At 35.5% G+C, this 133619-nt stretch overlaps 5 protein-coding genes across 8 annotated transcripts; all 5 read right to left on the bottom strand.

The window, feature by feature from the left end:
• Window positions 1–939: 939 nt before the first annotated feature.
• On the bottom strand, window positions 940–7454 carry LOC125663762 (uncharacterized). Of its 3 annotated transcripts, none has more exons than XM_048896111.2 (8): window positions 7369–7454; window positions 5928–6449; window positions 5247–5765; window positions 4696–5164; window positions 3915–4577; window positions 3108–3682; window positions 2333–2550; window positions 940–2006 (listed from the first exon to the last, which is right to left on the bottom strand). In XM_048896111.2, exons 2-8 carry the CDS (start codon window positions 6426–6428, stop codon window positions 1883–1885), a joined length of 3069 nt encoding a protein of 1022 aa, XP_048752068.2. In that variant the 5' UTR covers window positions 6429–6449; window positions 7369–7454; the 3' UTR covers window positions 940–1882. The 3 variants fall into 3 exon arrangements, with proteins under 3 accessions (XP_048752068.2, XP_048752070.2, XP_048752069.2); XM_048896113.2 differs by having other exon boundaries at window positions 6911–7395; XM_048896112.2 differs by having other exon boundaries at window positions 5928–7394.
• Window positions 7455–11052: 3598 nt separating this feature from the next.
• LOC125663917 (uncharacterized) lies at window positions 11053–27971 on the bottom strand. Its single transcript, XM_056153092.1, has 11 exons — window positions 27498–27971; window positions 26902–27418; window positions 23655–24026; window positions 19562–19623; window positions 19238–19477; window positions 18921–19142; window positions 16791–16842; window positions 15637–15783; window positions 14826–14975; window positions 14126–14257; window positions 11053–13036 (listed from the first exon to the last, which is right to left on the bottom strand). The coding sequence occupies exons 1-11, from the start codon at window positions 27705–27707 to the stop codon at window positions 12939–12941; spliced, it is 2202 nt and encodes a 733-aa protein (XP_056009067.1). The 5' UTR covers window positions 27708–27971; the 3' UTR covers window positions 11053–12938.
• Window positions 27972–40839: 12868 nt separating this feature from the next.
• LOC125663744 (uncharacterized) lies at window positions 40840–52357 on the bottom strand. Its single transcript, XM_056153091.1, has 9 exons — window positions 52091–52357; window positions 50576–51108; window positions 49451–49954; window positions 48117–48159; window positions 45858–46649; window positions 45299–45466; window positions 44978–45175; window positions 42114–42593; window positions 40840–41195 (listed from the first exon to the last, which is right to left on the bottom strand). Exons 2-9 carry the CDS (start codon window positions 51098–51100, stop codon window positions 41026–41028), a joined length of 2880 nt encoding a protein of 959 aa, XP_056009066.1. The 5' UTR covers window positions 51101–51108; window positions 52091–52357; the 3' UTR covers window positions 40840–41025.
• Window positions 52358–53899: 1542 nt separating this feature from the next.
• Window positions 53900–108280, bottom strand: LOC125663742 (uncharacterized). Of its 2 annotated transcripts, none has more exons than XM_056153089.1 (11): window positions 108189–108280; window positions 98533–98844; window positions 93175–93240; window positions 89661–89709; window positions 85152–86576; window positions 79287–79312; window positions 77056–77476; window positions 71628–72278; window positions 61929–62440; window positions 58557–58774; window positions 53900–58473 (listed from the first exon to the last, which is right to left on the bottom strand). In XM_056153089.1, the coding sequence occupies exons 2-11, from the start codon at window positions 98743–98745 to the stop codon at window positions 58341–58343; spliced, it is 3714 nt and encodes a 1237-aa protein (XP_056009064.1). In that variant the 5' UTR covers window positions 98746–98844; window positions 108189–108280; the 3' UTR covers window positions 53900–58340. The 2 variants fall into 2 exon arrangements, with proteins under 2 accessions (XP_056009064.1, XP_056009065.1); XM_056153090.1 differs by having other exon boundaries at window positions 98533–98783; window positions 108189–108275.
• LOC125670536 (uncharacterized) lies at window positions 72528–74291 on the bottom strand. Its single transcript, XM_048905746.2, has 3 exons — window positions 73785–74291; window positions 73449–73564; window positions 72528–73296 (listed from the first exon to the last, which is right to left on the bottom strand). The coding sequence occupies exons 1-3, from the start codon at window positions 73823–73825 to the stop codon at window positions 73115–73117; spliced, it is 339 nt and encodes a 112-aa protein (XP_048761703.2). The 5' UTR covers window positions 73826–74291; the 3' UTR covers window positions 72528–73114.
• Window positions 108281–133619: the final 25339 nt, after the last annotated feature.

The following is a 133619-nucleotide window of genomic DNA, read 5'->3' as shown; positions in this document are numbered from 1 at the left end:
CCATATTTAAATATTTTCCTTATATATTTGCATCTAAAACTTTGATCCCTTTTGTGGCCTCGAACTACCCCCGGGGGCCATGATTTTTACAAACTTGAATTTACATATGTCGGGAAGATTTCAAGTAAATGTAAACGTGTCTGGCCCAGTGGTTCTTCAGAAGAAGATTTTTCCTATACATTTGTATGTAAAATTTTGATCCCCTATTGTAGCCCCATCCAACCCCCTGGGGCCATGATTTGAACAAACTTGAATTTGCACTATATCAGGAAGATTTCATGTAAATTTGTACTTCCCTGACCCAGTGGTTCTTGCGAAGATTTCCCTATATATTTGTATTTAAAACTTTGATCCCCTATTGTGGCCCCATCCTACCCCCAAGGGGGGGTGGGGGGTTCATGATTTTAACAAACTTGAATCTGCACTATGTCAGGAAGCTACCATGTAAATTTGAACTTTCTTGGCCCGGTGGTTCTTTAGAAGATTTTACCTATATATTTGCCTGTAAAACTTTGATCCCCTATTGTGGCTGCAACCTACCCTCTGGAGTCATGGTTTTAACAAACTGGAATCTGTACTATGTTAGGAAGCTTTCTTGTAAATTTCAGTTCTTCTGGCCTAGTGGTTCTTGAGAAGATTTTTAAATGACCCCAACCTATTTTTGTGATTATCTCTCCATTGAAGGGGCATGGCCCTTCATTTGAACAAACGTGAAAGCCCTTCACCCATTACCCATGGATGCTTTTTGCCAAGTTTGGTTGAAATTGTCCTAGTGGTTCTGGAGAAGAAGTCGAAAATGTAAAAATTTTACAGACGGACGGACAACAGGCGATCTTAAAGCTCAGGTGAGCTAAAAATGGAAGATTCTGTCATTTTGTATCTCATGATTCTCAAAAGGTTGAGGCACTCACTGGGGGAATGACTTCAAAACAAGTTAGATAATAAACAGAACTTTATATTCAGTAGCTGCAGAGGAAAAGTCGATTTTTTTATGAGTTAATCAAAACATAGAGGCTATTTGGGTTCACACAGAAAATCTCTTTGGTATCACTTTGTAACAAACAAGGTCACTTCATGAAGCAGTTCTGAAGAGGAAAGTATTTTTGTCTCTGTCAATCAAAAATCATGGTGGACTTGCTACTGAAATAAAAGCACTATTTCTGAAACAATTAGGGAATATTTATGTCAAGTATGGTGGCCAAGTATGCATCCATTCTGGAGAAGATTAAGTTGTAAACACCGATGACAGACGATGGACACCAATAATGGCACCAGCTTACTCTGGCATTTGGCCAGACAGGAAGTCTTTAACGGGGATTAACAGGTATAGCTAAATGATATATGCATATAACAAGTAAAGTTCTTATTGGATAAAACAAAATTACACCAACATGAATGTTTCATTGAATAAATTATTGTGCAACTACAGACAGGAAAACGGCACTATAATTATTTTCAAAAACCTTAATCATATGAAATAACATCTAAATAAATTGATTTTATAAAATAACACCTAAATAACTTCATTATATGAAATAACATCTATAAGTTATTTAATTATATCAAATAACACCTAAATAACTTGATTATATGAGATAACACCTCAGTAACTTAATCATATGAAATAAAATCCAAATAACTTCATCATATGTAATGACATCAAAATACTTAATATCATATGAAATAACATCAAAATACTTAATATCATGAAATAACATCAAAATACTTAATATCATATGAAATAACATCAAAATACTTAATAGCATATGAAATAACATCAAATAACATCGAATTAACAGCTAAATATTTAATCATATGAAATAACAGCTAAATATTTAATCATATGAAATAACAGCTAAGTATACCCCCACGATGAAACGCTCTAGTTTTGAAAGCGGGAGAACTCCAGATATTCCTTGGGAGTTTTGCTGCTTTCTTTGGTAACACCTTTGGCGTACAGTTGATCCAGAACTAGGTCTAGGTAAGTACTGTCGGGGTAACCATTTCTACAATGTTAAAAGAAACCATTAAATCGATTTTCAGTACAGTAACAAACTCATCTATAAGACTGACACATCACTGGGTATTGTTGAATACTTTCTTCACGTTTCTCCATGTCTATGTTGCCCCAAGAGTACTCTCGAGGCTAAATGATCAATACAGTGGGATATCTTTACAATGTAATTTTTTCTCTTTACATTTTGAGCTGTTTAATTCGTTCAGGCAATTCAAAAAGGTGTAGCCATTAAAAATATTTTACACTGAAGAAAAAATACGAAGATACGAAAGAATTTATAACCGCTGAAAAGCGAGTATCAGGATGGCGACGAACTTTTTAACACCTCCTTCCCAGCTGGTTTTGTGATGGACGCCATTCCACACAATGCTTCCTTCGGTTGATTTGGTAGCAGACGGAAGAACAGTGAACAAAAGTCGTCTGCTAAAGGCGACATTAAGAAGGCGCGTCACCAACTGTCCTTTGGGAGTGTTTGGGACGTATGCTTTACGGGTGATACTAGCATATTCATTCCCGGGCGAAGGATGTGAAGACTGAAAGGTAAAACACAATTTTAGTTATCGATGACATAGGCTATACCGAGGCTTCTATCTACTGCAAATACAAATACTGTAAGTGGTTTTAATTTCGCGGTGCTAAAAGTTCGTGGTTTTTTCATAGTGGTCTAATTGCGGTGGTTTTAATTTCACGGAATTCAAATTTTCAAAACGTATTATGTCACACTTGCAAAATTATTGCGGTTGTTTTAATTTCGTGGAAAAATTCCAGACCGCAAACATAGCGAAATTAAAACCATCGCAATCATTTCCCCATTTACAGTACATTATTTCTTGTACATTATGGAGCAATGTGTGCTTTTCATGTATCATAATTATATCCTTTGTGGGACTACACTGGAATTGAACTTGACCGTATCGAGCACCCGACAATAAAAATTGTACACATATTTAATGAACCGTAATATCAAAAAATATAAATCTTGTTCAGATTGACGAAAGATATCGTAATATTTGCTTTGAACTTCGGTTTGAATTAAAAGTACCGCAGATATTACTATTAATCAAGATAAAATAAAAAGAATTATATTTACCATTTGATAACCTTCATTAAATGTGTATGTTATCACAATGGTTCCGTCAGACTGTTCATAGCCAGGAAGTTTTCTTGGATTCTTTATAATTCCCATGGTTCCAAACGGCTGATCGCCTTTAAAGGGTTCATACGTCTTGCCGCATGTTGGACATTTCGGATGATATAAAAATTGACGATCAATGCATCTGGTGCAAAAGACGTGGCCACATTTGTGTAGCGTTTTAGGATTTACTAGCTTTTCTGAACAAATGTCGCAGCATTCTACCTTTATGTCTGGAGACGTCGGATGTTTTACGCTAGTTGTTCCCTTTCGCGACAAGTGACAAGAAGAGCATATCGTAGGGTTTGATGTTGGTCTTGCATCACGGGAGTGAATCCGGCAATCGGATTTAGAAGTCTCTCTGGCGCGGAAGCCTGCGTCTGTTAGCGCTCTTCTTAAAGTGTTAAAAATGGGTACGGATACCACAACAACTGAGACGTCCTTCAATGGACACTTTCCCTTTTCTAAACCCTTCAGAACGCCAACAAGGCATTTTGCGCAAGTCTCGTTGATATCATTAAAAGTTGGAAGACCTACAAAATGCAAAATTTAATCAAAATTGAATATTCTTTTTGAAATAAGGGCATATCATCCAAGCTCTTGTAAACATAATTATGATTCTTTTTCGGGTCTATTAATGAAACATTCTTTCCAAAACTCTATAGCAAATGTATGAAAAGCGTCGAATCCTACAATACAAGTAAGTAAATTGCCTAATGAATTTAAAACCAATCTACTCTAAATAATGATTAGTAGAAATCTCACCTGCTCCAAGAAGGGGGCACACTAGTTTCTTCAGCTTATGTTTTTCAGCCTCTTCGAACACATTCCTAATTGTTTGCGTCAATTCCTGCTCAAATTGATATAGGGATTCAGCCTTATCTTTCCTTGGGCATACAACATGTAGAATGTACTCCCACGGCACTGTGATCTCTTGTTTCACTCGGATTACTTTACCAAAAGAATAAATTTCTCGTGTTATAACACTGGTCATCTCTTGCTCCATATTTCCAAGTCTCTCGGATATTGCTCGAGCAATTTGCCCCTTGGACTTGCAGTGCTTGTCCTGTGGGCATACTATAGCTGAACCTTCACAAGAAGCAATATTTCCAACCTTCAAAGAAAGACTTGTAGTGTCGGTTACATCGAAAATCATGCTCTCTCCATCTTTCTCACCATTGGGCGGACTTCCGCTTCGACCCTTTCCACTACTGTCATTTAATGATGGCCTCGGAGGTGTTGCTTTCGTGGGATCGATTTTCGATTCAAAGTGTTTCTCAAACGTTGATTTAATAAGACTGACCATTTGACGGTCTATGGAAACGAAATGGATTTCTCGAAGACTTGCATCAGGAAACAGTCTACCGAAGGACACGATTGCTTTGTAATATTGTTCTGTACATTTTTCCTTGGGAACACCAAATATCCCTATATGATATGAATATATGAGATAGATTTAACAGAAACGCGTATTACTTGGAAAGAACATTCTGAACAATGTTACAATACTACTAATTAATAATAAATATTATTCTTTTATTTTTACCAGAACTGATGGCTGGAATAGCCAATGATTTCAGCTTTAATTTGTTCGCCATTCTGAAGGTGACTTCCACCGCCTCTTGAAGATCGCTGAAACAGTATCTTTTTTCTTTCTGTTTGTAGTCTTCCCATGTAGGACCCACGGTGTGAATAACGTACTTGTAAGGTAGTTTTCCTGCTGACGTCACACAACAAGTCCCGACTGACAATGAACCATGGTTTTTTATGTAGGCCTTGCTCTCCTTCCCAAATTCTGCACCAGCTGCTTCTGTGATGGCTTTAGCTACTCCTCCTGCATGGACAAGATCTGTATTGGCGGCATTAACTATACACTCTACTGGTAAGCGTGTAATGTCTCCTGAGTATACTTTGACGATTATTCCTTCTGCTGTTTTCATTTCGCTTGTTTCGACTTCAGTGTTTCCCTCGTCCACGGCGTACAAATCATTGTCAGTTTTGCGTATCTCTTTTCTCTACATTGTAAAATATGAAAAAATATATATAATCCGATTAAATTTCTATATTTGTGGAAATTCTGAAATCATAAAACCTTACGAATTTACTCCCTTGAGCAGGTCCTTCCTCAGCATCTGCCTGTTTGTGAGACTTTGATTTATACTCTGGAAGCTTAGTGCCGTTCTCTATAAATAACTGTATAGTCTCGAAGTTCGATGACACATCCGACCTCAATCCCGTTATCCACACAGCAGACGAATCTTTCTCCCACAAACAACTCACGTTTCCGTATGATGCCGGAAGTTTTTCTTTCGTGTTTTCGTCATAACGGATAACTTTTATGGCTTTACAATCTATCGTTGATGTTATATGCACTAACATGTTAATCGCTTCAACCACGATGGCTCCTAATTGATGGACATCAGCTTTTGATGACGTTTGGTCCCGGAAAATTTGAATTTTAGCCGCCTTTACAATTTTGTCAATGGAATGTTCAGCAGAGACAAAATGAAGTTTTGGACGAGAAATGAACGGAGATGCTTCAATGATTAAACAGGATCTATGGACCATGTTGTCAAATGTGATGGCTATTCGAATGTCTGCCCATTCATTTTCGGTCTAGTGAAATACAAAATACATGCTTATTTTTTTTTTTATACTAGTAGTGTCTTTCATACTTTTAGAACTCTGTTACACAAGATATGTATACTTAATTACTTGCGTTTTTTTCCACTGAAGAAGATGCGTACAATAAAACATTGATTTATACGGAAGACTTACTTTAAATGACACATCCTCGGGCACATTCCAGAGAGATGGGTGTTGACTTTGGACAGTGCTGTATGCCTCGTTCACATCTTCCTGTGCACCACTCAACCAATAACAAGTCTTCTCTTCGTCCCAAGTGACCATGACGTTTTGTAAGGACATCTTCTTGAAATCGATTTTCCCAAATTTTGTCGGTATCAAAATTGGACGTGTGTCATATCTGGTAACAAACCCAGACATGACATTATATAAACTGTTGCCAATGCAATAAAGAGATCTTGGTATTTTCCCTGAAACATACGACACATCGATTTGTTTTCCATCAAACTCCAAAATGTAGCCACGCATCTGTAGCACGCTCTGTAAAGTTGATATCTCCCTGGTGAAGATGAATTGCATGATGGGAGGGGGAAGCCATGGCGAAAAATCAAAGCTGTTTTCTTTGTCGGTGAAGAGGGGGTTGCTGTTGTGTACCTTTATCTGAAGCTTAAAGCCTACCCAGGAAGATTTCATGCTTAGCGTCTATGTTTGTAGCTGTCCTCGAACAATTTGAAATGAATAATAGATAAACATTGCACATATTACACACAATTTTCAAGTAACGTGACAAAACTTATGACCTATAATTTTTATTACCCTGTGCATCAGTACTCATGCAAATGTATCAAAATAAAGTATTACATTGATAGACTATGTAATGCTCATGTTAGCTATACCAGGAATCAAAATTATAGGGAAATCTTTTTAGTATTGAATCTTATAAGCATATTCGAAAATAAAGCCCCGTTCACATGCCCTGATTTACTCACGGGATGCAAATTCTGTATATATGCAAAATCTGCACCCGGGTGTAAATAATCCGCTATCTTTATCAAACTTGGAGAATCATTGCCAGTTGACCCTAATTTGTTAAGTACCATGTGAACAAATATACTTTTACACACGGGTGCAAATTTTGCATATCAGCGCATGTGAACGGGGCTTAAGACACGTACAATTCTGAATATGGTATCAATACAAAGTCAACTATCTCGTGAAGATTCGGGTTAGAATAGGTCCTCAGTACCCCTTGCTTGTTGTAAAAGGCGACTAAATGGGGCGGTCCTTCGGATGAGACCACAAAAACCAAAGTAGGTGTTGCACGATGAAGATCACTCCCTGCTGAAGGCCGTAAGCACCGAACATAGACCCAAATCTTGCAGCCCTTCACCGTCAATTGTGATTTATCCATATGAGTGAAAAATTATCGAGTGGGACGTTAAACAATATACAATCAATCAATTAACTGGACTCTTGGCCTTCAACTTCGATAAGGAAGTACGAGACAGTAAATATAGAGTTCCATTCAATAGAGCAATAGTGAATCGATGTACAGTTTTACCACATGTATTTACATAACTTAACAAACTTCAAATCAGTGTAAATTTCAGCTTGGTGCAGATATCATACATACCTTCTGTCTGCTTTGGGTTCCTGCAGGAAAATGTTTTAAAAAAAATATTCTAGAGTGGTATGATGTGTTTAGATAAGGAAGGATATGGGCTTTGAAGCGACAACATTACATAAAATCCTCATTCAGTCCAGAAACAATGTATATACAAATGATTTGTCTCATACATGACAAGTGCGGTTTAGGCATATTGTGAGTTTATAGACAGAAAACAAAACCAATTAAACACACGTTATTTCCTCGTAGAAGTGAACACAAATTTAATTACACTACATGAGGATATCGGCACATGAATTTGAATAACTGCATTCTCGTGCATGGTTCTTGACATTTATGTAACAAATATATTCTTATGCCTCTGATGGGATTTGAACCCGAGTCTCTGGCACGCAAGTCCAGCACTCCACCAATCGAGCTAAAGGGTTAACCCACTAGGAATGCCATATCAATAACACTACCACATTTATTCCCATGTAAAACTTTAACCCTCTCTTGTGGTCCCGCTGAGACTTCAGAAATTATGATATGATCACATTTGAATCTCTCTCTCTCTTGAGAGAGAGAGAGAGAGAGAGAGAGAGAGAGAGAGAGAGAGAGAGAGAGAGAGAGAGAGATGTAGGAATCTAAAATGCAATGGTCGCTCCAAAGTGGGATGGTCTACGCCAAAGTGCTATCGTTTTTTAACGTTACGGACTCCAAAGTGCGATGATCACGCCACAGGCGACAAAGGCCGATAGTGCGGGGTTCAAACTTCCGCCAGAGTTCGTTTGCTAACAAACCAATCTCTTCCAGTTAGGCATTATGGGATAGCGAATTATTAGGCCGCGTATACTGTGTGACGTCACTGTAGAATGACGAAAAAACGTAACGTCAAACGTAAACAGTTCAAAACAAGAACGTAAACATTAAACACTATAATTTGAACAGGGTATCCCTACCTTTTAATGATCTTTTGATAATTTTATGTTTAAAATAAAATCCATACTTTTATATTAATGCTCTTAATGTCAATATTTTCAAGCTTTTAACTACGAACTACATCTTTATTGTTATTTGCCCGCGTGATAATCGCGGACTCACAATATACAAATCTGTAGAGAGGTCTGTACCTAGGTGACGTAATGAGGCCTCGACGGGGAGTTTGGTGTGGGTTCAGTAACGTTTGTGACGTCAAGTCATTGTGACGTCATTCTTAACGTCTTCCAAAATAATACCGTAAAATGCAACAGCAGTTTCTTTCCTTTTTTGTGGATGGATTTTGCACTGATATTTGGGTGAAACAACACACGGTTGATAGAGTCTATACCAACACACTGTGTCGATCACAAACCAACGGACTTCTGCGTGTCACTCCATCGCACTTTGGAGCATTAGTGTGTGCCGTCGGACTTTGTCGTGTTACACCATCGCACTATGGCACATTCGTCTCACCCCATCGCACTATGGCACATTCGTCTCACCCCATCGCACATTCGTCTCACACTATCGTACTTTGGCGTGTCATATCATCGCACTTTGGCGCATGAGTGTGGACCATCGCATTTGGCGTGTTACACCATCGGGGTTTGGCGCAGACCATCGCACTTTGGCGTGACCCTCGCACTTTGGGGTCCTATATATGAGGAATATTTAATATGAATTTGGACATACTTTACCTCTGTGGTTTTTTAAAAGAAGATTTCAAAGTATTTCATTATTACTTTCTATGTAAAAATCAAAACCCCAATTACTGCTCACTCTGGCCGAGGGTGATTGAAGCACTGTTTTGTCTTTTCAGTATTCTTCTCAACAAATACTCGTATAAAATCAGAGACCTTCGATGTGAGGTAGACCCCTGTAGAACCTCAACTCCATATACCTAATCAATTGTGAGGAAGCGAACCTCTTGTTGTCTTTGCCAATTAGAGACAATGTACCCTTTGGTCCTTTTAGGGAAGAACTGAAGATGAGTCCTATCGGTGTTGCTCTTCTGACCAAAATACCAAGTACATGTATGAAGGGTCAAGTCAGAGGCCCATGTAACAACCGTTAATGATATAAAGTCCACTGATGATAAATTTTGCATTAGCGAATGCATTTACGTTACCAGGCCTTACTTACCTTTTATACAGCCCTACACCTATATACATTATTACTATTGTGGGGATCCGAATTAGAATAGGTCCTCCTAACCCCCTTGCTTGTCGTAAGAGGCGATAAATGGGACGGTCCTTTGGATAAGACCACAAAAACCTAGACCCCGTGTCACAGCCGGTATGCCACGATAAAGATCCCTCCCTGCTTAAAGGCTGTATATCGTCTAACAATATAGATTGAGAATAAGTATTGACCATTCTGGACTTGAAATGCACAAAAATTCTTCTTACAGTTTAGAGTTCAAAAGAACTGTTCAAGAGTAAGAAAAAGTTATTATACCCCACGCAACGAAGTTGCGAAGGGTATAATGTTTTTACCTATCCGTCAGTCCCTATTTTGTCAGCGCAACTCCTCTGAGACCGCTCAACAGAATTCCGCAAAACTTTGTAGTTAATAAGGACACACTGTTTAGATGTGCATATTCCCAGGGAATTCTGATTCAATAATTGTTCTTAGAGTTATGCCCCTTTTGAACTTAGAATTTCGAGTCGTCTGTCCTGAATTTCGAGCCCGTTTGTCCTATTCTTGTCAGCCAACTCCTCTGAGACCGTTTAACAGAATTTCGTGAAACTTTTTAGTTAATAAGGACACACTGTGTAGATGTGCATAGTCCCAGAAAATTCTGATTCAATAATTTTTCTGGGAGTTATGCCCCCTTTGAACTTAGAATTTCGAGTCCGTCTGTCCTGTTCTTGCAGTGATACATAGCATTACCATCCATTATGTGAGGCATTATCAAGCTATGTTGGAGCATTTGGTATGTGAGCTTGCTCACTTCTGCTTTCTTTTATTTAAAAAAAAAATGTACATGCATAAGAATGCCTCTAAATTGAAGACGGAACATAAGATAAGTTTATTCCAATTTTGGGCCCAGGGGGTATAACAGCAAGACAGTTTATAAAGAAGGAAGTTTTAAAAAGAAAAGTTTACAACATTAACTACAGATCACATGAACTGTAAACTACATGTGGATGCAGCATGTGGGGGAACATATAAAAGTGAGGGTTAAAGATAAAATGTTTGAATGTCTTTTCAAAGAACTTAATTTTCATTCAAAACTTTGGGTTCGTTAATGTAAACGTTATCAAGAATTGATGTTCTGTTTAGAAAATGAATATCAACCAAATTAATAAATTTATATTTGAATTAGTTCTAAGTCTCTGCTATTGTGTCACAAACTACAAAATGCAAACAATATAATTTAGATGAAATTCAAATGGTAAACTCATACAAATGAAAGATTTTAAAATCCTTTCGCCAAAAAATGTAGTCCTTCTCAAACACTTACTAAATTTAGATTGATATAAAAAAAAAAAACCCATCAACTGAATAGAATTAAGTAACATAATATGTTTGGGCCTGTTAATATCAAACTACTGTCTAAACAGAAATATCATTTTTCACGGTTGTGATCAAAGGCTCAGGAGCCAACTTCCTAATATGCACTTGTTTTGCCTCGGATTAGAACAACGTGTCATGTGATTGCTAAATTGCTTTAAACGGCAAATACCAAAAATTAAGATGGCAACGTGACGTCTGAAACAAACGAAATTGATTGTATTTGTGGTTTGGTTTTTATTTGTATATTACACACTAAAAGTTTTAATATTTGACAAAAACAGCCTTTGCCTTCGATGGACTCCAACAACCTTACATATTTCCGTAGACAGTTGGTAACACAATGAATATGTGATAATTTTCCGGCGTCCATATTACTACGTAACAATAACTTTGTAAATGTAATGTTTCACTATATATCGACATCACAATGAATTTTGTTAGACGTTTGTTATGTAAAAGATAAAAAAAAAAATCACTTCAGACATTTAAAGAGACACTACAGCTTATTTTGCGCAAAAATCATGAAATGACAATTTTCCCAGCGCTTTCTCAATTTTTGTTGCATTGTTGAAAGTATGAACTTTGCGAAAATAACACTTATCTAAAGTTAAAAATTATCGTTTTAACGTAAAAATTAATACTTTTTGATGGCCTGTACACAAACTATCGAGTCTCCTCCTTTCAGTCTTCAGACTCATGCGCATAGACAGTAAACAGTGCAACATGTCGTCCAGTGAGAGAAAGTGTAGTTGATAGATCTAGAATTTTGACAGATTCTGTGAGAAAAGAGGTAAAAATAGAATGAGATAAAACTCATACGTGAACTAAAATTTACCTTGGGATCAGTATGACCGTTGGAAAACAAAGAGCTCGGAGAAACACATGTAACTCAGTGGCAGATCTAAGATTTCCGAAGAGGGGTGTGAAAGTCAAAGATTAGCCAAAGTAATCGGCCATTCTGGTGCAAAATTTGGATTATCATTCACAATCTGTGGGGTAAAAAGGGAGGGGGATCCTGGCCCCCTAAATCTGCCATTGAGACTAGCTGCGAAGACACCACGTTTAAAAGTAAGTGGCGTAAGTGCTATTTTTATCTGAACACGACACGTGTTAGTTGTAAAAACATGGGTCAATGGGAACATGGAAGGTTTCTGTTGAAATAATGATTTATAATTACTTATTATAAGGAGCAGGGAATAATCTTATACTTGAAAGGTGAGTGTGGACCCCCTTGAAGGGGAATTTAAATAATTTCGTACAGAACACCTTTACTGTCATTCAAAACCACGTGATGTAAATAAGCATTCAAAAGTCCGAGTCAGCATGAAGAAACCTTTGAATTCCGAACGATCTTCAAAGCGCAGTTGAGAGTAAATTGATGCATCCCAATGGTTCAAAATTGTCAGTATCGATATGAAATTTATCATTTTATCAATACATGGTTTAAAAAACACTTTATTAAAATGTGGAAAATGAGCTGGAGTGTCTCTTTAACATTATTAATAGTGAATTTAAAAACTATGACGTAACATAATATGTAAAACGTTGGAAAGCCCTTATGTTATATATATATATATATATATATATATATATACACTAGCCTTTGTCTTATATACAGACATTCTACACAAAACAGTTGTTTTCATGACCTCATGTGGGTATATGTGAAGGGATTGCTATTTTTATTCACAAAATTTCAAATAAACGTATATATATGAAAGGTGAAGATAACAAAGAGTGATGAATCTCATAACTCCTATAAACAATACAAAATAGATAGTTGGGCAAACACGGACCCCTGGACACACCAGAGGTGGGATCAGGTGCCCAAGAGGAGTAAGCATCCCCAGTCGACCAGTCACACCCGCCGTGAGCCCTATAGATAAGATAAGATAAGATATCCTGATCAGGTAAACGGAGCTATCCGCAGTCAAAATCAATGTGCCAAGAACGGTCTAACAATCGGTATGAAACACGTCAGACAGCATTTGACCCATTGATATATATCATTATATCCCAACTTTCTTTATATGAAATGATTTTTATGCAAGTTTCATTGTCACATGTGCAATATTTCATCAACAATGTCGGACGCCTCATTCCTGCATGAACTTTTTGAATTCTTCCACAACTTCTTTGCCATTTTCGCCCCATACGCAAAAATCTATAGTTGATATGTGATGCTCCATTTTTTCTAAAAGAAAAATTATTGATGTTTAAAGTCACAGTTATAATTCTGTATTGTCTTTATGATATTATATTATAGAAGACTGTTGCGTTCAAAACTGGATTTGTTTGCATATAATAACAGACGATGGCGTGTAAAACATTGTACTATTATGTAAAGCATTTATATGCGAAAATCTTGATCAATATTCGATACTCTCGTTATTCAGATGTGAAAATCGTGATTTATGTTTGAAAATCTTGTTATTTACATGCGAAAATCTTGATTATATTCGATAAATCTTTATGTATACTCGATAATCTTAATGTATACTCGATAATCTTGATGTATACTCGATAGTATTGATGTATACTCGATAGTATTGATGTATACTCGATAATCTTGATGTATACTCGATAAATCTTGATGTATACTCGATAATCTTGATGTATACTCGATAATCTTGTAATATTGATGCACAGTGTATTTTCAATAAATATTGATAAATCTTGATGTATATACGATGAAAGGCGAAGATAACGAACGGTGATCAATTTCTCCTGTAAGCAATACAAAATAGATGTACGTTCGTTAAATCTGGGTTTATATTCAATAAATTTTGATGCATACATGTTTTCAATTAATCTATAAATTTAGATCGATGTATGTTCGATAAATCTTGATTTTTTATGTATGTTCAATAAATCTTCATGTACATGTAGATATCGAATATAAATCAAAATTTAATGAATATAAAAGATTTATTGAATATAAATCAAGATTTATCGAGCAAGTTTTATCCAACATACATGAAGAATTTCGCATATGAATAACAAGATTATCGAATATAAATAAATATTTTCGCATATTTGAATAACAAGATTATCGAGCATAAATCAAGATTTTCGCATATAAAAACAAGATTATCAAATATAAATTAAGATTTTTTTCTATATTTTTGCAACGTTTTACACAACACAAGCAGTCAAAAAATATTGAGAAAACATGAATCGCTTTAAAACGAATTTTTTTTTTAAGTATTGAATTAGTCAATGCGAAATCTTGAAGGAACGGCTTGTTAGCTGGAAACACCATTAGAATACTCGGAGTGCTTACTAAAGGCATAGCCTGGATTAACTTTGTGGAAGACTTCATCAGAAACCACAATCTGCAGCGACTGCACACAATGTAGATCCTTGAACATGTCAACAACCGTCTGGTACTTTTCAGAGTCTTGGACAGGTAGACCTAAAAATCAAGTATTCATGTTTCGGTCAGTACTCTCTCTTTCTCTCTCTCTCTCTCTCTCTCTCTCTCAAAATTGAATACAAATGTAATTACATGTACAGTGTATATGCAGTGGCGGGTTTAGGGGGGGGGGGGCGCAGCCGGCGCCCCCCCCCACCCCTAAAATTTTCAAACTTAAGTAAATCATGGTATCTTGTTTAGAAAAATGTACTAAACAATGTAAGAAGCAATAATCTTCCACTCCCGGAGAAATAAATTACAAAATATATTGATTTCTTGAATTGCTTTATTGGGAGAACTTAATTTTTTCCCAAAATCCTTAAAATTTGCGTCATTTTATTAATTTCACCTCATAAAAAAATGATAGAAAATAGTACAAAAGACTAAATAGGAGATATATTTCAAGCCCCATAAAATCTGTAAAATCCAGGAGCTTCCGGGGACTTCGCCCCCTGGGCCCCCCTGAGGGCTTCGCCCCCAGACCCCCTGCCTCCTAAAGTGGCGCCCCCCGTAACAGCAATTCCTGGATCCGCCACTGATATGTATAATGAAAACTGAAAATTTATACCTTTGATATCTACCAGTACTGACGTAAATCTGTGGCTCTGCACTTTTTCTTCCACCATTGACTTCTTTTCAATCCAGCCTCCTTCACTGTCCGTGTTTAGCATAGTGATGATGTATCCGTAATAATCATCCGGATTTCTGTCCTTGGTATCTGAATTTTATATGTATACTAACATTCTTTTATTTGAGAGGAGGAGGGTATTTTCTTTTGCAATATAGTAGTACCATTCTTATTTTTAAGGTCATTTGATGCACACACACACACACAAAAGTAAATAAAATAAAAAAATTAAAAAAATAATGCATGAGTTGATATGTATGTTTTGGTTTATATAATTAGCTTGGTTGTAATAAGTGCAAATATAAAATTCCTAACAAAATAAAAATCTCTAATAGAAAAATTAAGGACTTGTAAATTTTCTATGATGTTCAGAAGGTGAAATATATCCCCCCCCCCTTACAAATTCAGAAGGTAAAATATATTATCTATCCCTATCAAGGCTAAATTTTCCTCACGATTTTGATATTCATTGAGAAATCACGAGAATAAATTACATTCCATGCGGTAAATTGTATTCATTTTACTTACATTTACATGTAGTTTTCGTTTTCATCTTTTCTGGGGGAAAAAGTTTGTGACATGTGTCGATAAAAAATCTTACAGTTTTATTTAGAAGTTCGACCTCACAATTTTTATAAAACTTTGTACATGTAATTCACTTGGACAAAAGTAATATGTTATGCATGTAAAATTGTTTTTTGAGAGATTGAAACGTTTCAAAACATGCGAAATTGAGACAAAATGCAATTACCGTCCCCCATGCCAGGAAGAAATATGAAAGATGCCTCAACAGATCGTACACTTTGTGTTCCAAGTAAAGCTTTCTCTGGCCAAATCTGTACAATCAGATTTTTCCTGAATCCCCGCGATTCTTTGTAGGGCTTTCCCATGAAGTCATCTATAACGAGGCCAAAGGTTATTTCCTAAAAAGTATCCAATACAATACACAACATATCAGCATTTTAGAAGAAAAAAGTACCATGTTTTCAAATTTATTCAAAATCTCGAAATTTTCAACGATGTTTCTCGATCGACCTGAAATAACTTTTCAACAATTCGGTATATTTAAGTACAGATAACCCACACTTTTAACAAAAGAAAGCACGCCAAACTATGGTACAAAATGTGGTAAATGATACCATCTGGTCATGGGAGATTTTACAGTAATGATGATAGACTTTCATTTACAAGGGATACTTTTCTGGAAAACAAAAGTTACTATGATTTTAAGAATGTTTGCTTCTTGATATGAATTAAAGTAATAAAAAATTGTAGTGAATATTTATAAATCAGGAGAAATATTGTGAGAATCTGTGTGCTTATCAATGAGGTAAGCCAGATAAATTTCCATATTACCTTGTACAAAATTAAAACATTAAAAGCTGTTTTAAAATTACCCTCGTTACAATTAGCGGGGGTGAATACCTATGATAATTGAACTTCACTGAGAAATAAGCCCAAAACTCAAGTGATTTTACAAACTTAATGATACAAATTATCATAATCTCTCAAATTATATAAACTTTGACCCTTTTTGTACTTTTAGAAATTGTGACGCACTGTGGAAAATATGACTTTTTACATTTGTATAACACAAAATTGAAGAACTCGGTATAAGAAAAGTAAAGAGTTTTCAAAAAGAAAAACTCTTCCAGAAAGCAGGCATATTTGAAAATGCTTTTCTTGTACGATTATCAAATTGGATGAGAGGCCGTTTTTCAGGGTTCGTGGACAGAGTTCTTTGCACATAGAATTCCATTTTGCTGTAAGCATAAATCTTCCCTGCACATGATTTTAAAATGAATCTTGGCATAAATAATGCCCAATGATATATAGACTTCCAGTAATTTTGTAAAACAACAAAACAAAATTGAAATTTCATATGAATTATCCCACATAGAGTACCTGCAGTTAGTTTCCAGTAACGTTTCTGAATCTCCACAACATGGTCAAATGCCTAAGGAGGAAAATATTAACTATATATACAGGTAACACAAATTAAGTTTTTAAAAAATCGATTGAAATAAAAAGGCGGTGAGTTAACCCAAAACACATGTGGAAGTAATTTGAAAATTATATATAATATGGCGGAATTTGCCCTCACGCCGCCATCTGTTAACTAGTGTTATTCTATAAGTGAAAGAAATTCTGACGATTCTCTTTTGTAGTCCCACTGGTTACTCCTAGTAAATATAACATACTAGTACATTGTACCTCATCCCACTGGTAACTCCCTGTAAATATAACATACTAGTACACTGTACCTCATCCCACTGGTAACTCCCAGTAAATATAACATTCTAGTACACTGTACCTCACCCACTGATAACTCCCTGTAAATATAACATACTAGTACACTGTACCTCATCCCACTGGTAACTCCCAGTAAATATAACATACTAGTACACTGTACCTCATCCCACTGGTAACTCCCAGTAAATATAACATTCTAGTACACTGTACCTCATCCCACTGGTAACTCCCAGTAAATATAACATACTAGTACACTGTACCTCACCCACTGGTAACTCCCAGTAAATATAACATACTAGTACACTGTACCTCATCCCACTGGTAACTCCCAGTAAATATAACATACTAGTACACTGTACCTCATCCCACTGGTAACTCCCTGTAAATATAACATACTAGTACACTGTACCTCATCCCACTGGTAACTCCCAGTAAATATAACATACTAGTACACTGTACCTCATCCCACTGGTAACTCCCAGTAAATATAACATACTAATACACTGTACCTCATCCCACTGGTAACTCCCAGTAAATATAACATACTAGTACACTGTACCTCATCCCACTGATAACTCCCTGTAAATATAACATACTAGTACACTGTACCTCATCCCACTGGTAACTCCCAGTAAATATAACATACTAATACACTGTACCTCATCCCACTGATAACTCCCTGTAAATATAACATACTAGTACACTGTACCTCATCCCACTAGTAACTCCCAGTAAATATAACATACTAGTACACTGTACCTCATCCCACTGGTAACTCCCAGTAAATATAACATACTAGTACACTGTACCTCAAAAGCTTTAAAATCATGCATAAGAAAACAGATTTCTTCAGGCACCTAGCATTGTTTTGTCAAATTGGGTGGTGGAGGGGTGGGCAAAGAAAATGTCTGTAAAAGAAGGTTTTTACCCAATCTTCAAATCCGAGGGAGAGGGGAAATATTAAAGTGTTCATCAACTAATATCGCCTAAAAAATTCCCAGGCTTGGATTTCTTAAATCGAGTGGGCATAAGCGGATTCCTGGACACACCAGAGATGGGATCAGGTGCCTAAAAGGAGTAGGCATCCCCTGTCGACTGGTCACCCCCGCCGTGAACCTTATATCTTGATCAGGTAAACGGAGTTTTCCGTAGTCGAAATCAGTGTGCCAAGAACGGCCTAACAATCGGTATGAAGCATATACAGCATTTGACTCAATGATAGATTGTATTGGCAAACTAAATCGTTATAATGACCATAGAATTTGCGAAATGCTGACTTTAAATGAGATCGTTGAAACCCCTGTTCCATCAACTTGTTTGTTAGTAGCCTGCCTCGATTTAAAAACTGACCATACACATAACAAGCTATTGCATATCGAAACAGTTGAGAGATATAAACACCAAATGCAGGTGACAATGGAATATTGCTACATAAATATGGAAAGTTGACGATGGAGAAGCTGAAATCCCGTTTGTCTTAGAGTTGAGTTGTTAGTTTGCCGTTGATATCTACTTTCAATATGATATCCAAGAAAGAAGCAGACGTGGACGACTATCTATTTATTGTTAATAGATAGTACGTTGTCGATATATCTAAATGTCGAATTGAAGGCCAAAGCAAGATATATTTTCTTCTCACGTAGAAGGTTTTGAATAAATTCTGTTTCATAGGAACATAAAAACATAAAATATCAGTAAATGATCATTGTCAAATAAAGTGCCCCTCTTCTTCTATTTTTACGTGTCTGTTCTTTGTTAGATAAAATGTATATAAAATATTACGGTTCGGCAGTATACATCCTTGTCGTACACGATGAAGTAGACCCTCTCTATCTTGGTATCGGGCTTCTCTTTGCCATATGCCCTCACCACATTGAACATTGTCTTTATGACTTGAATGTAAGGGTAACCCAACTTCCCGGTTCCTAAGACAGGGAAAACAATGCTTGTATAATCCTCCCCCTCCATCTCCTTCAGGCAATGCACCATCAATGAAGCTAAAATCTGCAAAGGAAGAAAAATTAGGCTCCATATTCAAACGCTGGTGTCTTAGCAGAATGGTAGACACGAGTACTTTTCAATTTTGACATGCACAATACCTGCAAGGAAAGTTTGCACGTGGGGATCCACTCTTCATACAATGCCACGTGGTATATCTTTCTGAACGACAGCTTCCCTGACGATGTTTTACAGATGTCTCCATATGAAAACTTCCCTTTCTTCTTCTTTTCATTGCATTCCGCTTGGATTGTTTGTCCTCCGAGTTTAAGAATTTTATTTGATAAAAGTCCTTTGTTCATCTCAAGATGGCGACTACTTGAATTAACGAAAACGTCAACCTAAAGGATAATAAATGCATAAGATGGAAGCACGGAAACATTTGACGTCTAAATGAAACTATACACTACACGAAGAAAATAAACCTTGTTGGCAACTGCTTCAATGTCCTCTGTTTCAAGGTCTACTGCGATAGGTGACATACCATCTGAAATGTCGAAATGAAATTTGATGTCATAAAAACATAATGTAAAAGAAAAGCACAACGGGACACATTTTGACCGATGTCTGCCTTTGTCTATATTTTGATATAATTTTCAAAAAATTCTACACAAATAAAACCACTAATTAGTGTTTATTTACTGCATACAAAAAACATGTTATTGTATTCATTGATTATATTTTCTAAACATAGTTTATATACATGTACAAATATATATATAGTTAACCTACTAATGAATGAGGGGAAATGATTTCATGACAGAATGATTAAATCTCGGATGCCAGAAAATTAGTAAATTAGAATGGCTGTTCCAGGGAGGTTTTTTTGGTTTTGCTTTTGGCGCTTATTATTCAATCTATGATGCATTGTGTATTAGCTACACAATATTGATAACTAACAAAGTTCATAAAACTGATAAGGAGGTCTTTAAATCACAGGTCCGTACTTTTTTTCAAGAATATTCTGTATGTATTCAAACGAACACTTAGCAAACGTTCATGGGAAAATTCTCTCAATATACACTTAATTAAGGAGGCACTCTACATCGTCATAATGGCTGTCTTCCTTTTAAAACATGAATGAAAATATAAATATCAGCAATATCAAATATCATCGCGTAGCTAAGTAGCTCAGTAGGATAGCACGTCGACTGTTGAACTGTTGATCGCAGGTTCGAGTCAAACGGGTTTTAAAAAAAAATCAGACTACTTTCGACTAAACTGCATTTTTTGACTAAATAAAGCAAATTTGAAAGTTTTTAATTTCAAAATATTGTTGTACATATCCTCCAATTTTCATCCATATAAAAATAACGTGTATATTGCTTTTAAGAACTGAACCCCTTGTTTATATATGAAGTTGTTTGACATTAACAGCTATATGCATTTATGGATTACTGAATTATTTGTAAGAGATATAATCGCAGACACAATTGATCCAGATCTAGAATTTATAATCGCGTTGCAAATAGTAGTCTCAAGCTCCAGTTTCTGTGAATGATTTTTAGAGTGACCTAACCTGATTAATATTGTAATTAACTCAAAACTTTCGGTGAGGTGCACAGTCATTTCAAGTGTGAGGTGCTTAGGTAACGTCCATTTGCCATTCCTAATTGAAATTAAAAAATATGTTGAAGTTCCCCATTGACAATATCTTTGTGGTCTTTGGTGATCAGGTCTTCCTGGAATACCTATGGGCACGAATTGTGCTCCTTTGTTAGTTGACCTGTTTTTATATTCCTATGAAGCAGAATTTATTCAAAACTTCTACGTGAGAAGAAAAATCCCTTGCTGTGGCTTTCAATTCGATATTTAGATATATCGACAACGCATTATCTATTAACAATAATAATTTTCATTCATATGTCGATTCGATATATATATCCCAGTGAACTCGAAATAAAAGACACCACGTAGTCGTCCACTTCTGCTTCATACTTAGATATTTTATTGAAAGTATATACTAACGGCAAATTAACATCTCAACTTTATGACAGAATTCTCAATTTCAAATATTCAATTTCTTCATTGTCAACTTTCCATATTTATGTAGCAGTATTCCATCATCACCTGCATCTGGTGTTTACATCTTTCAAATGATTCGATACGCAAGAGCTTGTTCTGTGTATGGTCAAATTTTAAATCGAGGCAGGCTACTGACAAACAAGTTGATGGTGCAGGGGTTTCAACGGTTTCGCTTAAAATCAGCATTTGCAAATTATATGGTCGTTATAACGATTTAGTTTGCCAATACAACCTATCATTTGGACAAATGCTGTCTGACTTGTTTCATACCGATTGTTAGGCTGTTCTTGGCACACTAATTTCGACTATGGATAACTCCCGTTTACCTGATCAAGATATAGAGCTCACGGCGGGTGTTGCCGGTCGACAGGGGATGCTTACTCCTCTTAGGTACCTGATCCCACCTCCGGTATATCCAGTGGTCCGTGTTTGCCCAACTCTCTATTTTGTATTGTTTATAGGAGTTATGAGATTGATCGCTGTTCGTTATATTCGCCTTTCATATCCCGTGAGCACAATTTGACAAACTTTTTTGTCCTTGAAGAAAGAGAAGATGAGTTGTCTGATACGACTTGAGAGATAAACGTAATAAGTAGATTTGGAATATCTTTACTCTCTTATTCAGAAATGACGGAGGAGTTGACCATGGCGGGTTCTTGGCAGTTTAGTGGTAGTCGAAAATCTGCCTTCTGATTATCATAACAGATTTTTCGACTTGTTGTTCGGATGAAAGGAATACCGCAAATGCAGACTCAATTGGTTCAGTAGCAACACATGCAGAATATGTAAGTTCACCTATTGGAGTTTTCCAAAATGTTGAATTCGCTACCAAATTTTCCTATCTTTGATTTCAATTTGTAATCACTGTTATATGAGTCGGGATAAATATCAAGTATCACTCTGAGAATTGTCATACTGTCTTGAAACAATACGAGTAATTCTACACGATATTCATCTCTAAATATTCGGATAAAAAATCAAATTCCTTTCCGTGGTGATCAAGACTAATTGAAGACTTACATTATCATTAGTTTCTGACCGGCTTGTCTCGGTCATCGGATCTAGTGTAGAGTTTTCTACAGATTCGATGATACTTCGACTCTCTAGCAATTTTGGGAGGTTAAAGGTGCCGTTAGCGAAGACTGGTTGACTTAAAGAGGGTGTGACTGGTCGACAGGGGATGCTTACTCCTCCTAGGCACCTGATCCCACCTCTGGTATATCTAGGGGTCCATGTTTGTCCAATCCTTTATTTTATATTTCTTATATGAGTTATGAGATTGATCACCAGTCGTTATCTTCACTCGACTCGGCACGACTTTTTTCAATGCTCAATTTTCTTTTCAAGTAACTAATATTTGTAGATTATTGATAACACCAGCGATAGAAGCCATGCAAGTCATCAATTAAAGCATCTAGAAAACAATTTGTCTTTATTATTCTTGGGGTTTTGTCTTCTAATATTTTGAAAACTGTTCTGTGAAAGATTTATGTTATTATCCCTTGGTTGTTTATGATGTATGATGCATGTTTTTTCTTGATTTTGACGAGAGAGTGAGACAGATTTATTTCCAGGCTTAATATTTAGTTGTTTTTTTTCTATTTGATATCTTTATAAGTTATCTGAAAATTGAGAAGTTGTTCAATTCTACGTGTGGTATAACTTAATTGATTTAATTTACAAATGGAAAATCTAGGTAATTGATGAATTAGTTCATTATTTGTAATATGCCCTATGCGATTTCTTATGTGGATTATATACATTAATGTGCTACCACACTGTCACATTAAATCGTATGTTGTGAGAAAACAGTGATTTTACGTTGGCAATCATAAAAATTTACAAACTCAAGATTGTGTATCATTCAAAGATAGGACCTATAGATTATTGTATCTAGAAACGAACTGTTTATCATATGGTTTATCTAATACTGAACATGACGTTGTAAGTGTTAGATATGTTATTCAGCAAGACATGAATGAAATGTATCTATGAAAACTGTACTTCGCAGTCATTTTAGAATATGTAGCACTTTCCATATTACCTTGTCTTCTATTTCTTTTTTATTTAATTCTCGCGGATGTCCTTTCCGGAAAGACCTCGGCCTGTTTGTGTTTCGAATGCGTTTTCTGTAATGCTGTATGGAATAGACGTACGATAACAACCATATTGAATTTTGCAAAAATATGAGAAATTCAATGGCTACATCTTGAAAACGCCCCAACATAAATTTGTCAAACAAGCGTCGTTTACCTATACTTTTTATATATTTAAAAAAATATCAGTGCATAAAATTTTCTCGGGGTGGGGGTGGGGTGGGGTGGGTGGGGGTATTGTGTTACTAGCCATGGTCTATTGTTTTTGTTATACAGTGCTCAGAATTACAATAACACTAGTCAAACATTCTATATGTGTTGAATGAGTGAAGAAAACAGCTTTTCTTTCCATGTGTACACGTGATGATTGCTTACTATATCAAATGAAGAAACCAACCGTGACAAAACTCGGAGATGTGGAACCCGGAAAGTCTCACAGGCAGAAACATTTTCTTATCTATTGATTTCTCTATGGTATTCTTGGCATTGATGAATAATTCGTCATCAGTTATGGGTTCCGTAGAAATATTCAGCTCCAGAAACAACCTGTCAACGATCCTTCCTTTCCTTGCTTTCCTCGAAAAGTATTCAATGAAACGTTTGATAAGACTCGTCTCCGAACCCAGCAGTGGGACGCACACACTTCTGATCTTTCGTAGTTCCATTTTCTTATACACATTTCGTGGAATTTCAGGAATTTCTCTATCATTGGCCTCAACACGAAGGATTTCTTCACTACTTGGATCGTAGGTATTGGTGTGATACCAAGCTGAAAATTCATTAAAGTGACACTATAAAGGTTTACATGGATCTAAAATTATCTTGCTGAAAAATATTAGGGACTAAAGATCGTAAATACCTTTTGTGGTTTAAATTATTTAGTCATGAAAAACAAAAACTTGGATCTCAATCTCTTTGGACCATATTTTGCAGTCTAGCTGTATGCAATGATGGCCGACCAGAGATTGGTTCCTAGGGTCTAGTATAACCAGTTTCGAAGCTTTGATATTTTTTGGGTAAATATCTTAATTTTCAAGTAGCAAAGGTACGAAAACCTACGGAAGTCCATTTAAGAACTATAAAAACAATTTGAATTTGAATTTGAAATGACGAATTTCAGAATTTGTTATTACAGATTTAATTTGTTATTTCAAACTTTTAAATTCGTTATAACGGATTAGATTTGTTATAACAAATTTGTTGAAGTTGTTATAACAAATTTCAAAATTTATATTAACGAATTAAATTTGAAAACATGAATTTTAGAAATGGTTATATGAAATTGTCAAATTTGATATAACGATTTATGAAATCGTTGATACCAAATTGATAAATGATTCGTGATAACGAATTACAGAATTGGTAAGAATAGATTTGATAATTTAAAATTATGGATTTTTCAATCCATTAATTTGGATTTTGATTCATTAAAACAAATTAATTTCAATTTGTTAAAACGAGTAGTTAATAAAATGTAGTTGGATGAAGATGTCGCAAGATCAGGCACCTGATCCCACCTCTGGTATATTCAGGGGTCCGTGTTTGCCCAACTCTTAATTTTGTATTCCTTATAGCAGTTGTGAGATTGATCACTGTTCGTTATCTTAACCTTTTCATCAGTACAAGTTTTTAAAATTTGTTGTAACGAATTATGCAATTTCGTAATTCGTTATTTCAAATTGAATTCGTTAATTCAAATTTTGAAATACGTTAGTACGAAGTTTACAAATTCGTTATAACAAATTTAATCCGTTATAACGAATTTTAATATTTGCAATAACGAATTAAAATCGAAATAACGAATTCTGAAATTCGTCATTTCAAATTAGAATATATTTTTGATAGGTCCTAAATGGGCTTCCGTAAAAACCGAATAGGCTCATTTTCAAAATAGTAAATAATGTATAACGAAAGAGATAGATATCTCGTTATAACGAGTTCATTATCTAGTTATAACGAGTTAGTTATCTTGTTATAACGAGTTAAGTATCTTGTTATAACGAGTTCATTATCTCGTTATAACGAGTTAGTTATCTTGTTATAACGAGTTAGTTATCTTGTTATAACGAGTTAAGTATCTTGTTATAACGAGTTCATTATCTCGTTATAACGAGTTAGTTATCTTGTTATAACGAGTTAGTTATCTCGTTATAACGAGTTCATTATCTAGTTATAACGAGTTAGTTATCTTGTTATAACGAGTTCATTATCTAGTTATAACGAGTTAGTTATCTCGTTATAACGAGTTAGTTATCTTGTTATAACGAGTTAGTTATCTTGTTATAACGAGTAAGCTATAGCTTTATAACTAGTTAGTCATCTCGCTATAATGAGTTAGTATAGCAATTAGAAATTATTTAAAAAAAAAAAAAAAAGGAAATTCGATAGAATCATTCATTATATTGAATACGGAATAATACAATTTCACCAAGGGGACAATATTCACGGTTTGGTGATTATGTGAACAAATAAAATCTCTGGTTTATAGACGATTATTTTACGATGATTATGTAGAAATATTAGTCGTTATAAAGATGACGAATCCATGTTTATTTCTTGTTCGAAACAAATGAAAGGTGACGATATTTTTTTTTTTTAACAAAAACACTGCCTTTCCGCGGTCGAGAAGTAATAAATATTTAAAGGAACATTAAATTGTTTTATATTCTAAATTTTATACATTAGTTAGTATTTCCTTTAAGTACCTCATTATCAGCGTGTTACAATTTTCCTATAAGTGCCCCCTCAATTCTTGGCCAATCGGAAAGCAGTAATAGGGTCACTTGAAGCTTTCGCCATTTCTTTGGAAAAAAGCAGAATTTTGTCAGCGACCTCCACAACCCCTCCCCCACCATTTTTGATGGTTTGTTTTATTGATTTTAATGCTTAATTAGCATATACATGTAGTACGTATTATCTCATCATATGTATCCCTTTGCATTATGGCGTGGTCTTGCCTTTTTTTGTGCGCCACCTTTTTGATATTATTAGTGGGTTTTTTATATGTATATTGACTGGGATAATTTTGTGCAATTTACATGTTTATCTGCTCATTTGCAAACCTAGTCATTAGTAAACTGTTGTTTGTATTAAGTTGTCCCAGCCAATTAATTTTGTATATTTTGGTCGATTACGTCACTTTGTTTGAACTTGTTTTGTTACGTCATTTGTTTGATCATGATAATAAATGACATGTTCACTTTTAAAAAATGTCGTGTTTTTCATTAGACATTTCATTGATTATCCAATCACAAAAACTGAGCTACAGAATGCCAGAGTTTTTTTGCTCGTATACGGGTTTTTCTATTTCAATATTGTGGAATATAAAAATAATTTTTTAATTGAATGTAACTTGTTATAACAAGATAATCAGCACGTTATAACGAGCTTGATATAACGAGATAAGTAAATCATTATAACGAGATACAAACTCGAAACAACGAGATACTTCTTTTTACGTGAGTACAGTCGGCCTTTGTACCAAATCATCGTCCTGGCCTTGGAAATCGTTTCCTTGGGTTTTCTTATTACACTATATTTCACTTATGTAACAACCATACTTTCATATCAACATTTTTCTCTTTTAGAATTCGCACAAAAACGATTTTGAACACAGCGAGTAAAACAAATAGCAGTAATTTTACTTGTGGTTGTTGTCTCCTCTTCAGCCACGGCATTCACCCATTCCAAACGTGAATCACAACTAGTACATGTCTCATCCCCACGAGCCAATATTATTATCAAATGTCTGTGAATCCAACAAAAATCATAAGCCGGCTCTTGCTTCACATGCCTGTGGTAGCGAATTAAACAAGAATTTAAACTCTGTTGATCTTCTATATGTCCATCCAAACTTTCTTTCGTCAACTGGCGCTTTATAGGGAGACTTTCACATTCTGTCGGAATTTTGGAGATCAAACTACGTAAGAGTTTTGATGTGACATGATGGTTTTTGGGGTCGTTTGTCAATGTGATTTCGCCGGTGTCAGACAGCCGTGCATCTGTAGCAGGATCTATCGTCTGTAATGCTTCGAACTCTTTTCGTAACGAATCTGACCATTTTAACACACTGGATATTCTTTGATTCTCATCGTCGCACGTATCATCTGATGATAGTAACATACTCTGGATGAGAGATTCGCTTTCTTTAGATCCTTTTCTCTGCAAAGAAAAAAGTCGACGAACTATTTTCCTATTAATTCGCTAGTTTACAACAAATCACAACCAACAGAATACAAACCTCTGGTTGATATTTTTTAATATGAACATCACTTTCGGACACCTCTCTGTGGTCTCCATTCCCCAGAACGTGCGATTCCTTTAAAACCTCCAGTTTGCCATCGCCATCGGATTTCCCAGGTGTAGGGGCATCAGATGCTTCAGTAGAACCATCGGGGGTTTTCCTGTCGTTCTCCTCTCTCTCTTCACAAACAGCGTTCTGGGAGTCCATAATTATATTCGAATACGAAACATGACGTCAGGACGTTTGAGAGCTCCAGTGCAGCTGATGTCAGAAATTTAATATCCTCACATTAGTTTTGGTACTGGTATATATTGTACACAGCAGGTAGATTATCTATGAATCTGGTGTGAAAATATGCATGTGCATTTCTCTCCAATGCTAGATATAAAACAGGTCAAATCAAATCAAAAATGTTTGTTAGCCGACAAAATCTATATCTAATGCAAGCTCCTTGTCCTCATGTTAAAGTAAGCAAATGATAAGTAGTTATCCATCATATCAATGTTTTCCAGGTATTCAAGTGGTGGAAGGTGCATTTTAGATACCAAGTACATCGATGTCCCTATTTCGTTTGTGTTATCTATAACAGTTATGTTCAAGGAGTGTTCTCTTATGTCTTCTGTTGATCAAAAATACAAGACAGTATTTCTATATTTTAACTGAAAGCAGAACTCCAATTCAACTTCGATATGGAAAAAAATATATAGCTGAAATTTATAGATAGAATTTCCTTGTAACTAAAAATTCCTTATAGCGAAATAAGTTCCTTGTAAGCATTTTTTAGAAGTTTTGACCAGTCGCAGTGGTCCAGAGGTCAGAGCATTTGCTTCGTGACCAGGGTGTCGTGGGTTCGCTTATAACTTGGCAACGTCAAACGATAATATTAGGTAGCAACTGTTCCCCCCACCACGCACTCAAGACATGTAGATGTAAGGGTCGCTCGTCTCTCGGATATGACCTTGTTGATGCTCTTAGCTGAGTAAGGCCATATTTCATATCTAAGTACCAGCATTCACACGTTTAGGGCTATCAGTACGTTTGATGACTACTTCTATTTTTTTTTTTTTTTTTACCTGCGATTGCACTATGATATGTTGACTCGTTTAGAAAGTGTCTGAATGGTCTCAAGAAAAAAAAAGGACAGCCCCCATAAGATTTCGTATAAGAAACTTTGAAGTACAATACACCATATAACAAATTGAAGTAATCAGAAAGTGTGTTTCCTTTGTCGGAGGCTGTGTCCCCATAGTTCGTGCTCCGTTGTCAGCTCACCTGAGCCGGAGGCTCAAGTGAGGATTTCTTATCAAAATATGTCCTTTGTGTCGTTGTGAACTTTTTACATTTCCATCTTCTTCAGAACCACTGGACATAATTCGATCAAACGGGGCACAAATCATCCTGGGGTAAAAGGATTCACATTTATTCAAATGAATGACCATGCCTCCTTTAAAGGGGAGATAGTCAAGAAAAAAAGTCAACAACATGTGTTTGTGAAACACAAATGCCCCAACAAATTCCAAAGATGACCAATGTTACAAGGACAAATATCTTGGTACCAGTAGAAAGATCTTGTCACAAGAAATGTTCATGTGCAATATGAAAGCTCTAATATAAATTTACCATTTAGAAGTTATGACCAATGTCATATTTTTAAAAAGTAGGTCATACTTCAAGGTCAAGGGTCAAACATTTTGGTACCCACAGAAAGGTCTTGTCACAAGAAATGCTCGTGTGAAATATTAAAAATCTTTTTCTCAAGAACCACAGGGTCGTAAAAGTTGAAAATTACAGGAAAACTTTCTTACATAGTGTAGATTTAAGTTTTAAAAATTACTACCCTCTGGTTGTAGGGTGGAGCCACAATACGGGATCAAAGTTTTACAAGCCAATATATAGATAAGAATCCTTTCTAAACCTTTTCTTCTCAAAAGCAATAGCACCATGATTAGTCATATTAATATCAGATATCCCCATGTAGTGCACATTCATGTTCGTTCAAATTGTGATCCCAGGGGAAGGGTTGGGTTACAATAGGGGATCAACGTTTTACATGGGAATATTAAAGGAAACATCTTTATAAATATATTGTTCAAGAACAGCAGGGTAACCATATAGTCATATTGTTATGCAAGGTAGTTCATACTCAAATGTTCACTTCAGGGACCCTGGTGGTAGAGTAGGACCACAATTGGACATCAAAGTTTTATATGGGAATATATAGGAAAATTAATTACGTTTGAAAAGTAACAGGACCAGACTTAATCATATCTAATGCCAACATTCTTAAATTGTGTGGTTTTTTTTATTATGCCCTCAATACTGAAGTCGAAGAGCACACTGGTTTTGTCTTCTCTGTTTAAATTTCTACCTTGCTCATAACTTTTGAATGGTGAGTGACAGGACTCTCATAAATCATGTGCATTTCCTGCGATAATACTTTTGCTTTGAATTTTGATCTTGTGACCATTTAAAAACTTTAACCAAATCATTAACTTTGGCCATAACGTTTGAATGGGAAGTGATATATACTACTCAAAATTTGATAAGGATCACTAGGTTATATGTGTGTAATTTACCACTAACATAAAAAAAAAATTGACTCAGAAACGTGTTTACTCAGGTTATGAATGAAAATTCATGAACAGCATGAACGTTTATCAATACGGAATGCTTGAAATCTGATAACAACACCAAAAGGCATTTCATTACAAAAAGTTAACAGCAAACCAGAGAAAGAATTACACAGTTTTGGGGAGAGTCCATCATTACACTTAGTCGATGAAGTGTCAATACCGGGTATGGCCTCCCCTTGCATCAAAGACGGCTTGACAACATCGAGCCATGCTGTCAATAAGCACCCGGATGTTTCCAATGGGAAGGTTGTTCCACTCTTCCACTGGGGCGTTTCCGAGCTCTGCCAAAGTCTTGGGTTGTGCTCTACGGCGTGAAAGGGCAACCTGCAGCATTTTCCATACATGCTTAATCGGGTTCAAGTCCGACGAGCGCGCTGGCCAGTCCATACGGATAATTGTCTCCTGCTAAAGGTACTGCTCCACCACCCTGGCGCGATGAGGACGGGCGTTATTATCCATAAGGATGAACTCAGGGCCAACAGCACCAGCGTAGGGTCTCACATAAACATCGAGGATCTCATCCCGGTACCGCACCCCCGTCATTGTTCCTCTCTCCTGGACATGAAAATCTGTTCTTCCATCCCTGCTGATTCCACCCCAGACCATGATGGAACCACCACCATAACGGTCATGTTCACTGATGTTGGCATCATGGAAACGTTCACGTTGTCGTCGCCACACTCGGTGCCTCCTGTCTGTAAAGTCCAAACAATACCTGGACTCATCGGTGAACAGAACTTGAACCCAATCGTTCTGTGTCCAAGTGACATGATCTTCAGCCCAGTCCAATCGCTCCCGCCGGTGTCGAACAGTCAGAGGGACTCGAACACATGCCCTTCTCGAGTTGAGACCTACATTGTGAAGCCGATTCCGTATCGTCTGAGTGGACACATTCACCCCCCGAGGCGTTCAGGAGGTCTTTACGTAGGCTGGTTACTGTCCAAAAGGGATGGCGTCGTGCCTGAAGAGCCACAAAATGGTCTTGGCGTTGGGTTGTCGGCATCTGACGACCACCCCCATGTCGGTGTCCTGCTGTACCAAAAGTTTACTGTCGGTTCCAGGCCCTGTTTACAACGCTCTGGCTGACGTTTAGTGCATTTGCAACGTCACGTTGTGAATAGCCAGCGTCAAGCATTCCAATACATCTGCCCAGTTGTTCTGTCGTCAGGCGACGCCTTACACGTTGAGGGGGCATTGTGTTGACAAACGTAGTGTAAACACTCAAGTGAGTTTGAAATTTTAGAAAGAATCAGACACCGATGCCCGAGTGAAAATCATGCAATGGTAGCAAAAGCATAAACTGTGATGAGAAACGCATTTCCCATGGAATGAAATGCACGTGCAAGTTTGTTGAAGACGTTTTTGATTTCACTTGGACACAATATTGCCAGTTATGCAGTTATTAATTTTTTAAACAGAAAAATATCTATGATCCTTATCAAATTTTGAGTAGTATATTATACATTTCTAGTGACGAAACCTTTCTTTTGGTAACAAAGTTTTTGACACTATAACCTTTATCTTGGATTTTAATCTACTTTTAAGAAACATTGATCAAAGCAATATCTCTTGAACTGTTTAAGGCAGGGCTTTCATAATTTGTATTCTGATTCCTAATGGCAAGACCTTACGTTTCATTTCCGTGGGGATTCAGGTAAGAATAGGTCCTCAATGCCCCTTCCTTGTCGTAAGAAGCGACACAATGGAGTGGTCCTTTGGATGAGACCGCAAAAACCGAGAACCTGTGTCGCAGCAGGTGTGGCACGATAAGGACCCCTCCCTGCTCAAAGGCCGTAAACGCCGAGCATGACCTAAATTTTGCATCCCTTCAAAATGGTGGCGTCTTCATACGAGTGAAAAATTCTTGAGCGGGACGTTATACAACATACAACTAACCAACCTTACACCAGGTTGAAGCAGTCCTTGAACACGTGAAGGAGGACGCATATCAAGAGCAGTTTTGCAACAGAGAGAACGCCTTTCTCTTGTATATTCATTAGCCTACGAAGGCAGGTCATGTGAAAGTGATTCAGTCTCTTGGCATGACGGGCATAGACCGTCCAGGTTTTACAAACATACAGTGGAGTTGTGATAACGACTGCCATGTAGACACATAGTTTCGTTCCCAGACTGACGCCTCGACAACTCCAAACATTGCTTTTTAACCTTCTAAATGCTGTACCGGCTTTCGCAATTCTACAGTCCACTTAGTCAACGATGTGTACTGTGCGGGATTGTATGCTTCCCAAGTCAGTGAACTTGTCAACTGCTTTTATATTCTCTGTGTTCACTTGTATGGAAAATGCCACCTATGGATTGCCTGGTGCAGATTGATGCAGGACGTTTTGGTGCTTATTATTAGCCCGAAGGTATCACATGCTCTGGAAAACTTGTTGGCATTGTCTTGCGTGTCTGACTCAGTGGTAAGATTTAAAGCACAGTAGAGAGTAAACAGCAGGTCACGAATAACGGTTTCCTTGACCTTGGTTACAGTCTTCAGTCGACGCAAATCAAAGAGCTGTTCTTCGGTGCGGTATTTAATGGGAACATCTGGGTTCTTTGCAGCACAATCGTCTGCCACAATTGCAGAGAACATCATGTTGAACAGAATGGGGGCTAGAACATAGCCCTGCTTGATTCCGTTTCTTGCAGGGAAGTCTCGTGATGCTTCTTCATCATTGAGGACTCTAGCCATCATGTCATCGTGGAAAAGGCGAATCATTTTGATGAAGTGCTCTGGGCATCCAAACTTTGTCACAATTTCCCACAGATATTCCCTACTCAACGTCAAGAGCCTCGGTCAGGTCAACAAATGTTATATAGAGATCCTGGTACTGCTTTAAGCACTTTTCTTGAAGCTGGCGGACTGCAAACATTTATTTCGAACTCACAGGGATATATCGAATTGACATATGAATGAAAGCTATTATTGTTAATAGACAAAATGTCGTCGATATATCTAAATGTCAAATTGAAGGCCACAGCCAGAGATTTTTTTCTTCTCACGTAGAAGGTTTTGAATAAAGTATGCTTCATATGAATATAGAAACAGGTCAGCTAACAAAGGAGCACAATTCGTGCCCAAGAGAATTTCAACAGACTGTTGGAAGACCTGATCACTAAAGACCACGAAGCTATTGTCAATGAGGAACTCTAGCATATTTTTTATTTCAACTTCAGAGTACTTGTGCATGGAACCAGAGTGGTGTTTAACAAAGTAATTTTTTGGATGACTGATCACTAGATATGAATATTTCCGTTTTCCATTTTTGTTGAAGAAGCAACTGTCTATGATGTAAAAAATCCAGTCTTTAATTTATCGTGGGGAATGTCGTGTAAAGTGTTGAAAAGTCATAGGTTTTGATGCTATTGATTTGGGAAAAGCTTTGCGATTTCAAGTTTACTAAACGTTCTTTAGAATTTTGTTAGAATCCACATTTGATTAACACCACTTCTGGTATATGTAGTCACACAGTAAGTTCACAGCTGTTAATATTTTCGTGAGGATTAAAGATAAGGGCTTGGTATAGCACTTACTGGGTCCAGCAATGTACCCTTGTTTGTAAGGGTTTTTATGTAGTTTAGGAATCCAGTATAGGTACAGTAACTCATATTCATTCGACCCATTGACTGGGATGTTAAATGTGTCTAAAACGAAAGCATGGGTTTGAAGAATTTCATCTTTTGAAAGGGTAGTTACAAGTAAAGACAATGCTGTTACAAGCTTGGTCATCTGGAATCAAAACTAATCCCTCATGTAACCTAGTTTTTTTTTTTATCACTTCTGGTTTACTAAACACAGGATAGATTGTACGCAGTTTTGTTTTAATATGTCTAAAGCGGGATTTTAATATTCCTCTTATGCTTTTGACCCATTCTGATAATGTATCAAGTTCTTTTTCATATTTAGCCCATCGTCTGGTAGAATTCATAATAGAGATGAAGTTCTATTGCCAATTGAAAGACCTAGGTTCTCTGTATTTAGGACCTGTTAGAATAAGTGATTTGAGGTCATTTTCAACTATATCAACACCACCAGTAATGACATGTCCAGCTGGACTATAGTTGATGAAAGAAGATGAAGAACAAAAACACGTTGGTGGATTACGTATATGGTCTACATCTAGGCACTGCAAAGTTTGTTTATAATTAAAGTGTGGATGCAAATGGTAGTTCTAAGTATAGTTGTAGGAAATACAGGGTGTAGACTTGAACTGGAAATAAGTTGGAATACACGACTGAACCCTTTTATGACGAATAATGTTGCTTATGTTGACGGCATATATTCCTTTGTTTGTAAATTTGAACTTAAGGAACTGGAGGAATGATTTGGAAGGATTATCATCCATGACCCGTGCTGGTTTAAAGAGCCTATGATTGGCAACATCCATAATCATAGAGTTCAGTCAATATTCATGTGTTGAAAAATCCAAGTATAGACTAGCTGTAACTTCTTCAAATAACGTATGTAAAACTCTCAATGGAACAGGCTAGAGTAAAATTTTGTACGAATATGATGTGGACCTAATTGTCTGTTGACATAAGGTAAAAGTGAATCACACGTGGCATCATTTATACTTCGTCTTTTATATGAATGATGTCCATGACCGCGTTTTTGTCTATGAGTACATGTATTGGGAAAGAGTCCCATCACATTCTCGTTATTTCCTCGTGGACTAGTCAATTTTCCCACATCATATACATTATCATTGCATCCCCTGGGTCGAGGCCTCTTCTGGTGGACTGTTAGTCCCCGAGGGTCTCTACAGCCCAGTAGCTAAGTACTTCGTTACTAGCTTGAAAATACGGATGTATATTTAATTGCTGTTATAAAATTTAGAAATTCATTTCAAAATTAAGGATTATCTCCCTCACGCATAGCTCCTATCCTTGGACGAATTTGACTCCACTTTTTTGGCACACAGTTTTTCCCTATAATAGCTCTAAAACTTATTTCGGATTTCAAACATTTCGGTTGAGCATTACTGAAGAGACATTATTTGTCGAAATGCACATCTGGTGCATCAAAATTGGTACCGTATAAGTTTTACATCCATATGGAAATGCAGTGCCTAGGGTCCTGATCCCGTGATATTCTCGTTGTCTACGAAAAGGGGTACTTAATGTTGGATTGTTTGTGTGATGGTAAATTTTTTCCAAAATCCTTACCCTCATGGACAAGATGTAGTGGTCCGGTGCATTAAAATGCTTGTAAAGAAGTTGGTTACCACCATTATTTATTTGAAGCTGTGCCCCCGTATTCTTTTAAGTGAACCCTTAGTTTCCCTGACATAAATTAAGCCACATAGGTTACACTCAATAGCGTAGACAACGTTAGAAGATTTACAAGTCAAATTATCAAAAGTTTTGGTACAGAAACTACGTCCAGTGAGATTACTACTAAATGAATTTCTAGTGATCAGTATATCACAAGTTTTACAATTTTTTTTACAGAATATTTTGAGATCGAGCACATGGGATCTGAAAAGGAATCATCCAAAATATATCTTAAAGGTAGTCTTTAATTTGGGTAGAAGAATTTTGGTTTCTTTACCAAAGCTGACAATTTGACGATTGTTCATAAGACAAATCTTTGATATCTTGAAGGATAATATGAGGGACACCAACCGATCTGTAGGAGCCTGTGTCCCTTATAGACTCCACAGAGTGACACCTTTTTATACTGGGGGACCTGTCAGCCAGTATTGTTTCTTTATTGTGTAATTCATGAAAGAACATCCTCGAGGACAGACTGTCCACCAGCAGAAATACAAACTTATCCGTTATCTTTTTTCTTGTATAGGCGCACAATGGAAGCACATTTGCATTCCTGTGGTAAGGAACCCTTTTTCCAAAAGGACATAAACAACTCCAGTAATGTCTATCTCAGTGAGTCTCCACCGGATTTGTAGATTGTGACTGGGATAGCATCTGTACGTGGGGATTTTCCACAGGAAAGCTGACTGATGGCCTACTGAATTTTTGCATGGAAGGTTCAATGTCCATGGATATGTCTTTCTGTACTTGTGGAAGGCGATCTATAGCCTCGTCATTTATGGATGGTTGGTTAACATACGCCAAAATTTTGCAGCGCTTCACACATGCTATTGTGACGTCTCCATATGAGTGAAAAATCCTCGAGCGCCACAGCGTGATGTTAAACAATATACAACCAATGGAATTTCTGCAAATATTTTGTCAGCCTAATGTAGTTCTACATGCAAGGTGAAGATAAAGAACAGTGATCAATCTCATAACTCCTATAAACAATACAAAATAGATAGTTGGGCAAACACGGACCCCTGGACACACCAGAGGTGGGATCAGGTGCCTAGGGGGAGTAAGCATCCTCTGTTGACCGGTCACACCCGCCGTGAGCCCCACATCCTGATCAGGTAAACGGAGTTATCCGCAGTCAAAATCAACGTGCCAAGAACGGCTTAACAATCGGTATGAAACACATCAGACAGCATTTGACCCAATGATAGGTTGTATTGACGAACTAGATCGTTATAACGACCATAGAATATGCGAAATGCTGGTTTCATATGTCTTTCATCCAAATCCCATGCCATTAGTTTTAATCGTCATGCCTTTACGTCCATTGACCGCCGTAAATCACTTTGCGTTTCGCATTTTCTGATTGACTCTTCGTCTTTTGACGACCTCGGCCTTTTTCTTAGCAAGGAAGGAAGATATACGAAAGAACTTTTTAGAAATATTTTGAATGCGCGTGTTTAAAAAATGAAAATGATTAATAGAAATAACAACTCTGAATAGTCCATGGTCAAAAGCTAGTTTTGATACATAACTTTATAAAATAGATTGTTTGAAGATGATAATCAATCGAAATTAATTAAGCTATTTAGAAAATGCTTCTCTGAAGTAGATTATAGGAAGTTAACGCACGCCAATCACATAACGCGAAACGCAAAGTGATTCGATGTCACAACCTCCTTTAAGGCTGTCAATGGACTTATATTAAAAGCTCAGCTCCAGTGAAGTAAACAGCAGAACTGGTGGCATAGGATTTGGATGAAAGACATAAGTAGAACTACTTTCATAAGTAGAACCACTTTAGCCAAAGCGGATATTCCGTTTGTTTACATGTTTTTCTAGCGCACCTATATATATGTGGTAGTACAAATCCATTCTTATTCATTTCTTATGTACTTAGTCATTTTTCGTTTGATTATATTTTTGAAAAGTTTAGTAAATTTCGGATTGAGTAGGACTTCTACTGCGCATCGGATTGAGTTGTTTTTCTTATGCGCATTGGATTGAGTTGATATTTTTGTATCGCTAAATTTCATTTGTCATTAAGTATTACCCATTAGTCATGATTCACCTTTAATTATAAGCTACTGTTCAGACTGAGTAAATCAGAGCAGTGTACAATTTTACTTCGAAGATCTGTCCAGCTTCTACATTTACAGGTGCATCTTGTGGTACGTAAGAATCCTATTTACTTAGGTCTTACTTTACTACAATATTTTGGTATATGACTCTTATTCTTAATTGCAACATGTATACTTCATTGTATTTTTGCAGTTAAAGTTGTCTAGTTATATTTTCAGAATTTGTTTGTAAGTTCAAAGGTCAATTTCTTACAAAACATATTTTCTATCATAAATGTATGCTGTATTATTGGTAACTTATTGTCAACAGTTTATCTAAATTATAAACTTGTACTTTTAGTCTAACACAATTGTTATTTGTTTTGCTTATAGGTCAATGCCTTATACATTTCTACCAAAATAAATTAACATAAAGCCGAATCAAGACTTTTTCCTAGCTGCTCGGCCACACACACATACACATACGCACACAGATATATGATTATACCCGTATTAGTATCTTACAAGTGGTCATCTCAAAAGCTTACAGAAGGTAGAAACTGACTATTCAGGACTTGTGAGGGTGATCGGTGGGAAATGACATACCATATTTTGGATGGATTATTGTTTCTATATAATAATCCAATGCGTCTAGAAGTGGGGTATGTACATAAGATCCATTCTTCAGGTGCCTGTGAGTAATACAAATCAAGGCTTTAACAGCTACAGACGGTGAGTAATACAAATCAAGGCTTTAACAGCTACAGACGGTGAGTAATACAAATCAAGGCTTTAACAGCCACAGACGGTGCGTAATACAAATCAAGGCTTTAACAGCCACAGACGGTGACTACCTTTAACGCTATGAGGCTATTATCTTCCCATAGAGACAGAGATACCCGTCATCATTATTTGATTTTAACAATCGTAACACAGGTAAAGGACAATATTTGGTAGATTACTAATCTATTCCCCTATAACACCTTAGAATTTCAAGATGATTCTCAAGTTACAGATTAAAATTTACTGCCAATTAATTCCTGTCAAAACACATAGGTGGCAATTACATCATTCGTATTATATTATTTTATGACGTTTAAAAATGAACCATTTCCCGCAATTTCTCTAAGATGCAGCCAAAGTAAATGTTATCCAAATGATTTACAAATAATAGTGCGATGACGTGGTCAGCCGCCGATCCACATGTTTAATTGAGGATATTATCATTTTAGACATGTCCGTCGTGTAACATACCAAAGGAGTATAGCGCACTTGGTATGCAATTTCGCCTACATAAATACTTTTTTCTTGAATATCATTTTTTACAAATATTCTGCTATACAATGTCAGTTTATTCTTCTGTTTACCCAAATTACTTAATAAAGATATCTATATGTTGATGGTATCTTTATTTGATAAGCATAAACATTACCGTGATTATATAGAATATATAGTAGATGTAACGTAATTGAGATTAAAAAAAATGCAAACTGTTACAAAAGGCCACCCTAAACCAGAAATAAAACACTGAAATTGTTTTACTTGAGTATGACTGTACATAAGTCCATTTGAGGAAATTTGGTTTAAGGTGGCCCTCTTGTTGAAAATGGATAAAATATGAAAAATCGTTCTCAAAATTTACCTTGAGATATAGCAGCCTGTCATACGTTAAACCTTTAAACTTACATGCCTGGGTGGCCTAGTGGTTTAGGTGCTCAGTAATCTATCTCTTAAACCATACATGCCGAGTTCAAGTCCAATATTTTCCCAATCTATTTTTTTTGGCTTTACATTTTTGGGGTCGTTTTGTTGAGGGGGATGTTAGAAATGTGATACATATATTATAACAAATATTAATCATTTTCATCATAACTTCCAATATTTGCAAGTTACGACTTAAATTAAGGGAATTTATTCCGAGATCACTGTAGTTCCGATTGTTTCACTACATGTTCCTGTGTGCACAGGATTTTCAAACCGTAAATGTGGCTGACGAAAAGCTAACAAATACTACAAGAAAAGGGGCACAAATGCACAGCATGTAATAAGTAAAAATAGGTCAAGGGAGGAAAAAGAACTGTTATACAGTTTGACTTCTCAAAAGTTAATATAAAAACTCATGTAGCAACTGTAAGATAAATGGCATGTTAACTGACTTTTTCACATGTAATGTTGGGGTAAGACAGGGCGATAATTTATCCCCCTTTCTGTTTGCTTTGTATATTAACGATCTTGAATATTTTTTTTTTTTTACAAGAGAAAGGCATTATTGGCCTACAAAGTGTTACTAATTCAATTGAAGAGGAACTTTTGTTGTACTTGAAACTTTTAATTCTGCTATATGCAGATGATGCAGTTATAATGGCCGAATCTGCTGATGATTTACAATGTACATTGAATGAATTTTTTATATACTGTACTCAGTGGAAATTGGATATTAATGTCGATAAAACAAAACGTTTGATATTCTCAAAGGGTCCATTGATGAAAAGCAATTTTACTATATTGGGGATGTTATAGAGAATGTAAAAGAATTCAAATATCTCGGTATTATGTTTTCTAGATCAGGGTCTTTTTGTAGAGCTAAGAAACATTTATGTGAACAAGCCCAAAAAGCTATGTATGGAATTATAAGGAAAATTAGATTGTTTGATTTACGAATTAGTTGACAATTTGACCTGTTTGACAAAGTAGTTTTACCAGTTTTAATTTATGGATGTGAAATATGGGGGTATAAAAATTTACAAGTTGAAGAGCGCATTCACTTAGAATTTGTGAAACACATTTTTCAGCTGAAAAGCTCTACGCCCTCATTTATGGTATATGGTGAAACAGGCCGTTTCCCAATTTATTTGATGCACCTCATGTACCATGTATAATGTGGTTTGAACTTGAACTATCATAAGATATTTAGGCCAAGCTAAACACTCGAATTATCAACCAACGGCAAATGAACTGATGAAATCTATTAAAATTGCTGCAGTCATGTCAGAAAAAGACAGTCAGTTAAGTAATGCCATATGTAAAAGGGTTGTTGTGTAATATGAATGCACCTATGAAAATATTATACTGTTCATCATTCCAAATAGGAAAATGGTTTATTGATTAAAGAACGACTCATATGAATGTCAGTAATATTAAACTGCGGCAGTTATTTATCTTGGTTAACGAAACATAAAAAACGTTGGCCTTATATTTAAATAGAACACGCCAGTCTATTATTAGAAACACGTGTTTTCCATTTAGATTTCTGAGTCGGCCGTTTTGTCAGCAAATGCGCTATACCTCTTTGATTAAAACGGTACATGTATCTGATCACGCACCTCAACACCCCCCCCCCCCCCAAAACACAACAAAAACGACATGAAATGCCATATGTCTTGCTGAAAATTTAATCATTATAAAACTGCATGGTCTCCATGACCAATTACTGCGGTCATAATAAGAATTTAAAATTTCTATTGTTTTGAAACAAGGTGGTATTTCCAAGTATTGTATAGCAATTGTATATAGCTGTCTCAAAAAGTCACTAAGGAACAGAAAATATAGAGTCCTTTAGACACTTTTGAAATCTTTAAAAGCGTTTTGGATTTCAGCAACCATGTCCGGATCTCTGTCGACAAAATGGATTTCCTGCAAACTCTGCCGTGCGTAGGAAGCCAAAAAGCCACATACTGCCTTGTAATAACTCTCCGCGCACCTTTCTTTGGGGACTCCAAATATTCCTTAAAACACACAATTAAAAAAAATTGCAACTGTTTCTCCAAAGAATGTTTTGTCTCGTTATTCATGATAGATAACAATATATATTTTTAAATGATTCACAAATATACTAGAGTTGAAAGAAGGAGCTTAATAGAACACCAGCATGAAAGGTGACGATAACGAACAGTGATCAATCTCAAAACTCCTATAAGGAATACAAAATTGAGTGTTGGGAAAACATGGACCCTTGCACGTTTCTCCAAATTCTTTATACATTGTTCATGTATTAGCGACACCAGAAAGAGATGTACATGTATGTTTCTAATATAAAGACAGAAATCCTTCCTTTTTATTTAAACGATTTACGTTCTTGTATTTTCCCAATGATTGTGCGGTATATTGTACGATCCGGATGGAACGGATGGCTACAAAGGGTTCAGCCCCCACGTTTGGTTGGAAAATCTTCGCTAAGAAGATTACTCTGTTATGATGGGAAATGATAACCCTCCTTCCAGAACAGAAAAGACACATATAACGTGCGACCCCTTTGAATATTTACTGGATCCGCCCCCTGAATACCAAGAAAATAAGAACTGCGGATCGCCAGTCTTTATAATGTGACATCTAATGGATTTACAGTGAATGCATCATTCCAAGATGAAAACTCCTGATTTAAACGTAAATTTAGTTAGAAGCATACTTAGGTCCGGAGCAGAAAAGCTACCGCCTGCCAATAATATACTCCAATATGCTTCAAACGAATCAGATTTGATTAAATTTAGCAACGTTCAATTTCGTTCTCAAACACACATAAACCAAGCAGAATTCATATGACAGTTTCGTATGTTTTCTCAACGCTCCTCTAGCTTGTAGTAGCCTTGTATGGTTGTAAATATTTTTTTTGTGATTGAAATATATCAAATAAAAAAGTGTATCACCTGAGCTTATAGCAGGCAATGCAACAGACTTCATTTCAAGTTTGTCGGCTTCTTTAAATGAAACTTCTACTGCTTCCTGGAGGTCTTCAAGACAGTAAGGTTTATCTTCACTGGAATAGTCATGCCATCTTGGTCCAACCGCGTGTATAACAAACTTGTATGGAAGATTTCCTGCAGTTGTTGCACAACACTTTCCAACAGGTAATGGACCGTTTCTAGCTACAAAATCCTTACTCTCCTGATCCAGGGCATAACCGGCTGCCTCGGAAATCGCAGCTGCTACTCCACCTCCGCGCATTAACTGTTCATTTGTTGAATTTACTATGCAATCGACGTTTACTTTCGTAATGTTTCCGACATAAATCTGCACAGATAATACTCCCTGGTTTGGAATGGCCTGCACATCCGTGTTTATGCAAGGCTTAACATCAAGTTCTATTCCGTCGATTTTGTGTTTCCGTTGTAAGACTTTTTTCATGGCTACCAAAAAACAAACATACGTTAATAGAACATGAATTTTATTTTTAGATAAAAAAAGCCTTACCATAATAAACATGTAAATAATGAATAAAAACAGTAGGTGGATTAGTTTCCTTATATTGTGGCGGTACCTCCCTATATTACAGTGTTGTAGAGCATGTGATCAAAAAGGTTACAAGACTGTCTTGTTTGCCTACAGAAATTAAAACGCGCAACTGTTAGCGAAAAGTAAGAATAAAAGTTATTGTTGGTTTCTGTACCAGTAGGCAGAGCGAGTTCACGCACAATCTGTGCAATGACCTAACAGAAACCGTCGATAGTTTGATCAAGTCAACGTTGAGTCTAGTGCATTATTCATGTTAATTCACAAGCAGTGATTATTAGACATTCTACCACGTTTATTGCAAACATTAAAAGAATGCCGCGGTCATTATTATACGATATACCTTTATACGGGCAGCCCTTTATACGTATTACGTGATTATAAGAAATCTGATACACATCTCGCTTGCACATAAGTTTTCGAGTTTTGCTAATGCAAAACTAAAGTTGATGACTGATAGTTCAATTTTATAATCATAAAAATCAAAAAATGTAGTACAACAAATTCATACATGACTGAAGAACATTTGTCATTCAGCATAAACCAATCGTCTGCATTTCGAGAGCGATACACAATTCATGTAAACATGTGGATGCACAGACAAGTTTTTCTTGAACTGTATTCAAAGCAATTGATATAATCCGTCAACATAAAATTAAATACTTGAAATATATTTTCAAAATAAGATTTTTATTAGAATAACCCTACCATCCCACCTGTTTCGTCAGCAAAAAAAAACAACCAACCAAACAATGTAGGCCGTTTCGGAAACTGCTATGACCTAATTCGTAGGTATATAGGAAAACGATCGGTTGTATATTTTTGAGCCGTAGTCGAATAAAAACAAAATTCTTGTTTTCGTGTATGTTGCAGGTCTCGAAATATTGTTTGAAATATAAAAGCCTTGGCTTTTATATTTCAAAACAACCTTTCTCGAGTATGTAAAATGTAGACATTATTGACCTGTATTAAGTTATTTAAGGAGGTATGCTACACCAGAGAAATTTGATGTAGATGAAAAGTGGAGGATATGTACAACAATATTTTGAAGTTGAAATTTTTTTAATTTACTTTATTTTGTCAAAAAATACAGTTTTAGTAGAAGGTAATCTGAAAAAAATTTAAAACCCCTGCTGGACTTGAACTTGTGACCTACAGTTCAGTAGTCAGTATTCTAACCTACTGAGCTACTCGGCTAGGTATTTTAAAAATAGAAAAGGAAAAGTCTAATATTGCTGATATCGATTTTTTCATTCATGTTTTTAAAGGAAGTCAGCCATTATAACGATGTACAGTACCACCTTAAGCATGCATGTAACCGCCTGACCTTAGCTTGTCTCCATATTTGGTAATGATTTCCATATATATTTGAGTAAGGAGAAATCAGTCCTGAGAAGGAGACAGCGGAGATCAATTTTTTGAATTATTGGCCAAACTACAAATTTTTCATTCAAAATTTCGGGTGATTAATGTAAACGTTTTTGAGAATAGGTGTTCTTTTTGGAATAAAAACATCAACCAAAGAAATGAATTTGTTCTAGGTCTCTACTACTTGTATTACAATTCACAAAATTGCATTACACTCTATGGGCATAAAAATATAAATATTGATGATGTAATGGATAGAACAGAAATGATAGATACATGTGCGTGCAGAATTAGAGCTTTTTGATTACATAATCCGTTCACCACAAAATGTAGTCTTTTCCAAATTTTGAAAAGGCATAAACAATTTCAACTGAATTTGCTCACATAATAAATATATGATATGTCTTGACCAATGAAATAAGAATTGAACTCGTGCCTAGACAGTTATATACTTATAGCAGCCTGTGTGGTTGTGCTGAAAAGCTGAGGAACAAACTTCCGTAATATCCGATTTTTTTGTGTTGAACCCCTGAGCCTTACACTAATAGCACTGTCTGCATGTTATGCCAAAATCTATATAGAACAGTAAACCATATCTAGTTCTTTCGATTCTGCCATACTAAATATTTTTACTAAACTATTTACTGCAAATTTCTCATTTTACACAAGTACTTAATATTACAAGATGACTATAGACGTCAAATGGCTAGAACACGAATTCGTGATTAAACTGTTAATTGAAACAGTATTTACATGCGAAATATTTCGGCAAGATACAGATAAAAGCGAATAATTTTCATTCACGGGTGGTGCTTCTGAAGTTCTCTCTAAATTACGCTAGGATAAATCTTTCGCGTATATCTCGAATTCTACAGCATAGATGTCTGAAATATTCAAAACTGTGGATAATCACCTTCTTCGTTGTTAAAAGTGACATAAAATGCGCCATCTTCTTTGGCTTGTCTAACGTTCGTTACACCATCCCCACCAGATCTCCGTTTGTTGTCGAAATAAAACTCCACTGAGTCAACAGTTGTCTTACTGCTAACACCACGCACTTCGATTGTAAAACCGGTAATCACCTTCGTGATTTTTGTGGTCTCTGCAGAACCTAGTATGGATATTATTTCAATTTTGCAACAAAACTGACATTTACAATTAAAAAATTCAAAGCTATTTCAGTTACTAGACAAAAACCATCCTCAGTAATTTCACATTACAAAATTGTTTCTACCTTTCAACCTGCCCGCGAAAGCACTCTGTATCACTCTTATCGTGTCAACATCTACGTCGATGAAATGTATTTCTCTTAATTCCGTTTGATATCCATAATGTGAACTGAACTCCAAAACAGCAGAGAGGTAGTCTTCCGCGCAAACGATTTTGGGCATACCAAATATTCCTGGATCAAAAAAAAAAAAAAAAAAAAAAAAAAAATTCAAATCCGAGTATTTTAACATCGGAATATTACGAGATATTTTTCAGTGTGAATCACAGATGAATCAATGAATTTTGAATGTATGTATTAGTACATTGTATAAGATTGAAACCAACGGAATATGTAAAATATGAGAAGCCATTTATCAACACATGACGGTGCATGTAACAATTCTATGTACAATGTATATGCATTTTCAAAATTGGTTGATCTATTACATAGACCATTACTGTAACGTTGGTATATTTATAAATTGCTTTGTGCAAAGAATTTGCAATATTGCTGCTCAATATTCACTTGTGTATCAATCTTTTACATAAAACACTTGCATAGTATCTTAGTAATTCATTCTCACCTGTGCTAACTGGTGGGAAACCAATGGACTTTACATTTTGATATGTAGCTTCTTGCAGACATCCATATATAGACTGCCTGAGTTTTTCTCGACATTTGTCCTTGTTTTCGAAATCGCTCCAGCGTGGTCCTACCGTGTGGATAACACATCGGTACCGGGTGAGATTACCTGCTGTGGTGGTGCAACACGTTCCTACTTTCAGAGGCCCATTCTTTTCGATAAAGCATTGGCACTCTTTATCCAGGTCTGGTCCAGCAGCGTTTGATATGACCAGAGACACGCCGCCTCCATGCATTAAATTTTCATTGGAAGCATTCACGATACACTCCACGTCTAATAACAGGATATCGGCGCAATACACTTTTAGTATTAGACCCTCCTCGGTGGAGAGTTTTATTCCGTCTAATTGTTTCTCCTCTTCTGAATCAAATCTCCGCTTGCAATTTGATGTTGTCATTTTGCTATCTGAATCGCATTCTTCAGATTCTGTTCGCAATCCCTCTTTACGTCTTTGGAATGAATATGATTGTGGAATAAAGTTTTCATTCTTCATTGAAAATAATTCATGAAATTTCTTTTGAAAATATTCTCTGGCACCCTGAATCGTTGTATCGATGACGACTTTGTCGTTCAACCAACGCGGTCGAATCGTAATCCAAGTTTCCTCTTGTCCAAAATATTGTAACATAGTTTTATAGGTGTCTTCATCTATTCCATATATTGCTGTGTTTTCATTTGTGCTCTGGTAGGAAGGATTTGAAGGCGGTTTGTCACATTTCTTATTTTCACTTTCTAAATCCCCATCAGTGATAAAAAAGGAAATGTCAAAAGATAACATATGCTGCAATCAGCAAATATATTGTATAGAAGTTAATGCAAAAAGGGTTTGTTATATTTCACTGCGACTGTAAATTTAGAAATCCAAAATAAGTCATCTTGCATGTAAGTTAAGGCTTCTCTGGTCCGGTGATTCTTAAGAAGCTTTTTTTGGGCAATCTACTAAATTTTCCAAGTATCTCTTCTTGAAACAAGAGATGTTTGTAAAACATATATGCGCCCCATGGTGCAAAATTGAAAAGAGTTGTGCGTATGTATAATGTGATTGGTAGTAGTAGACAATACCTTCCAATGTCAGGAGTGGATTGACCAAGTGACCTAAAAATTAATAGGGGTCATCTACTCCTTATGCTGTACCAGTGTACTAGGTTTGGTGTCAATCAAGCAAATGATTCTTAAAATATAGGAGACAATATATTACTAAGTCCAGTTTAACCATTGACTTTTGACCATGTGACCTCAAAATCATATTCTCCTGAAGATGTATAAGTCTATCAAGGTTGATGTCTGTCAAGCAAAGGGTTCTCTAGACATTGAGTGGACAGTATATTCCTATGTCCAGTTTGACCCTTGACAATGTGACCTCAAAATAAATAGGGGTCATCTTCTCCTGAAGATATACCAGTGTACCAAGTTTGATGTCTGTCAATAAAAGGGTTCTCAAGATATTGAATGGACAGTCTTCCTATGTCCAAAGTAGTTAACCCTTGATCTGAAAAACAAATAGGGTCTTTTTCTACTCATAAGCAACCCACATATGAAATATCATTACTATCAAGTGAATGGTTCTTAAGATATTGAGCGGATATGTGGTCTACCGACAGACAGACCGACCGGCCGACAGGTGTAAATCAATATGCCCCTCTTCTTTGAAGGGGGGCATAAAAACATGGTCCTTCGTTTCAATAACCCGAAAACAATTTACCCTAAGAGGATTTGTGGCAAGTGTGGTTGAAATTGGTAATGCATTTCCAAAGAAGTCCAAAAATAAGAAAAGTTTGTGACAACGACAACGCTGACAGACGACGGAAAAACGTTCATCGGAAAAGCTCACTCAACCTGTGACTCGGGTGAGCTAAAATTAAATTGCTCACTTAACCTATGAGTCGAGTGAGCTAAAATTAAATTGCTCACTTAACCTATGAGTCGAGTGAGCTAAAATTAAATTGCTCACTTAACCTATGACTCGGGTGAGCTAAAATTAAATTGCTCACTTAACCTATGACTCGAGTGAGCTAAAATTAAATTGAAACACATTATTTTCGTGATTTCATAACTACAATGCCGTCATATTTTTGTTTTGAAATGAGGTAGCATTTCCTATCTTTTTAAAAATAGATTGAACATATTTTCTTTCTGGAGCAGACAATAGTTACTGTCAAACTGTAATAATGTACTTCTCTTATGATCTCTTTTCCATACCCTTAGGTGGCATCCATATCGTTTTTTCTACCGTCAAATCTTCCTATAATGACAAGCAATGCAAATTTTATGTATCTTTTCATACCATGAATAAAAATTTTTGTTGCTAAATATCATTGTACATCATGTACTATAAATGAATAGAACATATTGATTATTTCCATTCGGTATATGTAGTGTAATTTTTCTGTTGATATATGTCTTTCGTGTGCGATTCAATCTTTTGAAAATTAAATTTTGTGTAAATTACGACAAGCAAGGGGGTACTGAGGACCTATTCTAACCCGGATCCCCACGGAAGATATAAACTAGAATTAAGTTCTAAAATATCATATGGTAAAACAATTGGCGTTAAATGGAACAGCCAGTGACCCTTTGACCTTGATGACACTCCATAATTGGTAATGATTTTGCAGACATGTGGTACTACATGTAGAAAACCGGATCGAACTAGTTTTCAACAAGCATATATTCAGTTCTAAGTGTCTGTTGTTATTTTTAACAGGTTGATTTACAACTTGGACAAAAATAAACATCAAATACGGTTGTGTCCCTAACTCCATCTACAACCATACAATGACAAAATACACATTTTAAAAAGATTTTTCCATAAAATCGAAAAAAAACTAAGCATTGATTTTATCATAGTTGTCAACGTCTCAAGATTTACTGCATTCTTGTAAACCCCGTGTTCACAATTGTTGATAATAGGTTGGTATTCTATGTATTTTGGGGGTACAACACCCCTATTTTGAGCCAAAACAAAAATTCCTAAGTCACGATCCCTTTTGAAAATGTTCTGGATTCACTTTTGGAGTATGGGTCATATTTATATTTGAATAATTTGTTGTCAGCATTGCTATTCCACTGATGTATTAACATCTAATCACTTTAACAACAATCTCTGTTTTAAATGATAAGATACTAGTATAACTGTACATCTTCTCTCATTCACTGATAAACACCTGCCATAATGCATAGTGAATAAATACTATTCAATCTTTGCAAAAAGACCCGCAAAATGTTTAGTCCAAGACATATTATCCCCCCTTCCATTTTAAGTAATTGTAATTAGTGTTATAATGAAATACTTTGAGTCGAAACATCCACCGTGGACAATTTTCCATTAGATTTTTTCTTCAACTTTCGACACTATCTCCATTAGACTTTGTCTCCGTAGCCTTATAGTTCTTGAAAAATCGAGTTATTAACTCATCAAAGGTTACTCTGTTGCAAATCAAAGTTTGAGTGAAATCTCTGTCGAAGAAATGAAATAGGGTCGTCGTCATTAAAAATACGCTTTCACCAAGGACATTACTAATGGTTTGTTTTACCTCTTCCTCCTGTGTGAGTAGAGGCACCTGAGCATATTCCATTTGAACTTTTGAACCATGGACAATCTTCATGAGTTCTTCAAATCTGGATTGGAATTTTTCTCTCGTAGAACATACCCAAAGTAGATTGTCTTCGATGTGCCAAACGAATGAAAGGTCTTCAAATCTCGTCACTTTTGTCTTGATGTCTTGCTGAATTTCCTGTGGTACCAGGAGGGGTCGACAGATATAACCACATGTAACTGAAATGAACGAATTCAACACAGACAGACACAATGCCTCCAGGGTACTAAATGTCGACTGCTTCAGTTCCTCCTTAATCAGTTTTACATTAGCATCTTCCATTGCTGGCCTAATAACCTCTGTAGTAACTATGTTCAGGACTGGGGCGCAGTTATATAGGAATGGTAACACATCAATTGTCAGTGAACACTGCCTGACAATAGGACTTCTTACATCTGTTGATACAGTAATGTGCACGTGTTTTTCATCTTCCTTCTTCAACTGAAAATACGAAATGATATGACCATGTTGGAATATAACTCTCTTTATTGTGTATATTCATCTGACACAAAATTCAAAGGCGAAAATTCTTCAGATAATAAAAAACTAATTTTAAGTAAAAAAAAAAAAAAAAAAAGAAGAAGATTTTTACATTCATTGGGAAACGCCATTGTAAACCGAAAAATTCGTTTCATGAAAGGTGAAGATACCGAACAGTGATATATTTATATAATTTTACACAGTATTGTTCATGCGCGAGCTTTTTCATTAGTTTTAAGGTGGATCTTTACACCAAAATTTTATTTAATGACTCGTTAGAGCATTTCATATGAAGTATAATTTCACCAACAAAAGAGTGATATAAGCTCTCAATTATTTTATATAATTATATGATTTCTTTTTTACCTTTTTCCAGAATAATGAAAAAGATGTCTTATTTGCAAGTGAAAGATTTTATGAGTCCATATTTCGCTGTGATTTGATGCATATGAATATCCAGTAAAACTTGCCAAGAAGACTCAAGTTGACGTTCAAAAGACTTGCAACACCCTTTCAAAATTAAGAACTACTAGCATCAAATCAAATTGTACATTTCACATGTATTATGCTAGTATTACTCACATCTATGAATGCATCTTTGGAGTATGTCCACAGTTCTGAGTATTTTTCTTGAATTTCTTGATACGCCTTTTCAACCTGCAAATGTTTCCCACATATGCACAAACAATTGTTCTCCTTGTTCCACTTAACTGCAAGATCGAAGGAAGACAGGAGGCTATCAAAAGTAGATCCATCCATTCCAGAAAGAACAGCGATAGTCCTGATGTCATAACCAATCGTGAAACAAGAAATAACATCACATAATTCATCACCAAGTACCTCGATATTTTCTAATGTACGTTTTGCGGAAATCTTGGTTACTTCTATTGGACTTTTACTTCCATCTAATGAGTAACCATTGTTTTGCATGTAATTTTTAAATGTGTTAAAATCCTCCGTGAAAATGAACTGCATAATTGGAGGTGATATGGCATAGGTAAAATCAAACTCTCCAATGATGTCTCTCACTCGTCTTCTGGAACTGGAGTTCTCTGTCCGAATGCGAAGACTTACTTTGAAATCTTTACAAAACTCGCCAGATGTCATCTTTGGATCTAAATAAAATTCATCGATACACAGTGTCAGCTTTCTTCTAATAAATATATGATATCTGTATATCCATTAATGACCGTCACCTAGTGATAAAATTCTCAGCAGTTGAGCTGCGACATCATCATTACCATCTTAGGTGTATGACACGCTGTTTTTACATTTATTTCTCTTTAAAGGTATTTCATGATTTTTTTACGATGTTTTATAAAAGTTATAAGATATCTTCTAAAGTTTATGGGTATAAAATGTTTATGTGTAAAACACTTCAATAACATCGTCTTTCATGCTATTGATACTAAATTCTGATTAAATAGAAATTTAAAAGGAGCAGGTGTCATTTACCAAAATTGTAAATTTCATAATCCAAGGACAGGGATTTTGTTCCTGAAAAGACCAAAATTATCATAGTGACCAGAGTTTAACAACGTCATATAAAGTTTATATTTCAACATGGTGAAGTTTCAGGACATTGTTTTCCATCCATATTTGTGATTTCCTGACAGAAAATGTATCATTTAGTTGTGCGAAAATAAAGAGTAATACATAGACTTCTTCTGTTGTTCCTGCTCATTAACATTTCAGAAAGAATTCATGAAGTCAGCTTAGCGCTTTTCAGTACTTTCAGTACTTTGATTTCTTTTAGTAACAAAATAATTACGAGCATTTCCCCTCATGATAGAACTACTAGATGTAATTGGCTTTCGTACTTGTGATCCATGACCATCACAGTAACTTTTGGAGATTTGTTATACATGTATTGCGTTTCGGTTCATTTGTTTTCCTTCCAATTTTACGGGTACCCGAAAGTTTGCAATCTTTGGCCTGAAATTTTAATTTTAATCGCAGTAGGCCTACGTGACAGATGCTTGAAATATTTTTTTATCCTGAAACTTCTAAGGTTTCCTTTGTAACTAGAAAGGCAAGAAGTCTATCTATAAAAAATAGTGGGAGGAAAGGTTAAAACTATGGAATTTAAATATTTACCTGGACTTTTTACAAACGAAAGTAGCTGTTTCCTGCTAGGTTCACAATATGGATGCCGGCGAGGGACTTCTGATTCTATAATTTTGATAAGGCTCTTTCCCGATGAAGAGAATGGCGATCTTCTCTTTAAGCACTTAATGATAGTAATTCACAAATAAGGCTAATTTTGTGCATGCACACACTCCCTCCCCCACACAGAAATAAAATTTGCCCGCGAAAACGGGCCAGATGGAGAGTACATCTACTTGTCCGATTCATCAAAGTTGATAGGGCGGAATAACTGGTATTTTTTAAAAATCCTTTTATAAGCCCATTTTTTTGGTTTGTCTTTTTCCATTTATCTGTCACAATTTAAGCTGAAACTTGCTATGTAGCTATTTGTGGGTCACTCTAGATCATGTTGCAATTTTGATTCATTTTGACCTCTCTTGCAGGAGTTTTGCCATTTTTATTTGAAATTTAATGTTATATGGAGAGTACATAATCTGTCCGGCGACCCCCCCCCCCCTCCCCGGGTTGTTTTCAAGTGAAAACCTCATTTTACAGAGTGTTTGTATGGGCATTGAAGATGAGCATGTGGCAAGGATTTTGATTTTCTTCAATTCCTGTACGACATGTCAATAGTACTGTAAAACATTTGAATTGTTTGTGGGAGTACCTCGAGGGTTATTTACCTTCTAAGAATAATTGTAGCTTACACCCCTATTGATTTTGAAAATGCGGCGATGGAGATCCGTGATCAATATATAGGGCTCACAGCCGGTGTGACGGGCGACAGGGGATGCTTACTCCTCGTAGGCACCTGATCCCACCTCCGATATATCCAGGGGTCCATGTTTTCCCAACTCTCTATTTTGTATTGCTTATAGGAGTTATAAGATTGATCACTGTAAGTTATCTTGGTCTTTCATTGGATGACCACATATCAATTCTCAGATTCCTAAGTTAAGGAATGTTAGGGAAACATCCACATTCGACACAAAGTCCTATTGCTATGGTTGCCAAGGAGTCAACAAACAAACGAATATTGGTCATCATAGGTCTTTACAGCCAAAACAAAAATAAAATAAAAATAATAATAGACAGTATCTCTTTTGATAATTTCCATAAAGTTGTCATGGTATCACGCACATTCATTCTTGTAAGGTATTGACCCATCAATAGTGATATCTAATTTTCAATACTCTGACATGGAAACCAATGGGATAATGGACCTTCGACGCTCTTTGAAAAGAAGATGACAACCAATCATCAAGGAGTTTTTCGTTCAGTGATTTAATGCAATTGAAAAAAAACCAACCGACTGAATTCAGTACTCAGTCTTACTTCAATTCAAAGAAGACTCGTCTCATCGATTATTTCGAGGGGGATCTGTGGAGTTGATCAACCACAGATGAAGACAGTCTGCAATTTTTAAAATCCACTCAATTCCAAAACTTTGAAAAAGTAAAGAGAGTAGCAATAGGAATATATCAATTAAAAGCCAAGAATGTTAAAATATTTGACTTCACAATGGATATGTTAGGCACAAAATGTACACTTTCATTTGTGAATAAACAGTAGAAAAGGTATACAGTGTTATTTATACTCATATGTTTTTACTTGTTAATCGATTAGTTTCAACATTCATATTTAGTTTTAAGGGGGGTGGGGGTCTTAAAATTGTGGGTTTTCGATCTTGCCCCTAATATGTATATCTTCAAAATCTATGCAGTAACACTGCATGAATTGATACAAACCTAGCTGTGCCAGGAGTTAGACAGACAAACCATGCATGGTCTCCCCATACTGTTCAAAAATAAATACATAGGTAAATAACTGTTTATTTGATACATAATTACATACAAATATGCATACATGAATACCAAGGATAACCCATCAAATCTCCAAAGCTTTAAAATTTCCAATGGGGTCCTTTTGATGTACGGATGTTGGCACTAGGGGGTTATTATGTGGGAAAAAACCAGATTACCCGGAGTAAACCCACGTGTCGGAGCGGGCGACCTCAAACTACCACTGCCGATCATGGGGTTCGAACTCAGGGTCACAACAGTGAGACGTGAGAGTGCTACCTCTGCGCTACCCAGATACCAAAAAGCCCCATAACTGTCGGTTTTAGTAACTTACAATTTCCATAAAAATCGATCTGTGCAAGCATATGAGAGAAATGTGCAGAAAACCTGGACAGACCGACATTGCTGTACCAATACAATCCTGTCTAGAGATAGGCAAAGAAAAAATTACAAATAATACATTCGTTTGAACTGTTTATTGTGTAAAGAAGTAATATTTCCAACTAAAACAAGAGGCCCATGGGCCACATCGCTCACCTGAGTCACCTTGGTCCACATCAGAAGATTTTCCATATCTATTTGCATGTAAAACCGTAGTCCCTATTATGGCCCCAAACCTTCCCCTGGAGGCCATGGTTTTTGCAAACTTGAATCTACACTATGTCAGAAAGCTTTCATGTAAATGTGAACTACTTTGGCCCAATGGTTCTTGAGAAGAAGATTTTTAAAGATTTTCCCTATATATTTGTATGTAAAACTTTGATCCCCTATTGTGGCCCCATCCTACCCCAGGGGGGCATGATTTTAACAAACCTGAATCTGCACTATATCAGAAAGCTTTCATGTAAATCTCAGCTTTTCTGGCTCAGTGGTTCTGGGAAGAAGATTTTTAAAGATTTTTCCTATATATTTGAATGTAAAACTTTGACCCCCTATTGTGGCCCCATCCGACCCCCGGGGGCCATGATCTTAACAATTTATAATCTGCACTATATCAGGAAGCTTTCATATAAACCTCAGCTTTTCTGGCTCAGTGGTTCTTGAGAAGAAGATTTAAAAAGATTTTTCCTATATATTTGTATGTAAAACTTTGATGCCCCCCTTGAGGCCCCATCCAATCCCCGGGTCCATGATTTTAACAAACTTGAATCTGCACTATATAAAAAAAACAACAGAAAACCCTAAAAAACTTTGACCCCCTATTGTGGCCCCATCCAACCCCCGGGGGCCATGATTTTAACAATTTAGAATCTGTACTGAATCAGGAAGCTTTCATATAAATCTCAGGTTTTCTGGCTCAGTGGTTCTTGGGAAAAAGATTTTTCCTATACATTTGTATGTAAAACTTTGACCCCCTATTGTGGCCCCATCCAACCCCCGGGGGCCATGATCTTAACAATTTATAATCTGCACTATATCAGGAAGCTTTCATATAAATCTCAGGTTTTCTGGCTCAGTGGTTCTTGGGAAAAAGATTTTTAAAGATTTTTCCTATACATTTGTATGTAAAACTTTGACCCCCTATTGTGGCCCCATCCAACCCCCGGGGGCCATGATCTTAACAATTTATAATCTGCACTATATCAGGAAGCTTTCATATAAATCTCAGCTTTTCTGGCTCAGTGGTTCTTGAGAAGAAGATTTTTAAAGATTTTTCCTATATATTTGTATGTAAAACTTTGATTCCCTATTGTGGCCCCATCTGACCCCCGGGGGCCATGATTTTAACAATTTATAATCTGCATTATATAAAGAAGCTTTCATATAAATCTCAGCTTTTCTGGCTCAGTGGTTCTTGAGAAGAAGATTTTTCCTATATATTTGTATGTAAAACTTTGATTCCCTATTGTGGCCCCATCTGACCCCCGGGGGCCATGATTTAACAATTTAGAATCTGCATTATATAAGGAAGCTTTCATATAAATTTCATCTTTTCTGGCCCAGTGGTTCTTGAGAAGAAGATTTTTTAATGACCCTACCCTATTTTTACCTTTTCTTGATTATCTCCCCTTGGAAGGTGGCCTGGCCCTTTATTTTAACATTTAGAATTTCCTTTACCTAAGGATGTTTTGTGCCAACTTTGGTTGAAATTGGCCCAGTGGTTGTTGAGAAGAAGTTGAAAATGTGAAAAGTTTACAGACGGACAGACGGACGGACGCCGGAATACGGGTGATCAGAAAAGCTCACTTGAGCTTTCAGCTCAGGTGAGCTAAAAACTGTTTTAAAAAAACCCATCATGGTACAGTGTATGATGTACATGCTTCATGAAATAATTTATTCATCAGTTAAATATTCATTATAATCAAGATATAATAAGAAATCGTTGAATTCACATTTCCTAAATATTGTGGTGTCGGTGTCGTTACAAATTGTAATGATACAATACTAAAATTTGTATTGCACCCTTATAAAGGATTCGACCCAGCATTGGCATAGCCCTCTAATCAATTTAAAATCTCCAATTAGCGCTTTACATTAAAAAGATACAATAAGAAGTAAAAAAAAAAAAATCAGAAAAATATTCATAATAATTATTCATATCATTAGGTTCCACTTTAATATATGACCTCACCCTTGTCATACAATGCATGATGCAGTTCGAATCTACACTATACATAAGGGTTCTCTCAAATTAATTTGACGTTTTGTTTTCTTGTAGTAAAGAATTATCCAGTATATTCCATTTCCAACATAAACCCTGAACTAAGGAGCTATGATAGTTACAAATTTGAATCTACACTACATGAGAATGCCTACTTACCAAGTTGACAATTTTTAAGGGTTTCCATACAGTCCGATGTAAAATTTGAAACTCTTGCTGGAGCCCCATCCTGGCCCCATGCATCATATTGTGAACAAGCAAACTTACATCTACACTTTATAAGGACTCTTACATATTAATTTCACCATACACATGTACGGTATCTTGGTGGTTTTTAAGATTATTTTCGAAGAATGTTCCTGATAATATTCCAGTGTAAGATTCTGAACCACCTAAACCCAAAAATCTATACTACAGAGGATGCTTGCATATCAATCTGACAAATTGAACTCTACTATTATTCTAAAAAAAATATTCCTATAATATATGCAATAGTTCACTTCCCTCCTGTGGCCCCAACAAGGTGCTGGGGGGGGGGGGGGGGTGTCATGATACATGTATGAGCAAACTATAATCAACAAAAAAGAAATTTCCTATATAGTCCAATGTAAAATGTTAATATTCTAATTCAGTAGTTCTTCAGAAAAAAAATTGAACATCCCATCTATATTTCAGTTGAATTTTCTTCCCCTTTGAAGGGGGTATGATCCTTCATTTTTACAAACCTGAATTTCCTTCACCCAAGCATGTTTTGTGCCAAATTTGGTTGAAATTGACCTTGTGGTTCTTGAGAAAAGTAAAAAATCTGAAAAGTTTACACGGATGGACAACAGACAACGTTTTGATCTGAAAAGCTTACCTCATCTTTAAGATCAGGTGAGCTAAAACATTTATATAAATCAACATTGAATGAACATATACATGATTTACAGATTTCTCAGTTTGTCAAATTTAAATTTTAAGCTTTTATCTATATTGCAAGACAGAAATCATAATATTAATATCTCCTGATTTGAAATTGAAAGATATTTCTGAGACTGCCAGAAGTCCTCAATATCATAAATATCTGAAAATCAACAAAATATTGTACAACATATTACTACAATAAAATGATGTGTTTATGCCAATGATCATTCAGTGCGTTTCTGCACGTTAGAAAATAGGTTCACTAATTAAGCCATATTGTGTGTTGCAAATCGAAGATCTCGTAGACTGGCTGAAAATAACATTTGCAACTGCTCACATTGATGGTGGCTGAATTTCAGGCATGAATATATCATAAAACTTTGCCATTTAATGGATCATGCCAAAATCCTGTTTTTACATGTAAATATGTTTTCTCTCACCATCACTACTCATCACATTGATGCATAATTACATAACTTAATTTTCAGTAAAAGACTTTTAATTCTGACTTTATGAATATTGGCCGGTCATGTTACTCCAAGATCGATATATTACATGTAATTTGGATTATGAATAATACCTGAACAATCAACAAAATATTTGTACAGCATATTAGAATAAAATGATGAATATGTTTAGGCAAATTTTCTATTCTCACAAGGTGTTAACAAATAGAATTTTTTTTACATGAATTTACTGAGATTAACAAATATATATCTAAATAATGCTACAAAACAAAAACTATTATTTCACTGCATGGACAATTAAGTGCTTTTAAACTCTCATATTATTCATATAAATTAACATTATTCATATAAATCATTATATAAATCAATATCATACATATAAATCAATATGAATTATCAGTTGTATTCCAATAAGAAGTCATCTATCTGGATACTGTAAATACAGTTGGTTTTCAGTGCTGTTACTGGTTCTGTTTGACAATTTAGCCGTAGTACTTTATAAACTTTGAGTACTCGCTGTATTCCAGTGGATCATCGGCCGAGTCTGGAGTGACTCCTTTTGCGGCCAACTCCTCCAATACGCGGTCAAGATATGTATTGTCTGGATACCCAAACCTGCAAGTATGTGTTTTATGATGATCAGAGTCCTCAACCAATAAAAACAACCCTCGCATAAAATAACCCCAAACACTACTCACCTTTCTGGTCCTCCAATGGGCCTGGTTTTATGGTGTATATCATTCCAGGTGATGACTCCATCCTGGCCTGTAACGCGAGAGCGACCAATAGTAAAAACCAATCGTCTGCTGAATGCTACGTTGAGCAGCTTAGCCACCAGCCTTCCTCTCTCGTTGTTAGGAACGTAACCAGAGCGAACTATTCCTTTGTACTGCCGTCCAGGATTTGGATGCTCAGGCTAAACATTGATGATAACAAACAAATATTTAGGTGTGTGAACTGATACAAGTTTTGTTGTAAACATTATGAATATCATACCCTTAAAAATCTAAACAAAAAAGTACATCTATCAAGTGATTTGTTTTCATCCTCTGAATCCTTTATTTGATACAAATTAACATGCACTAGTATTAGATCTTTGGCTTTTCGTGCTTTTTTAAAAGGTACAGTAATTTTTTATACTGGTAATAAAAATATTCGGTTATAAATTAGCTCTATAAAGTATTGATTTCAAATTCCCAGTATTTTTTTTCTCTATATAATTAATAGGAAAAACCAAGAGGCCATAGGCCTGATCGGTCATCGGGTATTAGTTAAAAGTATCACTAGCTTTAAGGGCAATGAATCTAGAAAAAATTTCCTGTTCTGCATACAGGTATATCTAAGCCACATTCTAATTTTCAGCAACAGTATAAAACATGATGTACGTGTTCTTTAAACTTAAATACCCCCGTAAGTGACTATACATTGTACTGATGAAAGACTTTACATAAAACAATATTATGTAAGATTAACACGTCCTAGTCAAAACCCTGGGTTGCAAAATTCACAATATAGTTATATTGGTACATCCTTTCCTGCTTTTCCTTAATATGCATTTAGTTTTTATACTGTATCAGCAAACTTAAACAAGAGGCCCATAGGCCATATCGTTCAATTGAGTCACCTTGGCTCATATTTAAAGATTAATTTTTCCTATATATTTGTATGTAAAACTTTGATTCCTATTGTGGCCCCAATCTACTCCCGGGGGCCATGATTTTTTACAAAATTAATCTGCACTATGTCAGGAAACTTTCATATAAATGTAAACTTTTCTGACCCAGTGATTTTTCATCAGAAGATTTTTAACGATTTCCCCATTATATTTGTATGTAAAACTTTGATCCCCTATTAAGGCCCCATCCTACACCCAGAGGCTATTGATTTGAACAAACCTGAATCTGCACTATGTCAGGAAGCTTTCATGTAAATCTCAGCTTTTCTGGCTCAGTGGTTCTTGTGAAGAAGATTTTTAAAGATTTTTCTATATATTTGTATGAAAAACTTTGATCCCCTACTGTGGCCCCGGGCATCTTACCCCGGGGACCATGATTTTTACAACCTTGAATCTGCACTATGTCAGGAAGCTTTCATGCAAATCTAAACTTCTTTGGCCCAATGGTTCCTAAGGAGAACATTTTTAAAGATTGTTTTCTATTTATTAGTTATGTAAAACTGCACTATGTCAGGAAGCTTTTATGTAAATTTCAGCTTTTCTGGCCCAGTGGTTCTTGAGAAGAAGATTTTTAAATGACCCTACCCTATTTTTGCATTTTTGTGATTATCTCCCCTTTGAAAAGTCTCGGCCCTTATTTGCACAAACTTGAAAGCCCTTCACCCAGGGATGCTTTTGGCCAAGTTTGGTTATATTTGGCCCAGTGGTTCTGGAGAAGAAGTTGAAAATGTAAAAAGTTTACAGACAGACAACGATACATAACAAACATAAATCTGCATTATGTCAGGAAACTTTCATGTAAATCTCAGTTTTTCTGGCTCAGTGGTTCTTGAGAAGATTTTTAAAGATTTTTCCTATATATTTGTATGTAAAACTTTGATCCCCTATTGTGGCCCCATCCAATCCCCAGGTCCAGGATTTGAACAAACTTGAATCTGCATTATGTCAGGAAGCTTTCATGTAAATCTCAGCTTTTCTGGCCCAGTGGTTCTTGAGAAGAAGATTTTAAAGATTTTTCCTATATATTTGCATGTAAAACTTTGACCCCCCTTGTGGCCCCATCCAAGCCCAGGGGGTAATGATTTTAACAAACTTGAATCTGCATGTCAGGAAGTTTTCATGTAAATCTCAGCTTTTCTGGCCAAGTGGTTCTTGAGAAGAAGATTTTTAAATGACCTCACCCTATTTTTGCATTTTTGTGAGTATCTCCCCTGTGAAAGGGATATGGCCCTTCATTTGCACAAACTTGAAAGCCCTTCACCCAAGGATGCTTTTGGCCAAGTTTGTTTAAATTGGCCCAGTGGTTCTGGAGAAGAAGTCAAAATTGTAAAAAGTTTACAGACAGACAGACGGACAGACAACAGGCGATCACAATAGCTCACTTGAGCTTTCAGCTCAGGTGAGCTAAAAGTGTTTTAAATGATAAAGACAATAATCACTATATAATAATTTTGGCTCCGTCTTGGAACCAAAACCCCTACCCCCCGTGATCATGATATTCACAATTTTTTGAAATGACTACCTACTCCTAAATATTTATTTAGTTCCAATTTCGTATGAATATACATTAAAGATTTTTTAAGAATGGTTTACATAGAGACACTACATATACGAAGTTTGGCCCTGCCCTGAAGTCCGAAACTCTTATCCACTCACTAGGGATCATAAAATTTACAACCTTCCTGTTCTACATCACTATGTATTTAGTTTTCCTTAGAGATATGCAGTTTTAGAGAAGGAGTTTTGAAAAATGGCAAATTTTTGGCAGTTATGCCCCACCCATAAGGCCCTGGAGGTGCAGGAGTCCTGAAATTTACAATTGATGTCACCCTTGTCCTAAAAATACCAAATTCTAAAATAACTGGAAAAGTAGTTATCATGAAGCAAAAAATGTTCAATTGATAACGCACAATGGACAAATATGGATACTGACCAATTGCAAAAGGTCACCTGAGTAAACTCAGATGACCTAAAAATCACTGATACAGTATCTTCTCATAATGAAGTTCCACATGTTACATAACAAGTGTCAATTTGTAAGCCCTAGTCGCTTAACAATTTATATATTCCTGATAATGTAGTGTCCATAATTTGACAAGCTTGTTTTTTGGGTGTTTTTTTTTCCACCTGTAACCTTGGAAGACCACTAAAGAGGTGTACTTGTCATTTATACCTTTCTAACTGGTATTCAATTTTTAATGTTGGGATTGAAATCCCATTGGAATTCAAAATGGCAACCAGAAATGGCAATCATTTATAACCTATATTTTTTAGCTGTCCCCTGAAATATGTTATAAAAGAAGTTGAAGGACTCAATAAATATTGTACTTCTTATTAAAAAACATTTGTAGTATGGGTAAGCAATACCAGATTAAATTCTAAAATATTAACACACCCCTTGAGATCCATTGAGAAATGAGTATGTCACAACGATACAGCTACTGCAGTCATAGAAACCTTCCAATCTATGGTAGACTTTCTTCATTGATATGGACCCTGGAGGCTGATCTCCCATCACTTTGCCATAAAACTCGCCACAACTGGGACATGCTGGCTTGTACTCAAAATACTGTTCAATGCAGTCCTTGCAGAAGATATGACCACATTTTTGTAACCGTTTTGGTTTTTTTGGTAAATCCATGCAGATGCAGCAGTTTTCTTGTTCTTTGGATAGATTGGAGCCTTTTATTGTTTTGCCCCAATCTTTAGTACTCATTGACTGCCCAGTTTTAGGAATAATTTGAAAGCCCCCGTCTTCAAAAATGTCCAGATATGCCTTCTCTGCAGCTTCATCTTTCAGCACAAGTTGTATTTCTTTAAGGTTTATCAATTCAGAGTGTGCTGCTTTAACGGCTTTGTAGAAATTCCGCGCACATGTTTCCATTGGTGTTTGGTAATCTCCAACACCTAGGGAAGAATATAATTCACATTTTGACCAAGATTTCAAACATACATTATATAGATATAGTCCATCTATGTTTAGAATTATTCTCATGCATGAGGTCAATATACATGCAATATACATTGTATGTTATAGCAATAACACATGGATGTTGCTTAGCAGTCAGCCATAGCTAGTAAAATCTAATACTTAATAGGCCCTTAAAGGGATTGGTTCATGTTTTTCAAAAGAAATATTTTTCATTTTTGATGTTAAAAATTAAAAATATAACTCATTTAATGTTGACAACCAAAATTTGGACCATCTGAATGCAAGGATAAGAGCAATATTTTAGCTTTGATACAGTGTTATGTAAACAAAGACTCAAGTCTTTTTATGTAAACAAACAAACCAGTGAAACATTAATTTTGTAATTTAAAGCATCTTCATTTTGTACAATCACAAATTTTAACTTTTAAATGACACATTTTACCTAAAGTATACTTGACATATAATACATGTATATATAATAAACTTGGATCAATATCCATTTATTTCAAAACTTCATAAACAATAACACACCTCAATATTTGCTTTCAAAGCAAATAATAAACTCTCTATATTGAGCTTCTGTTATGATATATAACCTAAATTTTTTGTGAAACCTTCTAAAACATATTAGACTGTAGATTTTGATCATTTAAAGTGAAAAACAAAATTTGGGGGGAAACCGTGAATCAGTCCCTTTAAAATTCAACAAGCAGGTAGTGGTATTTATGAAATGGGCACGGCGAATGTTTAACCTGGGCTACTTAACTTCAGAACTTAATTAGGGCTGATATTGTGGTACAGCTCTGGTATCTGCAATCTTCTAATAGATTGATGAATTATCATCCCCTCACAACAGAAGAGATATATTACAGTACAGCGGTAGATCATTATACAAAATGGCATCCCAATGTTGGCTTGTGAAATTCTAACTCTTTTATTTACTTACTACTCTCTCAGAATGCATTTATATGATTAATCATGGTCTAGCTGTTCATGGGAAGAAGAGCTTTAAAAACATTATATTAAATATTCTCAAGTAAAACTTTAATACTCTATTGTGCCTCCCTTCACCCCCACCCCCGGTCCACAAATAGCACATTTTCGAGTTACTGCCGGAACACCGTTTTTACCCGAATTTTACACGCGCCCTCAGATTTGGTTAGCCCTAGGCATTTCCGGTTTTAAAACGTCAAGTTTCAAAATGATAGAGATAACTTTTTTAATCGATTTTTTAATGGAAAGTGACAGATCTTAGGTTGTGTTTTTTTTTCGGATCGAGGGGTATATCTTGTTTCTTTTGTAGAAAAATTAATTTAGTTAGTCCAGAGTTGTGCGAGATTGCAGTGGAACTGAGAGGTAATACCACTTGAACATTGTCGTGAATAAAATTATATTAAACAAAGTGTTTTAATTTGTCTATAGAATTTCGGTCTGGTAAAATGTGATTCGGTCGAGTAATATTGAACCAATTGTCCAGTAAGTACCAGAAGAACTGTTGATGCACTTCGCCAGTGGCGGATTTAGAGGGGGGGGGGGGTGTTCCAACAGTCCTCCCACCTTTCACCACAAATTAAAAAATAATGCAAGTAAAAACTCACGATTTCTTACCCCAAATGGCTGAGTATTTTGGCTAAAACTTTACTTTCAACCACCACTGATTTAACATCGAAGAAAACGGGAACGGGATTAATTAGTCATTTCATCACATGGAACAAGTGTCTGAATTTTCAGCCAATTTCAGACATTCAAACTATCACACCATGTCAGATATCATTCCCATTGTGGTATCATGTCATTCAATCATCAACATATATTTGATTTTTCATGTTTTTGTATATCGTAATTTCTCATTTCCCAACAGCTGTTTAGTTGCTTTCGTTTTTGTAGGAACTGTTGTTGATCATTTTGCAAATTGTCTTGATATTTCAAAACTAGCATTTTTGTACTCTGATTGGCTATGTTTTATTATCATCATGAACATTTGAACATCACCACTGTCATTTTTATGTTACGAATTGATCATGGATTGGTAATAAAATCCAAGCAACTGATATTAAAGTATTCCAAGAGGGTAAATATAATCAATCTAAGAAATATTCAAAACAAATTAGAAGATAGATAATAAACTTTATTTGAAATTACGGTAGCACTAGTTTGCATTTGAAACTTAAAACACGTTCAATTTTCCAGTGCATAACGGTTCAATAGAACATAAATGACAACATTCTATCATCAAATTATAATACACTTTATAAAAAAGGCTCCCACATTTTCATGATTATTCTCTAATCGTTTGTAGCGATCTAGAATCTATTGTTGCGATAATGGAAAGTGCAAATATTCAATGACACTCCAGTATGCTGTTTCACGCTCCCGTCACTGGATGTACACGCGACTCTCTGGACAAACAACATCAGGGTTCTAGGATTTCGACTTCAAATCCAGGAGCTCTGTCATTTCTTCCATTCTTATATCTGTCTGTACTTCCATTTCAGCTGTTTTCTTCATGTTTCGAGGTGACAAGAAACCAATATACTTGCGATTAGTGGAATAATTATCATCACTAAAACAAAGTTTCCGATACCTGGAAAAAGAATAATGAAAATTTATTTCGTGGCTGTACTGAATATTTTTAAACATAATACCAGTGTTTTAATGTGCAACCAAGGGGGCGGCACCTCGACACCGCATTTGTCTCTACTTCACTTGAAAAAGAAGGGGGGGGGGGGTTTGTTGTTGTTCTGATTTCAAAAACGTTTTTATACCAAACGAAACATTACTGATGCATTTAGGTTAAATAAAGCTTTAAATGAAAGCATTAATATTACACTCCATTAGGTTGCTACCCAAATATAGTATCTAGTGAGTCTATTTCCTCGCATATAAAATTGAGACCCCCCCCCCCCTCCTAGCACCATCAACACTGTTTTTCGCAGTGTTCCACTATGTCTAATGCAATTTGTTTATAATTTGTTGAACAAACTTTATAAACATTTTCAGAATGCATATATATACATGTATGAGAATGAATAGTGAACAGTCATTGAATTAATTTGTAAAATATAAATTACAAACCAGGTCATGCTACTGTGAGATGGATGGCTCGACGTCCGGCTTGTCGAAAGAACTCGTACTTTTCAACTTCAAAGGTTGTTTATAGTTGTTTTAGGCAAACAGTCAGGTAAGGGTTTTCCTTTGTAGGCTTTCAATCTACGAAGTGTTCCCTTAGCCAAAATAACTGGAAATTTTCCATTGAAATAAAATTGAAAATCAATTGAAATAGCAGTTATCATTGAAATACCAGTATTTTATCAGTGATTTGCTTTTGGGGCTCATTAGAACAGTTATTTCATGACCATTGAAATACCTGTTTTTGGATAAATGTACTTTCAATACCTTAAATTTACCAGTGAAACACAAGTTTTTCTTAAAACTCGATAATCAATGCTATAAATATACATTGTTACACCAGTTAATTTCTATTACAGTTTTTCTGTTTTCAATGGTGAAGCATATCTTAGTCTAGTCAATCTAAAAGTTATATAAAAGTTTCCATCCTCTAAACCTTTCATCAGAAATTGATATTGATATAATTGATCACAAATTTTCCCTGAGACAGGGACTTTTGGACCAAGGTCATTTTGGAAAGGTCAAGGTCACACGGAACATATACCTTATGTAAGTAAACGTTTTTGAAGTTATGAATGAATATTGACACCAAAATAATTAAACCCCCCCCCCGTAATTTAAAAAAAAAAAATCCTAGTTAATAATTCTCAAAAACACGACACCCCCCCCCCCCTCATTCAAAATGATGCTGCGTATCAACGTAGTAACCCCCCCCCCCCCAATGCAACGTACTTTATAATTGGTGGCTCCCCCCTCCCCTGGCCACTCTTTTTTATTTTTGTAGTAGTGAGTGGGAAGATTAGGTAGAGGTTATGAGTATTGGCCCCATGTATTAAGTGACTCTCTCTCTCTCTCTCTTAAACACACGCTACGCTATATGATTTTCAAAGAAGTCGATATCGAGAATATTAAAATCTGGTAGGTCCCCCCTCTGAAAAAAACAGTAGATTAAATAGATATCGGTAAATCGGCTGTTTCTTTCGACACGATTCCTGGATCCGCCGTTGATCCTCTCGCTTCTTCAGGATGCTGATCGCGCAGACTCCACATGACGTCATTTAAGGCATTTGAATTTCTTTCAACGCGGAGTGTTGGACGAGTGAATATATTTGATCAACATGTTTGCAGCGATATATTATACCGATGACAGGAAAATAGAAGTGGTCCATTCTAAGAAGTGAATCGGTTGCAAAATGCAAACAAACATTCACAACTTTCAACTTGTTGTATAGAGACTGTGACAAAATGTAGCTACTTGATGATGCGCGGGGCGGGAGGAGAGTTGGATTCAGAGACGTGATGTTGACTACGATGTGTGTGAACAAAGGTAAGCATTTCTTTCGTATAAATTTCAAGTGCAATCACATGGGCCTGTCACGAATTTGATCCTTCTCTATATAGACTATGCAATAAATTATAGTGCGGGGGCCTAAATTTTGCAGCCCTTCACCGGCAATGGTAACGTCTCGAGAGGGAAGTAAAACATAGCGCAGATTTCAATTCACTGCGATGATTTACATGGATGTCGTTAGACGAAAATATCGAGATTAAAGATGTGTTTCTTAATTAGATCTTAGGAGTCGGCAGTTTTATCTGTAAGGGTGTACAATATAAATAACAAACACTAAGCTCTTCGCGATCGAAGCGACAGGAATGTAACCCAATTTTGGCAAAACACAACACGCGGCCCGGTATGATTTAACTAAATATGACAGTGGAAATGTCCCACCTGATTTCTGGAACGACCACGGTAAATAACGTTGACAATTTAGATTTATGAAACATCACAATGTGTAATATACATAATATATTTTTGAAAATACATATTTCTAGACTGTCCTGACTACAATTGAACTAGATCTACATGTTACATAAATGTGGGGAAAAATACTCGTCTTATGATTCTTCTTTTATTTTATTTTTTATTTTTGTAGATTAAGCTTGATGAATCCTACAACCTGTTAATAGATGCGAGCAAGATTACCAGGCGGCGCCGGACTTGGACTTGTTGCTGCATTATTTTACTCCGACATATCTGGCAGCACACTCGACAGCAAATAGAATACTATACTGCTAGTAGACTATGAATCCTAAATCATATTCAATATTAAATTTGGGATATTGACACAATTTGAGATACAGTTGTTGTCTTCGGACAGGCTGCATTTTTAAAAAGTTTCTTCACTGATAAGTTCTATAGTATTTTACAAATTTTGCCCTCAAGTCAATAGATAAGCTTTTCCCCTTTAGAATTTATTAAGCTATTAATATAACAATAATACACATGAAATATCTGATCTGTTCATGGATTTACGATATTGTATCTTGTCAAGTCAAAATCAACCACTGTCATTTTACTACTATGTTTTATTTAAATTCTTTCTATTGTTTTATCATTTTCTTTATAGCTCTTGCGGGTCTTTTATTGGTGTATTATCAATGATTATTAGCACAAACATTGTACAGCGCATAGAAACTATATGTAATTTTGTGCTTTATAAATGAATAAAATAATAAATAATAATAATATATATATATATGGCCCCTAGAGGCACTGTCAGTTGTCTTGATAACTAGTGTATATATATATATATATATATATATATATATATATATATATATATATATCTGTGTGTGTGGAGTAATTACTGCAGTTCACTACAGCTCGAAGATCTCGTTATCTCTAATTCCTTAAACTTAAACGAAACCTTTTTATTTTACAGAATACTTACAAAAGCAGTTCAAATGTGATAATGCCACACCCCTCATAAAAAGAAAATGCTTGGACATTGCCAGAAGCCCGAAATTGATTGATTCAGTGTTACATTGAATTTATAGGACGTGTACTAGACATGAAATCTGCAAAATGGACTTTTCCTTGTTGTGCCAACATTTTTTAAATGTTAACTGTAGCACACTCGTGCTTGTTGCTCCAATGGAAGCAGCCATTTCGGGCATAGTAAGATCCAGATTGGACCAGAAACAATTTTTGTTCCGGAATTTAAAAGCAGTGGGGGGTTTTGAGTCCAGGTCGGTCAGGCAACGGGAAACGGACATAAACTTGAAGAAACAGGCTTTAGAGGAATACACCAAGAAAATGTAAAAATGTGAAAGAAAATTGCATTTATGACATAATACATTTTGATGTATGCTTTCATCATTTTGTTGATGGCAGTGATCAACTGTTGAATGTTCAAGTCCAGTTTTATATTTTCTTAAACAATGTTGTAGAATAAGCAGCAAAAACAATGTGCATTTACCTGATCATGTATCATTTGCTTTTCAACTTTCTATGTATGTGTTTTTTGCTTCATTCTATTTTGTACAATTCATGAGTTTGCATAGAACATGAGTTGGCACACATGTGGAAATTTGTTTTATTGGTATTTCAAATGCCAAGTACAAAATAATTTGACTTGTAGTGGGTTGTGAAAACAAAAATTGATTCTGTTTTTCTTTATTGTTATATTTGTATTTCATTACATTGTCAACAAAATTTTATTAAGCAGTTTTCCTGTTAATAGTAAATAAAAAAAAAAATTTCAATGGATTTTTAATGTATATTTATGAACTATTTATTTTTCCATTGATTTTACAGTTAATTTTGATGTCATTTAACTGGCTCAAGCTCATTTACATATTTCGCTTATTTCAATGAGGTTTCAATTGAGTCTCAATGGAGTTTCACTGCATTTTCAATGAAAACTGGAAAATCACTGGTTCAAGCTCATTTACATAATTCGCGTATTTCAATGAGGTTTCAATTGAGTCTCAATGGAGTTTCACTGTATTTTCAATGAAAACTGGAAAATCAATGCTTTTTCTAGGTTAGAATTGTATTGCTAGTTTTATTTGAATTTGTGATACTGGTATAACACTGTTCTTTCAATGGTCAGAATAAAACTACAAAAGTAATGGAAATTTAATGCCATTCTTTTTTCTAAGGGTTTGGAGTACAGTCTATAACTAGTACAAGTCCATGATGTTTTGAAGGGTCATAATCTATTTGTTTCATCAACTTTAATCACGCTTTTTGGATTTTTTGTCTGTGCCAGAAAGGGGTAGAATGTAATTTTTTCGTATAACCATACTTTCCCATCTTCCACGAGTCCTCACTCTGAGCAGTAGTATCTTGCTTTTGATCCCTTCGTTTCTTCCCAACAGATGCTATTTTACCGGAAGTAACCAAATCTTGAAATCACGCGATCACGTTATATAAAATCTAGAATAAACACGCGTTCCGGCACTAACTCGAAAATGTGCTATTGAAAACTTGATTCTGCAATACCTGTGGATGTTTGCATATTACTGTGACTAATCAAGGCCCTGCTATTCTTGCAAAGATTTTAGAAGATTTTTGCTCATATATTCCCTATTATGGCTCCTGATGACCTAGCTATCCCCTGGGACTATGATTTGGACAATTTTGAATCTATACACTTATCAAAAAAGCATTTACATAAGACTTGTCTTTTCTGGTCTAGGGTTCTTGAGAAGAATTTTAACAAAAATATGCCACCATATTTTCATTATTTATTAATTACATACCATATAGCGTTTTTTTTTTCTGCAGGGTGATAAATTTGGCTTATCTTAGTGGTTAGATAGCTTTCCACCAAAATTTCACTCGCCAAATATGCACCCAATTGCGACCTCAGTATTTGCAAGAGAGATAATTCTTGCTTGTCTACCAAAATTGATTATGCTAAAACTATTACCATACCTTTGAGCCAGCAAATTGCAAAATTTTAGTCCCGCAGAAAAAAACCCCACCATACAGTTTGTATTTTAAATCCTCTTTACCTAAGGATACTTTAAATTAATTCAAGCTCAGCTGAAATTGGTTCAGAAATAAGTCAACATAAGGCCAACAGGTCTTATTGGTCACTTGGGTATTAGTCATTAGTATAATCACTAGTCCCAAGGTAAGTACCTCTACCCTGAGGATCATGAAATTTACAAATTTGGTAGAGGCATATCTGTTCTACATCATGATGCATTTAGTTTTTCTAACATTTTTGAAAATTGGTCAGTCTTTTGCAGTTTTTGCCCATGCCCCTTATGCCACAGGGTGCAGGAATCCTAAAATTTATATGTCCGGGGCCCTTTGTCATAAAGATGTTTCACACCAAATTTGAAAAGAATTAAATGGAATGGTAATTATGAAGATGCTAAAAAAAAATTCAATTCTTAACGCAAGATAGACGCAGATCAATTTAAATGCTGGTTTTAAGATACATCCAAGTGTTTTCCCTTGGGAAAACTCTCGTACATAGTAAGGCATGAAATAATTTGTTTACATGCGGAATGGGACAAATATTCATCACTGCAAAAGTGAATGCGCTCAGCAAGTTTCTAATATGCAGTTTCATCGCCCAAATTCAATGAATATACACAAACTATTAAGTATAATTATAAATATTCAAAGAGTAATTTATTAAATACAAGGAATTTTATTATATCATGTTTTTTTCATTGCTCATGTATCATATCCAGGATATTACTTGCAAATATAACATTGTTTTTATGTTTTCACTTTAATAAAATATTTCTTTTCATTGTATTTTGTATTTCTTCAGCTTAAATATTTTAAGAGAAGACATTTTTAATGCATTGTATTGTCTTCCTCACTATAGACTGCAGGTTCACTCTGTCCCACTTAGGCATTCAAAGTTCCACTAAATACACTTCCTACACAGAAGAGCTCTTATCCCAAAACTGGCATAAATGGAAAAGCAGACAGATGAACACCAGACAACAGGTGATCAGAAAACCTCATTTGAACTTGTAACTCAGGTGAGCTAAAAATGTTAAAGAATCAAGGGCACAAAATGTGAGATGGGCACATTAAGTTTCTGTTATCAATATATGGCTACCTGAGCATATTAGCCAATCAAATATCTCAAGAGAAACATAAATATCCTGAAAATGTTATGTTAATTATAGTTCTGATAATTATAATTCATTACCGTTAATTTTCATTAATTTAATTAAAATGACACTGTGGGTATTAACAATGTTTTTAACACTTACCTGCACCTAGGAGGGGAATGGCTATTGATGAGAACTTTGCATCATCAGCAGTTTTCAATATTTTTTGGACCATCATATTCAATGTCTTTTCATAATTCTGTGGGGTCTTTGCAGATTCACCAGTCCACCTAGGTGTTACAGCATGGATAATCATCTTCCATGGGGAATTTCCAGGGAGGTTTTGTGACAGAATATCACCAACCTTCTTTTTTCTTTGACTACTACTGAATTTATCAGGAGTCATTCCAAAAATTGCTTTAGCAATTTGACCATTTGATAAACAATTTTCATCCTGTGGACACACTACGACATCTGTCACGGCATCTGCAATATTTCCTAAATGTAGTTTGATGAGAAATCCATCCGAGACATTTATAATGGAATCAGTGCTTGAAGATTGCTCATTTAACTGATCTTTCTTGTAGATGGATGAAAGTTTGTCATCATTTGTGAGCTGAGCTTTTTGATTGGCTGGTGTATAACCAGATGATCTTCTCTGTTTGAATAATTCCTGTATTGCGCCAACCATTGAAGAATCTCTGTCAACAAAGTGGATTTCCTGAAGATTATGGAACGGATAGTTTCTGCTGAATGTCATCACTGCTCTGTGGTACTGTTCAATGCACTGATCTCTAGGAACAGCAAATATACCTAAAGATTGAAATGAACAAAAAAGGTAATCTATACATTTCTTTCTGAATAGATTTGATATTTGCTATATACATGTACATGCATTTAGATATTGGTATATGCATGATTGTATAAAAAATAAAAGATGTGATCAGGCCATTTTAATTCATATCTTATTCATAAGAGATTTAAAACTCATAATTAATTTCTTTTTAATAAGTAAGATTTTATAGTTCTTATTTCTCTTTATCATATTCTTCATTTTATTCGTTTTTTCTTCAATATATTCATTTATTCACTTTTTTTCTCTTTCTTTCCTGTTTGTGTGTGTGTTTTTTTTGGTTTTGTTTTGAAAATTAAATAAAACAATTCAGTTTTAGTTTTGTATTTTAGTTGTGTATCTGTTATTTGCATACTGTTTTTTGAAAGTTATTACCTTGCAAGCATGACATGTACATTTGAAAAGCTTGATCTGCATTATACAGTACCCGCAACGTTATTCTTGACATGATAAACGATAGAACACGATACACGCACGATAGGATAGGATACACGCACAATAGAACACGATAGGAATGTCAAGAATAACGTTGCGGGTATTGTAGCTATTGTACTTGAATCAAATTTCTCTCAACTATGTTTACTCACATATTTATATTCATATTGCTTTTATTCTGTCTTTGAAAATTACATGCATTAGGCCAAAGTTTTTATTTTTTTTGGTTTATGATTTTTTGCCACCAAAATATACGTTGGGTGGTCGAAAAAAAAAAATTGGAACCTTAACCAAATAGTATTTAAATTGACTGAATAAAAATTAAAAAACACATTTTTTTTGTCAACTTTAATTTCCATGATCACTTTTTATTCAATTTCAAAGCATTTCGAACTTTAGGCTGAATGCCTCTTGGTATGCAGTTTCCACAAATAGGTCTGACAATGCTATAGTTTTTTCTCAAGTCTTGCACAGTCTGCGATGTGCTGTCCACTTCAGTATCCCCACAGAAGAAACAAACTGGCTGAAACTTGGTCGTGATGCCTGCAAGCAAAGACTCATAAAAGTTATAAAATACTAATAAAAGTGATTGTGTAAAATAATGCAGCAATAATTTAAAGAACTATAAATTTATTCAAAGGTTAAAATATAATTTCTGGATCTAATCTTAATTGCTTTAATTTATCATCATATACCTGCATAATAGGTAGTTTCCATCTCAGCTGTACATTCCAGACCTTCCTTGACTACAATGGTTTCAGGATATCTATGACCAGAAGGGAACAGCGTAGACCCACAAGTATAGAAAAGGCTGCAGAAAAATACACACTAGAAAGAATGTTATAAAGATAGGATGCTAATTTTACAGCAGTGTACCACGATGTGCAATAGATTTTACCATCTCAAAGAGTTTATTATCAACCCTGAAATAAATAAAAATTTGACGTAGTCTTATCACACATATAAAATATTGATGTGCAAAATTTTTGATCTAGATTTTTTTTACATTAAATATATACCCATGTGCCTACCTTGAAGAGGGTAGTTTGTCATATGATTTTTGGACATTCATCAAAACGTCAAAAACATTTGGCCTAACACATCCCTTTTCCTTGTCCTCAGCTGCACCTCTCTTGTCTGTAAAAAAGTAAATAAAAATCCTAAAACTCTTTCTTATAGCGAGTCTTAAAGTATTCAAGGTCAAATTGCAGACTCTGATTATTCTAGCACTTCATGTGTCCGATTTCATGTTTTTAAACTCTTATGTCCAATATTTAACGATTATCTTGTTCGAGACACCGAGTTTTTCGTTAAGATATTTGTCATTTTATCATTTAATATTCACACAAAAATATCTGACATATCTGAGTTCTTACCATTCTATTTCATGTGAACGAAAATAAATCGCACGCCAAATGACTCCAGAACAGAAATGGGAGTATCTGGGTCTGTTATTGTCGATGACGATGGTTTTCCTTCTTCCGAATTACAAGTCCGAATTTCCAAAATGGACACATTATGCTGGGACAGATGTGGGTAAAGCGCATCGCCTATTCTTTGGTCAGTCTTTCCACTTAGGAAGAAGCTTTTGGAAAGCGATGGATTGCTTTCACAATAAGCTTTCACCTTAAAATACGTCCGCCCCGCCATTTTTTGACATTTTTTGACATTCGCGTTCTATTTGTGCTAGTCAATTAAATGTTTGTAATCTTCGTGAAATCCTCGGAGCGTACAAAGCGTTTTGAAGATTAAGATATATTCTAAATTATAGAACCTGTTGTTTAGTCGAAAAAAATCCGGAAAAAGATGACAATTTCGGGAAAGTAAATCCATTTTTTTTTTTCGCAAATAGGAAAAAATAGGGTCGGTGGGATCGTAAACCAACAAAAATAAAAACTTTGGCCTTACATATTGTTTTATGAATTTTATTTTTGTTAAATATTCAAATAGCTCCATTTTTTATTTTTATGATTAAGTAATCCTATGAATGTGTTATAGTAGTTTCTTCGAACACTTAATTAAGGGTGTTAAAGGGGAATGGACACAATTGAGCTGAAAATTTAATTTTTCCATTTTTATTGTTAACAATGCTGAACTAAAGTATTTCTAATGGTCAACCATTCGTATATAAATTTTAGAGTTACAAGTGAGATACAGCACTCACAATTCTTTGTTATATACCGGTAAACAAGGTTTGTGCCATGTTTTTGTTTACATACAGATTGCTTAATAGAAAATAGCATGTTTAAAACAAAATGATTTATGCTAATTACTACAAACTATCTAATTGTGTTCAGATTAATTTGTGAATTGAAAAATCTGTTTTAAACAAACTTTAACTACTATATTTAACCTATGTAAACAAAAACATGGCATGAGCCTTGTTTACATAGCAAAGAATTGTGAGCTCTGTATCTTCCCATATACCTCAATAACTGCATTCAAATTTTTGCTGACCATAAGAAATACCTTAGTTAAGCATTCTAAACATTAAAAATGGAAAAATAAAATTTGAAAATTTCCAGCTCAAATCGTGTCCATGGCTCTTTTAAATGGCAAGAGGATATTATCTAAAATGTACAAAATACACTGTTAGAATGAAGGACTGACTAGAGGGAAGCATAAACTCTATATGAATTATCAAAATTAAATGATTAAAATCATGAAGTTTTGTAAAAGGTTTGCTTTACATAGTATTTGTTACACTTAATGGAAACTTCTCATTACCTCTAGAACAGTCTTGATGGAAATTACCAAAAAAAGCGACCAAATTTGATGCTTGTGTCTATGAATTTTCTTGCGATTTACCTTTTCAAAAAGAGATTGTTTATAATCGAACCAGCTAGTCCAATGATTAACTTGCACTGCTAGAGTATATGAGATATTGGTTCAACAAAACAATTTCATGCACTTGTCATATTCCATACTAGAAAACTGACAAGTCCGAAAGGGCACTGTGGTAAATCTAAAAGCATCTTCCTCTGGCTAATCCATTAGTCTTACACATAAAACTTAAAGGAAACTTAAATTGTCACATGCTAATGAAACTACTGACAGACAGACAGAATCCAAGTATTATCTTTAAATTTTATGAAAATCTGACACATTGACAAGCTATATTGCATGCCATTGTAATATGTATAAAATTTATGAAAATTTTCTCAAGGAAATTAAATAAGTTATTGCATGGCATAGAAAGTGCTGATCGATGGGCAGGCAGATGGACAGAGCACAGGCAATTGCATCACTTGGGAGTCGAATTTACTATATAAAGAGTACTCTTTATATAAAGTCATACAAACAGACCAACAGGTGCTTCTTTGAAAAGGGGGGTGGGGGTGGGGGGACGGGCATAAATATTTCACTCTAATAAAATACAACTTGAGAAGCAATAAATTACTTTACAAAATATAACACCACGGGGATCATGTACACCAAGTTTGATGATCTCATCCTTATTAATACTGACTTAAACATAAAAGTATAAACTTAACCCTGAGAAATCCCACAAGATGTTAATGGGTGATCACTCACACAAAAACACTGCATCATATCAAAATACAACTTGTCTAGGATGGTTGATTACTTTAACCCTATTAGTATTGTTTTAGTACTGTTAATTTTATCTTGTTTTGTATCTATAAAATTATCTATGTAAGTTTGACCTTGACTTTTGAACTTGAGAAACAATATACTGCAGATTCCTTATTCTAAGTGAGTACAATGACAACATGAGTTAAATGCTAATCAAGAGTTTTTACATGAATACTTCATGAAATTGAAAATAAAGAGAATAATTTTATTTCACTAGTGATTCTTCTCACTATATCATGCAAAACTAAATTCCTTGCATATAATTAGTTTGAAGTATTTGCTTTATAAGTACTGTTTTTATCTGAACCACAAGATGCTAATAGATAGGCAGATAGACTCACTGCACTATACTATAATACAACCCATGCATCTATGACATCAATATAAAAAATATAAAAAGTAGAAAACTGTATATCAATGTGCATGGAGATGTAAATTTGTGGACAATAAAGGGTTATGCTTAAAAATCCCCGAATACTGAGTCACCATGAAAATGATGTTTCCAAAGTGTGACATAACGCTGCATTATTTCTAAGGAAAATGGAAATGTTGGATTCTTTACATTCTACAGCTACTCTCTTCGTGTGGAGTCTCATCATATTTGGGACTGGCATAATACATGTAGAAACTGTCTGCATTTTATGCTCTATACATATCACTAAATGCAAAATGTGCTATTTTCCAAAATGCCTAAATCAAAATTCTTACCTGAGCTTATTGCTGGTAATGCAATTGACCTCATCCTCAGTCTGTCTGCTTCTCTGAAGGTGACCTCTACAGACTCACAGAGATCGTCCAAGCACTGATTTTTGTTTCTATAATCACCCCACCTCGGTCCCACTGTGTGGATAACACATTTGTATGGTAATCTGCCAGCAGATGTCACACCACAACATCCTACTGGTATTGGACCATTCTTTGCTATATAGTCCTTACTTTCCTCATCAAATTTATAACCAGCTGCCTCAGATATTGCAGCTGCAACTCCTTCTCCATGCATAAGCTGTTCATTTGCTGCATTGACAATACAATCCACTTCTAAGCGAGTGATGCTGCCTGTGTAAATTTTTATCACTAGACCTTCTTTGGTTTTGATTTCTACTTGTTCTGATGGCTTACTCAATGATTTCTGCAAGAGCAAATATTTAAAGATATTTAAAAACCTTTTTAGTAATATAACATAAACATTTAGCTGGATTATCTTTCGTAAGCAATGAAGACTACGTCCAGACATTCTTTCTGTCAAGTAATTTCTTTTTAGTCCCCTACCGGTATTGTATGTCATCTAAGACGTATACCAATTCTCTCTAACACACAAGTATCAATAGATTGGAAAGCAAGTCATGCAATCACTTATGTATCACTCAAAGTTGATACACATGAGAGACTGATGTGAAAAAAATCATGGCAAATTAACGTGCAAATATATAGCATTACTAACAGTTGTTTTGTGCATAATATAGAATATACACTATCATGAGTAGTACAAACAAGAGGCACACAGGCCTTATTGGTCACCTGAATACTAGTGAAAAGTATCATTACTCCCAAGGGCATTGAAATCTAGAAAAGATTTCCTGTTCTGAATATCTAAACATTCAGCAAAAGTATAAAACAAGATGTGTTCTTAAAACTAAGTCAATTAATGCCCTCAAAAGAGCACACACTGATGAAAGGCTTTAAATAATATAATAGGTGTATTAACATTAAAACAACTAATTTGGACCCATCCTATAGAGTCAAAACCCTGGGTTGTAAAATTCACCATTTTTTGTACATCCTTTTCTGCTATTCCTAAGTATGCATTTAGATTTGATACAGATTCAGCAAACTTACACATAAATACTATATACTAAGTTTGGCCCCACCTTGGTGTCAGAATCATCATAATGGCTGACTTCCTTTAAAAACATGGATGAAAATATAAATATCAGCAATATTTACCTATTCATTTAAAAAATCCTCACCTAGCTGAATAGCTCAGTAGGTTTGAAGCATGTCTACTATTGAACTGTAGATTATGGGTTCAAGTCCAGCAAGGGTTTTAAAAAATTTTTCAGATTGCTTTGTACTAAAACTGCAATTTTTGACTAAATATATAAAAGTGAATTTAAAAGTTTTTGATTTGAAAATTCTGTTGTACATATCATCCACTTTTCAGCCATATCAAATTTCTCTGGTGTAGCATACCTCCTTAAGTTGGAAACTGGTTAGGGTGTCAATTTTGTTGATTGCTTAAAGATCAGTACCAATGACCTAATGTTATTGGGCAGATATGTAAATTGACACTTGGTTGGTTCAAGCAGTCCTACCTGACATTGACCGAGCTTTCCCATGGAGACTGTTTCTCCAAGTAATGCATAGAGTGTTGGCCATCTGTCTGTGTCTCACAAGTACTTGGTGTAGACAGCGGCTATCATATGAAGGAAGGGGATATAGACTTCTTTTAATTGGAATGGCGTACATATACTCAATGTTGTATCACTTGTGGAGACCCACATCTTGAAGTGTGACCTTGTGGGGGGAGAAAGTGTGATATTGACCTTGACCCAATTTCAAGGTCATTCAAGGTCAACAATTCTGTTCCAGTGGATTCTGGGTCTTTACAACTGGTAGTCTTTGAGTGATGATTTTCGGAGACAGTCACTGAGTTTAAGGGTCTTTGGATTTCTGAGATTCATCTCTCACGGAAATGAGTTGTGACATGAATTTTTTGGCCCCTATTTGTCCCCTGGGGCCAATATGAAAATTCTGAAAGCCTATTGCACATCTACAGGACATTACTTTTCAGCTCCTAGAATATCATTTGGATAGCGTTATAAATGTGGACATAGTTTTAGTGACAACAACCGGGACGAACCAGGATAAAAACAATATACCCGAACTTTGTTTAGAAAGTGCAGGTATAATAATTGTATTATACTAAAAAGAACACCTACCTGGAGCGACGTTGTCTTTTCATTACCTGCAATATATACAAACATATTCTATATTGTGGATCAGCCCACTGGATGAATACGATGTGTCCTAATTTGCTCCCTATAAAACATTGATTAGCAAGGTGTAAAAACAATAAACATGTAGTTTGCAGTGTACTGATAAATACGGTTATAGACTTGGTGTAGTGTTAGTGGTAGCGTTTTTGTATATCTTTAGCCAATCTGATTAAAATCATGCAGCTCCTTGATCCGCTCCTTTAATTTCATGTTGCCGCTATACGGTGATATAGAATTTTAATCAAATTGATCATTAGCCATCTTACATTGTATGTAAACATTTTCATTTGTCCTGAGGAAAGGACAGATCGGTCCTGAAAATTGTTTATGTCATTGGTCCTTTTAGTGCTTTCTATGTATATACATGTATCTACGTAAAAAAAAAAGAGATACACGGATACTATAGACAGATAGATTAAGTTTCAATTTTTTCACAAACTATGCAATACTGGGGTATATTACTTCTGTAAAATCATGTAATGATTAAAACAAGTGGCCCATGGGCCACATCGCTCACCTGAGTCATCTTGGCCCATATTTAAAGATTTTTCCTATATATTCACATGTAAAATTGTGATCCCTATTGTGGCCCCAACCTACTCCCGGGGCCCATGATTTTTACAAAATTGAATCTGCACTATGTCAGGAAGTTTTCATGTAAATTTCAGCTCCTCTCCTCCAATGGTTCTTGTGAAGAAATTTTTTAAAGATTTTCCCTATATGATTAGTATGCAAAACTTTGATCCCCTATTGTGGCCCCATCCTACCCAAGGGATCATGATTTTAACAAACTTGAATCTGCACTATGTCAGGAAGCTTTCATGTAAATGACCCAGTGGTTCTTAAGGAGAAGATTTTTAAATGACTCCACTCTATTTTTGCATTTTTGTTATTATCTCCCCTTTGAAGGGGGAATGGCCCTTCATTTGAACAAACTTGAAAGCCCTTCACCCAAGGATGCCTTTTGCTAAGTTTGGTTAAAATTGGCCCAGTAGTTCTGGAGAAGAAGTCAAAAATGTAAACAAGAGACCCATGGGCCTAGAATTGCTCTTCTGATACATTGTAGAACAGGCAAAAATATAGCCATGAAATTCAAAAAGTATATCACAGTGACCTACTTCTTAATTGACACACTCCAAGGACTCAAGATACATCAACTGAAACAGGTTCATGATTCTAGGCCTCTTAGCATTTGATTTAGATATAGCTTTGTAGATCAAGGTGACCTAATTTATAGTCTGCACACTCCGAGGACTCAAGATGCTTCAACTGACAAAGTTGCAAAAGTAGGTCACGGTGACCTACTTTTGGTCGACACACTGAAGACTCAAGATGCATCAACTGACAAGTCAAATAGTATTCAAATATAGCCGTCAAATTCCAAAACAAGGCCAGAGTGACCTACTTTTTGGTTGACACACTCCAAAGACTCAAGATGCATCAACTGATAAAGTTTGATAATTGAAGTCAAATAGTATCCGAAATATTCAGATATAAATTCAAAAAGTAGGTTACAGTGACCTACTTTTTGGTCGACACACTCTGAAGACTCAACATGCATCAACTGACAAAGTTTGATGATTGTAAGTCAAATAGCATCTGAAATATTCAAAAATAGCCATCAAATTCCAAAAGTACGTCACGGTCACCTACTTTTTGGTCAACACACTATGAAGACTCAAGATGCATCAACTGACAAAGTTTGATGATCCTAGCTTTCATAGTGTCAAAAATATGCATCTAAAATTGACAAGAGGTACTGTGAGCAATGCTCACTAAGAATACCCCCCGCTTACCCCCATCTCCCAAAGCGTGTTGGTAATAGGTATAAACTACCTCTTTTCTGAGTGTAAAAAATAAATGGCATGACAAACCGAACCATATTGCTACTTTGATGTCCAGTGCGCGTGACCTTTGACCTTTTGACTCCAAAATCGATAGGGAACATCTTCATTCCATGTGTAGTCCATATGTATGATATGGTGACTGTAGGTGGAAAGGATAACGCTTTAGAGCCCGGAAACCATATTGCTACTTCGATGTCCAGTGTGCTTGACCTTTGGACCCTAAAATCGATAGGGAACATCTTCATCCCATGGGTAGTCCATATATATATATGATATGGTGACTGTAGGTGGAAAGGATAACGCTTTAGACCCCAGAAACCATATTGCTACTTCGATGTCCAGTGCGCTTGACCTTTTGACCCCAAAATCGATAGGGAACATCTTCATCCCATGGGTAGTCCATATGTATCATATGGTGACGGTAGGTGGAGAGGATAATGCTTTAGAGCCCGGAAATCATTGCGTCTACAGACGGACGAACGGACGGACAGACAGACGGACAACCCGATTCCAGTATACCCCCCCCCCCCCCAACTTGTTGCGGGGGGTATAAAAATGTAAAATTTGAATGTCTGCAAAATTCAAAAAGTAGGTCACTGTGACCTACTTTTTTTTATAAATATGTTTCGAGGCCTCTAGGCGCATCAACTTACATGGTTTGATGATTCTAAACCTCCCAGTATCTGAAATTCAGAAAGTAGGTCATGGTGACATACTTTTCACATGACGCACTTCAAGGTCGCATGATCCATCAACTGACAACTTTTGATGATCATAGGCTCAAAAGTGTCCAAGATATGCATCAAAATCCATTTAATAATAATTATCTGCGAAATTCAAAAAGTAGGTCACCATGACCTTCTTTTGAGACAACATGATATTAGGTCCTAAGATGCATCAACTGACAAAATTTGATGATCCTAGTCCTTATACTAAGCAAAATATCAAAGTTTTAACAAAACAAAATTTAAGGTCAACTTTGAAGTGACCTTGAGACCACACCTTTTGCCCCAGGATGATGCCTTGAACAGTTTTTTAGCTCACCTGAGCTGAAAGCTCAAGTGAGCTTTTCTGATCACCCGTACTCCGGCGTCCGTCCGTCCGTCTGTAAACTTTTCACATTTTCAACTTCTTCTCAACAACCACTGGGCCAATTTCAACCAAAGTTGGCACAAAACATCCTTAGGTAAAGGGAATTCTAAATTGTTAAAATAAAGGGCCAGGCCACCTTCCAAGGGGAGATAATCAAGAAAAGGTAAAAATAGGGTAGGGTCATTAAAAAATCTTCTTCTCAAGAACCACTGGGCCAGAAAAGATGAAATTTATAGATAAGCTTTATTAGGTAGTGCAGATTCTAAATTGTTAAAATCATGGCCTCCGGGGGTCGGATGGGGCCACAATAGGGGGTCAAAGTTTTACATACAAATATATAGGGAAAATCTTTAAAAATCTTCTTCTCAAGAACCACTGGGCCAGAAAAGATGAGATTTATATGAAAGCTTCCTTATATAATGCAGATTCTAAATTGTTAAAATCATGGCCCCTGGGGGTCGGATGGGGCCACAATAGGGGGTCAAAGTTTTACATACAAATATATAGGGAAAATCTTTAAAAATCTTCTTCTCAAGAACCACTGAGCCAGAATAGCTGAGATTTATATGAAAGCTTCCTTATATAATGCAGATTCTAAATTGTTAAAATCATGGCCCCCAGGGGTCGGATGGGGCCACAATAGGGGGTCAAAGTTGTTTTTTTTTTTTTCGTTTTTTTCTTTTTTTTTTCTTTTTTGATATAGTGCAGATTCAAGTTCATTAAAATCATGGACCCCGGGGATTGAATGGGGCCTCAAGGGGGGCCTCAAAGTTTTACATACAAATTTATAGGAATAATCTTTTAAAATCTTCTTCTCAAGAACCACTGAACCAGAAAAGCTGAGATTTATATGAAAGCTTCCTGATATAGTGCAGATTATAAATTGCTAAGATCATGGCCCCCGGGGGTCGGATGGGGCCACAATAGGGGGTCAAAGTTTTACATACAAATATATAGGGAAAATCTTTAAAAATCTTCTTCTCAAGAACCACTGAGCCAGAATAGCTGAGATTTATATGAAAGCTTCCTTATATAATGCAGATTCTAAATTGTTAAAATCATGGCCCCCAGGGGTCGGATGGGGCCACAATAGGGGGTCAAAGTTGTTTTTTTTTTCGTTTTTTTCTTTTTCTTTTTTTTTTCTTTTTTGATATAGTGCAGATTCAAGTTCATTAAAATCATGGACCCCGGGGATTGAATGGGGCCTCAAGGGGGGCCTCAAAGTTTTACATACAAATTTATAGGAATAATCTTTTAAAATCTTCTTCTCAAGAACCACTGAACCAGAAAAGCTGAGATTTATATGAAAGCTTCCTGATATAGTGCAGATTATAAATTGCTAAGATCATGGCCCCCGGGGGTCGGATGGGGCCACAATAGGGGGTCAAAGTTTTACATACAAATATATAGGGAAAATCTTTAAAAATCTTCTTCTCAAGAACCACTGAGCCAGAAAAGCTGAGATTTATATGAAAGCTTCCTTATATAATGCAGATTCTAAATTGTTAAAATCATGGCCCCCGGGGGTCGGATGGGGCCACAATAGGGGGTCAAAGTTTTACATACAAATATATAGGGAAAATCTTTAAAAATCTTCTTCCCAGAACCACTAAGCCAGAAAAGCTGAGATTTATATGAAAGCTTTCTGATATAGTACAGATTCTAAATTGTTAAAATCCTGGCCCCTGGGGGTCAGATGGGGCCACAATAGGGGATCAAAGTTTTACATACAAATATATATGAAAAATCTTTAAAAATCTTCTTCTCAAGAACCACTAAGCCAGAAAAGCTAATATTTACATGAAAGCTTTCTGACATAGTGCAGATTCAAGTTTGTTCAAATCATGGCCCCTGGGGTAGGATGGGGCTACAAGGGGGGATCAAAGTTTTTCATACAAATATATAGGTACATTCTTTTAGAATCTTCTTCTCAAGAACCACTGAGTCTGAAAAGCTGATATTCACATGAACAGCTTCCTAACATAGAGCAGAGCTAAGTTTGTTCAAATCATGGCCCCCTGTTGTAGGATGGGGCCACAATAGGGGATCAAAGTTTTACATACAAATATATAGGAATTTTTAAAAAAAAATCTTCTTCTCAAGAACCACTGAGCCAGAAAAGCTGATATTTACATGAAAGCTTTCTGATATAGTGCAGATTCAAGTTTGTTCAAATCATGGCCCCTGGGGGTAGGATGGGGCCACAAGGGGGAATCAAAGTTTTACATACAAATATATAGGAAAAATCTTCAAATATCTTCTTCTCGTGAACCATTGGGCCAAAGAAGTTCACATTTACAAGAAAAATTTCTGACATAGTGTAGATTCAAGTTTGCGAAAACTATGGCCTCCAGGGGTAGATTGGGGCCATGATAAGGACTACGGTTTTACATGCAAATATATATAGAAAGTCTTCTGATATGGACCAAGGTGACTCAGGTGAGCGATGTGGCCCATGGGCCTCTTGTTTTATCTATAACCTATCCTCATCCTTATGCATAAGTTTGGTGATAATTTGTCCAGTGGTTCTTGAGAAGATTTTTAGCAACCACTACTTTTGTTTGCATTTTCCTAATTATCTCCCCTTGTTAAAAGGTCACAAACCTAGTTTTAGTACAAATGAAAGCCCTTGGGCCAAGGATACCCTGTGACAAATTTGACAAAAATTGGCCAAGGGGTTCTTGAGATATAGTCCTTTTCCCAAAAAGTTGACGCACACTGCACGCCACACATATGGCCATATGTTTAGCTCTTTGAGCCTTCGGCTCAAAGAAGAGCTAAAATGGAAGATGGGCAGACAGATGGACAGACGACGGACAACAGGCAATCAGAAAAACTCACTTGTGCTTTCAGAGCTAAATATCATTACCACTAGCACAGTTTTCCTTGATCCGTAGAACCCCTTTGAGGGTTTCCATCTCGATGCCATTACTAACTACTTTCCATGAGAGCTCCATTGGCATGTCTGGAATCCAATTCCCAACAAAACTGCTGGACACTTTTTCAAAGACACACTGAATAATTCTGAAGCTTTCTCCCTTGAGGTTTAGGTGCACCTGCACTTCTTCGTCATGTATCATATCTCCCAGTGAAGAGACTAGTATAATCTGAAAAGTACTTTCCTGGTCAACATAACAAACTGAAGGCTTTATCAATACTTTGGATTTTAAAGAAATTGCTTTGGTAATCATGAGTTTACCAAAGCTTGCTGCAGCTCTTTCAAAAGTCGAATCCAATTCTTTTGGGATAAACTTTATGGTATCTACAGTGGCTCGACATCCAGGTGACTGAGATTGAAGATCTTCCAGTCGCACTTCCATTGATTTGGAAATGCTATAGAGAGACGGATGCTTATTGATACGAGGCGCAATGTCAACATAAAGATATGCCTGTAAGCATGACTCGACAAATTTACTCAGTCGTGTCTTTTCCATCTCTATAAGTGCTTCTTTATCACACTGTTGATGTGCTACAGCATTGCAGAGTTCATCTTTTCTTTGGTCTAAAATCCTTTTTGCTTTGCTGAAACATGCTGCTATTTCCTTTTGAATACGTTCAGATTCTGAGATATTAGTCTCACTCATTTCGGTCAGCTGTGACAAAGATACCTGTGACTGTTTTTCTATTTGCTGTACACTTTCTTTCAGTTTTTGGATTTTATTTCTCTTTTCATTTGCTACTTCTGCTATATCACATATAATGTGATTTCTGTGAGAACTTATGGCACAGATCACACAAACTGGTTTCATACAAGAATCCGTACGACAAAACATTTTCATTATTTCTTTTTCATGACCTGATAGAGGACAATATGTGATATCAGAAAACATACTAAGGCTTCCCATTTCCCCTTCTAAAAGATTTCCCATTGAAGTGTAAGAATGGCATTTTAATGTTCTCAAACTGGAATGTAATTTAGTACAGTCCAAACAAATGAAATATGAACAGTCAAAGCAACGGTGAGATGCTAATTGATCATTTGTGCACATCTCACAAATTGTACTGGATTCTCCACTTAACAAACGAGAGATTTCCAATACAGCTCTCCTCGTACCATCATGGGGTAAGATGATGTTCCCATTTTCATAGCAGATATGGACACATTGACAAATTGAACATTCAAAACTTGTATTGTGTGATGCCCAAACATGAGAAACACACTGTTTACACATGGCATTCAAGCAAGGCAACAGAAGTGGCTGTTTTCTGTCATTGTCGAATCCCTCTTTGCATTTTTCACAAGTTAGAAAGGGCTTCAGTTTTACTGAATTGGCAAGGAAACCGTACACAGCATCTATGAAGATATAGAATATGAAAATATATACATGTATATGAAATTCATGCTGGATTTTTCCAATTTTACGCTATATTATATCTATTTAAATTATAAAATGTTTCCGTTGGTTTAATTGTTAAATGGGAGATTAATTTCAAGTCGCAAACATATAATATTTGCAGAAAAAATGCATAATCCACGCTAGTTTAAATCCAAATATCTAAAGAATTAAGATCTGCAATGAATTATGAAAATATTTGAATACATTAGACATGTTTGTAAAATAATGTATGCCCTTCTTTCCCACAATTTCAAAACCATATTTGTATAATATGATATGGCATATGATATGTATATACATGTATACAAATCACTTATTCTAGACACACATAAAGTGACTGTTTTGAATGAAAAGATAATGCAATGAAAACTAATTCAGACATACAGTCAATAATAGTTTGGTCAGTTGGCCTGGGGTACATACAGTAACTATATTATGGCCAAAAGTCCCTCATGTCATTTAATTGGGACCCTCCCCTCCCCCTGGGGTGATGATTTCAACACTTTTGAATCTACATTCTTTGAGGAAGCTTTTACATAAGTTTTATCTTTTCTGGTCTAGTTCTTGAGAAGAAGATTTCCCCTAAATATTTCACTGTATTTTGAAATTGGCTCAGTGGTTGTGAAGAAGAAGTAATGTGTAAAGTTTAGAGATGGACAATTTGACAGATGTACAGACAGATAACAGGTGATTCAGAAAAGCTCAAATGAGCTTTCAGCTCAGGTGAGCTAAAAGATGTCAAGCCGTAAAATTTGTAGAGAAAAGAGAATGTTAAACATTCCTCAAATGTGACAAGTCCCATACAGAAATAATATTTCCCTAATGACTGATCTAGTTTGTGTTGATTCAATTATTTGAATAAACTATTTGATGCTCTACAAAACAAGTCCCACCAGCCTTATCAATAACTTGAGTTAAAAGTATCACTAGCCCTATGGGCTATAAAATGAAATTAGGTGATTCAGAAGATAACAGAGAAATTAAAAAATGTTTTATTTAAATCACTGATGTATTATATCTCCACATTCATGCTTATATATCTCCAATTCCAAAACAGACTATAGGAACTTTTCAATTTCAGGAGATAACAAGATATGATTATAATCTACTGATCATAAAATCTCCCAAACAAAGTACTGGCTGTATAAAAGTGGCTTTTTGTAAGTACTACTATTTTTCTCCCTTAACAAAATCCATGCGAATTTTAACTTCATTTAAAAAAATCTAGATCACGAAGACTTTGGTTTTGAAATTTTTCAAAAAATCTCCTTTTGTCCTTTAGTAAAACTGGTGTCACTTCACCTTGATCCTAGTTTGTAGGTCCCATAGCCTCTCATCATAGTCACGGTTCTAAAGTTATACAAGTTTTTATAATCAAGGTCAAGGTCAATGGAGATACTACTAGTTTGTAGGTCACTACACCCTTTTATCATTTCTGAAGATTCCATGTTTCTATTAGTCCCAGTTCTGAAGTTATACCAGATTTATGTTCAAGGTCAAGGTCCATACATTATTTATGAAGATAACATCTCTTTATCAGACCTAATTCTTCAGTAATACCAACTTTATGTTCTAAGGTCAGAGGTCAATGTCATTTGAGTCACTTGACCTTGCTACTAGTTTGTAGTTCCTATCATTTCTGAAGACCCCGTGTCTCTATCAGACCTGATTCTTAAGTAATACCAATTTTATGCTTTAAGGTCAGAGGTCAAGGTCATTGGAGTCACTTAACCTTGATACTAGATGGTAGGTCTTGACATTCTCTTGCTACTTCTGAAGATCCAATGTTGCTATTAGTCCCGGTTTTAAAGTTATACCACTTTTAATGTTCATGGTCAGAGGTCAAGGTCACTGAAGTCACTTGACCTTGATTCTAATTTGTAGGTCCTGTCTTTTTCTTTTCATTTCCGAAAACCCTAGGACTCTATCTATCATATTTGTCAAGTTATTTCTGTTGAATTTTGGAATTAATTTCCCCCCATAGAGTTCTATGTTAAACCCCACCCCCATCTGATCCACCCAAAATGTACCATAACCCCCTTCAATCTGAAAACAAAAACATTTCTCCACATCTAGATACATTGGCATATCATATCCTTGAATAGCTACCCAGGTATTACTTTCATCAACTGGTTATAGTGAACGGTGTTGGACAGTTTTAGGCGTGAGAAAGAAATGGAAGAAGAATAAGAACTGAGCAAAAACAATAATTAAGTCTCCAAACTTCGTTTGGGAGACTTAAATATAAATTATTGCACCATGGCAGTCACCATTTGAACGAAAAATTTAGTGATAGTTTTTATTATGAAATTTACATACCTAGACGGTTGGTGAATGTGATGCAGCATTAGTAGTGATACGTGTTGGTTTATAGTTAAATAACTTATCTCAAACGAGCAGCAATGTCACCTAGGTGTAATAGAACTGACCAAAGCTGAATGTTTTCCAGTTATGAATTATGTAGGACTACTCTGAGAATCGGTGACGGCTTGATGCCCAGCCGAATCTCAGCTGAGATTAGTGTAATGTTACCTATGTAAACACTTAATCAACATGAACAAATTCGCTCTAGGCATTCACATATATCCAAGTAAGATCCAAGCAGAAAAATCATACGTTACATTGATTGTGTGTATATACTATATAGCTACCACCGCCAATTCAAAATATCAAGTAGGAATGCAAACAAAGAAAAGTGTTTTATGGGACCCAGAATTCACTTTGAGAGATCATTCGAACTTCCAGAGATCAGATATTCAAGAGATGGAGAGTAAACTTGCTTACTAATTTAATATAGAGAGAAAAATTGGAAATGTGATTTCACTTTGCAAGATCAAGAACTTCCGAGAGATTTTAGTTTGAAACATCTTGAGATCTGCATTATGAGAACATACTTCTGTCATTATATTTTCTAAATTTCTATTGGGTATTACAGTAATTCAATTGACTGTTCATTACATTAACAATATAGAGACTTAATTGTGCTCATCATTCCTAATTTGAAAATGAATTAATTTTAAGACCATGAGTGTTTTACATACCTTTTTGTGCAATATCTGTCCCTGAACTTTCCTTTGAGATTTCATTTGTCTATAAAGGTTATTAACAGAAAGGTAGAATTAACTGATGTACAAAGATTAATCAAACAGTTGCTTATCATGTAGTTTTTGACAAAAGAGTTCATGTAAATCACTGTTACTATAGTAAGGGCAAGTAAGAATCAACAAATAATCCATTGCAGAAATTAATGTCGAGCTATATGTATGACAGTAAGAGGTATTGTCCAGACCCTGAGGCATGCTACTATACCACCTGTATGGAACGGTATGAAAGATTCTTATGTGGAACGCTGTACAGTTTGCATGGAACAAGTGTTGCAATAGGATTAATTGTTTGGATAACATTTTTTAGGTAACACATTATTTTAAACAAAACAAATAGGATGCGAAGAGGGCCACATCAAAGTTCTATGCAATATGTTATTCATAAGCACACTGCATGATAGGTGCAGAACTGTAGCTATCTGAGAAAATATTGGGACAGATCAGAGATTTAATTGCAGCTATGTGTGTGATGGCCTAGAGAAGTTGAACAATGCTCAACTCCCAAATCTGCAAGATATAGGGTTAACAGCGGGTGTGACCGGTCGACAGGGAATGCTTACTCCTCCTAGGCATCTGATCCAATCTCTGGTGTGTCTAGAGGTCCGTGTTTGCTCAGCTCTCTATTTTGTATTGCTTGTAGGAGTTATGAGATTGATCACTGTTCATTATCTTCACCTTTCCCACATACATGTATATTGAATCAAATCTGTTCATTGGATTTTAAGATATACTCTGGACAACACCCTTCAAAATGGAAATGAAGCTTCCTTGAATGTTAAAAAATTGCAATCAAAATAGCAGCCTGGTTTATTGTTTGTTTTACGTCCCGTCGAAAAATTTTCATTCATATTGAGATGTTACCGACTGTAGGTAAAGTACTACAAATTTAGACGTATGCTTAGCACTCGGGACATCGTTTCACAAAAACATCGTAAATCTTAAGTAGTTCGTCAGTGGGGTGTAGGTAGTAATTAGATGAATTTCAGCATTTCTAAACAAAACATAATTTACAGTGTGTTGTACAAAGATGGCAGCATTTATGCAAGTTATTGACGAGGAAGCAAGGAGAAATTTGAAGAGACAGCGGGTTTTTAGAGATAATGACCACATACACCAGAAGTGTAGAGATCTACGTATTTAACCTCCCGTCCCCTCTACCCGATGAAAAAATATAGAACCAATAAGTTATCCAAAGTATGTGATTTCCCGCCTAACTCTCAAAGTTCCAATAACAAGAGGTACTGTGAGCAATGCTCACTAAGAATACCCCCCGCTTACCCCAATCTCCCAAAGGGTGTTGGTAATAGGTATAAACTACCTCTTTTCTGAGTGTAAAAAACAAATGGCATGACAAACCGAACCATATTGCTACTTCGATGTCCAGTGCGCGTGACCTTTGACCTTTTGACCCCAAAATCAATAGGGAACATCTTCATCCCATGGGTAGTCCATATGTAAGATATGGTGACTGTAGGTGGAAAGGATAACGCTTTAGAGCCCGGAAACCATATTGCTACTTCGATGTCCAGTGCGCGTGACCTTTGACCTTTTGACCCCAAAATTGATAGGGAACATCTTCATCCCATGGGTAGTCCATATGTATGATATGGTGACTGTAGGTGGAAAGGATAAAGCTTTAGAGCCCGCAATCCATATTGCTACTTCGATGTCCAGTGCGCGTGACCTTTGACCTTTTGACCCCAAAATCAATAGGGAACATCTTCATCCCATGGGTAGTCCATATGTATGATATGGTGACTGTAGGTGGAAAGGATAACGCTTTACAGCCCGGAAACCATATTGCTACTTCGATGTCCAGTGCGCTTGACCTTTGACCTTTTGACCCCAAAATCAATAGGAAATATCTTCATCCCATGGGTAGTCCATACGTATGATATGGTGACTGTAGGTGGAAAGGATAACGCTTTACAGCCCGGAAACCATATTGCTACTTCGATATCCAGTGCGCTTGACCTTTGACCTTTTGACCCCAAAATCGATAGGGAATATCTTCATCCCATGGGTAGTCCATATGTATGATATGGTGACTGTAGGTGGAAAGGATAACGCTTTAGAGCCCGGAAACCATATTGCTACTTCGATATCCAGTGCGCTTGACCTTTGACCTTTTGACCCCAAAATTGATAGGGAACATCTTCATCCCATGGGTAGTCCATATGTATGATATGGTGACTGTAGGTGGAAAGGATAACGCTTTAGAGCCCGGAAACCATATTGCTACTTCGATGTCCAGTGCGCTTGACCTTTGACCTTTTGACCCCAAAATCGATAGGGAACATCTTCATCCCATGGGTAGTCCATATATAAGATATGGTGACGGTAGGTGGAAAGGATAATGCTTTAGAGTCCGGACACCATTGCGTCTACAGACGGACGGACGGACGGACGGACAGACAGACGGACAACCTGATTCCAGTATACCCCCCCCCCCCCCCACAACTTGTTGCGGGGGGTATAACTAGGGTGTGACAGAAAAGGAATGGACAAATAGACTAAGACAATGTGATCTTTAAGTGCTAAATGTAACACAAAAGGGATTTTTTTAGTTTGTATTTAAAGGAATGAATATGGAATTTTTAATAGTGATCGAGCCATTAGCTTCGGTGGTTCAATTAGCATACTTGATTCTAACAATCCAGCACACTTGGGTAAACCAGCTATATGACTGGCAACACACTTGATTGCGAGAGGGAATAGTGCACGCATCCTGCCAGGTGAGCCAATAAAATTTAATTAATACATGCAGGTAGCCATCGTCGGATACCCATGAGTGATCTCGTCTTTTACTCATCACCCGTGGGCAAACTCGCCGAAAAAGCATCGTATGTAATTAATATGCGCGGGTCATTTGATTGGCTGCTGCACAGAGTCGCGACGGCAAATCAACGAATCAAAATTTATGTTACGCATGTATATTCGGCAATGACAAAACCTTTTTCGGTAGTTAACACACCGATTGCAAATAAATCCACTCACCAGTGCATTTCGCAGTTTGAGAAAGGTACTCGCATATAATTTTTGCCTGGTATTTGATGTAAGTGACTTGTACGACTTGTCTTCAATCGTTTTAAAACAAAATTTGCACGCTTTAATGGGCTTCAAGATATTTAGCATAAATAGCTAGCTAATAAACATCTTTTCAAAATTGAAGAGTTCCAACTTTCTGATTGGTTGTCTATAATCAACAAATTAGCATATTTTGCGACGATATTTCAGAGAGTTTGCCCACGCGTGATGAGTAAAAAACGAGATAACTCGTGGGTATCCGACGATGGCAGATAGTTTCAAAACGGCGAACTTGGAGACAGTAGTATAGAGAGTGGCTTATTCTAAGAGATAACGCTTTAATTATGATCTTGATCAGCATTTCAAAAGTTAGACATTGCATTTAGACAGAAAATTTGAAATGAATAAAGTAGATGGAACTTACCACAAAATCAGAACCTTTTTCTTCAAATTCCTCTCTGGTCTGCTGCGAATCTTCTTCAAAATGTGTCTGAAAATGGTACATGTATATATAACAATGTCATGAAGAAATACCTGCATTCAGGTGATTGCCTTTAAGCGTAATAAAAAAACTACTTACAAGTATCCTCCTCCTGAATTTGTATAATGTATAGCTACACAGAATTGTATCCAAAGAATTTAATGCCACTCTTTAGAAAATTGGTCCAGCGCAACATCTGAAGCAAGTCTAATTTTTCTAAAAATAACTTTGGGCATATTTTGTTGTTATTCATATCTGTCCATCCTTCTCTCTATGTGTCTGTTACATTTCTTGCTAATGGAACTCCTCTTTCAAATCAACCGAGATAGGAAAAAATTCTTTTCAAATATGATTGGGCATTTCTTGCAGATGTGCAGTATGGGTTTGGAAATTCAATTAGACTTTCTACGATTCAAGACCAGGGGGTTCAAATAAGGGTACTAAGGTTTTTTATGAATCCTTATAATGTTTCAAAAGTTGTATAATTTTGGGGTTTAGGGATTCTAATTTTGTGACAAAATGATTGTTTTTTGTCTATTTATGAGTAATAAGGTTTCAGATGTTCAATTAACCTATAGTGGACTTTTCAATATCTTAATGTTAGATATATATCTGGACGTTTCAGCTTGCAGACAATTTTTCTTCCGAACACATTTTCAAAAACCATTATTTTGTTTTTTATCCAAAATTCTGCATCCCAGATCCAATTCACAGCCTGTTTTTATTACAACAAAAATCATGAGCTTTGGGTGTTAATTGTTGTAAAAACACTGGCCTGGCTGATTATCTTTTCAAAAACAATTACTGTAAGTGGTTTAATTTTGCAGTGCTAAAAGTTTACGGTTTTTCATATTGGTCTAATTGCGGTGGTTTAATTTTCGCAGAATTCAAATTCTATGATGATGTTCAAAATGTATTGTGTCACACTTGCAAAATGATTGCGGTTATTTTAATTTCGCGAAAAAATCCCTGACTGCGAACATAGCAAAATAAAAACCACAGAAATGCAATTCAACTAGCAAGTGAGATCGAGTCTCAAGCACACATATCAATGATATCATAATAAACATAATTACCTTTGTGGCCGCAATCATTTCCCCATTTACAGTACCTGGCCTCAATGCTGCAAAGGTTATCATGTCTATTATGATATCATTGATATGTGTGCTTGAGACTCTCACTTGCGTGTTGAATTGCATTTCTGTTTTGCTAGTATACTGTGTATTGAATATATACTATCAACAAAATATTTACACATGCAGCTAAAGTATAGTAACATCAATTATAATATTGGTTTATCCATTGTTAAAAATAAATCTGAATTCTGGAGTTTCATAACGATTGTTCTCTATAATTGCATAATATTCTATCATCTTGTAAGCGTATCGGACACTTGACTTGCAAAGATGAGAATTTAATATACACACCAGAATTTTATTTAGTACTTTGAATTTGTAAATTGATGAAATCATAATACATGTACACTGTAAAAGTGGTTATTTACACATGGGAAGAATATCATGTAGTCACGTAATAAGTGCGTAAATTTATACATGTAGTAATAAATATTTGATGTAATATATATCATATTCAGTAATAACCATGTATATTTTACCCACTCATAATGTTAGATGTGAACAAGATGTGTTTGTGAAACACAAATGCCCCCGATAATGGCCAATTCCGAAGATGGCCAAGGTCACAAGGACAAATATCTTGGTAGCTGTAGAAAGATCTTGTCACAAGAAATGCTCATGTACAATATGAAAGCTCTAATATTTACATTTAGAAGTTATGACCAATGTCAATTTTTTTAAAAAGTAGGTCAAATGTCAAGGTGAAAAGGTTTAGTACCAACGGAAAGTTCTTGTCACAAGGAATATTCATGTGAAATATCAAAGCTCTATCACTTACTGTTCAAAAGTTATAAGCAAGGTTAAGATTTTCAAAAAGTAGGTCAAACTCCAAGGTCAAGGTCACATGGTCAAAAATGTTGGTACCCACGGAAAGGTCTTGTCAAAAGGAATACTCATGTGAAATATCAAAGCTCTGTCACTCACTCTTCAAAAGTTATTAGCAAGGTTAAAGTTTCAGACAGAATGACAGACAGGATAAAAACAATATGCCTCCCTCCCCCGATCTTCGATCTCGGGGGTATAAAAAAAAGTGTACTCAACCCCCAACTTAAATTATAAATGCTTTTACAGTACTACATTTAATTTGATCAAACCTAAATCAAATGTGATCTCGCTTCGGATCATTAGCATAAATCCTGTTCATGTTAGTTTTAGAATGGAAGAAGTGTTAAAATTATGACAGCTGAAGGAGCATTAAAGTTAGCTAGAACAATAATTATTGTGACCATATAAATGGTGATGCATCCAATAGTAGTGACATCTTTGACCCATGGTGCACTCGCCTCCTAATTACCACAACCACACTATCCTTCCAGCATTCAACAAAATCCAGGTAAGGTCCAAGCGGAATCAAGAGGTACTGTGAGCAATGCTCACTAAGAATACCCCCCCCCCCCTACCCCAATCTCCAAAAGAGTGTTGTTTTAAAATAGGTAAAAATAAATTAACTCTTTCCTGAGCGTAAAAAGGAAAGGGCATGACAAAACCTTGCGTAGTCTGATCTCTAGGATTGTGATTAGACTTTGACCTTTTGACCCCAAATTCGATAGGGAACATCTTCGTCCCATGGGTTGTCTATATGTATGATATAGTGACTGTAGGTGGAAAGGATAACACTTTAGAGCCCGGAAACCATTGCGTTTACAGACGAACAACTTGATTACAGTATACCCCCCCTCCAACTTTCTTGTGGGGGTATAATTATTACACACTTGGGTAACGGTGGGAATACACAACCACCACTTCGAGAGTGAAAATCAGTGAAATATGTTTTACGGGACCAAACTTCACTTCGAGAGATCAAGAACTTCTAGAGATCGAACGTTCGAGAGATCAATAGTAAATTTGCTTTGCTATATAGAGGAAAAAAACTGGGACCATGATTTCACTTTGAGAGATTTCGAACTCTGAGATCGAGATTGAAGTTCAAGCCATTGAGAGTCACCTGTATTCTAATTGCAAATGCTAGATAAACAGGGGACCAAAAAATCAGAAGTGCAGACTTTCCCACAAGCATCCCCCATCATTTGTCACATTATACCCAGAGGTGATTGAATTCATTACATTTCCATTAATAAATGTTATTTTTAACACATGATAACCATGCATATGCAATTATTAGTTTGTTAAAAGAAATTGGTATGATAAGCCTCTGATGCACAAATGAGATGGTAATTTTCAATTTGAAAAACCAAAATGAAATATGAAACAAAATTCATAAACAATTTGAACAAGAAATGTCTGTAAAACATGTATGCCTCCCTGGTGCAAAATTAAAAAGGGTTAACACACATGCATCATTTAATTTTTGATAGTAGTGCCAAACCATTTCAAACAAGAGATATTCGTAAAACATATATGTCCCCCATGGTGCAAAATTGAAAAGGGTTAAACACATACATAATTTGATTGATAGTAGTGACCACCAATTCAAAATATTGAGCAGACAATATCTTCCAATGTCAGGAGTGGATTGACCATGTGACGTTAAAAACCAATATGGGTCATTCATGCTGAACCAGCGTACCAGGTTTGGTGTCAATCAAGCAAATAATTCTTAAGATATAGGAAACAATATATTATTATGTCCAGTTTAACCCTCGACCTTTGACCATGTAACCTCAAAATCCATAGGGGTCATCTTCTCATGAAAATGTACCAGTGTACCAAGTTTGATATCTGTCAAGCAACGGCTTCTGAAGATATTGAGCAGACGGTATATTCCTATGTCCAATTTGACCCCTGACCTTTGACCATGTGATCTCAAAATCAATAGGGGTCATGTTCTCCTGAAGATGTACCAAGATTGATGTCTGTCAAGTAAAGGGTCCTCAAGATATTGAACAGACAGTATATTCCTATGTCCAGTTTGACTCTTGACCTTTAAACATGTGACCTCAAAATCCATAGGGGCAATGTTCTCCTCAAAATGGTGTACAAGTTTGATGTCTATCAAGCAAAGGGTTCTATAGACATTGAGTGGTCAATATATTCATATGCCCAGTTTAACCCTTGACCTTTGACCATGTGAACTCAAAATCAATAAAAGTCATCTACTCCTTAGGATGTACCAGTGTACCAAGTTTGATGTCTGTCAAGCAGAGGGTTCTCAAGATATTGAGCAGACAATGTCTTCCTATGTCTAGAGTAGATTGACCCTTGACCTTTGGACATGAAGAAACATGTGGTATACCAACCAACAGGTGCAAAGCAACTTGCCCCTCTTCTTTGAAAGGGGGCATAAATATTGAGCAGACGATATATTCCTATGTCCAGAGTGGATTGACTATGTGATCTAAAAATCAATAGGGGTCATCTACTCCTCGTCTTGTACCAGTGTACAAAGTTTGGTGTCAATCAAGCAAATGATTCTTAAAATATAGGAGACAATATATTACTTAGTCCAAAATATCTGATGTTTTCCTAGCCAAGGCACGGTAAATATCAAAATCATAAAAAAGCCAGGAAAGCGTCAGATATTTCGGACAATATATTACTGTGTCCAGTTTAGCCCTTGACCTTTGACAATGTGATCTCATAATCAATAGGGGTCTTCTTCTCCTGAAGATGCACCAGTGTACCGAGTTTGAGTCTGTCAGGCAAAGGGTTCTCAAGATATTGAGCGAACAGTGTCTTCCCATGTCCAGAGTGGATTGATCGAACCTTGACCTTTTGACCTGAAAATTGATAGGAGTCCTCTTCTATTCATAATCTACCCACATCTGAAATATCATTACGATCAAGTGAAAGCTAGGTTCTTAAGATATTGAGCGGACAACATTTGGTCTACCGACAAACCGACAGGTGCAAAGCAATATGCACCTCTTCTTTGAGGGGGGGGGGGGCATAAGAATACAGTAGCAACAACAAACAAGGAAAATAGCACCATTTAATGTACAAGCATTTATTTTTTTAAAGCTGAGAGCAATGTACTAAAGATGACTAGAGTATTACCCAGATACTTGTTTTCTGGTGGGTGTATTACTTGATTAGAATCATGTTGATGGGGGTTAATTTAAATCTCTTTTCTTTTCTTTTTTTTTTTTTTTTGCTGTGGAGGGTGGGATACAATAAACAGTGTTCACAACCTAGGAAATTTTAACAAAACAACCCTAATAACGTAAATTTCTGAGCCTGGACCACTTGGCATATTTCTATCTCTTACCATATCTGTAGTCCCTCTGGATCCAGAGCCTGGGCCACTTGGTGGGGTGGATCTGTATGATGATCCCGCTTCCTTGCTTTCTTTTGTATGCAGTAATTCATTTGTCAAGTCTCTCCCCGTGACGGGATCTATAATGCATAGACGTTTCTTCATTCGCTTTTCAGCTTGTAACGGTGGATTAGATGGTGGGCGATTTGGCTGGGCAGGAAACATCACTGTATTGTTATAGAACTGGATATTTGTGGGTTGTCCTATTGAAGAAAATTAATGCTGATCTCCCATTACATTGTACATCCTTGGAGTCTGCATGTTCTGAATGGTAAAACAACATATTCTAAATAGCAACTAATTTAGTAATACATGGAAAATAATTAGAACAATTAAGAGCAACACAAAGCAGAGCAACTTGATCGGCATTATCTATAAAAACAACATTGAACCTAATACATCATAGGGGCAATATCAAAAGTTCAAAGTCTGACAAAAAACTAAATTCAGGTAGTTTTCACCAAGAACCCCTCCCCCCCCCCTTAAAACTAAATATGACTAATGTTGAAACTCACGATTATATATAACGTACACTTTAACACTCGATCTGTATACCTTTTCTGAAAAATTTACCAGTCCACCAGAATTTTTCAGAAATAAATAAACATATTTCGTTCATGTTGTTACAATGTATACACAAATGTAACTATGATGTCACAGTCGTACGTAACAATATGAAACGCGAGCTTTCAGATGCATCTAAGATATCATACATATCTAAAGGCATTCTACCACTATCATTTTCCAATTATATGTTTATGTATTGGAGTGAATAAGACGTTAATGATACCAAAACTGAATCTGTGGTGAAAATCTAAAGAACACATTAGTACAGAGATTCGGTTCATCCACAGGCGCACTTTCAGTAAAGAAATGCATTGATTTGATGGAATTCTTGCTCCGATTCAAGTCCGATCAAGTCTTCTCACCAGTTACGGAACTTCGATATATCTCTTTTTCTAACTGACATGTATTTTTGAAGATTTTATCCGTAGATTTAAAAACTATTAACAAATAACATTTTCAATTTTCATAAATATTTTTTTCTACAACATTAGAATGTTTATATCTGAATCTTTTAGGCATGTATTATTAGATATTCATATCATGCATGAAATCACAGCAAAATTTGGACTCAAGAACCTCTTATTTGCAAACAAAACACATTTTTTATCATTCGGGAAAAAATCAAAAACAAGAGGCCCACAGGCATTTTCGGTCACCTGAGTGCTAGTGAAAAATTATCACTAATGCCAAGGGCTATATGAAATGTAGAAATATCTAAGCTAAATTTTAACATTCAGCAAAAGTATGGAAAAAAATGTGTTATTACAACTTCAATGCCCTCATAAGTGCATACGTGCTGATGAAAAGCTTCACATAATATAATAGGTGTATCAACATTAAAAGATATGACTATATATACAACAGTAATTTGGACCCATCCTAGAACCTAACCATTTTTTGTACATCTTTTTCTGCTGTTCCTTAGTATGCATTTAGATTTAAATTTATACAGTATCAGCAAACATATACATAAACACTATATACTAAGTTTGGCCCCACCTGGGGGTCAGAACCCCTACCCTGGGGATCATGAAATTTTTTCAATTTTGGTAGAAGCCTTCCTGCTTTACATCTTTATGCATTTAGTTTTTCTTAAACATGTGTGGTTTTAGAAAAGAAGAAGATTGAAAATTGGTTAATTTTGGGCAGTTTTTGTCCCGCCTCTAAGGTCCCTGAGGTGCAGGAATCCTGAAATTTACAATTTATGTCCCCCTTGTTCCGAAGATGCTTCATACCAAATTTGAAAAGAATTGGTATAGCAGTTATCAAGATGTTAAAAATGTCTATTGTTCACACATTTAATAATTGACCATTTTTGCCCCATTCTAATACCAAAACCCCTAACCCTGGGATCATCAAATTTACAATTTTGATAAAGGACTACCTGCTCTTTCTAGATATCCATTTAGTTTCAATTTAGCATCAATAATACTAAAGAAGATGTTATTTAAGTGTTTTACATATAAACACTAGATATCAAGTTTGGCCCCACCCTGGAGTCAGAACCCCTACCCCAGGGATCATGAAATTTAACAATTTTGGTAGAGGCCTTCCTGATCTACATCACTATGTATTTAGTTTTTCTTAACATGTGCGGTTTTTGAGAAGATTTTTGAAAATTGGTCAATTTTGGGCAGTTTTTGCCCCGCCCCTAAGGCCCCAGGGGTGCTTGAGTCCTGAAAGGACTAGATAGGGCAAGAGGCTTTTATGGTCCCCCTCTTCAAATTTACTCATTCCTATTACATTAGTACTGCACATGTGTATGAATAAAAAAAATATTATGATTTTAATATATAATGTCTTTAATATTGGTTGCCAAGCAACACATTAAACATATCAACATCAAAAATAGTTTATTTCCATAAATACATGTATTTCAAATTCAAGAGTGAAATTTCAGTTTTTAAAACTAGAATGATAACATTTTATCAATTTCAAATTCAATCACCTTGTATTTGAACAAAATTTAGCATTTGTACATTTTTTAAAGTGTTCAATGCTCATATTTCCCTAGTTACTACACAAATATTCCTTAGCAACAGTTTAGATTGTGAATATATACATCTAAGGCATATCATGAAATAAATTCGAAATTAATTAAAATTGCATGATTTATTACATTTTCAACAGTGAAATGCAATGATTTATCCATTGAATAAAAAAAAATCAATATATGCACCCAGGGGTGCATGAGCCGAGTTGCAAGGGATACATTGTGAAGTCAGAAATGATGTGGCATATTTATAATTGTGAAGAACTAATTTCAGTTTTAAACTTTTCGAGTTACTGTCCAGAAATCATATTTGTCTGAAGTTTTCAATCTATTTTTGGTCACTGTGACCTTGACCTTTGTTCTCCAAAATCAATAAGGGCCTTGCTTTGATGGTATCCAACAATATATCCAAGTTTTATTTGATTCAAATTAACAATTTTCGAGTTATCCTCTGGAAACCAAATTTTTTGGGAATTTTAAATCTATTTTCGGTCACTGTGACCTTGACGTTTGACCATTTTCCTCCAAAATCAATAGGGGTCTTCCTTACCTGGTACCCAACAATACATCAAAATTTCATTTGATTAGATTGTAAACTTTTTGAGTTATCATCCGGAAACCAATTGTTGACGCCCACCAACCCCCGCCCACCCGCATCACCAAACCAATAGCCGAGTTCAACTTCGTTGCAACTCGGCTAATAAAATGGTATTTTATATTTTCACTAGTGAAAATAACAACTGATAACTGATAGTGACGTTATGTTGTGTATTACTTATTAATTATATACCCTGGCACCTATCGGCTTCCGTAGTATTACTATAACATCTTCAATCTTAACAACTTGGCTATTTCCGTAACCGGTTACGGAAAAGGACAAGCGCGTGATCCGATTTAACATCTTTTAAGATTTGAAACAAACTTGTTCTAAAACCTTCATTTAGATATAAAAGAAACTGTCTTACTCATGAAATAAATTCTATAGCCAACTACAAAGCATCATATATTTACAAATAACTCGCCAAAAATTTAATGAATGTGCTACACGGGCATATGAAAACAACCCATGTTCTCGCGCGGAAGTGAACGAAATGAAAGAGACGTATCCGGTGAATAGTATTTATCCAGAATACTAGTGCGCAATGGCGGCAATAAACAAACGAAGCGGATACGTTGAAGGAAAAACTTCTTTATTTCTTTCTTACCATTATAATAGACCAGTGAAAATGATGAACAATGATTAATCGCATAAATCCCATGAAGAATACAAAACTGAAAGTAGGGCAAACATAGATCCCTGGACATATCAGAGGTGAGATCAAGTAAGTAGGGCTTATTCTAGGCATGAATGACATGCAAAACTGTCTGGACCAAATTAGCCTAGTGGTTTCACAATCCCATTACATCGAAATGATCATTGTATTTTCGTCCAACCCCCAACATAAAATCGGAAAGTTTTTATTCAATATTGACATATGACAATATAAGACATTGATTTGGGGGAGTGGACATCAACAGAAGGGGGGTTGGGGGTTGGGGGGGGGGGGGGGGGGGGGGTAGGCTAAATTAAGTGTTAATATAATCAAAGTACTGAAAGTACTCATGGGAGTTGAACATTGTGGAAATTCAATTAGAACAGATAGCACTGGAGGGGTAGGGGGATAAATGACTTAATATTACCATGATTTTAGATACAAATTAACTGTTGTTGTTTTTAAAAGCGTTACAACAGCAAACATGGATAATGGAAGGCCCATGGGCCACAACGCTCCTCGAGTAACTGAAGTCGTGTTGTTGGTTTTCTAGAATTTCACCCCTTTATATTCTCATGAAAAATGTGACCACATATCATGGCCCAAACATTCAAATCAATATGGTTATCAATGCCTTGCAGTTATGAAGAAGTTTTTTTCCCCTGTATATATTCAAGTTTAATCCTAGTTGTAGCTAATTCTAAGGATTCATTACTTGAAAAGGTTGTCCAATATGCTAAACTGTCACCTGAGTATACTACAGTCCTGTAGAGGATCAATGGAATGGTAAGTAATTGTATAATAACTCAAAATAGATGAAATGCAAAAAAATTAAAAATCGTCCGGCATCGGAGATGCACAAACTGAGTTGCGCAAGGAATGGGCATAGAGGGAACCGGCAGAAAAGTTTGCAAGAATTATCAAGCAGGGAGCAAAATTTTGCGTACATAAATTTCAGCCGACTTAAATCCTTTGTGACCTTGACCTTTAACCCTTGACCAAAATCAATAGGCTTCTTTGTCTCATCAAGGGCGATAATCCATCTAAGTTTAATTGAGATCCTATAGTTTGTTAAAAAATTATAGTGCAGAAAACAAAATTTTCTCCAAATTTCAGTCTATTTATAGCCACTGTGACTTTGACCTTGTGACCCCGGAATCGATAGGCTTCTTGTCTTACTGAGGGTGACAATCGATCTAAGTTTAATTGAGATCCTATAATTCGTTCAAGATCTATGGTGTGGAAAACAAAATTTTCTCCAAATTTCAGTCTATTTATAGCCAGTGACCTTGACCTTTGACCTAGTGACCCCAGAATCGATAGACTTCCTGGTCTTACTGAGGGTGACAATCCATCTAAGTTTGATTGAGATCGTATGATTCGTTCAAGAGCTATGGTGCGGAAAACAAAATTTTCTTCAAATTTCAATCTATTTATAGACACTGTGACCTTGACCTTTGACTTAGTGACCCCAGAATCGATAGGTTTCCTCATCTGATTGAGGGTGACAATCCGTCTAAGTTTGAATTAGATCCTATAATTTGCTCAAGAGCTATGGTGCGGAAATGAAATGTTGATGCGTGCCTGCCCAAAGGCACTTCATCAGATCATAAGCCGAGTTCGACTTCATCGTAACTCCGCTAAAAATGAAACACTAGTCAAATAATGTTATTTATTGCCAAGGTATTTGGGATATTATACTGTGGCTCAAACTGGGGGTGAATGAACCTGACAGTATGGGAAGCATATAGTGGAATCAGACTTGTGATGCTGGAAATCTATAGTGATTAATAAACTATACATGTACAAGATCCATAACTATTTTTTTTTCAGTTTGTGAGGGAGAATCCTCATGTCTCTTTCATCTGTAGACAAATAAACAATGTGTTTTGACCAGAGCAATTTCCAATCCTTTTTGCAGCATAAATTCAACATTGTGGCAACTGGGTTAAACTTTGATAGTGAAGTAATACATGGCAGCACCTTATCCCATGCTCTTAAAATTTCTGTTTGACACACACTCATGACATCCACTCAAACATTACAGAGTGCAGCAAAATTCCATTGTAATAGGGGATTCAAAATGGATAACTGGTACAAAATATGGTACATACTATTCGAAAAGGATAATGAATTTGACATATTGATGTCTTGGAAAAGGAAATTCTGACATCGGGGCTCTAAGCGTTTTCAAACATTGTCATTTGATAAAAGTGTTCTACATTTTTAAAAATAGAGATTAGTATGTCTTTACATACATAGGTGAGAAAGTTTCCATTATTCCTAGCCGAGACATACCATGTATGCGCAAAAAATTCATAAACAAATATCAAAATACTCACGTAGAAAATGTGGACCTTACCGTCATCAAGCGCTGCGAAACACGCCATTTCGAGATTTTCGCCGACGAAAGCTCGGTAACAGTAATGAATAAGGTACATTCATTTTGTATCTATTTTGTGACTTTCTTTATTAAAAGGAACAGTTCTCTAATGTGTAACGTGCAATTACTACGTAATTCAATAACTTGAAGCATGAAGCAGTTTCACTTTGCAACCGGATATAAGAAATTTTATTTCGTATTCCGATCCCGATCGAAAGTTGTTGACTGGGAATGACGTGTTTTAATTCAATATACATGTAACATCAAGCATTTTTTGTATCACATTAAAAAAAAACCAAATATATACACATACACAATATTGTAGAGTTATTTCTTGTAAATTTTCTGAGGTTTCGCACCACATTCGATATTTCGCGCCACGGTGTCAATAGGTCTTGTGTGCAGTTGTCGTTCGTTTCCCTATCAATGTTTATAGGTGACGCTGCGCTACAAACGACAATTTTCAACCTTATCTTTTATTTTTCCATGTATGTCAGTATCAATTTGATCGAAATCTTGTATTCAAATTGAGTTGAATACAATATCATTGCATTTACTTACATGTCAATTATCAAAATTAGATTAATTCAGAAAAGTTACATGGATTATTTAATGGCGGATGTTTATAAAAGTTTATGTTGATTTACCTAGGAGTAAATCAGCTGACACAGAACCCCCGCTGACGACCACTATACAAATCAATACAAATTACTGCGCAGAAAAGTGCGTGATGACCAAGGGAGATTGAACATAGTTCAACTCCCAAAAATGGGAGGCCCAAGGGATGTAATCAAATTTATCAGTCATAGCATATCTGTTATATGTCTATGGAATTCAGAGATAGATCATACTAACTAATTACTTTCTTTTAAGTGAATTTATACATTACTTGTTTCTCCTAACTACTACTTTATCTCTCAATGGCATAGGAATATATATTAATGCCTAATAAAAACATTTATTTTGTACAAAAACAAGAGAAACCTACTAAAATGACAATAGATTGTCACTTTTAGTGTACAGAAATACATAAGGAAGAATTATTGTCTTGCAAGACAATAATTATTTAATTACCGAAATTCATGTGATATTCATACACGTTTATGTGCCTGTTTTGAGGTTAAAAGGTGTTTGAAATAATTAAATACTGGTGTTATTACTAAACTATACATGTCATGATATGGAGCAATTTTCATTTAATTCAATTTTTGGTAACAAAATGACAGCTAATATATGCCCCTTTAAGAATAACTATCTTCAATGCACATCATAATAACCTTGTTTAGCTTGATAGAATATTGACTATAAGGAATCTTGATTATAAATATTAAAAATATTTTTAATTCCTCTCAAGGAGTTCCTTATAAACCAGCATAAAATCATAATTACAGTACATAGACTCTTGTGTGTTTCAATCTGTTCAAATTTCTCATTTTATTGAATTTCTTGAAAGTTGTGTTAAAAGAATTGGTGGTCTTGAAAAAGGCTGCTGTAGTGAACAGCAAAGGTTAACAGCTATTCAAAATTCTGTGTACCTAATCACCAAGGGCAAGGATAAAGATCATGTGGTTCTGCATTTCACAGGGCCAGTTAAGGGGCTGAAATAATACAATGTTAATGACAATTATTTCCATGAATAATAAGAGACATCTCCCATCTCTTGTTAAAGTGTTCCTCTTTAAAGATTTTGTGGGAGATGAGAAATACTTTATTTGATGCACAAAGAAACCAAATTAAAAGTGGAGCTTGTTGATCCTTAGTGACACCCCTGTCATTATCTTCCATACTGTCTTTCATGCATCTTATAAAGCTGTGCAATTTACACTAGTGCTTGCATAGTGCACAGACATGTAAAGTGTGGATAGCTACTTTCTGTGAGCTTTGGTGAGATATTGATACATACTGTACCACTAGCTGGATCAATCCGTTTTACCGCTGTCCCATTCCAATGTGATATCCTTTACTCTCAGCACAGGCAATTGCATCGCTTGGGGTCAAATTTACTACTCTTTATATAGTAAATTCGACCCCCAAGTGATGCAATTGCCTGTGCTCTCAGGCGCTTTAAATCAGAGATGGGACACTTTTAATTTTGATAAAGTTGATTTTTCGTTATATTCACATGCATAGTAAGTTATCCCGTGCAAATTATGATATACTGGCTGATCGAACCCCCCCCCCCCCCCCCCCCTACATTGCATTGCAGGACGAATCTGGCCCCCTTCTTTACATGTATGCTGTTGAATAGAGAACATCTGTTATGGACTTTTTGGTCCCTTTTTTATATTTGTTTGATAGTCAAGAATTTTAGATGATCGCGGGTTATCCTCTGCTACCCCCCTTTCCCTTCAAAAAATAAAAAACACGCTATGTGTCGATGCTCTTAAGATTCTTATGTTCAACAAAAATGAAGTTCAGTCAAATTTCTGGCAACTTTCTTGCATATTGTAATGAAAAAAATAATTTGATTTTGTCAATATTAGCCCTATATTAAAAAAATAATATATATGTCTCTGATATATAAAGCCTACCAAAATACCATGTACATAAGTAATTTCATTGCAAATGTACCTAGTAAAATTTGTCATGTAATTGGAAATGTAAGGTATTCTATATCTATTAGAAAATATTTTATTATGATTAATTTTTCGGATTTGAATATGGTGTATTATACGCCAACAATTATTCCGGAAATATATTACCTGTATTGGTGACGTTTCACACAAGTATATAATCTCGTGAGAATACTGCTCGTTTTCATTACTAAATTCTGATTAAATAGATATATAAATTGTAAATTTCATGATCCAAGGACAGGGATTTTGTTCCGGACAGGACCAAAATTATCATAGTGACCAATGTGTTTATCAACGTCATATAAAGTTTATATTTCAACATGGTGAAAAGTTTCAGGACATTGTTTCCCATCTGTTATTTCCTTACAGAAAATGTATTATTAAGTTGTGTGAAAGTAAAGAATAATTAATGCATAAACTCCTTCTCCTGTTGTTTCTGTTCATTGATATAACAGACAAAATTAATGAAGTCAGCTTAGCGCTTTTCGGTACTTTGATTTCTTTCAATACGAGCATTTCCCACCATGATAGAACTACTAATTGGCTTCCGTACTTGTGATCCATGACCATCACAGTAACTTTTGGAGATTTGTTATACATGTATTGCGTTTCGGTTCATTTGTTTTCCTTTGGAACCATTTTGCGGATACCCGAAATTTTGCAATCTTTGGCCTGAAATTTAAATTTTAATCGCAGTAGGCCTATACGTGACAGATACTTCAAATACTTTTTTATCCTGAAACTTTCAAGGTTTCCTTTGTAACTAGAAAGGCAAGAAGTCTATCTATAAAAAATAATGGGATGAAAGGTTAAAACTATGGAATTTAAAGATTTACCTGGACTTTTTACAAACGAAAGTAGCTGTTTCCTGCGAGGTTCACAATATGGATGCCGGTGAGGGACTTCTGATTCTATAATTTTGATAAGACTCTTTCCCTATAAAGAGAATGGCGATCTTCTCCTTAAGTACTTAATAATATTAATTCACAAAGAAGGTTAATTTTGTGCATGCACACACTCACTCACTAACCCCCCACCCCCAGAAATAAAATTTGCTCGCCAAAACGGGCCGGATGGAGAGTACATCTATTTGTCTATTCTCTTTAGAGAAGTCGAGAGGCATAGCCTTCATCGGTATCAGGAGAACTCGTACCCAGGAGAACCCGTACCCAGGAGAAGTCATACCCAGAAATTTGGGTACGAGTTCTCCTGGAGAAGTCGTACGCAGGTACGAGTTCTCCAGGAGAACTCGTACCCGGTACGAGTTATCCAAGAGAAGTCGTACCCATCAATATCTGGGTACGAGTTCTCCTGGAGAAAAACTTTGTCATTTTATCAAATAGAAATGTGGGTACGAGTTCTCCTAAAGAAAAACTTGTCAATTGTATTATAAAAATCTGGGTACGAGTTCTCCCGGAGAAAAAAACATAGTTATTTTATCGGATAAATCTGGGTACGAGTTCTCCTGCAGAAAAAAACGGGTGGGTGTAAATGTAGTCCGGGACATATGTCCGATATTGATGTTTGCCGATTTATCGTTATACGTTAGTTTTTCTTCAATAATCTTACTGAATATGTTTTAAGACGACCACCAAGAGTCTTCATTGTGAATTTGGTGTGTGGATATGGCCTAATTATTTAATAAATGGCTTTTATTTTTTCTTCAGGGTGTAATGGTAGTCCCGAAGATTTTACGAGGAAAACGCATTTCCGGTTTTTGTTTTTGCCTAGTTTAAGTACAAAGCACTTATAATCTTTAAGTATTGTGTCCTATTGATAATCATAATAGACTATTTTATCTGGTTATTTTAAATAATCTCACTAATCAATACATTAAACGGGATTTTATATCCTTTTTCTCTCGGGACATCGCAGTTAAATGAGATACTAATGAGAGAATCGGACTGATATGAAAACATTAAATCCGAATTCATCTAAACTATAGCAAATTATTATTATCCAAAAGCAATGTTAGACGTTTGAATTAAATGTAATTTGTAATTCATATACAATATCGTGGAAAGGACAATAAAATTGATATTGGGGTTGTTAGCCGTAAGTTAATTAAACATATAAATTAAATTACGTTGCCCAGCTCTTGCCACGTGGAGGCCACCCCTCTAAAGAGCCATAGTTTTATTAATTTGATATTTTTACTTTATTCTGATACTTTATTTTTCAAATGAATATATATATATTATTTATTTAATATTTTGCTAAATCTGCACCGAATCATATATTTACTTTTTTTTTTATACTTTATTTTTAAAATGAATATATATATATTATTTATTTGATATTTTGCTAAATCTGCACCGAATCATATATTTACTTTTTTCTGATACTTTATTTTCAGAATGAGATATAAAGATTTTTAATTTCGACAATGTAATTAAAGAATTTTCTTATGTTTATAAACAAACCAGTGAAATGTTATTAACATTAATAATTTTGTAATTTAAAGCATCTTAAAATTTGAAAAAGCACGGAAATTTTTATCATTGAAGGTGGGAAAAAAATTGTATTTTATAATGAAACTAGTTCTAATTGTAACGGGGACCGTTACAGATGTTCCCCAAACCTCCCCCAATTAAAAAGTGATGTCCTTGTGAATCTATAGGAAAAAATCATTTTATTTTAGCCTTTAATTACATGCAGTACGTTCAATATGGTCATTTCAGTACTAAGAAATGAAAGAAAGCGTTGCACGTGCATACACGCGCACGCGTGTATGATTCCGAATTTTTGTTGATGTCGTTCAACAGGCATTTGTATCATATACCCACAGTATGAATTTCATAACGTTTCCAACAAATATAAGGAAGTTATAGCGATTTTAAAATCGTCCAATCAGAAATCAGCATACGTGCATGCACGTGATGAGCAGTAATTCTAACCACAGCAATTTGTAAGGAGTACCAAGACACATCAAAACCCCTAATATCAATAGAATTTGATGAAAAACAAAAACGTTGTCGTCCTTTAAAAATTGAACATTTAAAAAACGTTGCACGCCCATGCGCGTGTGCGTTGGCATTTTTTTGTTAAACCAATATGTCGATACACATATTGTCTACGTATGCTGTGAATATCATCTCATTCGCTTCATAAATAAGATAGTTACAAACGTTTGAGTATTATCCAATCAAAATGAAGCGCACGTGCATGCGCGTGCAAATTGGTAATTTTGACCATGCAAATCAGTTAAAGGTCTCAATATCTACCTACGATATAAATTTCAAGCCATTTCAATGAACAACAAAAAAGTTAGACTGATTCCAAAGTTAGTGAACAAATTTTGTAATGCGCGTGCACGCGCATGCGTGCGCGTGCTGACAAAATAACTATTATTTTTCATATGTACAAATGATATACTATCATCCTATTTAGGTTTTATATCGATTCCTTCAATATTCTGATTTTCCATTTTTTGTACCAAAATTGCAGTGCACGTGCGCGCGCGTGCATGCACGTGAAGACAAAATGACTATCACTATGCACATCTACAAACGCTATACTATCATCCTGGAAAGTTTCATATCGATCCCTTTTGTAGTTTCTGAGAACACTACCGGACAAAAAAGTACCGGAGAAAAAGAATAATAACTAGAAACTCATTACTAGTAATGAGTAGGTCTTCCGTTATATCACTTCCGGTAAAGAGATTTCTGTTCCTACGAAAACCATTTAAATATATCAGAAAATAACCCTTAACAATGAATAAGAAATGTATCATCGAACTTTTTACTCATTTCTCGTAACTTCCGGTGATGACCGGAAGTACTATTCAGATGCGTTTTCCTATAAATGACAGAGACTCTTTACTGTCTATATTCCCTGAAAATTTCACGTCTCTATCTGAAAGAGTTCTCAACAAAAAGAAGTAGACTAAAGAAAGAAAAAGTAGTAGGTTACTACCGACCGGAAGTCAATTTTGAAAATCAAAATTATCAAAACTTTAGAAGTTGATACTTTTTATTAAGACATGTGAAAATCATATGAAAGACTTCAAATATACGCGAGATTTATGGGGACAAAGAGACGAAAAGTAAAAAGGCATTTTATCAAGAAACCGGAAGTAGTCGTTTTGACTACCGACAGAGTCAATATTCTTTTGACACTTTGAAAGAGACTTAATAAACTAGTATAGGTTTCAATTTAAAGGAAAAAGTTTGAAATTTGCGATTCTTTCCCTCACTTCCGGTGACGACAGGAAGTGACGGTCGACATGTTCAACCCTCTACAGCACGCCTGTAAACGGAGATTCATCATCCCTGAATAATTGATGAACCTTAATATTTTACCTTTTCCAAGAAAAATGCTGGACAAAATTTCTTTTGAGAAACAGAAAATCGGCCATATTATCCGACCGGAAGTGAATTTTGTAAAAACAAAAATAATTATAGCAAGGTCATTTCATAAGACATTATTCCTGAAAATTTCAAGAAAATCTATCCAGCCATCTCTGAGAAATCACTGGAAGAAATCGGAAAATCGACAATTTTTCAAATACTTCCGGTATAGACCGGAAGTGACGGACAAAAAAATTGAATGTATGTGTACAATGGACTAATGTTAGTTGATCAACTCTACAAGTTTCAAGCGTCTATCTATATTCATTATTGAGAAACTGAAAAAAACAAGGTTTGAATATGTCCACCCCATATCTCACGACCGGAAGTGAATTTTACAAAAATATTGAAATTAACTCTAGACATTTATAGTGTCTATAACATATGTAAAATTGAAATCATTAACTTGTTTTATGACCGAGATTTATTGCACTGAAAAATGAGAGAATGAATAGTCTTTCTTTGATATAACCGGAAGTTGGAGATTCAACTTCCGATGGGGTCAACATTTTTTGAGAATTAGAACGAGAACTAGTAAACCGATATAGGTTTCAATTTGAAAGAAAAAAGTTTGAAATTTATGATTCATTTAATCACTTCCGGTGACGACCGGAAGTGACGGCCGACATTCTTAACCCCCCACTGCACACCTACATAGTGAGATCTATTAACTCTGAAAATTTGATGACTTTATCTTTTACCGTTTCTGAAAAAAACGCTTAACAACGAAAACAGCTAATAAGCCGTATTTGCCGACCGGAAGTGAATTTTACAAAAAATATCTGACGTTGCTCTAGACATTTATAGTGACTATAATATATGTAAAACTCAACTCATTAACTAGTTTCATGACCGAGATTTATGGCACTGAAAAATGACAGAATAATTAGTATTTCTTTGATATAACCGGAAGTTGGAGATTCAACTTCCGGTGGGGTCAACATTTTGTGAGAATTAGAACGAGACCTAGTAAACCGAAATAGGTTTCAATTTAAAAGAAAAAAGTTTGAAATTGATGATTTATTTAATCACTTCCGGTGACGACCGGAAGTGACGGCGACAAAAAATATTACGTGCATGCACCATAGAGAATATAGATCTATCATCCCTGAAAGTTTCATTCGATTATCTTTAGTGGTTTTCAAGTTTACCCCCGGACAAAGTTTCTTTCAAAAACCGGAATATCGGACGTATCTGACGAACGGAAGTGAATTTTGAAAAAATGAAAAAAATACCTCGAGGTACCATCGTTCCCTATAATTTGTGAAAGTTTCAGGAAAATCCATCCAACGGTCTCGGAGACGAGAGGGAAAAAAAATAATAATAAGAACTAGTACTTATTGTAACGGGGACCGTTACAGATGTTCCCCAAACATTCCCCCATTTAGTAAGTGGTGACATTTCAGTACAAGTTTTTTGACCATTGCAAACTGTGTAGCATGTGAATATATAACTATCTTGTAACGTTCAGTCCATTTCATACTAGTTCAAATCAGCTATAAAGATCTGAGAGTTTTGTGCATGTGCACGTACGTGCATGCACGTGCATATAAATAATTCGACCATCTCGATACATTAGAAGTCTTACTATATCAGTACAAGAGAAGTTTCACAACTGTTCAATGAAAAACGAGAAATTAACGGCAACTCAAAACTACAAAGACCCAAATCAATGCACGTGCATACACGTGCGCGTGAGTACCACACAGCAATTTTGTTGATGCTAATCAATAGACATTTGAACAATATACTTACTATATGAATTTGGTATCGATCGCTTCACTTTTAAGAAAGTTATTGGGATTTCAAAATCGTCCAATCAGAATTAAGCGCACGTGCATGCGCGTGCAGGGAAGTGATTTTGAGACTATTAATAAATTGAGAGGCCCAAAACATACCTGCAACCTAATTTTCAAACCTATTCATTGCAATCTCAAAATGTTATAGACCAATACTCAAATTTAGACGTCAAAAATTACAATGCACGCGCATTCACGCGCACGCGATTTCGATAATGGAAAATTTGTTGACACCATTTCACAGACATTCATATCATAGATCCTCAGGGTAAATTTGAATTCATTTCAGTTTTTAATTCAATAGTTATGACCATTTTAGTACCCGAAAAATGAAAGAAAAGCTATGCACGTGCATACACGGGCACGTGAGTATGACTCAGCACCAATGTTGATGTCATTCAATAGACATTTGATAGATATACTTACAGTATAAATTTCATATTGTTTCCATCATTTATAAGAAAGTTATGGCGATTTGAAAATCGTCCAATCACAATTTAGCACACGTGCATGCACGTGCCGGATGGTAATTATGACTATACACTTTTGTTAAGAATATCAAGATACATATACAATACAAGTTTGAAAAGATTTTGACAAAAAACAAAAAAGTTATGGTCATTGAAAGAATTGAACCTTCAAAAGACAATGCACGTGCGTGCACATGCGCGTTTGCAATTTTTATTACATCGATCTGTAGATATTTGACATGTCTACCTATCCTGTAAATATCATTAAATTTCCTTAATTGGTATGAATGTTATAAACGGTTTTGTATTATCCAATCAAATTGAAGCACACGTGCATGCGCGTGCAAAATTGAAATTTTGACGATGCCAAACAGTTAAGGGTCCCATGTTATACCTACGATATAAATAGCAAACGATTTCATTCAAAAATAAAAAAGTTAGACATATTCCAAAGTTTGTAAACAAAAAATCCAATGCACGTGCATGCACATGCATGCATTTTCATGCAAAATCACATTCGTTCCGCACATCTACATATGCTATACTATCATTCTAAAAAGGTTTCATATTGATCCCTTGAGTAGTTTCTGAGAACAATCGTGGACAAAAAAGTCCCAAGAAGAAAGAAAGAATAATAATAATAACTAGTACTTATTGTAACGGGGACCGTTACACATGTTCCCCAAACATTCCCCCATTTAGTAAGTGGTGACATTTATTTCAGTACAAGTGGTTTTGACCATTGCAAACTGTTTAGCATGTGAATATATAACTATCTTATAACGTTTAGTCCATTTCATACTAGTTCAAATCAGTTATAAAGATCTGAGAGTTTTGTGCACGTGCACATACGTGCATGCACGTGTATATAAATAATTTTAGAAGTCTTACTATATGAGTACAAGAGAAGTTTCACAACTGTTCAATGAAAAACGAGAAATTAATGACAACTCAAAACTACAAAGACCGAAATCAATGCACGTGCATACACGTGCGCGTGAGTACCACACAACAATTTTGTTAATGCTAATCAATAGACATTTGAACAATATACTTACTATATGAATTTGGTATCGATCGCTTTACTCTTAAGAAAGTTATTGGGATTTCAAAATCGTCCAATCAGAATTAAGCGCACGTGCATGTGCGTGCAGGGAAGTGATTTTGAGACTATTAATAAATTGTCAGGCCCAAAACATACCTGCAACCTAATTTTCAAACCTATTCATTGTAATCTCAAAATGTTATAGACCAATACTTAAATTTAGACGTCAAAAATTACAATGCACGCGCATTCACGCGCACGCGATTTTGATAATGGAAAATTTGTTGAAACCATTTCACAGACATTCATATCATAGATCCTCAGGGTAAATTTGAATTCATTTCAGTTTTTAATTCAATAGTTATGACCATTTTAGTACCCGAAAAATGAAAGAAAAGCTATGCACGTGCATACACGGGCACGTGAGTATGACTCGGCATCAATGTTGACGTCATTCAATAGACATTTGATAGATATACTTACAGTATACATTTCATATTGTTTCCATCATTTATAAGAAAGTTATGGCGATTTGAAAATCGTCCAATCAGAATTTAGCACACGTGCATGCACGTGCCGGATGGTAATTATGACTATACTCTTTTGTTAAGAATATCAAGATACATATACAATACAAGTTTGAAAAGATTTTGACAAAAAACAAAAAAGTTAGGGTCATTGAAAGAATTGAACCTTCAAAAGACAATGGACGTGCGTGCGCATGCGCGTTTGCAATTTTTATTACATCGATCTGTAGATATTTGACATGTCTACCTATCCTGTAAATATCATTAAATTTCCTTAATTGGTATGAATGTTATAAACGGTTTTGTATTATCCAATCAAATTGAAGCACACGTGCATGCGCGTGCAGAATTGAAATTTTGACGATGCCAAACAGTTAAGGGTCTCAAGTTATACCTACGATATAAATAGCAAACGATTTCATTGAAAAATAAAAAAGTTAAACTGATTCCAAAGTTGGTAAACAAAAAATCCAATGCACGTGCATGCACATGCATGCATTTTCAGACAAAATGACATTCGTTCCGCACATCTACATATGCTATACTATCATCCTAAAAAGGTTTCCTATTGATCCCTTGAGTAGTTTCTGAGAACACTCGTGGACAAAAAAGTCCCAAGAAGAAAGAAAGAAAAATAATAATAATAATAAGAAACAGAGTAAAACCAATATGTTCCCAAACTTTGTTTGGGGAACATAATAACTAGAAACTCATTACTAGTAATGAGTAGGTCTTCCGTTTGTTCACTTCCGGTAAAGAGTTTTCTGAGCCTACAAAAACCATTCAAATATATCAGAGAATGTGCTTTAACAATAAATGAGAAGTGTATTATCGAATTTTTTACTCATTTCTTGTAACTTCCGGTGACGACCGGAAGTACTATTTAGATGTGTTTTCCTATGAATGACATTGACTCTTTACTGTCTATATTCCCTGAAAAATTCACGTCTCTATCTGAAGAGTTCTCAACAAAAAGAAGTAGACTAAAGAAAGAAAAAGTAGTAGGTAACTACCGACCGGAAGTCAATTTTGAAAAACGAAATTGTCAAAACACTGGAAGTTGATACTATTCTTAAGACATGTGAAAATCATATCAAACACTTCAAATATAAGCGAGATTGGTGGGGACAAAGAGACGAAAAGTAAAAAAGTATTTTATCAAGAAACCGGAAGTAGTCGTTTTGACTACCGACGGGGTCAATATTCTTTTGACATTTTGAAAGAGACTTAATAAACTAGTATAAGTTTAAATTTAAAAGAAAAAGTTTGAAATTTACGATTATTTCAATCATTTCCGGTGACGACAGGAAGTGACGGTTGACATGCTCAACAGCTATTGCATGCTTACAAACAGAGATTAATCATCCCTGAATATTTGATGAACCTATCTTTTACCCTTTCCAAGAAAAATGCTGGACAAAATCTCTTTTGAGAAACAGAAAATCGGCCATATTTTCCCACCGGAAGTGAATTTTGGAAAAACAAAAATAACCACAGCAAAGTCATAAGTAATAAGACATTATTCCTGAAAATTTCAAGAAAATCTATTCAGCCATCTCTGAGAAATCACTCGAAGAAATCGGACAATCGTCATTTTTTTTTAAATACTTCCGGTATAGAGCGGAAGTGACGGACGAAAAAATTGAAAGTATGTGTACAATGGCCTAATGCTAGTTGATCAACCCTACAAGTTTCAAACGTCTATATATTTTCGGTATTGAGAAACTGAAAAAACAAAGTTTGAATTTGTCCACCCCCTATCTCACGACCGGAAGTGATATTTAAATATTCTCTAGACATTTATAGTGTCTATAACATATGTAAAATTCAAATCAGTAACTTGTTTTATGACCGAGATTTATGGCACTAAAAAATGAGAGAATGAATAGTATTTCTTTGATATAACCGGAAGTTGGAGATTCAACTTCCGGTGGGGTCAACATTTTTTGAGAATTAGAACGAGAACTAGTAAACCGATATAGGTTTCAATTTTAAAGAAAAAAGTTTGAAATTTATGATTCTTTAATCACTTCCGGTGACGACCGGAAGTGACGGCCGACATTCTCAACCCCCTACTTCACGCCTACAACGTGAGATCTATTCACTCTGAAATTTTGGTGACTCTATCTTTTACCGTTTCTGAGAAAAACGCTAGACAAGGAAAACAGCTAATAAGCCGTATTTGCCGACCGGAAGTGAATTTTACAAAAATATTTGACGTTACTCTAGACATTTATAGTGACTATAATATATGTAAAACTCAACTCATTAACTAGTTTCATTACCGAAATTTATGGCACTGAAAAATGAGAGAATAAACAGAAAATCGGCCATATTATCCGACCGGAAGTGAATTTTGTAAAAACAAAAATAATTATAGCAAGGTCATTTCATAAGACATTATTCCTGAAAATTTCAAGAAAATCTATCCAGCCATCTCTGAGAAATCACTGGAAGAAATCGGAAAATCGACAATTTTTCAAATACTTCCGGTATAGACCGGAAGTGACGGACAAAAAAATTGAATGTATGTGTACAATGGACTAATGTTAGTTGATCAACTCTACAAGTTTCAAGCGTCTATCTATATTCATTATTGAGAAACTGAAAAAAACAAGGTTTGAATATGTCCACCCCATATCTCACGACCGGAAGTGAATTTTACAAAAATATTGAAATTAACTCTAGACATTTATAGTGTCTATAACATATGTAAAATTGAAATCATTAACTTGTTTTATGACCGAGATTTATTGCACTGAAAAATGAGAGAATGAATAGTCTTTCTTTGATATAACCGGAAGTTGGAGATTCAACTTCCGGTGGGGTCAACATTTTTTGAGAATTAGTACGAGATATAGTAAACCGAAATAGGTTTCAATTTGAAAGAAAAAAGTTTGAAATTTATGATTTATTTAATCACTTCCGGTGACGACCGGAACTGACGGCGACAAAAACTATTACGTGCATGCACCATAGAGAATATAGATCTATCATCCCTGAAAGTTTCATTCGATTATCTTTAGTGGTTTTCAAGTTTACCCCCGGACAAAGTTTCTTTCAAAAACCGGAAAATCGGACATATCTGACAAACGGAAGTGAATTTTGAAAAAATGAAAAAAAGCCTCGAGGTACCATCGTTGTCTATAACCTGTGAAAGTTTCAGGAAAATCCATCCAACGGTCTCGGAGACGAAAGGGAAAAAAAAAAAAAAAAAATAATAATAATAACTAGATTCGATCTCGTTGCGAGCAACGAGTGGGTCTTCCGTCCAAATTTAGATGTGATTAGATAAGAATTTGACTGACATTTTCGTTCATAAATAATGATACAAATATATTGTCTAGACGTACAATTTAGCGTTGGTAATGTTTTACAAATATTGATCATTTAAATGTTATGAATTAAAGACTCTCTCTACCTCTCGGCAACTAATTAAAGGGGTCAGCTTTTTTTCGAGAAAAAAGTTAATAATGTTATTTACTGCGATACAGATTCGACTGATCAGGCGAGTCATGCCGCCCGGAGGCCTATTTTTTTTATATCATTCTAGATATATCTCGCAAAACTGAACAAATTTTGTTCTACATGTCCTATGGAAATTTTCTTAAGAAAAAAGTTATTGATAGCGACATTTATCAGACTGTTAAGGCGAGTCATAAGGCCCGTGGGCCTTTTTCTTGATATCGTTTAAAAGATCTTGCAAACCTGAACAACTTTTGGTCTACATGTTTTATCAAAAGTTTCTCCAGAAAAAAGCTATTGATTGTGACACTAATCAAACTCTTCAGGCGAGCCATGAGGCCCGTTCACCTTTTTCATGATGTTGTTCGAAACATCTTGCAAAACTGAACAACTTTTGCTCTAGATGTCTTATCAAAAGTTTCTTAACTAAAATGTTATAGATTACAACAATAACCCAACTGTTCAGGTGAGCCATGAGACCCGCAGGCCTTATTCTTAACATCGTTAGTAACACTTGCGAATCTGAACAACTTTTGTTCTACATGTCTTATCAAAAGTTTCTCGAGAAAAAAGTTATTAATGTTATTAATTGTGATACAAATTCGACTGTTCAGGCGAGCCATGACACCCTGAGGCCTAGTTTTTGATATCATTAGATAGATCTTGCAAACCTGAACAACTTTTATTCTACATGTCTTATCAAAAGTTTCGTGAGAAAAAAGTTAATCATTGTAACAGAAATTCAATGGTTCAGGCGAGCCATGAGGCCTATGGGCCCATTTCTTGATATGACACGAAAGATCTCAATAAACTGTACAACTTTTGTTATATATGTCTAAGCAAAATATTTACGAGTAAATAGTTATGATTTAAAACGTGGAGAAAAATGAGACACTTTTTTAAACCCCATTTTCGACCCCTACCGAGCTTCCATACTAGGCACTTCCGGAAATTTTGAAAACCCAGGTGCACAACTACAACATGTCGTCTAACATCACTGAAAATTTCAGCACTCTAGCTTTTATCGTTTTTGAGTTTTTGTCTGGACAAAATGGTCATCTGAAAATCGATAAAAGGGGGATAACTTCCAACCGGAAGTGATTTTTCAAAAATTGAAACGGCGGTACAAACTTCAAATGGCAACGCATCAATCCTGAAAATTTGAAGCAAATTGATCCAGCCATCTCCGAGAAATCTTCTGCACAAAAATCGGTAAGGAGAAAAAAAAAGAATAATAATAATAACTAGACACGATCTCGTTGCGAGCAACGAGTAGGTCTTCCGTCCGATTTGTTGATGCACTCGGAGTTAAAAAAAAAAAAAAAAGACAAATGAGTCCCAATATAGTTTCCGACTTTAAGACACTTTAGATATAATCAATTTTTCATATCATAAGCTTCTGAAGCAAAGTTGCGGTGAAATTCGTTTGAAATTCGACTCTCCAGGCGAGCCATAAGGCCCGCGGGCCTATTTCTTGATGTCATTTGTTAGCCCTCTATAGACTCAACAACTTTAGTTCTATATGTCTTTACAAAATATTTACCTGTAAAAAGTTATTGAGATCGACCGATATCGACAAAAAATCGACTCTACAGGCGAGCCATTAGGACCATAGGCGTATTTCTTGATATCAATCGATAGATCTCGATAAACTGAACAACTTTTGTTCAATATGTCCTTACAAAATATTTACCAGTTACAAGTTTTTGAAATCGACTGATATCGACAAAAATCGACTCTACAGGCGAGCCATGAGGCCCACAGACCCATTTTTGGATATTGATCGATAGGTTATGACACATTGAACAACTTTTGTTCAATAATGCTTTTCCAAAAATATGTCGTTTTAAAGATATGAGGCGTCAAATATTTACGATTTTGGCCCTTAAAATCTCTAATTACGTAACATATGACCTACTTTTTGATTTGATAAGATCAAGCTCGTTGAGATGAACATTTCCGCTTCTACAACTTATTATAAAATATTAATAGTTTCTGAGATATTCTCAAAAACATTTGGACCCTTCTGAACCCCTAATTTAAAGGGCCAGCCCGTTTTGCTTGATATCGTAAGAAAGGCCTTGTCATTTTAAACATTTTTTGCTCAACAAGTATTTAGAAATTCTTTACCGTTCTCGAGTTATCTCTACAAGAAATATTTAGGGGCCAAACTGTAGCTCCCTAACGGGGCCACATAGGGAAAAAACGAAATGTACATATTGTTTAGATTATCATTCTGAACAACTTTTGTTCAATAATGCTTTTCAAAATATTTGTCATTTTCAAGATATGAGGCGTCAATTATTTATGATTTTGGCCCTTAAAATCCCTTATTACGTAACATATGACCTACTTTTTGATTTGATAAGAACAAGCTCGTTTAGATGAACATTTCCGCTTCAATGACTTATTACAAAATATTAATAGTTTCTGAGATATTCTCATAAACCTTTGGACCCTTCTGGGCCCCTAATTAAAAGGGTCAGCCCCTTTTGCTTGATATCGTAAGAAAGGTCATGACATTTCAAACATTTTTTGTTCAACAAGTATTTAGAAATTCTTTACCGTTCTCGAGTTATTTCTAGAAGTATTTTTTAGGGGCCAAACTGTAGCTCCCTAACTGGGCCACATAGGGTAAAAACGAAATATGCATATTGTTCAGATCATCATTCTGAACAACTTTTGTTCTTTATTGCTTTTCAAAATATTTGTCGTTTTCGAGATACAAGGGGTAAAAAATTTATGGTTTTGGCCCTTAAAATCCCTTATTACGTAACATATGACCTAAATTTTTATATGAATAGATTTGGATTGTTGAGATGAACATTTTTTGTTCTTTGACTTATACCAAAATATTAACGATTTTTGAGATATTTGATCTAGACTTTGAGCCCTTCTAGATCCCTAATTGAAGGGACTAGCCCCTAAATCTTGATATTTTCGAAAAGATCTCGTAAATGTGCACAACTTTTGTTCTACATGTCTTAACAAAATATTTGCAAGAAAAAAGATATTGGAGATCAAAGGTGAAAAATCGCCGAAATCGGCGAAAAATTTTGGCATCCATTTTTTCAGGTCCAGGCGAGCGTTTAGGCAAATCGCCTCCGGTAAAATCGAATCCCCCACAAATCTTCTAAAATGTTTACTCTATCTTGTGTAGAAATTTCAAGACTCTAGCTTCAAAACTAACGGAGGAGATGCGTGGACAACAAGGCCCTTCAAAAAGTCACTAAAAGAGAGATAACTCCTGACCGGAAGTGACGTCAAGCACGAAATTTTGTAAGCGAAGTCTCGTCACCAAAAGACATCTTTCCTGAAAATTTCGTGAAAATCGATCGAGAAATGGCTGAGAAAAACGCGTGTACTACCAAGGAAAATAATAATAATAACTAGACACGATCTCGTTGCGAGCAACGAGTAGGTCTTCCGTCCGATTTGTTGATGCACTCGGAGTTAAAAAAAGAAGAAGACAAATGAGTCCCAATATAGTTTCCGACTTTAAGACACTTTAGATATAATCAATTTTTCATATCATAAGCTTCTGAAGCAAAGTTGCGGTGAAATTCGTTTGAAATTCGACTCTCCAGGCGAGCCATAAGGCCCGCGGGCCTATTTCTTGATGTCATTTGTTAGCCCTCTATAGACTCAACAACTTTAGTTCTATATGTCTTTACAAAATATTTACCTGTAAAAAGTTATTGAGATCGACCGATATCGACAAAAAATCGACTCTACAGGCGAGCCATTAGGACCATAGGCGTATTTCTTGATATCAATCGATAGATCTCGATAAACTGAACAACTTTTGTTCAATATGTCCTAACAAAATATTTACCAGTAAAAAGTGACGGAGATTGACTAATATCGACAGAAATTCGACTCTACAGGTGAGCTAAAATGTCCGCGGGCCTATTTCTTGATATCAGTCCACAGATCTCGATGAACTGAACAACTTTTGTTCTACATGTTTTAACAAAATATTTACCAGTAAAACGTTATTGATATCGACAGTATCGACGGAAATTCGACTTACCAGGTGAGCCAAAAGGCTCGCAGGCCTATTTTTTTGATATAGTTCAATAGAACTCGATAAACTGAACAACTTTTGTTCTACATGTCTTTACAAAATATTTATTGGTAAAAAGTTACCGATATCGACTGATATCGACAAAAAACCGACGCTTCAGGCGAGCCATGAAGCCGTTATTACGTAACATACATGACCTACTTTTTGATTTAATGAGATCAAGCTCGTTGAGATGAACATTTCCGCTTCAATGACTTATTACAAAATATTAATAGTTTCTGAGATATTCTCATAAACCTTTGGACCCTTCCGGGCCCCTAATTTAAAGGGTCAGCCCCTTTTGCTTCATATCGTAAGAAAGGTCATGACATTTCAAACATTTTTTGTTCAACAAGTATTTAGAAATTCTTTACCGTTCTCGAGTTATTTCTAGAAGTAATTTTTAGGGGCCAAACTGTAGCTCCCTAACGGGGCCACATAGGATAAAAACGAAATATGCATATTGTTCAGATCATCATTCTGAACAACTTTTGTTCTTTATTGCTTTTCAAAATATTTGTCGTTTTCGAGATACAAGGGGTAAAAATTTTATGGTTTTGGCCCTTAAAATCCCTTATTACGTAACATATGACCTAAATTTTTATATGAATAGATTTGGATTGTTGAGATGAACATTTTTTGTTCTTTGACTTATACCAAAATATTAACGATTTTTGAGATATTTGATCTAGACTTTGAGCCCTTCTAGATCCCTAATTGAAGGGACTAGCCCCTAAATCTTGATATTTTCGAAAAGATCTCGTAAATGTGCACAACTTTTGTTCTACATGTCTTAACAAAATATTTGCAAGAAAAAAGATATTGGAGATCAAAGGTCAAAAATCGCCGAAATCGGCGAACAATTTTGGCATCCATTTTTTCAGGTCCAGGCGAGCGTTTAGGCAAATCGCCTCCGGTAAAATCGAATCCCCCACAAATCTTCTAAAATGTTTACTCTATCTTGTGTAGAAATTTCAAGACTCTAGCTTCAAAACTAACGGAGGAGATGTGTGGACAACAAGGCCCTTCAAAAAGTCACTAAAAGAGAGATAACTCCTGACCGGAAGTGCCGTCAAGCACGAAATTTTGCAAGCAAAGTCTCGTCACCAAAAGACATCTTTCCTGAAAATTTCGTGAAAATCGATCGAGAAATGGCTGAGAAAAACGCGTGTACTACCAAGGAAAATAATAATAATAATAATGAAGAAGAAGAACGCGAACAATAATAGTAAGGTCTTCCGCAGGAGACGGAAGACCTTAATAATGAAGAAGAAGAACGCGAACAATAATAGTAAGGTCTTCCGCAGGAGACGGAAGACCTTAATAATAAGAAAAGTGAAAAATCAACAATAGAATAATAGAAGGGTCTTCCGCTGAAGACGGAAGACCCTAATAAACAGTAGAATCACTAGAAGGTCTTCCGTTGGAAACGGAAGACCTTAACTAGTACTTATTGTAACGGGGACCGTTACATATGTTCCCCAAACATTCCCCCATTTAGCAAGTGGTGTCATTTATTTCAGTACAAGTTGTTTTGACCATTGCAAACTGTGAAACATGTGAATATATAACTATCTTATAACGTTCAGTCCATTTCATACTAGTTCAAATCAGTTATAAAGATCTGAGAGTTTTGTGCACGTACGTGCATGCACGTGCATATGAATAATTCGACCATCTCAATACATTAAAAGTCTTACTATATGAGTACAAGAGAAGTTTTACAACTGTTCAATGAAAAACGAGAAAATAACGGCAACTCGAAACTACAAAGACCGAAATCAATGCACGTGCATACACGTGCGTGTGAGTACCACACAACAATTTTGTTGATACTATTCAATAGACATTTGAATAATATACTTACTATATGAATTTGGTATCGATTGCTTCACTCATCAGAGAGTTATTGGGATTTCAAAATCGTCCAATCAGAATTAAGCGCACGTGCATGCGCGTGCAGGGAAGTGATTTTGAGACTATTAGTAAATTGAGAGGCCCAAAACATACCTACAACCTAATTTTCAAACCTATTCATTGCAATCTCAAAATGTTATAGACCAATACTCAAATTTAGACGTCAAAATTTACAATGCACGCGCATTCACGCACACGCGATTTTGATAATGGAAAATTTGTTGACATCATTTCATAGACATTCATATCATAGATCCTCAAAGTAAATTTGAATTCATTTCAGTTTTTAATTCAATAGTTATGACCATTTTAGTACCCGAAAAATGAAAGAAAAGCTATGCACGTGCATACACGGGCACGTGAGTATGATTCAGCATCAATGTTGATGTCATTCAATAGACATTTGATAGATATACTTACAGTATAAATTTCATATTGTTTCCATCATTTATAAGAAAGTTATGGCGATTTGAAAATCGTCCAATCACAATTTAGCACATGTGCATGCACGTGCCGTATCGTAATTATGACTGTACACTTTTGTTAAGAATATCAAGATACATATACAATACAAGTTTGAAAAGATTTGGACAAAAAACAAAAAAGTTATGGTCATTGAAAGAATTGAACCTTCAAAAGACAATGCACGTGCGTGCGCATGCGCGTTTGCAATTTTTATTACATTCATCTGTAGATATTTGGCATGTCTACCTATCCTCTAAATATCATTAAATTTCCTTAATTGGTATGAATGTTATAAACGGTTTTGTATTATCCAATCAAATTGAAGCACACGTGCATGCGCGTGCAAAATTGAAATTTTGACGATGCCAAACAGTTAAGGGTCCCATGTTATACCTACAATATAAATAGAAAACGATTTCATTGAAAAATAAAAAAGTTAGACTGATTCCAAAGTTTGTAAACAAAAAATCCAATGCACGTGGATGCACATGCATGCATTTTCAGACAAAATGACATTCGTTCCGCACATCTACATATGCTATACTATCATCCTAAAAAGGTTTCATATTGATCCCTTGAGTAGTTTCTGAGAACACTCGTGGACAAAAAAGTCCCAAGAAGAAAGAAAGAATAATAATAATAACTAGTACTTATTGTAACGGGGACCGTTACACATGTTCCCCAAACATTCCCCCATTTAGGAAGTGGTGCCATTTATTTCAGTACAAGTGGTTTTGACCATTGCAAACTGTGTAGCATGTGAATATATAAGTATATTATAACATTCAGTCCATTTCATGCTAATACAAATCAGTTGCAAAGATCTGAGAATTTTGTGCACGTGCACGTACGTGCATGCACGTGCTGATAAGTAATTTGATCATCTCGATGCATCACAAGTCTTACCATATGAGTACAAGAGAAGTTTCACAACTGTTCAATGAAAAACGAGAAATTAACGGCAACTCAAAATTACAAAGACCAAAATCAATGCACGTGCATACACGTGCGAGTGAGTACCATACAGCAATTTTGTTGATGCTATTCAATAGACATTTGAACAATATACTTACTTCACAACTGTTCAATGAAAAACGACAAATTAACGGTAACTCAAAACTACAAAGACCGAAATCAATGCACGTGCATACACGTGCACGTGAGTACCACACAACAATTTTGTTGATGCTAATCAATAGACATTTGAACAATATACTTACTACATGAATTTGGTATTGATCGCTTCACTCTTGAGAAAGTTATTGGGATTTCAAAATCGTCCAATCAGAATTAAGCGCACGTGCATTCGCGTGCAGAGAAGTGATTTTGAGACTATTAATAAATTGACAGGCCCAAAACATACCTGCAACCTAATTTTTAAACCTATTCATTGCAATCTCAAAATGTTATAGACCAATACTCAAATTTAGACGTCAAAAATTACAATGCACGCGCATTCACGCGCATGCCATTTTGATAATGGAAAATTTGTTGACACCTTTTCACAGACATTCATATCATAGATCCTCAGGGTAAATTTGAATTCATTTGAGTTTTTAATTCAATAGTTATGACCATTTTAGTACCCGAAAAATGAAAGAAAAGATATGCACGTGCATACACGGGCACGTGAGTATGACTCAGCATCAATGTTGATGTCATTCAATAGACATTTGATAGATATACTTACAGTATCAATTTCATATTGTTTCCATCATTTATAAGAAAGTTATGGCGATTTGAAAATCGTCCAATCACAATTTAGCACACGTGCATGCACGTGCCGGATGGTAATTATGACTATACACTTTTGTTAAGAATATCAAGATACATATACAATACAAGTTTGAAAAGATTTGGACAAAAACAAAAAAGTTATGGTCATGGAAAGAATTGAACCTTCAAAAGACAATACACGTGCGTGCGCATGCGCGTTTGCAATTTTTATTACATCGATCTGTAGATATTTTTCATGTCTACCTATCCTGTAAATATCATTAAATTTCCTTAATTGGCATGAATGTTATAAACGGTTTTGTATTATCCAATCAAATTGAAGCACATGTGCATGCGCGTGCAGAATTGAAATTTTCACGATGCCAAACAGTTAAGGGTCCCATGTTATACCTACCATATAAATAGGAAACGATTTCATTGAAAAATAAAAAAAGTTAGACTGATTCCAAAGTTTGTAAACAAAAAAGTTAATGCACGTGCATGCACATGCATGCATTTTCAGACAAAATGACATTCGTTCCGCACATCTACATATGGTATACTATCATCCTAAAAAGGTTTAATATTGATCCCTTGAGTAGTTTCTGAGAACACTCGTGGACAAAAAAGTCCCAAGAAGAAAGAAAGAAAAATAACTAGTACTTATTGTAACGGGGACCGTTACACATGTTCCCCAAACATTCCCCCATTTAGCAAACGGTGCCATTTATTTCAGTACAAGTGGTTTTGACCATGGCAAACTGTCTAGCATGTGAATATATAACTATTTCATAACGTACAGTCCATTTCATACTAGTACATATCAGTTATAAAGATCTGAAAATTTTGTGCACGTGCACGTACGTGCATGCACGTGCTGATAAGTAATTTGACCATCTCGATACATTAGAAGTCTTACCATATGAGTGCAAGAGAAGTTTCACAACAGTTCCATGAAAATTGAGAAATTAACAACAACTCAAAACTACAAAGACCGAGATCAATGCACGTGCATACACGTGCGCGAGTTCTACACAACAATTTTGTTGATGCTATTCAATAGACATTTGAACAATATACTTACTATATGAATTTGGTATCGATCGCTTCACTCATAAGAAAGTTATTGGGATTTCAAAATCGTCCAATCAGAATTAAGCGCACGTGCATGCGCGTGCAGGGAAATGATTTTGAGAGTATTAATAAATTGAGAGCCCAAAACATACCTGCAACCTAATTTTCAAACCTATTCATTGCAATCTAAAAATATTATAGACCAATACTTAAATTTAGACATCTAAAATTACAATGCACGCGCATTCACGCGCACACGATTTTGATAATGGAAAATTTGTTGACACCAATTCATAGACATTAATATCATAGATCCTCAGGGTAAATTTGAATTCATTTCAGTTTTTAATTCAATAGTTATAACCATTTTAGTACCCGAAAAATGAAAGAAAAGCTATGCACGAGCATACACGGGCACGTGATTATGACTCGGCATCAATGTTGATGTCATTCAATAGACATTTGATAGATATACTTATAGTATAGATTTCATATTGTTTCCATCATTTATAAGAAAGTTATGGCGATTTGAAAATCGTCCAATCACAATTTAGTACACGTGCATGCACGTGCCGGATAGTAATTATGACTGTACACTTTTGTTAAGAATATCAAGATACATATACAATACAAGTTTGAAAAGATTTTGACAAAAAACAAAAAAGTTATGGTCATTGAAAGAATTGAACCTTCAAAAGACAATACACGTGCGTGCGCATGCGCGTTTGCAATTTTTATTACATCGATCTGTAGATAATTGACATGTCTACCTCTCCTGTAAGTATCATTAAATTTCCTTAATTGGCATCAATGTTATAAACGGTTTTGTATTATCCAATCAAATTGAAGCAAACGTGCATGCGCGTGCAGAATTGAAATTTTGATGATGCCAAACAGTTAAGAGTCCCATGTTATACCTACGATATAAATAGGAAACGATTTCATTGAAAAATAAAAAAGTTAGACACATTCCAAAGTTTGTAAACAAAAAATCCAATGCACGTGCATGCACATGCATGCATTTTCAGACAAAATGACATTCGTTCCGCACATCTACATATGCTATACTATCATCCTAAAAAGATTTCATATTGATCCCTTGAGTAGTTTCTGAGAACACTCGTGGACAAAAAAGTCCCAAGAAGAAAGAAAGAAAAATAATAATAATAATAAGAAACAGAGTAAAACCAATATGTTCCCAAACTTTGTTTGGGGAACATAATAATAATAATAAGAAACAGAGTAAAACCAATATGTTCCCAAACTTCGTTTGGGGAACATAACTAGTACTGATTGTAACGGGGACCGTTACAGATGTTCCCCAAACATTCCCCCATTTAGTAAGTGGTGACATTTATTTCAGTACAAGTTGTTTTGACCATTGCAAACTGTGTTGCATGTGAATATATAACTATCTTATAACGTTCAGTCCATTTCATACTAGTTCAAATCAGTTATAAAAATCTGAGAGTTTTGTGGACGTGCACGTACGTGCATGTACGTGCATATAAATAATTCGACCATCTCGATACATTAGAAATCTTGCTATATGAGTACAAAAGAAGTTTCACAACTGTTCAATGAAAAACGAGAAATTAACGACAACTCAAAACTACAAAGACCGAAATCAATGCACGTGCATACACGTGCGCATGAGTACCACACATCAATTTTGTTAATGCTAATCAATAGACATTTGAACAATATACTTACTATATGAATTTGGGATCGATCGCTTCACTCTTAAGAAAGTTATTGGGATTTCAAAATCGTCCAATCAGAATTAAGCGCACGTGCATGCGCGTGCAGGGAAGTGATTTTGAGACTATTAATAAATTGAGAGGCCCAAAACATACCTGCAACCTAATTTTCAAACCTATTCATTGCAATCTCAAAATGTTATAAACCAATACTCAAATTTAGACGTCAAAAATTACAATGCACGCGCACGCGATTTTGATAATGGAAAATTTGTTGACACCATTTCACAGACATTCATATCATAGATCCTCAGGGTAAATTTGAATTCATTTCAGTTTTTAATTCAATAGTTATGACCATTTTAGTACCCGAAAATGAAAGAAAAGCTATGCACGTGCATACACGGGCACGTGAGTATGACTCAGCATCAATGTTGATGTCATTCAATAGACATTTGATAGATATACTTACAGTATAAATTTCATATTGTTTCCATCATTTATAAGAAAGTTATGGCCATTTCAAAATCGTCCAATCACAATTTAGCACACGTGCATGCACGTGCCGGATGGTAATTATGACTATACACTTTTGTTAAGAATATCAAGATACATATACAAGACAAGTTTGAAAAGACTTTGAAAAAAAACAAAAAAGTTATGGTCATTGAAAGAATTGAAACTTCAAAAGAAAATGCACGTGCGTGCGCATGCACGTTTGCAATTTTTATTACATCGATCTGTAGATATTTGACATGTCTACCTATCCTGTAAATATCATTAAATTTCCTTATTTGGTATGAATGTTATAAACGGTTTTGTATTATCCAATCAAATTGAAGCACACGTGCATGCGCGTGTAGAATTGAAATTTTGACAATGCCAAACAGTTAAGGGTCCCATGTTATACCTACGATATAAATAGCAAACGATTTCATTGAAAAATAAAAAAGTTAGACTGATTCCAAAGTTTGTAAACAAAAAATCCAATGCACGTGCATGCACATGCATGCATTTTCATGCAAAATGACATTCGCTCCGCACATCTACATATGCTATACTATCATCCTAAAAAGGTTTCATATTGATTCCTTGAGTAGTTTCTGAGAACACTCGTGAACAAAAAAGTCCCAAGAAGAAAGAAAGAATAATAATAATAATAACTAGATGCGATCTCGTTGCGAGCAACGAGTGGGTCTTCCGTCCAATTTTAGATGTGATGAGATAAGAATTTGACTGAGATTTTCATTCATGAATAATGATACAAATATATTGTCTAGACGTACAATTTAACTTCGGTAATGTTTTACAAATATTGATCATTTAAGTGCTATAAATTAAAGACTCTCTATCGCTCTCGGCAACTAATTGAAGGGGTCAGCCTTTTTTTCGACAAAAAAGTTAATAATGTTATATTTACTGCGATACAAATTTGACTGATCAGGCGAGTCATGTCGCCCAGAGGCCTATTTTCTTATATATCATTGTAGATATATCTCGCAAAACTGAACAAATTTTGTTCTACATGTCCTATGAAAATTTTCTTGAGAAAAAAGTTATTGATTGCGACATTTATCAGATTGTTAAGGCGAGTCATAAAGCCCGTGGGCCTTTTTCTTGATATCGTTTGAAAGATCTTGCGAAACTGAACAACTTTTGTTCTACATGTGTTATCAAAAGTTTCTCCAGAAAAAAGTTATTGATTGTGACACTAATCAAACTGTTCAGGCAAGCCATGAGACCCGTTCGCCTTTTTCATGATGTTGTTCGAAAGATCTTGCAAAACTGAACAACTTTTGTTCTAGATGTCTTATTAAAAGTTTCTTGATCAAAATGTTATAGATTGCAACAATAACCCAACTGTTCAGGTGAGCCATCAGACCTGCAGGCCTATTTATTAGCATCGTTAGTTAACGCTTGCGAAACTGAACAACTTTTGTTCTACATGTCTTGTCAAAAGTTTTTCGAGAAAAAAGTTATTAATGTTATTAATTGTGGTACAAATTCGACTGTTCAGGCGAGCCATGACACCCTGAGGCCTATTTTTCTATATCATTAGATAGATCTTGCAAACCTGAACAACTTTTGTTCTACATGTCTTATCAAAAGTTTCGTGAGAAAAAAGTTAATCATTGTAACAGAAATTCAATGGTTCAGGCGAGCCATGAGGCCTATGGGCCGATTTCTTGATATGACACGAAAGACCTCAATAAACTGTACAACTTTTGTTATATATGTCTAAGCAAAATATTTACGAGTAAAAAGTTCTGATTTAAAACGTGGAGAAAAATGGGACACTTTTTAAAACTCCATTTTGGACCCCTACCGAGCTTCCATACTAGGCACTTCCGGAAATTTTTAAAACCGATGTGCACAACTACAACATGTCGTCTAACATCACTGAAAATTTCAGCACTCTAGCTTTTATCGTTTTTGAGATGTTGTCTGGACAAAATGGTCATCTGAAAATCGATAAAAGGGGGATAACTTCCAACCGGAAGTGAATTTTCAAAAATCCAAAAAAAAGATATAAATTTCAGATAGCAATGCATCAACCCTGAAAATTTGAAGTAAATCGATCAAGCCATCTCTGAGAAATCCTCTGCACAAAATCGGTAAGGAAAAAAAAAAAGAATAAAAATAATAATAACTAGACACGATCTCGTTGCGAGCAACGAGTAGGTCTTCCGTCCGATTTGTTGATGCACTCGGAGTTAAAAAAAAAAAAGAAAAGACAAATGAGTCCCAATTTAGTTTCCGACTTTAAGACACTTTAGATATAATCAATTTTTCATATCATAAGCTTCTGAAGCAAAGTTGCGGTGAAATTTGTTTGAAATTCGACTCTCTAGGCGATCCATAAGGCCCGCGGGCCTATTTCTTGATGTCATTTGTTAGCCCTCTATAGACTCAACAACTTTAGTTCTATATGTCTTTACAAAATATTTACCTGTAAAAAGTTATTGAGATCGACCGATATCGACAAAAAATCGACTCTACAGGCGAGCCATTAGGACCATAGGCGTATTTCTTGATATCAATCGATAGATCTCGATAAACTGAACAACTTTTGTTCAATATGTCCTTACAAAATATTTACCAGTTACAAGTTTTTGAAATCGACTGATATCGACAAAAATCGACTCTACAGGCGAGCCATGAGGCCCACAGACCCATTTTTGGATATTGATCGATAGGTTATGACACATTGAACAACTTTTGTTCAATAATGCTTTTCCAAAAATATGTCGTTTTAAAGATATGAGGCGTCAAATATTTACGATTTTGGCCCTTAAAATCTCTAATTACGTAACATATGACCTACTTTTTGATTTGATAAGATCAAGCTCGTTGAGATGAACATTTCCGCTTCTACAACTTATTATAAAATATTAATAGTTTCTGAGATATTCTCAAAAACATTTGGACCCTTCTGAACCCCTAATTTAAAGGGCCAGCCCGTTTTGCTTGATATCGTAAGAAAGGCCTTGTCATTTTAAACATTTTTTGCTCAACAAGTATTTAGAAATTCTTTACCGTTCTCGAGTTATCTCTACAAGAAATATTTAGGGGCCAAACTGTAGCTCCCTAACGGGGCCACATAGGGAAAAAACGAAATGTACATATTGTTTAGATTATCATTCTGAACAACTTTTGTTCAATAATGCTTT

The sequence above is a fragment of the Ostrea edulis genome, chromosome 1 (assembly GCF_947568905.1).
Source record: "Ostrea edulis chromosome 1, xbOstEdul1.1, whole genome shotgun sequence".
Classification (NCBI taxonomy): domain Eukaryota; kingdom Metazoa; phylum Mollusca; class Bivalvia; order Ostreida; family Ostreidae; genus Ostrea; species Ostrea edulis.
The sequence above is the reverse complement of the archived record's forward strand: the minus strand, read 5'-3'. Positions and strand labels throughout refer to the sequence as shown.

Coding starts and splice junctions, on each gene's coding strand:
- LOC125663762 (XM_048896111.2), bottom strand. CDS start 6,428: ATGAAATCTTCCTGGGTAGGCTTTAAGCTTCAGATAAAGGTACACAAC. Junction 5,766..5,927: donor CCGAGGATGTGTCATTTAAA/GTAAGTCTTCCG, acceptor GTATTTCACTAG/ACCGAAAATGAATGGGCAGA. Junction 2,007..2,332: donor TGGGAAGGAGGTGTTAAAAA/GTTCGTCGCCAT, acceptor TTAACATTGTAG/AAATGGTTACCCCGACAGTA.
- LOC125663917 (XM_056153092.1), bottom strand. CDS start 27,707: ATGGACTCCCAGAACGCTGTTTGTGAAGAGAGAGAGGAGAACGACAGG. Junction 19,624..23,654: donor CATCTCCGAGTTTTGTCACG/GTTGGTTTCTTC, acceptor TCGACATTTCAG/ATGGTATGTCACCTATCGCA. Junction 13,037..14,125: donor TAATCCAGGCTATGCCTTTA/GTAAGCACTCCG, acceptor TTTTTCTTTTAG/AAAAAATGGAGCATCACATA.
- LOC125663744 (XM_056153091.1), bottom strand. CDS start 51,100: ATGACATCTGGCGAGTTTTGTAAAGATTTCAAAGTAAGTCTTCGCATT. Junction 45,176..45,298: donor TTTCGCGGGCAGGTTGAAAG/GTAGAAACAATT, acceptor TATCCATACTAG/GTTCTGCAGAGACCACAAAA. Junction 42,594..44,977: donor CACTTTTAACAACGAAGAAG/GTGATTATCCAC, acceptor GTTTTTTGGTAG/CCATGAAAAAAGTCTTACAA.
- LOC125670536 (XM_048905746.2), bottom strand. CDS start 73,825: ATGAATGTCCAAAAATCATATGACAAACTACCCTCTTCAAG. Junction 73,565..73,784: donor GACAAACTACCCTCTTCAAG/GTAGGCACATGG, acceptor ATTTTTCTGCAG/CCTTTTCTATACTTGTGGGT. Junction 73,297..73,448: donor GGAAACTACCTATTATGCAG/GTATATGATGAT, acceptor CTTTGCTTGCAG/GCATCACGACCAAGTTTCAG.
- LOC125663742 (XM_056153089.1), bottom strand. CDS start 98,745: ATGTTTCCTGCCCAGCCAAATCGCCCACCATCTAATCCACCGTTACAA. Junction 77,477..79,286: donor AAAAGACAACGTCGCTCCAG/GTAGGTGTTCTT, acceptor TTGCTCTTGCAG/AAATCATTGAGTAAGCCATC. Junction 58,474..58,556: donor CCCATTGGAGGACCAGAAAG/GTGAGTAGTGTT, acceptor ACATACTTGCAG/GTTTGGGTATCCAGACAATA.